This window comes from Thunnus albacares, chromosome 3 (genome assembly GCF_914725855.1).
Source record: "Thunnus albacares chromosome 3, fThuAlb1.1, whole genome shotgun sequence".
Lineage (NCBI taxonomy): Eukaryota > Metazoa > Chordata > Actinopteri > Scombriformes > Scombridae > Thunnus > Thunnus albacares.
In genome coordinates, this window is record NC_058108.1 from 14,899,606 (window position 1) to 15,021,501 (window position 121,896).

Sequence of the window (121,896 nt, forward strand, 5' to 3'; positions counted from 1 at the left end):
TAGTGTTTGCAACATTTTCACATAACCAGGAGTCATTTGATTCAGGGTTAATTTTGAAATTCATCTTTAAAATCTAATTCTGTGCATACTGAGAAGTAATGAGCAGATATGACATTCAGTACGATGGATTTATTATATGTTGGGTATAACATTTATTCAACTTACAATTTACTAACAAAACTAAACTAAACAGTGATTTGAAACAGCATTAAAGGACCAATGTGTAGGATTTTGTGGCCTCTAGCAGTGAGGTTGCAGATTGTAACCAACTGAATACCTCTCCCCTCAACCTCCCCTTCCAAGCATGTAGAAGAACCTACGGTGGCCGTGAAACTTGTGAAAACGTTTGGTTTGTCCATTCTGGGCTACTGTAGAAACATGGCAGTGCAACATGGCGGGCTCTGTGGGAGAGGACCATAGATGCATAAAGAGAACTGGATACAGCGTTGGAGGCAGGGCCCCGTTCATTCCTATGACAGTTGCTCAGTGGCACATGAAGCAAAAAAAATCAACTTCCCGGTATGAAAGTACCCAGATCTTACACATTGTGTGGCCCATAAAGCATGCACACTTTCACTGGCCAAGTCAGCTACTAGCCCTCCGGCTAACTTGAATGGGGATTAAACAATTCAATCATGCAGGTCTTCGAGGGTTTTGAAATGTGATCAGACCAAACGGATTTAATTCTGATAGTCAGACAAGTCATTTCGTGGGGGTTGTGACGCTCAGAAAAATGTATCCGCTAATTTACAGACGTCTCTTTCACAATGTAGGTCTATGGGAAAAAGTCTTTTTGGGCCAGTGTGCATCACGTGACATTATAATTACATGGTTTGGCCGCCATGTCAAATTGGCTTCAAAGCCTGGTGCTCTTCCTGTATCCAGTTCTCTTTATACATCCATGGAGAGGACCCACTCCCTATAAAGTGCTCATTCTAAGGTAACAAAAGGTGATTATACACTAATTAAAACATACTTATGAATATTTCATTCTATTACTTATCCACTAGATGCCACTAAATTCTACACAGTGCACCTTTAAGAAGATTTTTTGGGGACTGAAAAAAACAAATTAAACAAGACACGCAGACATACATCACATCTGGGCAATGACAAAACACATGCACAACAGTTTCTGGACGTCTGTAACAGACACTACAATTCACATCAATGTCTCTGCACCGGAACACACACCATCAGACACATAGAGCACTCGCTGCTCTGCTGACGTGCTCAGTATTGTTGAGCTACAGTATTTGACGAGTTAGGAATGGGAAGTTGTGCACAACGCATGTCGAAACACGTCTGTGAGCACAGAATCCGTTCTAACTGGACAAGATTTCACAAACCTTTTGATATCTAAGGAATTAACAAAGAATACCTGTCTCTATCTGAACTCTGTGATGGAGGCACAGATGAGGATTATTCTCTTTCTTATGGGTAAGTTATTAACTGCGTAACGCTGCAGGTTTACTAGAGGAATCCTTAAATACATAATAAATACTGCTGTAATGAGTTGTAAGAGTGTGATATGTATAGGTACTGTGCAAACATTGGGTAAAGTAGTAGAGGCTTAAAACAACAACAAGTTAATAGCACTGGTGCGAACATTAAATACATTTTAAATAGATTTTTAAACACACTTTGGTCTCCTCATTTGTCCGCAGCAGTTCAAAGTTCAATAGCATTTTTTCAATGTGATAGAAGACACACAAGATAAAAATATGATGAAACGGAAGAATTAAAATGTACAGTGCAGTCAGACATATGCATAAATAACCCCGAACCTAATTTCACTAAAGGTTTTGGCCTCAATTTCAAAGAACCAAGATTTGAAACATACCTGCAGTTTTCTGGGAGTTCCAGATAGCGCATGAGAATAAAATGCTGCTTCCATATTTAATTTTAACTAAATATATCTGTAATATGATCTCAGAGGTTTGGATGGGTCATAATGTATAAAGCAGCAGATCAGGAATGTATTTTGCTCAGAAAACATTCATGCTTTATAAACCAACAGTAATATTTTAAAATCAATTGTGTGACACACAAGATGATCTGAGGTCTGTGATCCAGTGAGGACTCTGAATCAGCTACAGTTGTCTGGTCGACTTTTTAGAGACCTGTGAAGACATGATTACATCATTACAGTAGTTTAATATATTCTTAATGTAGCTATTAAAATCTATGTCTGAGTCCATATCTACACCAATATTCCTGGCTTGGTTTGTTGTCTTTAATGTTAGTGATTGAAGTTGAGTACTGTGTTCTAATCATTTCAATCATGGCTTCAAAAACATTTTTTTTATGTTTCTTTGTTTTGTTATTTCTATTGTATCTTTGTTTAACTGGAGAAATTTTTTTCACATCCGATCTTTGATTTGTTCAATGCACTTACACGTATGCAACCAAAGTCACCTGGTGATATTGTTATGTAAATTTGTGAGATATTTTGTTGTTTTCCATAATCTTAGCAAGTGGGAGCATGTAGATGTTGAATAGAAGAGGCCTGAGAACGGAGCATTTTTGTACGCTTACATGTTTACCGATTGACACAAAGTAGTTCCGATCCTTCAACTAGAATTCTAACTTAATACATTTTACCAGACTGTCTAGTAATATGTTATGGTCGACTGGCTCGAATGCAGCACTGAAATCTAATAATACCAAGGCTGAAATGTTTCCACTGTTGCTGTTTTAAGTAGATATTCAAGACTTTAACATAACAGTGCTGTAATGACACTGCTGTGAAATCATGACTGGAAAACACCAAAACAGTTATTTAGGGACAAGAAGGTTTTTAGCAGTTGAGAAAAAGCCTTTTCAGTGATTTTACTTAGAAATTGGAAGTTTGATATGTGCCTGTAATTGTTCATTAGTGAGGTGTCTTGGTTGTTCTTTTTTACAGTGTAATTTAACACATCAAGATCTGATTAAAGGCGTTGGGAAATACTACTGCATATGTTAAAGTTGTGGAAAGCCTTTTGTGGCTCCAGAGGGAGAAATCTGACAAGTGATGCCTCAAGTGATGTCACTTGAGTCATTATTGGTTGGGGCTGAAGACTACAAGTTTGAAAATGAAACAAATCTAGAGGTGCAATACAGCATTGGAACATTGTGAGAGAAAGGTTTAGAAAAAGGTTTGAAAAATATATTTCGTTGTATTTTTGCTTCAGTTATCATTTAATAGGAGCAAGCTGATGAAATCATGACTGGAAAACACCAAAACAGTTATTTAGGGACAAGAAGGTGTTTAGCAGTTGAGAAACAGCCTTTTCAGTGATTTTACTTGTTTGATATGTGCCTGTAATTGTTCATTAGTGAGGTGTCTTGGCTGTTCTTTCTTACAGTGTAATTTAACACATCAAGATCTGAATAAAGGTGTTGGGAAATACTACTGCACATGTAAAAGTTGTCGAAGGCCTTTTGTGGCTCCAGAGGGAGAAATCTGACAAGTGATGCCTCAAGTGATGTCACTTGAGTCATTATTGGTTGGGGCTGAAGACTTCAAGTTTGAAAATGAAACAAATCTAGAGGTGGAAAAAACTGTGACCTTATTCACAGCAGTGAAAGTTAATGGTACCAGAATCATACTAGTCCATTGAGCCTTATTTAATCAGATCATTTTTCTCTATCTGGTCTGTCTGGTCTAAACTTAATCCTCCATGTTACCCCTTTTATACTTATTTTTTTTACTTTTGGAAACAATAAAGAACCAACGCAGGTGTAATTTGCAACATGCAACTACCAGCATAAAAGTTGAATTGTGTAGTTAAAATATTAAAGGGGACATATAATGCAATCTGTGATTTTCTGTTATTTATATACTGTTACGATGTCAGATATCTGTTAAACAAGGTCTAAGTTCCAAAACTTGAGGTTAACTTATGTAGAAGTCAACTTGCCGTGAACGACTGCTTTGCAACAATTTTTTCTACCTTGCTGACGAACTGACATCAGCTTGATGCACATGCCCATAAACAGCCATCCGTTCTGTATCCTTGGTTTCTAAGGTTGTTGCTAAGGTTTTACGTGTGTTGTTTACGTTGTTCACATGCATATTTCTGATTGGATTTCGGCTCAAACATGTACAGATGTATTTGAGAAGTTTACATTTTGAGTACAGACCGAGAAAAAGTAGTGAAATCCTGCTACTGCAGTTCTTTTCATGCTTTGTTGACGTGGCCTTCACAGCCATCGGAAGTCTCCCATGGTGCAGCTTCCAAAAACTGGCCAATCAGAACAGAGTAGGCTCATCAGGAGGGAGGCCTTAAAGAGACAGGAGCTGAAACAGCCTGTTTCAGACAGAGGCTGAACTGTGGAGCTGCATGAAGAGTCAGTATTTATTTTAATTTTTAATCTGTAAATCATGCAAATATTCCAGATATTCCAGATATCCAGAATATAGATTTGTAAATATGCATAATATGTCCCCTTTAAGCATGGGAAAATGTACTTAACACAAATAATCCATGCCAGGCCGACAGGTAGGATGTCAGTCTGCAATATGAACATAGAAAAGCTACCATCAAGTCCAAGAACAATCAGTGTACAATTAAGAAACAGTGATGTGATAATAGAAATGAAACCAACCAGCATCAGAAGGACAGAACACGTATGGATCCCTACTGGTTTCTGTAAAAATAAGAGAGGAAAATGAAACTCTTCCAGATCAGTGATGTGCCACCAGTGCAACCTGACGTACAACAGAATATTTAAAAATGTGAAGACAGTGATCAGAGGATTTTATACACATTGGTAGACAGTGATTGTTTAAGGCTGCAATAGAAATTCTGCAGCTCTACTGCAGTGAGTTTACTATTCATTGTTAGTGAATCAGCTCCACACTGTACATCTCAATAACATCTGTATGTTCCTTCTAAGTTACAAATGTTGCCTCCATCAGATGATATGGCTGCGCTGACCGTTGTTTGTATTTATACTTTACAGTAATGATCTCATCTGATACTGAGGCAGTGGAGAACCTGACCAGCACTGAGGGGGGATTCATCACTCTACCTGACTCTGTGGTGGAGAGAGGATATCTTTTATTTAAACGAACAATTATTGCTGCGGTGAACAAGAGGGAAGTTGAGATAGAAGAGGAAATTTACATAAACAGACTACACTGGGATAAAAACACTGGACTCTTTACAATCACAGGACTGCAGAGGAATGACTCAGGGATTTATACTATTGACTCTAAAAAAGGACGTATTTTCACTACATCCTACAAACTCACAGTTTATGGTAAGTTGCATCTCTTCTGCCAGTATACTGGCCTGTGTGTTGCGTAGCATTGTTGAATATGATGCTCCATTTGTGACCTCAGCAGTCTGTATGTTACTTTGTGTTTCCATCACATCGCTTTCTGTACTTAAACCACAGGGGAAAAACTTTACCTGACAAACAATATGACCCCACAGATGTCTGTTGTCTGTCCAGATTGATAAAATGTTTGCTGTGGGCAAAATCAGTGTTTGAATTCAATATTGCCACAGACTCTACTGGTAACTGCCACAGTCTGAATGACAGATTTAATGTACAGCAAGTGAAGAAAAAGAGCAGCGCAATCTGTGGGAATATTGGATTTAAACATTTGTTTCATTCAGCAAACGAAACTACTGAACTCATGAATGTTCCCTCCAGGTCTATTGGTTAAGATAGAATGAGTTGATGTGGGTTTTAAAAATAGAGACAAGATGTCTGTGTAAACTTTTATAAAATAGGTCTCATGTCATTCAGAATGGCCATTCCTGATGTTCTCAGAACTCATGTTTTCCATCATAAGGCTGTGTGGGGTCCTTTTATTGCTGTGTCAGCATATCCTGCATCAGTCCTTTTTCATTAGTGACCCACATTAGACTTGGGTCCGATCCTCATCTTGAGGTGGGTCATCTGAGCAGGTAGCTTGACATGGGATTATGGATCCTGGAGTGCAACCTGAATTAATGTTATTTTACAGTGTCAGGATCATTAACTTTGCTAATTGATAATTTAATTTCCTTGTTCTGTCTTGAAATGAAGAATAAATAATAGCATTTTGAAATGGAATAAGCAAAACTTACCTTAAAAAGTCTTTATATTTTTATTTTTTGGCCTCCATTCATTTATGTGTTTGTCTTTTATATTCCAGCTCACAGTTCATCTGTTTCCTGCTTTAACACTGTTTCCATTTTGTGATCACTTTAAACCCACAGAGAGGAAACAGGAACTCCTGATGCTGATCTGTGGCATCGATTTCATTTAACAGTGCTTACACAACTTTTCATTAAAGAGGAAAGAGGAATCAGTTATTAGACTGAATATCAAAGAGCAAAATTTCACAGCTTTGTTTAAAGTTTAAAGAGACCGGGTGAGGATATAAAATTATTATTTAGAAAATATAGTGACCTTTTATCTGTTGTTTTACTTAGTTTATTCATACATCATTAAAATGCAATTTTGCTAAATGTATTTACAATAACGTTTTTAAATTATCAGTTTATTAATTGATTAAAATGAAACACTGTAAAAGACAAAATTATTTTGGCAGCACACTTTATATAGATATCAGTATATATATTAGATACATTATTAGTGGAAAACCTGTCAACCAGTTATACCTGATTCTCAACACGTCAGATGCTGTTCAAGAGCACAATGTGAAACATCTTCATGACAGCTTCATGTATTTTGATAGTAGAAGTCTGGTTTTGTTGTTTATGATAATTCATTGTGTTTGGTTCTAGTAAAGTGATACATTAAACAACACAAGCATTTTTTTAACATAATCAGTCAATTAAGGTTGTTTAAAAACCTGTACCATTGTCCTGACAGTGTTTTCAGAATCCTCAAAGACTTTTGTAACTATCTGAATGAAAAATTATTCTGTGTGCTGCACAATAAAAAATATTTTTAATCTGTTTCCCAATTTGCGACTTTGGTTCTCATACAGGTAGCCAGGCGGGCTGCCATTTTTGTTTGATTCTGAAAAAGGCGTAACTTGGGAAATTGTTTTTTTTTTGTTTGTTTGTTTGTTTGTTTTTTTCATTCAGCAGACAGACTCTTCATCCAGTTGGTTAGAAGAGTCTGAGGATTTTGAAAATACCTTCAGAACAACAGTTGATGTTTTTAAATGACCTTCTGGATTTTTAAAACAGCACCTGGTAATTATCTTTTAGAGAGGCTGATGGTTACATGTGTGAACCGAATGTATGCTAATACATGAGGCACAAACTAGGGCTATATTAGTTTAGCATAACTCCCACACTACATTAAAACTGTTTGAACCTGCACAGAGCTGGTGTATAAGAGGTGAAACTGGAACTATAACTAGAATTATGATAGAATTCATAATGTACACCTCCCGGGCAGGTGTAAGTCACTAATGATAGTAGAGCCAGAGGATTTTTTGGATACATTGGCTGTTACTGATTAGATTATTTACATTATGATGGCACTAACATGAGCACTCAGACGTGGTAATGTTGTGATATTATGCTGTGAGCAGTTGGAATGCAAATTGCTGTTGGTTGATTGTAACAGAAACTTGTAACTGTTTTCCAGAGACCTTCGTTGATGTTGTTTATGAGCGTATTGTGTGATACAGCCATCTGCACCCTCACTTAAAACAACAAATAGGAGCTGTAGTACAAAGTACAACAGGAGCTGAATAATGTTGAATTATTAATGAGATAACACACAAACAGGCATTGTTTCATATGTTAGCTAGTTCATATGTGATAGCATACATTACTTTCTCATTAAATAGTATATTGTAGGTATCTTCATTTCCATCACTAGTCAGTCTCTTTCTCTTCCATTTTACCCAAATGCTGAACTAGATGAAACGTTCTGTACAGTGTTTTGATTACAGTCGGCTCAGGTTGTGTCTGAAATCACTCTCTATTAACTGTCTAGTGCACTTTATTTACTGTCTGCCATTTTATTGAAGTGTCTGAATTCTGAATGTGTAAATGTATAAACAATATAGTGCCCTCAAAAATTCACACAATGGAATGAAAAATAGTGACCATGGTATGTACACACTACTTTCTGCTAACAATCCCACAATGCAATGTGCCACATTTTATAGGTGTGAAAACACCTGTTAGTGGTGATCAGAAATTATGATTATTAGTAAGTGTCCAATTTCTCAATTTACTGCTCACTATTGAGTGAATGGAGTTACTATCATGTAAGGAGTAGTGAGTGAAATAGGGAGTGATTTTGGACACATAGTTAATGACATCATAGTTCAGTTAAAACTAAGTAGAGATGATGCAGCTGAACAAAGAGGTGAGTTTAGTGTGGAACTAACTAAAAGTTAGTGCTGGCTTTACAGTCAAACTTTTGCTCATAGTAGTTTAAGAGGCATAGTTTAACCCTTCCACTGCCAGACTCAGAGATGCCCTTCTTGACACCACTGTTGCACTGAGGCATAACTTCATACTTTCTAGCTTCCAGTTGCCACAATTATGAAATAACAGCAGTAATTGTGGTGGGTAAAACAGGATGTTACTCTGTATTTCTGCCGAACTGGCATGTGGGCAGTCCAGTGATATTTACTGATGATAGTTGACTTATTCTCAGTTGTTAGAATGTGTTTACTTCAAACTGTTGGACTGAAATTGCTGGTCTATGGCAGTGGTTCTCTGTGGCTGCATGTTATGCATATCAACTTTTATATTTTGGGCATTTTCCCAGGTTTGCTCAAAAAAAGAGCAAGTGGCTTATTTAGACATTAAACTTTACTTATCACTGTTAGTAGAATGTCTGTGCAATGAGCGGTAATTAGATTAGACGTAGATTAGGGTTCTAAAGTCACTCATATTGTCTAATTTTTATTCTCGATTAATTTCTTCTCCAGAGTCTGTATCAACTCCTGCAGTGAAGAGACTGAGTGTGAGCGCTGAGAGCTGCATCTTGTTGTGTTCTGTGGAGAAAGCTGAAGAGACAACACTGTTGTGGTACAAAGACGAAGAGATACTGAACCAGAGCAGCTCTGCTCTCTCTCTGCCTCTCACTGTACACAAGCAGGATTCCAACTCCTCTTATAGCTGTGTGGCTGCCAACCCCGCTGATAATAAGACTCTTCCTGTCAACATCACGACATCCTGCAGTGAACAAAACAACACAGACAACAGTGACGACACAAACACAAGATATTGTAATTTCTATAAATTTCCCCAAACTCTTACATTTTAAGAAATATATATTTAAGGGTTTTGTCATTGGTACATATTGTTTTGTGTTCTATTGATGTTGAGTGTTTTTTGTTTTTTGTTTTTTTGACAGATTTTGTGACAGGAATTATAATCTCCATCGTGTTTGCTGTATTTGTTGTACTTATTGCCATTATTGCCAAGAAGAAGTGTCTTAAAAAAATCAAGACAACAACCAGACAAACACAAGGCAGGTATTTGTTATTTATTTGTTTTTCACCCATTGTTTTATGACATATCTTCATCCCTGTTAAATGTTATGTGTCTGTCTTTCAGTTTTTTATACTATATGATAATACCTCTCTCAGTTTTATTGGACTGGATCATACCGGCCAAATATGCCTTAAAGGTGTGCAGCTCAGTAGCATTTAAACATGTTGGGCTGGTCTACTAAAAGGAAAAATCATTTGTCTGTATTTCCGTCACCTTGGTTCTCGTACGTGTAATCTACTTTGAAGGGATCGTTTCAGACAGGACAAACTTTGTAACTGTTCTATTCAGAGCAGAAATCGTTTTGTAGACAGTTATGATCGCCTGATTTGGTCTGAATACGGTCTAAACGCACTGGAAGCGTCTGACGCGCGCGTTTTGAAGTGCACCTGTTGTTTGAAACGTACTAAAAGTGTTATGAGGCGCGTCAAAATGTCTTAACGCCCCAACTCCGACCTTGTTCCGATTTTGGAGCGTCAAATGAGGACCCAGCGAACAAAACTGTTTTCTCTGCAGCCGAAAAAGAGAGAGACAGCGCAAACCAGCAGAGCACTGGCGAGAGAGAGAGAGAGAGAGAGAGAGAGAGAGAGAGAGAGAGAGAGAGAGAGAGCGGCGGTGGTCGAGTAAGGAGAGCGAGCGGTAGTGAGAATAAAACCTCTGAATGAAAGAAATACAACGTTATATTCTGATTATTTCACGGCAGTTATGTTTTAAAGCATAAATAAATAACCAAACACTCAACAGATGATTTACTGTGGACACAGACGCTCTTAGGTTCAGTTTCATTTTCCTCCTCTGTATTTCTCCTTTTCATTCATTCATTACATCCAACTAATGCAGCGGTTAATATTAAGAACAAAATAACAAACCTGTGTTGGTTCTGTGGTGTTGGCATGTCAAATCTAATGCTTGCAGTGCGCCATAGAAACATTAATTATCACTTTCAAATACTTTTGCTGTCCTGGTTCCCAGATTATGGAACAGTCTCCCTCTGGGGGTCAGTTCAGGAAACTCTGCTGAGAGTTTAAATCTCGCCTCAAAACCTTTTTTACTGTCAAAGGCATTTTATATTTTTTTATATTTACTTCATTATTCACACTTTTTAAAAAAAAAAAAAAAAACTCTTTTTTGTTACTCTGAGGCACTTTGTAAGTCTGGTTTTCTGCTGTATATAAAATTAAGTTTTACTTTTTATTTATTTTATTTTAATATAAACTTCCTCTTTGTATCTGCAGATTCGGTGAACACAGACACAGATGTATACTATACTGTATGCAAATATCTGGTGACAGACGCATTCAGGTTTGTATTTGCACACACAAATACACCTTAGGTGATAGTTCATGATAATAATGATCCCGGATTCCTATGTTAAACATCAGAACTCAAGGTTAACGTATGTAGAAATGCATGCTGCAAGTCAAGAACGCTTCCTTTTCAATGTTTTTTTTTTCTAACTCGCCAAGGAGCTGATGTCAGTGTAGAGGACGGAAAAATAGCCTCCATTAGAAGTAATTAAAAAAAACTGAACCCTCGGGCTGCTGCATTGCCCCTCACTGCAACACCTGATGACTCACTACCCTGTACTATGTCTGTTTTCACTCCATAGGACATCCGAACTACACAAAAAAATGATTCTTTGATCATGGAGGTAATCACACTGAAAAGAGAGGATGGATCCCAAACAACAAGAATAAAAGACAAATGTCACATGAAACAAGGAGACTAGTACATGAGTGGAACGAACTGAAATTAAAGCTGTGAAGAAGAATAGCCTTTTTGGAGCAGACTTAATAATTAAAGGAGAGCACACATTTGGTTTGGAGACTTGATAATCAAGTGACATCTTAGACAACTCTTTGATCAAACATATGCCAATTGTCCTTTCCACCTCCTGACCCCTGCTGATTTGACCCCTCCTGTCTTGCCCCTGGATTTGCCTTGATCTTGTATGTAAATGCCCTCCCCTCCTATCTTTTGTTCACCATCTGTTGGTCACTGCTTTGATCCTTACTGTATAAAGTCTTTCCATTTCTTCTGCTCTGGGTCAGTCTACTGTATCAGACCAGCTCTGTGCCAGTAAGCTCACCGCATTTCCGGAATGCTATTAAACCACTTCCACCACAGCAAACTTTGAACAAGGACTTGAGTGAATTTTCTTCAACAGCTGCAAGCAGCGTTGGTCGGGACCTTGCACTCTGGCCTATCGGAATCAGATCATTTTGCTTTTTGAAAATGAGGGATATAAGTGCGGTGTGCTTTTATTTTGAAAGTTTGATTGACATGTGTACTGTCAGGTGTGTAGAGACAATAAGTAACTGCAGCTGGACAGTTACTTATACTCATATATTTGAATGGAGAGTGTGAGTGAACCCACATCTTTTTGAACATTTACTGCATCCACATCCATTGATACAGGTTTGAAAGTGGTCAGACTTATAGTTTAGACGTCAGAAGCCTCTGCCCTGAACTTTCAGGGCTTATAAAATCCAAACCATTCAAGTTATTACACCTTTTTTTCAGCACAGTGTCATAAGTCATCTATTAAAGTTTGAAGCCAATACCATTAACACCTTCGGAGGAGATGGCGTTTGTTCGGGAGCCAAAATTGGGGCAAAGTCTTATTTTGAAAGGCTGATTGCTGACTTCCGGTTGGATTTAGATCAGAGGTGTCAGCATATGATTTGTAGGTCTTGATGAGACGAATAATTGAGTTTTGGTTTGATCTCTCTACGGCCATTTTAGTTACATAGGTGGCGCTAGAGAGCACATTTTGGCACTTTGGGGGTTAATTTTTACATTTTATCAAATCTTTCACCAAACCTGATGTGCGTGCCAAATTTGGTGAGTTTTTGAGCATGTTTAGGGGGTCAAATTAAGGGTTTAAGTGGTGTAATAATAAAGAAAGAAACAAACAAACAAACAAACAAACACATGAAAAACAATAGCGTCCTCGCCCTTAGGCGACTACTACCTTTTGGGCTTGGTCCCTAATTAGACAAGGGAATTCTGTACAGGTATGCAAGTCAGAGGAAACAGTTGGTTCTCCCTACTGAACTGAAGCAAATGGTGCATAAGAATTTGCATGACGACATGAGACATGTTGGTGCTGACAAAGTAATTCATCTGACAATAGAAAGGTTCTTTTGGCCTTTCATGCAAAAGGAAATAGAGGATTACGTGATCAGAAGGTGTGCTTGTATTAAGCAGAAACGGCCTTGTGTCCCACACAAAGCACTCATGGGTTCCATAACATCTAGCACCCCATTTGAGTTTGTCTCAGTGGACTACCTCCACCTTGAGCCCAGCAAAGGAGGCTATGAATATATACTTGTTCTGGTTGACCATTTGACCCGCTTTGCCCAAGCGTGCCCCACCAAGAATAAATCAGGGATGACGGCAGCGGAGAATATTCCAGGATTACATCCCTAGGTTTGGTTACCCTGAAAAATTACACCACGATCAGGGGCGGGAATTTGAGAATGCACTGTTTCAGAGACTCCAACAACTGGCTGGCATATCTGAACAGAACACTGCTCCAGGTGCTTCAGACGCTACATGAAGAAAAAAAGTCTAATTGGAAAGACCATCTCCCTTGCATTGTGCATGCATACAACTGCACTACCCATGAAGCTACGGGATACTCACCATCCTTTCTCTTATATGGAAGAGCCCCACACCTACCAATCGACTTACTCTTTGACCTCAAACCTGAGCAGGAGACCCCAGACAGACAGATGTTTGCACAAAAATGGGCAAGTAGGATGCAGGAGGCATACAAAATTGCCTCAGAAAATAGTCAAAAATCATCAGCAAAGGGAAAAAACAGTATGACAGGGGGGTAAAAGTTGTTTGCATTTGACACTGAAGTTATGAGATTTAATTGTGTTTCATCATCTTTGTGCATTTGACATTGAAGTTATGAAATTTAATTGTTTGTTTCATCATTTTCATGCATTTGACCGTGCATCTATCTATATAAGTATTACTAGGGCTAAAATGCTGGTACTTGAAACAACTTATTTTCAGTCAGCATAACAGTAAACCTGTATAATCAGAGTGGAAACCAGTTGAATGTGAAATGATATTTTCATGATGTGACTGAAATATGATTGTAATGATAGTAATAACTGAAGATACAGAGGGCAGTATCAGTTAAGGGGGGATATATGTTTATTTTGGATACATAATACATTGTTGGCTGATGAGGATGATATTGAAGTTGAACATCCTTGAAAGATTGTGGTTTTGATGAGACAGAATAAAATGGCGCTTGAGTTGGTCACACACCGATAAACTTGTGTCTGTTCCTCACTGCTCAGCAGCCATCCAGGACTGTGTAGCACCATAGCTACTGGCCCAGGTACCCCTAGGCTTGAGGCCGGTATCATCAGCTCATCACACATGTTCATAAATGGCCGTATTCTCTGTTGCTAAGGTTGTTGCTACATGTTGTACATATTGTCCAATCTCATATTTTAGATCGGATTTCAAATCCCCGGAAAAGACCATCACCAACAATTAATTGATCCCACTAACAAGTATTGTGAGTGTATCCAAAGCCTGATTTACCATATTTGTCCTAATATGAGACATCCCTGCTTTTCCAACACCTTTTTTTGGAAAAAGACTTTTTGAGCATACAACACATTTACACTCATCTGGATGGATACGTTTCCCAGAGTAAATCCAAGAAGAAGATGGTCCTCAGTCTGAAAACCTTTTCTCTCATAAAAGTGAATTAATACCATCAAAGCTGAAAGTAAATCACATATTTGTAGCTTGTCTATCAGTCACATACTCACACTCTCTCCTGTCAGGCTGTTGAAAGAGTGTAATGATTTTTTTTTAAACACAGATAGGCCTACCTCTTTTCAGACTGTCTGTTTGAGCTCCTCATCATGTGTGGCTGCAGTAATTCTTGGCTGTTTGAGAGATGATCCCGTAAAGATGTTGGAAGACTTTGGACTTGCTTTCACTCGTCATGAATTTATTTCCCCCATGGCAGAAAAACATGTTACACAAGCCTTCAGAAACTCCTGCAGATTAAACCAAGCTAATAAAATACTTGTAGGGCTGACTGACTCTAACAGATTCACTGCAAACAGACTTGAGTCATGTTTGCTGGAAATTATATATAATATTATATATATATATATATATATATATATATATATATATATATATATATATATACATATATATATATATATTAGAGGTTGCTTTTGTTTTTTGTTTTTTTTTAATTCTGCCATTTATATTTGCAAACCAAAGATGTACCTTTATTAGACATGAAGGCTTTGGGATGAGTGTCACTGTAGTCGGACCAATTTCTAGCTGGCCTCTGTTGTTGAATCAAGTTCTTTTTTCAGCTTCATCTTCAGGTGCTTCATCAGTTCAAAATCTGCCAAGGATGGGAGACAACATCTCAGCAGACGAGAAGCTGCAAACTGTTAGGTCAGCATTTATCTACAGAGTGTCTTATCCTGTTCTGGACAAGCTGCTGGATGAACTTCTGGGACACGGGGTTATAACTGATGCTGAGAGGGAGGCAGCCATGGCCAAACCCAGGCGAGACAAAGCACGAGATGTGATTGACATGGTGCGAAAAAAAGGAAGCGATGCCAGCGAAAAACTGATTACCCTCTTCTCCGAGGATGATACATTCCTTTGCAAAGAGCTCGGCTTAATCTGATGCAAAAAATATTTAGAGTGATGATCATATGAAGCCATGATATCATCATTTCAATCTGAAAAGCAATGAAGTGAAACACTATAAATAATGATTATACTCGAGCAAATGTCATGAATCAGATGTCGAGGAAGTGAACCATATAGGATATACAACACAACAGAGCCCTGCAGCCTGAATTACACATTACATTTAATCATTTTTTCAAATTGTGTCAACAGACTTTAATGTAAGTGATACCACAAAGAGCGAGCAGAGACACTGGCATACACGTCTTGCTCTAAAACATTCCTTATCAAGTGTCTTAAAGTTGTTTATTGTATCTCAAAATCACAATTATATTTCTGTTGATTTAACTGCAAAGAAAGAAGAAAACTTGATAATAGGAAAGTTATATCGTTATGTGTGTGTGCTGGGGAACAGTGAGGGCTGTTCGTAGCTGTTGAACATGATTAATTATTGCAGTGCATTTTGTACACTTAAGAGGACATAAATCAATGTATGAACAGCTTTCATGTGCTTGCTAATTATTTTCACACATTACAGAGCAGTTGAGATTTAGTGCATAGTGAGTAACTGCCATCTCCTCAAAATGATGCTGGAGTTACAGATGATGTCCTGTTTAGTAAATACAATGTGGAGTCACATTAGCCTGATGCAAAGCAGCCCACACTTCATATCATTCCTTTTTGTCATAAATTTGTATACTTTGTTTATATTTTTCTTGATATTTTAATAGAATATTTTATGGATTTAATCATATATTCTGTGTGCTTTTGGACTTTATATATACTTGGATCACATTTCTATGTTAATTTGAGTATTAAAACATATTTTATTCTAATATTATCTCTCTACACAATTGTCTGAATATAATTGAATATAATTCTGGTTGAGAATATAAAATACCTTTATTTTATTTTTTGTTTTGGGGCCAAAACTTAAATTTAGGAGTTATCACTCTTAAAAATGTCAGAATCAGGTTTAAAACTCACATAACATCACACAAATAATAATAAATAATAATGTAAACCAGAAACAATACTGAGGACTAGAACTTTATATAGTTGTAATCGGTGGTTTCTAGCATTGTGTTATAAGGAAGAGGTTCAGACCAGGGTGTCTTGGGAGGCGACCGTTTATTCCGGCAACTGACGACAGAAGTAAATAAAAGAAATCGTCCGGTCAATTGTGATGCTAGCTCAGGCTCCTACACAAATTAAATAACACAGAAACGTGTTAGCATACTGCACAAGAAGTCCAAGCTAATAAACAAACTTACACCTGTAATTCACAGGAAGTGCACAACGTCGCTTACCTCCCCCATGAAGTACAACAACCAAAGGGGAGAGGTAAAGGTGGGGGACATCATTTATAAGAAAGTGAACGTAGGGATACAGTGAGTCTTAAATGTTCCACATATTGACCCTGGAGAAGTAGCATGTCAGGATGTGACTATTTACAGATTTTGTGTAATTATAATACATATGCTGCATAGTTGACTCTGTTACATATTGATAGAAGAAAACTGGTTTAATGAGTCATTTAGGGTGAATTGATGTGACTTGAGGAAGAATGTTTTTTCATGTAATCCTCTGAGTTGTGTGAGGTCTTTTTGTATTTGTGTTTTGGGCTCAATAATTAAATGATTGGAAAATGAGATCAACTAAAAACAACCAGGTATAAAGGTTGACTGTATAATTTGGGTTATTTTCCTGTTGAGACTTCAGTTTAGCTCCACTCTACATGTCCAGGAAGATGACTTGCTTCACCAAACCAACTCTATTTGGGACTGGACTAACAGCTTTGAAGATGGCACCTGTTGAGATAAGGACAGAATATCATGTCAAAAAGTTATTGAATGTTTGACTATGTTATATAAAACACATTGAGTATTTGTATGTGTATTATTTGTTAACATGTGATCTGTGTTAGTAACAACTTAGCTGTGGTTATGCACTGACATCAGTGTAGAGCTGATGGTGCAGCTGTCACAGTGTCTTTCTTTCTCTTCACATTTGTCAAAATGATAAAAACAGCAACAGAACTGCCAAACACCACCATGGGAAATAGGAACAGCCAGGGACATGTCTTACTCTCACCTGCCAGACACATTTAACATGAGCATCAGAAATAAACACTAAACCATTGGTTGGCAGCCACACATGTATAAGAGGAGCTGAAATCCTGCTTGTGTACAGTGAGAGGCAGAGAGAGAGCAGAGCTGCTCTGGTTCAGTATCTCCTAGTCTTTGTACCACAACAGTGTTGTCTCTTCAGCTTTCTCCACAGAGCACAGCAAGATGCAGCTCTCAGCGCTCACACTCAGTCTGTTCACTGCAGGATGTGATACACACCCTGCAGGGAAAATATTCAAATTTCAATAATGTTATTTCTGTGAACCAACCCTTTAACCTAAGGCAGTGCCACAGTGATTGGTTAAGTAACTCTGATGTATTGTAAACCATCTAATGAATAAATCCTCGAATTATGTGACATCATTTGCATATGACTGGAAACTGTATGTACACTTGTGAATAATCTGTTCAAAGATCAAGTTTCTGAATATTACTTTAGTTGTATTGATGAAACTATTCAAAAACTGTGTAAAGCGACACAAAGGGACATTTTTCATAAGTAAATATGACTCACCATACACTGTGAGTTTGTAGGATGTAGAGGGAGTAGATCATTTTTTAGAGTCAATCATATAAATCCCTGAGTCATTCCTCTGCAGTCCTGTGATTGTAAGGAATCCAGTGTTTTTATCCGAGTGAAGTCTGTTCTTGTAATTTTCCTCTAATATCTAATACAGCTGCCACCTTGTTTCCCTCTTCAATCCAAGAGCCCCTCAGCTAACAATCAGATTTCTATCTCTCTTCAAAACAACAGATACAAAGAACGGGGTTAAAATCATACAGAAAAAATCATATTAGCAAATACACTTTTAAAAGATCAATATTGTATATGAGCCTAAATTGTTTTGTATTTGAAAAGAGGTCTAAAGGTGTCTGGAGATGCAATGGGGTTTTAATTCTCAGTGGTGTGTAGTGTTTGCAACGTTTTCACATAACCAGGAGTCATTTGATTAAGGATTAATTTTGAAATTCATCTTTAAAATCTAATTCTGTGCATACTGAGAAGTAATGAGCAGATATGACATTCAGTACGATGGCTTTATTATATGTTGGGTATAACATTTATTCAACTTACAATTTACTAACAAAACTAAACTAAACAATGATTTGAAACAGCATTAAAGGACCAATGTGTAGGATTTTGTGGCCTCTAGCAGTGAGGTTGCAGATTGTAACCAACTGAATACCCTTCCCCTCAACCTCCCCTTCCAAGCATGTAGAAGAAGCTACGGTGGCCGCGAAACTCGTGAAAAACGTTTGGTTTGTCCATTCTGGGCTACTGTAGAAACATGGCAGTGCAACATGGCAGGATCTGTGGGAGAGGACCATGGATGCATAAAGAGAACTGGATAGCGTCGGAGGCAGGGCCCTGTTCATTCCTATGACAGTTGCTCAGTGGCGCATGAAGCAAAGAAAAATCAACTTCCCGGTATGAAAGTACCCAAATCTTCCGCATTGTGCAGCCCATAGAGCATGCACACTTGTGACTTTCACTGGCCGAGTTGGCTACTAGCCCTCCGGCTAACTTGAATGGGGATAAAACAATTTAATCATGCAGGTCTTCGAGGGTTTTGAATTGTGATCAGACCAAACGGATTTAATTCTGATAGTGAGACAAGTCATTTTGTGGGGGTTGTGACGCTCAGAAAAATGTATCCGCTGATTTACAGACGTCTCTTTCACAATGTAAGTCTGTGGGAAAAAGTATTTTTGGGCCAGTGTGCATCACGTGACATTGTAATTACATGGTTTGGCCGCCATGTCAAATTGGCTTCAAAGCCTGGCACTCTTCCTGTATCCAGTTCTCTTTATACATCCATGGAGAGGACCCACTCCCTATAAAGTGCTCATTCCAAGGTAACAAAAGGTGATTATACACTAATTAAAACATACTTATGAATATTTCATTCTATTACTGCCAAGTCCGTTCCACTAGATGCCACTAAATTCTACACAGTGCACCTTTAACAAGATTTTTTGGGGACTGAAAAAAACAAATTAAACAAGAAGACACACAGACATACATCACATCTGGGCAATGACAAAACACATGCACAACAGTTTCTGGATGTCTGTAACAGACACTACAATTCACATCGATGTCTCTGCACCGGAACACACACCATCAGACACACAGATGGAGCACTCGCTGCTGCTGCCGCCGCTGCTGCTGCGGACGTGCTCAGTATTGTTGAGCTACAGTATTTGACGAGTTAGGAATGGGAAGTTGTGCACAACGCAGGTCGAAACACATCTGTGAGCGCAGAATCCGTTCTAACTGGACAAGATTTCACAAACCTTTTGATATCTAAGGAATTAACAAAGAATACCTGTCTCGATCTGAACTCTGTGATGGAGGCACAGATGAAAACTATTATGGGTAAGTTATTAACTTCGTAACGTATTTGTTCATTATTCTTTACCCAACCGCTGTAGGTTTATTAGAGGAATCCTTAAATACATAATAAATACTGCTGTAATGAGTTGTAAGAGTGTGATATGTATAGGTACTGTGCAAACATTGAGTAAAATAGTAGAGGCTTAAAACAACAAAACAAGTTAATAGTACTGGTGCGAACATTGAATACATTTTAAATAGATTTTTAAACACACTTTGGTCTCCTCATTTGTCCGCAGCAGTTCAAGTTCAATAGCATTTTTTAAAGCAGATCAGGAATGTATTTTGCTCCGAAAACATTCATGCTTTATAAACCAACAGTACTATTTTAAAATCAATTGTGTGACACACAAGATGATCTGAGGTCTGTGATCCAGTGAAGACTCTGAATCAGCCACAGTTGTCTGGTCGACTTTTTAAAGACCTGTGAAGACATTATTACATCATTACAGTAGTTTAATATATTCTTAATGTGGCTATTAAAATCTATGTCTGAGTCCATGACTACACCAATATTCCTGGCTTGGTTTGTTGTCTTTAATGTTAGTGATTTAATCTGAGTACTGTGTTCTAATCATTTCAATCATGGCTCCAAAAACATTTTTTTTATGTTTCTTTGTTTTGTTATTTCAGTTTTATCTTTGTTTAACTGGAGAAAAAAATTTCTCCATCTCCCACACTGTGAACCTGAACCTGGTAAGAACACTATTGCGCCCTGTGATCACACATTAAACCAACAGAAAATAGTGTTTTCTTTTATGTACCTAAAGTCTGTAACAGTACTTTGTAGTATACATGCTGCGATGGAAATGACACTGAGTGAAACTGTTATGGGGCTAATTTGATGGTTCTACATATTCACAGCACTGGTCTCTGAAAGCCTCGCTGTCGTCAACATCACTGACGATGGCATGAGCATCATACAGCCGCTGGAGGTTACTGACACCCACGTGATTGTGGACGTCCCTCACCTCTCTTCCTTTGGCATCGTCTGGGATCTCATCAAGAGGTTTCTAAATTTCATGACGAAACCAGTATATGGCCAAGTCCTGCTGTTCCTGCGACCACCGCTCCGCTCAGGGAAGCAAATCCTCAGTGTGATTCTGCTACCAAGCAACGTGCCTCTGCTGGAGGTAAAACCCTCTGTCACATCATAGTTTACCATCAGTATGATACACTCTTCTAATACACTTGTATTCAAATAATCTGATCATTAGGCTTCATGTCATCACCTCAAAAGCACTGTTAAGTATCTGCTTGTTAGCACATTGTGTCCTCTTGGCGAGTAATGGTAATGTCCTCATGTTTCAAGACTGAAGCTTCAAACAGTGACATCTTTGTGAGTAATAAAGTTAAACCCTCTAACAAAATGTTCTGGTGTCACTGAAGGTAAAAGCACAACATACAGAATCTGAGTTCATCAAGGCCCCCTCCTGCTGTCTTCTCTACAAAGAACAATATTACAGCCTCTGTAGTGACCCAGACAGCTATAAAATACAGCCACCAGTGAGTATGAGCATCAAACACAACTTCTGCTGCCTCTGCATACAAGTCAAACCCCAACATATGGTATAATGACATGTTTCCACTTCATTTCATTTCAGCGTGCACATTTTTCTTACAATTACGGCCCAAATTACCACGCGTCATATGAGATCATCCTGAGGACGAGCACAGAGGAAGTGACTCTGATGTTGCGAGATCCAGACAGTGCACAAGTCTGGCAGCACTGCCTTCATCTGCCTGGTAAATACAATGTCACTCAGTCGATAGAGCACTAAATAACACCATATGCAGCCATGCACATGCAGTGGCTTTTGAAAGTGTTCAGTGTTCATACTTCTTCTGTCATGACATTCCTGGAATTTTATGAAATTTTGACAAGTTATGACTTGATTATATAAGAATTAGGGCCTTTAGCATAAACACTACCTAATCTTATTAACCTAATCTTAAAGGGTAAGTGCTGATATTTTTTCTATTATAACAAATCCCCTGAAAAGACCCACACCAACAATTAATTGATCCCACTAACAAGTATTGTGAGTGTATCCAAAGCCTGATTTACCATACTGGTCCTAATATGAGACATCCCTTCTTTTCCAATACATGTTTTTGGAAAAAGACTTTTTTGAACATACAACACACTTACAAACTCATCGATACGTTTCCCAGAGATAATCCAAGAAAAAGAAAGTCCTCATCCTGGAAGCCTTATCTCATAAAAGTGAAATAATACCATCAAAGCTGAAATTGTAGCTTGTCAATCAGTCACACACTCACACTCTATCCTGTCAGGCTGTTGAAAGAGTTGAAATGATTTTGTCGTGGAAGAGCTTCCATTGAGTTATGGAAATTCTTCCAATTTCTAGCTGGCCTCTGTTGTGAATCAAATTCTTTTTCCAGCTTCATCTTCAGGTGCTTCATCAGTTCAAAATCTGCCAAGGATGGGAGACAACATCTCAGCAGAAGAGAAGCTGCGAACTGTTAGGTCAGCGTTTATCTACAGAGTGTCTTATCCTGTTCTGGACAAGCTGCTGGATGAACTTCTGGGACACGGGGTTATAACTGATGCTGAGAGGGAGGCAGCCATGGCCAAACCCAGGCGAGACAAAGCACGAGACGTGATTGACATGGTGCGAAAAAAAGGAAGCAATGCCAGCGAAAAACTGATTACCCTCTTCTCCGAGGATGATACATTCCTTTGCAGAGAGCTCGGCTTAATCTGATGCAAAAAATATTTAGAGTGATGATCATATGAAGCCATGATATCATCATTTCAATCTGAAAAGCAATGAAGTGAAACACTATAAATAATGATTATACTCGAGCAAATGTCATGAATCAGATGTTGAGGAAGTGAACCATATAGGATATACAACACAGCAGAGCCCTGCAGCCTGAATTACACATTACATTTAATCATTTTTTCAAACTGTGTCAACAGACTTTAATGTAAGTGATACCACAAAGAGCGAGCAGAGACACTGGCATACACGTCTTGCTCTAAAACATTCCTTATCAAGTGTCTTAAAGTTGTTTATTGTATCTCAAAATCACAATTATATTTCTGTTGATTTAATTGCAAAGAAAGAAGAAAACTTGATAATAGGAAAGTTATATCATTATGTGTGTGTGCTGGGGAACAGTGAGGGCTGTTTGTAGCTGTTGAACATGATTAATTATTGCAGTGCATTTTGTACACTTAAGAGGACATAAATCAATGTATGAACAGCTTTCATGTGCTTGCTAATTATTTTCACACATTACAGAGCAGTTGAGATTTAGTGCATAGTGAGTAACTGCCATCTCCTCAAAATGATGCTGGAGTTACAGATGATGTCCTGTTTAGTAAATACAATGTGGAGTCACATTAGCCTGATGCAAAGCAGCCCACACTTCATATCATTCCTTTTTGTCAGAAATTTGTATACTTTGTTTATATTTTTCTTGATATTTTAATAGAATATTTTATGGATTTAATAATATATTCTGTGTGCTTTTGGACTTTATATACTTGGATCTTCTATGTTAATTTGAGTATTAAAACATATTTTATTCTAATATTATCTCTCTACACAATTGTCTAAAGGCTATTTCAAAGCCTCCCCAAAAGTGCTAGGAATATAATTCTGGTTGAGAATATAAAATACCTTTTATTTTATTTTTTGTTTTGGGGCCAAAACTTAAATTTAGGAGTTGACCTACCTGACTAACATTATTATTATTATATTTTATCTTAAGTTGACAATAAACGTCATTTTAGGAACTTTATTCATGCGTGATTCCCTTTTTTGTCACTGAATTTGAGCCAGTTCGTGACAATTGAAATATATCAATCCACCTGTTTCAGATGTTATCACTCGATTGAATTGGCGTTATCCACTAGATGGTTTCTGTAACTCAAAGGTGATGATGATAACACCCTGCTTAACCTACTAGTAGGTGTAGCAGGTCCCTTCTAACCTATATCTATGAGGCTGAGAACCACTGATAATGCACATTCAATGGAGTGATAACATTTGAAGCATAAATCAGACTTTTGTATATCTCTGATTCATCCCAAACAGTTTTGTGTTCCTTCTATCTCGTAACAATGCTGGCACTTCCTCTGAGATTAAGGAACTATTAAATGATAGATAGATTATAGACTATAGATAATGATGCTTACTGATGATTGCACACTGCTTCTGTTCTGTACATGTGATTCCTCAGTTTAGAAGCTTTTACTTAAAAAACCTTCAAATCTGTGATGTCGTAGCAGTGTCCACAAAAACTGTATGTCTAAATATGATCTGCCACAGCAGTACATTGAATATTCATATTGGTTTAGAGATACTGTAGCTGATCAAACCTTTTTTTAAAGTTTTAGTCATACAAAATTCATGCTTAAACTGCATTAATTCCACAATACAGTTTAGCTTAAAAATGACACATCATAGACTACACAGACATTGCTGCTCTTTCTCAGTTATTTACACACATTCTTTCTTAATAGCTCAAATAAACTTTTCAAACAAATGCCAGCTACTTTTATTTTTTTAAAAAACCTCTTATGCTAATATATAATTTGACACACAAAACTGCGCGCTGAAAATAAATTTAGCTAATTAACAATTTACCACTTATCAACTAAACCAACTTAACTCTTGTTTCTGTTTTTTCTTATAACTCATAACAAATTCCACCATTCTGTAAAATGTCTTAAACATTTACTGTTAAATTACCATTACTCAGCAATTTATTATAAAAAATTATATTACAAGGGACTTGTAAAATTAAAAAAAAAAAAAAAAAAAAAGTGTTACCAGACTTTTAATAATATAAACTAAGTGTCATACAGTTATCAAACAGTACAACAACACTGCACACATTCATTTAAAAAGACCTCTAAAATCACAAAAATATATAATTATATAATATATAAAGTATATCATTCCACCCTTCAGACGCCCTGATCAGGTAAAGAGCCATCACATCAGTTATGTAGTTAAAAGTTTACCTATAAAAAAGATGGTAATCCTCACATATAACTCCATGGTGACCTCTGACCCTGCTTGGCTGCTTGTTCATGTCACGTCTGAGCAGAAATCACAGTGCAGCTAGAGCATCTCTTTCAAACTGTGGTTGTTTGACCACATCATGGATCATATGACACAAAGCACAGTAAACTGTGACTGCCGCTGAATACCACGTGTTACCCACTTGTGTTAACTGGCCCACAGAAAAGGTTTTCTCATCAGTGTCACACACCAACAGTCATGTGCAATCATTCAGTAAACTCTTATTTATATTTAGAACTTTGGTTTAAATTGTTGATAAGTTTATAAACTGAAGACAAAGAAACACAACTAGCAGAGTGTGTTACAATGATGAACCTTACCACTTTATTTTTCAAGTTCATTTGAAAATGTCAGTTGGATTGTTTTCTTTTTGATTTATAAATGATGGAGTCACATACAAGAAGAGCTCATCAATTTAGCTCCACTCTGTCTTCTGAAAGATGATTTTTGCTCAGTGTAGAGCTGATGGTGCAGCTGTTACAGTGTCTCTCTTTCTCTTTCTCTTCACGTTTGTCAAAAAACAGCAACAGAACTCCCAAACACCACGATGAACAGCCAGAGACATGTGTTACTGTCACCTGTCAGACGCATTGAACATGAACACCAGTAAAATACACTGAAACATTATGTTTCATTGAGAGTATGAACCTTTAGAGACAGAAGATTGAATACTTATGTTGTCTGTGTTGTTTTGTCCACAGAATGTCTTTATATCAGTTACAACAGTCTTATTTTCAGCAGCGTTGGCAGCTACACACCTATAAGAGGAGCTGAAATCCTGCTTGTGTACAGTGAGAGGCAGAGAGAGAGCAGAGCTGCTCTGGTTCAGTATCTCCTCGTCTTTGTACCACAACAGTGTCATCTCTTCAGCTTTCTCCACAGAACACAGCAAGATGCAGCTCTCAGCACTCACACTCAGTCTGTTCACTGCAGGATGTGATACACACTCTGCAGAGGAAACATTAAAAACAAAGAATTACACAGATGCTACAGTGTAATCACAACACTTGGTTAAAGGGTCAGTTCACCCAAATTATATATATATATATGAAAAACACATTTCCTCACATAACTACCAACCCATGCAGATAGTTTTGGTTTAATTTCTTCAGTGTATTGAAAAATCCACATTCAAGATTTCTCCTCCACCAAAGTACAAAAGAAATGAATGAAATTTCACTTGTGTTGCTCAAAGCAATTAAAAATGAAAACAGAACTATCTGCATGGTTAGATATGACTACAGGTCAATAAGATTTTTTTGTTTTTTCATTTGTGTTAACCAGCCCTTTAACCTAAAGCAGTGCCACAGTGATTTGGTTTACTAACTGTGATGTATTTGAAATGAACTAATGAAGAAGTCCTCTTATCATCCAATCATCTGATTAACATTATTTGCATATGACAAGGACTGGAAACTGTATGTACATGTAATTGTATTGTATTAATTAAAACTATTAACACAAACACAGTGTGTAAACACATATGAAGGGACAATCTTCACAATATGACTCACCATACTGCACACTGTGAGTTTGTAAGATGTAAAGAAAAAGTTTCCTTTTTTAAAGTCGACAGTATGAATCCCGGAGTCACTCCTCAGCAGTCCTGTGATTGGAAAGAGATCAGTGATGTTCCAGTGAAGTCCACTAGAGGGTCAGGTTCCTCACTTCCTCAGTATCAGATGTGATCATCACTGTGAAACATTTAGTGATCCAATGGTCAGTTCAATTCAAAACCACAGAGAGCTGCTGAATCAATGTTTAAATACATTTTTAATTCATGAAATTTTGGTTAGTGAGCTGTTACTGAGCTGCACAGGTACTGAAATGACCAACTTGGTAAACTAGCATGTAAATCACAACTTAAGCTTGTATTATTTAAAATAGCAGTACTTTAGTAGTAATGACAATACTACTACTACTACTTTTTCTGTATGACATTTTAAAACAAGGTCACACAGTTTTCTCTAATGAGTTCATTTGCAGCTGAAGTCATTGCACTCTATGTTGCATAGGAGTGATTGGGGGGAAGAGAAGCAGAACAGCAACAACAACAACAATAAAAACATGACTAGACGATAGATACATGACAAGCATGACTAGAATATATTTTTATAATTAAAAAAAAACATTTTGCCATGGTGAATGTGTAAACCTACAACAACAAACCAAAGAAGAAATAAAAATATAAAAAAATAAAATAAGCGTTGCTAACAGAAAATCCTGCTGACTGTGATGGAGGAATTTATAATGGGAACTGGTAACTCTGTACATACTTCTATGTCAGCATGCATTGTTTTTCCTGTTGAGACATCCATATGTAGAAATTCACAGAATTCATGATTTGTTCTTTTGAGTGATATTTCTTTTGATTTTTGTGAATGCAGTCTGCATGTCTGAATGATTGAAGAAATGAAGGTGAACACAAGGAGGAGCTCATGTTCAGTGTTCATGCTTCACACAAGCAAGACATAAGCTCCACATACACTCACTGTACTGCGTTTGCTGTAAACAGTTTGCTTTGGACTTTTGAACTCTGTATGTGTATGTTGTGAAGTTAAAACTGTTAAATTAGAACCACTGATGGTCAGTCACAGCTTGGTGATGCTTTCACACTTCTGTCACTCAACAGTTAGTCTTGTCTAAGTTAAGAATTAATCCACATTGCCAGTATCAGACATATCATTTAATCTCTTTTCAGTTCTCAAGGCATATAAAACAGAAGCTCTTCTGAGTGCATTCATCACAGTTTCAGACAAAGAGGACGAGGTAGAACTTCCTCCATTTACAGTTATATCAGCTTCCACATGACCAGACAGGAAAAGGACATTCACTTTATTAGTAATACTGCAGTAACACATATAGATCTAGATCAGGTCTTGTGCAAACCTTTATTTAAAATTTTGTTTGAACACCCAGCTCTGTAAAACCAGTTAGACAACTCTCCTTCCTCTGAAAATGCCACCAGCATAGCTGGAAATGGTTGTACGTGTTGAAAACATGATCTTTTGTGAATCAGCCACATACTGGTATAGCTGTTGTGCCCTTACTTTAACCTTGTTTGTGCTTTCATATAATTAAGTTCTGGCATAATCAACCACACCATCTTTAAGCAGCAGTTGCTGTCGCCACTGTGGCTGACCTCACTTATATTAAGTGCTCCTCAAGCTAAAGTAAACCCATAATGTTGATGCAAGACAATTATTAGCATGGCTGTTATCATAAAACTCCTACAGAAAAGCAGTTATTACCAGTGACTCACTCACAGTACTAAGCATTCATTTGTTTTAACATTTTGACAGGGAATCTCAAAAGCTCAAAACATTTCACCCCTCAGTGAACCTTGAACCTTACTTTAACCTGACATTATCCTTTTATCAGTGACAAATTTGCACCATCCTATGACCATATGCAACAGTTTATGATGAGTAAATATTTCTTCTGTATGTTCCGTTTTTTATCTTCCTCTCAGTGGGCAGTTTAACCGCCAAACAAAGAAAAAAAGAACACCTGATAACATGAGACTATTTGTTTGAGAGAGGGGGCAGGGCTTGGCAGAGAGGAAAGAGTCTACTTCCCTTGGATTAATGATCTGTGATTCCACAAGCCACAACTTGCCCTCAGCCAACCTCTCTCACTATCTGTTCTTGCAGTCTTAGCCAGATTTGTGTTCTAATTTTAGAAACTGTCCAAACTATAAAAACAGTTTTCTGTGTTTGTTATCACACCCTTTCCCATCCCTCCTCTCATATTTCTCATTATTATATAAATGATTCCCATATTAAAGATGCATTAAGACCTCTGACCGTGACTACTTTGAGGGAAATTCCTAAACTCAAATGTTTCAGTGAAGTAACAAGCATACTTTTGAGTGGAGGGTGACTGGGTTTCCATCCCATGTGAGAAAGATGCATTGACTTGGACTCACCATCACTTGTACTAACTTAATTGACAATGTTTTGGTCCTCAGACCTTGATCAGGCAAAGCTCTGAACACCTGAGACCTGAAAATACATGACTGTGTGGTCAGGAACAGTTCCAACTCCATCATTAAGTTCGCTGATGAAACATTTCTTATAGGCTGGATCACCAATAATGATAAGAAGGTTAAACAGTTTTCGGGGGGCTTACATGTCAAACTCGACCAGCAAAGCATAATGCCAACTCGCGTGACTTAAGGGAATGTTGCAGGTCGATAGTCACAACCTCTGGCGGTGCACTACCAGGGTGTAGGGATACAACACCAATCAGCTGGTTTTTGGTAGTGGGCAGAGGAATGTAGCAGCAATGGCCAGGCTTGGTTGAAGGATGGTTGAAGGTCTGGACAGAGGGAACCTTGCTCGAAATCCGGAAAGATGGGAGGTTTGTACTCATAGGAGCACTGGACGGGGGATAGTCTGGTTGGAGAGCCTCTGGTTCATACACTCAATTTGACCATCGGACTGGGGATGAAAACCTGAGGATAGACTGACGAATGAGCTGATGAGTGTACAAAACTTGTGGACCTTGTCCACAACAATGTCTATGGGGAACCCTTAGCAGATGGTAACTAACCAGAGGAATTAAATAAGTAAACCTGAAAAATCTTAAAAATAATACAGTAACAAAATCATAAAGCAGTATGTTATAAATTAGTATGAGTATATTTTGTAGGCTTAAAAAAACAATTGTAATGAGTTTAATGAGTTTTACGTTTATAGTTGTGCTGTTTGTACTGTTGATGTAGAGAGGAGTACTGCAGATATTTGAAAATATATACAGTATATGTGAAGAAAAACAAGGATAAGCTAAAGTAAAAGGCAGATCACTGACTGTCATTGGGGTACAGTGTACTTTTCATTCATATGTCACATCATTGAGTCGATAAAGACATTTTCTATACACAAAAATGCTGTATTATTAAGTTGTACATTTCATTTAAGACTGAAACTATGTGCTGCCTGCTGCAGAGAACATTTTTAATAACCTGATGACCACTGTTTCTGTACTGTTAATATTTAGTACACATCCAATATAGTAGATTGTCATACAAATCAATGTCTTTTAACTGGTTTGCAAATATATCACTGTGAAGCTACATTGTGTTTTGTTCCTACTGGGTTCCTGCAGGGATGCAGCATATTTTTTCTTTTCTAATTTTTCCGACCGACACAGACGCAAGTACACCAACTTTAATTCGCTTGAAAACAGCGTTACTCTTCCTGCCACTGCATGACAGTCCTCAGTCACTAACTGCTTTAAGGACTTGATGATGCACACTGTTGAGCTCACTGAATGAATAATGATCTGCACAAAAGACCACAACATAAATAAAACTATGACTAAAACAAGTTTGTGTTCTGCTGTTTGTGTGACCTGACATCATAAACACAAAAAATGCTAAAGTTGGGGAACAGGGTCTAGTGAAAAGGGAAGGAAGCAGTCTTTTCACACAGTGAATCGCATCATACTCATTAAAACTATAAAACCTTTCAGTGAAACTTTGTGTCCTGTTTAGAGGCATCTGCATTTATGATGTTTTTCCTTTAGTTTGTCACCCATCTCTATATAACATGTTTACATTCAAATATTAATATAATTGCAGACTGTGAAAGCTCCGCATCTTGCTAACTTCCCATCGATGGAAAATGGTAAAAGGTTAAAATATATAGACAGCTCTGCATGTTGTGTGAGAAACTGACAGAAACCATTTTCTGTGGTCGGTTTCTATAGAAATGAAAGTGTGCATCGAGTGGTTGCCATGGGTTGATGATGCGTGTTTTGACTCATGCATGTCTTAACTTAGATGGCTTGAATGGCTGGACGGTGACAATAGAGCTTTTTTTCCTCTCATTCATTCTGCATTATAAAGCATAACAGGAAGAGGTAAATGTGGTTTTTCTTCAGTAACAGCCAAGTTTCCGGTTGAAGAGCATAAATGTTGCAATAAGTGAAGTCAGAAAACTTTATGGTATTTTAGAGGATAGTGCCTCAAATGCTGTTGTTAAAAGGAATTTGATACTAGAAACTATGATAAATAGGTCGACTATTCATACAGATTTTTATACCTGAACCATGCTTATGCTTTCTGTACTGGTATAAGGTGTGTTTATTGTTTAAGCATTTTATTGTTTAGCATTAACATCACTTCCTATGATGACACAATGTCAGAAATCATTTACAAACAGTGTATTTACTTGCACATTAATATCATGATATCTAGTGAGAAAACCGATTGATAATGCAACAACATCTTAACTCAATTGTCCAGGATGAAGGAGTCACTTTGGAAATCCTTATAAGAAATGAGCTTTTTTCACTGCTACCAATGTGTCGCAAAATTCTAGATAAACTAATTGATGTGCTGTTTTACTATTTGCAGTAAATACGCTACTGAGTCACATCTGGGGTTGAAAATGATAGCTGCATTTTGACTTCACTTTAAAGTACAGCACACCACCTTAGTATCTCATAGGAGTGTTCCTGAATACAAATACGTTATTCATTAAAGTACAAATAGTGTTTTGCTTTGTTTGTTTTTTTTAAGAATATTTGTTTCATACAAATATTTAAAAAAATATTCGTTTTCAGGAAGAAAAAAAAACATGTCAAATACCAGCGTGCAGGTTGGTTACATCACTATCTCAGTGTCTCTCCTCTCCTCCGCTGTTACGTCTGTCAGCAGGTCTCAACGAGAGGAGTCACATCCACCTGCTACATGACGCACATTTCCTAATTTGGACATCACTCCCAGAGTTGGGGGTGTTCCCCAGAGATAAAGCTGAGCTACTGACACATACAAAGGGCTCCCAAGGGACTCTCCATAACCTGTTGTTCCCCTTCTCCTTTCCACAAAGTTAGGTTGTGAAAAACAGACAATAAATGAAAAGTGCAAAGCAAGAATCACCTTTGAAGTTCATCCCTACACGTTACACAGTGTGCTGTCTCTGTGTATAAATTGGTAGAGGTCTGTCTGCAACGAGGTGATAGGTAGAGTTTTAGCTCAATAGTCAGCGCATTCATCTATGATCTGGAAGACTTCAGTTTGAGACCCGATGTGGGGACCTCCTTCATAAGATAGTTTATTCATGAACACTTATTGTAACACTTTCATTTTCGACAATTAAAAGCGTAATAAAAACTAAACATGATTTTTAAGCCTCTTTCCACTTTTATTAGAATACAAAGTCTCTAGTACGTGGTCATGCTAGTTTCTCTCCTCTCCTCTGCTCCCTGTGTTTCACTGAGGGCGGGGCTGAGGCATTATTATGGATATCACTTTTCTTGGCAAGACAAGCCCTGCATAGCATTCATGCACTAGGATTGGCCAGGCATCTAATTGGCCAAACTACTAATGAAGGCAGTATTTATATGCTAGTGCCCACTACAAGGGTTATTAGAATTAGCCTGAGCTTAGTACCATATTAGCTGAATTGGTTAACATCATCTGACAGTTTGAAAGTTCCCAAGTAACATAAATATTTGAGCCAATATCAACATGACATACAAATACAATTTGCTATGACTCACATTCATATAGACGCACATCAGTCTTCACAAAACGGAGAGAGAAACTTAACAAGCTTGGACAGCAGACATGTGGCTTGCTGCTTGCTTGGAATAGCGTCACATGATCAAGCAAGGGCTTCTGGGAAAAACAGAGTCTGCTGGGAAATGGAGCTCTTAAAGAATAACAGGGAGTTCTCTACATTCTCTGCTCAAGCAGTGGACAGCTGCCACCTTGTTTCACTCTTCAATCCAAGAGCCCCCCAACTAACAATCAGATTTCTATCTCTCTTCAAAACAACAGATACAAAGAACAGGGTTAAAATCATACAGAAAAAATCATAATAGCAAATACACTTTTAAAAGATCAATATTGTATATGAGCCTAAATTGTTTTGTATTTGAAAAGAGGTCTAAAGGTGTCTGGAGATGCAATGAGGTTTTAATTCTCAGTGGTGTGTAGTGTTTGCAACGTTTTCACATAACCAGGAGTCATTTGATTCAGGGTTAATTTTGAAATTCATCTTTAAAATCTAATTCTGTGCATACTGAGAAGTAATGAGCAGATATGACATTCAGTACGATGGATTTATTATATGTTGGGTATAACATTTATTCAACTTACAATTTACTAACAAAACTAAACTAAACAGTGATTTGAAACAGCATTAAAGGACCAATGTGTAGGATTTTGTGGCCTCTAGCAGTGAGGTTGCAGATTGTAACCAACTGAATACCTCTCCCCTCGACCTCCCCTTCCAAGCATGTAGAAGAACCTACGGTGGCCGTGAAACTTGTGAAAACGTTTGGTTTGTCCATTCTGGGCTACTGAAGAAACATGGCAGTGCAACATGGCGGGCTCTGTGGGAGAGGACCATAGATGCATAAAGAGAACTGGATACAGCGTTGGAGGCAGGGCCCTGTTCATTCCTATGACAGTTGCTCAGTGGCGCATGAAGCAAAAAAAATCAACTTCCTGGTATGAAAGTACCCAGATCTTCCGTATTGTGTAGCCCATAGAGCATGCACACTTTCACTGGCCGAGTCAGCTACTAGCCCTCCGGCTACCTTGAATGGGGATAAAACAATTCAATCATGCAGGTCTTTGATGCTTTTGAAATGTGATCAGACTGAATGGATTTAATTCTGATAGTGAGACAAGTCATTTCGTGGGGGTTGTGACGCTCAGAAAAATGTATCCGCTGATTTACAGACGTCTCTTTCACAATGTAAGTCTATGGGAAAAAGTCTTTTTGGGCCAGTGTGCATCACGTGACATTGTAATTACATGGTTTGGCCGCCATGTCAAATTGGCTTCAAAGCCTGGTGCTCTTCCTGTATCCAGTTCTCTTTATACATCCATGAAGAGGACCCACTCCCTATAAAGTGCTCATTATAAGGTAACAAAAGGTGATTATACACTAATTAAAACATACTTATGAATATTTCATTCTATTACTGCCAAGTCCGTTTGACTAGATGCCACTAAATTCTACACAGTGCACCTTTAAGAAGATTTTTTGGGGACTGAAAAAAACAAATTAAACAAGAAGACACACAGACATACATCACATCTGGGCAATGACAAAACACATGCACAACAGTTTCTGGACGTCTGTAACAGACACTACAATTCACATCAATGTCTCTTAATTTTTTTTTAACATAGGTTTTAGCTGGATAAAATTTATGTCTCTGCACCGGAACACACACCATCAGACACACAGATGGAGCACTCGCTGCTGCTGCCGCCGCTGCTCTGATGACGTGCTCAGTATTGTTGAGCTACAGTATTTGACGAGTTAGGAATGGGAAGTTGTGCACAACGCAGGTCGAAACACATCTGTGAGCACAGAATCCGTTCTAACTGGACAAGATTTCACAAACCTTTTGATATCTAAGGAATTAACAAAGAATACCTGTCTCTATCTGAACTCTGTGATGGAGGCACAGATGAGAATTATTCTCTTTCTTATGGGTAAGTTATTAACTTCGTAACGAATGTGTTCATTATTCTTTACCCAACCGCTGTAGGTTTATTAGAGGAATCCTTAAATACATAATAAATACTGCTGTAATGAGTTGTAAGAGTGTGATATGTATAGTTACTGTGCAAATATTGGGTAAAGTAGTAGAGGTTTAAAACAACAAAACAAGTTAATAGCACTGGTGCGAACATTAAATACATTTTAAATAGATTTTTAAACACACTTTGGTCTCCTCATTTGTCCGAAGCAGTTCAAGTTCAATAGCATTTTTTCAATGTGAAAGAAGACACACAAGATAAAAATATGATGAAACGGAAGAATTAAAATGTACAGTGCAGTCAGACATATGCATAAATAACCCCGAACCTAATTTCACTAAAGGTTTTGGCCTCAATTTCAAAGAACCAAGATTTGAAACAGACCTGCAGTTTTCTGGTAGTTTTCTGGGAGTTCCATATGGTGCATAAGAATAAAATGCTGCTTCTCCATATTTTATTTTGACTAAATATATCTGTAATATGATCTCAGAGGTTTGGATGGGTCATAATGTATTAGCAGCAGATCAGGAATGTATTTTGCTCTGAAACCATTTATGCTTTATAAACCAACAGTACTATTTTAAAATCAATTGTGTGATACACAAGATGATCTGAGGTCTGTGATCCAGTGAGGACTCTGAATCAGCTACAGTTGTCTGGTCAACTTTTTAGAGACCTGTGAAGACATTATTACATCATTACAGTAGTTAATATATTCTTAATGTGGCTATTAAAATCTATGTCTGAGTCCATGACTACACCAATATTCCTGGCTTGGTTTGTGGTCTTTAATGTTAGTGATTGAAGTTGAGTACTGTGTTCTAATCATTTCAATCATGGCTCCAAAAACATTTTTTTATGTTTCTTTGTTTTGTTATTTCTGTTTTATCTTTGTTTAACTGGAGAAAATTTTTTCACATCCAATCGCATTTCTGTACGCTTACATATTTACCGATTGACACAAACTAGTTCTGATCCTTCAACTAGAATTCTTACTAATACATTTTACCAGACACTGAAATCTAATAATACCAAGGCTGAAATTTTTCCACTGTTCTGTTTTAAGTAGATATTCAAGACCTTAACATAAGAGTGCTGTAATGACACTGCTGTGAAATCATGACTGGAAAACACCAAAACAGTTATTTAGGGACAAGAAGGTGTTTAGCAGTTGAGAAACAGCCTTTTCAGTGATTTTACTTAAAAGTTTGATATGTACCTGTAATTGTTCATTAGTGAGGTGTCTTGGTTATTCTTTTTTACAGTGTAATTTAACACATCAAGATCTGAATAAAGGTGTTGGGAAATACTACTGCATATGTAAAAGTTGTGGAAAGCCTTTTGTGGCTCCAGAGGGAGAAAATTGACAAGTGATGCCTCAAGTGATGTCACTTGAGTCATTATTGGTTGGGGCTGAAGACTTCAAGTTTGAAAATGAAACAAATCTAGAGGTGGAATACAGCATTGGAACATTGTGAGAGAAAGGTTTAGAAATCAAAATATGTTCAGTAGAAATGAAAAATATATTTCGTTGTATTTTTGCTTCAGTTATCACTTAATAGCAGCAAGCTGATGAAACTGCAGTGTTTTTCCATCCAACAGTTTATAGTGTTGTTACTGTAAATACAGCTGCTTACAGAAACACATTTAGAGGAAGGTGTTTCCACCCAATCCATTAAATCTGCACTGACCGTACAAAAGATTGCAGTCTGTCTGAATATATTTACAAACCACTGAAAAATCCAAACATTGTGACCTTATTCACAGCAGTGACAAGTTAATGTTATCAGAAACATACCAGTCCATTGAGCCTTATTTAATTACTGTGTATCATTTTTCTCTATCTGGTGTGTCTGGTCTAAATTTAATTCTCCATGTTACCCCTTTTATATTTATATTTTTTTTACTTTTGGAAACAATAAAGAACCAACGTAGGTGTAATTTGCAACATGCAACTACCAGCATAAAAGTTGAATTGTGTAATTAAAATGTTAAATGGGACATATAATGCTTTCTATGATTTTCTGTTATTTATATACTGTTACGATGTCAGATATCTGTTAAACAAGGTCTAAGTTCCAAAACTTGAGGTTAACTTATGTAGAAATCAACCTGCCCTCAACAATTGTCTTGCTTATGATCATAAACAGCCCTCCGTCCCATAGCCTTGGTTTCTAAGGTTGTTGCTAAGGATTTCCATGTGTTGTTTACGTTGTTCACTCTCATATTTCTGATCTGATTTCAACTCAAACATGTACAGATGTATTTGAGAAGTTTACATTTTGAGTAAAGAACGAGAAAAAGTAGTAAAATCCTGATACTATAGTTTGTTTCATGGTTTGTTGACGTGGCCTTCACAGCCGGCGGAAGTCTCCCATGGTGCAGCTTCCAAAAACTGGCCAATCAGAACAGAGTAGGCTCATCAAGAGGGAGGTCTTAAAGAGACAGGAGCTGAAACAGCCTGTTTCAGACAGAGGCTGAACTGTGGAGCTGCATGAAGAGTCAGTATTTATTTTCATTTTTGAACTGTAAATCATGCAAAGATATTCCAGTAGATATTCCAGATTAAAATATAGACTTGTAAATGTGCATAATATGTCCCTTTTAAGTATGGGAAAAGGTACTTAACACAAATAATCCATGCCAGGCCGACAGGTAGGATGTCAGTCTGTAATATGAACACAGGAAAGCTACTATGAAGTCCAAGAACAATCAGTATACAATTCAGAAACAGTGGTGTGATAATAGAAATGCTTTAAGATACATCAGCCCTCAGCCTACACTCAGCATCATAATTACTATCTGTATGAAAATGACGTTGATTTTTATATTGTTGAAGAAAATTCTCTCAAGTCCTTGTTCAAAGTTTGCTATAGTGGAAGTGGTTTAATAGCACTCTGGAAATGCGGTGAGCTTACTGACACAGAGCTGGTCTGATACAGTAGACTGACCCAGAGCAGAAGAAATGGAAAGACTTTATACAGTAAGGATCAAAGCAGTGACCAACAGATGGTGAACAAAAGATAGGAGGGGAGGGCATTTACATACAAGAGCAAGAGGCAAATCCAGGGGCAAGACAGGAGGGGTCAAATCAGCAGGGGTCAGGAGGTGGGAAGGACACAACTGGCATATGTTTGATCAAAGAGTTGTCTCAGACTTCACTTGATTATCAAGTCTCCAAACCAAATGTGTATTCTCCTTTAATTATCAAGTCTGCTCCCAAAAGGGTATTCTTCTTCAATATACATTGTTTTCAAGGCTAATTACCTAAAGGCAACATGTACAATACCATAGAATTGCAAGGAGGCCAAATAGGAACTGTGGCCTCAACTACATCAACAACATGGACTGAAAGAATGTCTGACCAGTCCAAACTGTGTCTACACAGGAAGCTTTACAGACACATTTTTACATCTGACGGAACAGATACTGTGATACTTCCTCAACATTGTCAGTGTGGTGAAATGCCAAACACAAAGCCAACACAGTGAAAGTGTCTAATAGTTTGTCAGTGATAACAAATATAATACAAGAAATACAAAAAAAGAAGTAAAATCTGGTGCACTTATCTGGTGCTCAATTCCATAGATGTACAGTGGGAGAGAAGGTCCCTGCAGCTGCTTCACCTGCAGCTGGGTGTAAAAACTAGAATGGAAATGTTTGCTTTAATTTTATCTCATCAAGACAGTTTTATCTCATTCACTGCTGTTAAACATATTTAAGATGCATTTATTGTTTAGTTTGTAACAACCAGCATCAGAAAGACAGAACATGTATAAAAAAAGTGGATCAGCTCCACATTGTACATCTCAGTAACATCTGTATATTCCTTCTAAGTTACCAATGTTGCCTCCAGTGCGCTGACTGTTGTTTGTCTTTTTTCTTTACAGTCATAATCTCATCTGCTACTGAGGAAGTGAAGAACCTGACCAGCACTGAGGGAGGATCCATCACTCTACCTGACCCTGTGAAGGAGAAAGGATATCTTTCATTTAAAAGAACAACTATTGCTGCAGTGAACAAGGGGGAAGTTGAGATAGAAGTGGACATTTACATAAACAGACTTCACTGGGATAAAAACACTGGACTCTTTACAATCACAGGACTGCAGAGGAGTGACTCAGGGATTTATATTGTTGACTCTAAAAAAGGACGTATTTTCACTAAATCCTACAAACTCACAGTGTATGGTAAGTTGCATCTCTTCTGCCAGTATACTGACCTGTGTGTTGCATAGCATTGTTTGAATATGATGCTCCATTTGTGACCTCAGCAGTCTGTATGTTACTTTGTGTTTCCATCACATCGCTTTCTGTACCACTTAAACCACCACAAATATTATTTTTTTTACCTGACAAACAACATGACCCCACAGATGTCTGTTGTCTGTCCAGATTGATAAAACATTTGCTGCGGGCAAAATCAATATTTGAATTCAATATTGCCACAGACTGTACTGGTAACTGCCACAATCTGAATGACAGATTTAATGTACATCCAGTGAAGAGAAAGAGCAGCGCAGTCTGTGGGAATATTGGACAACTGAACTCATGAATGTTCCTTCCAGGTCCATTAGTTAAGATAGAAAGAGCTGATGTCGGTTTTAAAAATAGAGACAAGATGTCTGTGCTTTTATAAACTTTTATAAAATAGGTCTCATGTCATTCAGAATGGCCATTCCTGATGTTCTCAGAACTCATGTTTTTCATCATAAGGCTGTGTGGGGTCCTTTGTCAGCATATCCTGCATCAGTCCTTTTTCATTAAGTGACCCACATTAGACTTGGGTCCGACCCTCATCTTGAGGTAGGTCATCTGAGCAGGTTGCTTGACATGGGATAATGGATCCTGGAGTGCCACCTCAATAATTGTTATTTTACAGTGTCAGGATCATTAACTTTGCTAATTCATAATTTAATTTCCTTGTTCTGTCTTGAAATGAAGAATAAATAATAGCATTTTGAAATGGAATAAGCAAAACTTACCTTAAAAAGTCTTTATATTTTTATTTTTTGGCCTCCATTCATTTATGTGTTTGTCTTTTATATTCCAGCTCACAGTTCATCTGTTTCCTGTTTTAACACTGTTTCCATTTTGTGATCACTTTAAACCCACAGAGAGGAAACAGGAACTCCTGATGCTGATCTGTGGCTTTGATTTCATTTAAGTTTTAGGCGTCACAGCGCTTATTCAACTTTTAATTAAAGAGGAAATCAATTATTGAATATCAAAGAGTAAAATTTCATAGCTTTGTTTAAAATGACAGAATGAGGAAATACAATTATTATTTAGAAAATATGATGAGCTTTTATTTGTTGTTTTACTCTGAATTTATTCATACATCATTAAAATGCAGTTTTACTAAATGTATCTACAGTAACTTTTTTAAATGATCAGTTTATTAATTTATTATACTGAAATACTGTAAAAGACAAAATTATTTTGGCAGCAAACTTGAGATACAATATTAGTGGTCAACCTGCCAACCAGTTATACCTGATTCTCAACATGTCAGATGCTGTTCGAGAGCACAATGTGAAACATCTTCATGACAGCTTCATGTATTTTGATAGTAGAATTCTGGTTTTGTTGTTGATGATAATTCATTGTGTTAATTTCTAGTATAGGGATACATTACACAACACAAGCATTTTTTTTTAACATAATCAGTCAATTATGGTCATTTAAAAACACATACCGTTGTTCTGATGGTCTTTTCAGAATCCTCAAAGACTCTTGTAATTATCTGGATGAAAAACTATTCTGTCCACTACACAATAATAAATATTTTTAATTTGTTTCCCAAAGTGCGACTTTGCTTCTGATGCAGGTAGCTGGGCGGGCTGCCATTTTTGTTTTGATTCTGAAAAAAGTGCAACTTGGGATTTTTTTATTCTCATTCAGCAGACAGAACATATAGTTTCATCCAGTTGGTTAGAAGAGTCTGAGGATTCTGAAAATACCTTCAGAACAACAGTTGATGTTTTTAAATGACCTTCTGGGTTTTTAAAACAGCACCTGGAAATTATCTTTTAGAGAGGCTGATAGTTACATGTGTGAACCAAATGTATGCTAATACATGAGGCACAAACTAGGGCTGTATTAGTTTTAGCATAACTCCCACACTACATTAAAACTGTGTTTGAACCTGCACAGAGCTGGTATATAAGAGGTGAAACAGGAACTATAACTAGAAATATGATAGAACTCATAATGTACACCTCCCAGGCAGGTGTAAGTCATCAATCATTAACTGTTGTCATGGCAGTGGCAGATGGTAGCCACTAATGATAGTAGAGCCAGAGGATTTTTTGGACACGTTGACTGTTGCTCATGAGATTATTTACATTATGATGACACTGACATGAGCACTCAGACCTGGTAATGTTGTGATATTATGCTGTGAGCAGTTGGAATTGCTGTTGGCAACACTTGGTTGATTGTAACAGAAACTTGTAACTGTTTTCCAGAGACCTTTGTTGATGTTGTTTATGACCATATTGTGTGATACAGCCATCCGCACCCTCACTTAAAACAACAAAAGTACAACAGGAGCTGAATAATGTTGAATTATTAATGAGATAACACACAAACAGGCATTGTTTCATATGTTAGCTAGTTCATATGTGATAGCATACATTACTTTCTCATTAAATAGTATTTTGTAGGTATCTTCATTTCCATCACTAGTCAGTCTCTTTCTCTTCCATTTTACCCAAATGCTGAACTAGATGAAACGTTCTGTACAGTGTTTTGATTACAGTCGGCTCAGGTTGTGTCTGAAATCACTCTCTATTAACTGTCTAGTGCACTTTATTTACTGTCTGCCATTTTATTGAAGTGTCTGAATTCTGGATGTGTAAATGTATAAACAATATTGTGCCCTCAAAAATTCACACGATGGAATGAAAAATAGTGACCATGGTATGTACACACTACTTTCTGCTAACAATCCCACAATGCAATGTGCCACATTTTATAGGTGTGAAAACACCTGTTAGTGGTGATCAGAAATTATGATTATTAGTAAGTGTCCAATTTCTCAATTTACTGCTCACTATTGAGTGAATGGAGTTACTATCATGTAAGGAGTAGTGAGTGAAATAGGGAGTGATTTTGGACACATAGTGAATGATATCATAGTTCAGTTAAAACTAAGTAGAGATGATGCAGCTGAACAAAGAGGTGAGTTTAGTGTGGAACTAACTAAAAGTTAGTGCTGACTTTACAGTCAAACTTTTGCTCATAGTAGTTTAAGAGGCATAGTTTAACCCTTCCGCTGCCAGACTCAGAGATGCCCTTCTTTACACCACTGTTGCATTGAGGCATAACTTCATACTTTCTAGCTTCCAGTTGCCACAATTATGAAATAACAGCAGTAATTGTGGTGGGTAAAACAGGATGTTACTCAGTATTTCTGCTGAACTGGCATGTGGGCAGTCCAGTGATATTTACTGATGATAGTTGACTTATTCTCAGTTGTTAGAATGTGTTTACTTCAAACTGTTGGATGAAATTGCTGGTCTATGGCAGTGGTTCTCTGTGGCTGCATGTTATGCATATCAACTTTTATATTTTGGGCATTTTTCCAGGTTTGCTCAAAAAAAGAGCAAGTGGCTTATTTAGACATTGAACTTTACTTATCACTGTTAGTAGAATGTCTGTGGAATGAGCGGTAATTAGATTAGAAGTAAATTAGGGTTTTAAAGTCACTCATATTGTCTAATTTTTATTCTCGATTAATTTCTTCTCCAGAGTCTGTATCAACTCCTGCAGTGAAGAGACTGAGTGTGAGCGCTGAGAGCTGCATCTTGCTGTGTTCTGTGGAGAAAGCTGAAGAGACAACACTGTTGTGGTACAAAGACGAAGAGATACTGAACCAGAGCAGCTCTGCTCTCTCTCTGCTTCTCACTGTACACAAGCAGGATTTCAGCTCCTCTTATAGATGTGTGGCTGCCAACCCCGCTGAAAAGAAGACTCTTCCTGTGAACATCACGACATCCTGCAATGAACAAAACGACACAGACAACAGTGACGACACAAACACAAGATATTGTAAGACTAATTTTAACACAAATACTCAAATTTCTATAAATTTCCCCAAACTCTTACATTTTAAGAAATATATATTTAAGGGTTTTGTCATTGGTACATATTGTTTTGTGTTCTATTGATGTTGAGTGTTTTTTGTTTTTTGTTTTTTTTGACAGATTTTGTGACAGGAATTATAATCTCCATCGTGTTTGCTGTATTTGTTGTACTTATTGCCATTATTGCCAAGAAGAAGTGTCTTAACAAAACCAAGACAACAATCAGACAAACACAAGGCAGGTATTTGTTATTTATTTGTTTTTCACCCATTGTTTTATAACATATCTTCATCCCTATTAAATGTTATGTGTCTGTCTTTCAGTTTTTTATACTATATGATAATACCTCTCTCAGTTTTATTGGACTGGATCATACCGGCCACATATGCCTTAAAGGTGTGCAGCTCAGTAGCATTTAAACATGTTGGGCTGGTCCACTGAAAGGAAAAATAATTTGTCTGTATTTCCGTCACCTTGGTTCTCATACGTGTAATCTACTTTGAAGGGATCGTTTCAGACAGGACAAATACGTTTGTAACTGTTCTATTCAGGGCAGAAATCGTTTTGTAGACAGTTATGATCGCCTGATTTGGTCTGAATACGGTCTAAACGCACTGGAAGCGTCTGACGCGCGCGTTTTGAAGTGCACCTGTTGTTTGAAACGTACTAAAAGCGTTATGAGGCGCGTCAAAATGTCTTAACGCCCCAACTCCGACCTTGTTTCGATTTTGGAGCGTCAAATGAGGACCCAGCGAACAAAACTGTTTTCTCTGCAGCCGAAAAAGAGAGAGACAGCGCAAACCAGCAGAGCACCGGCGAGCGAGAGAGAGAGAGAGAGAGAGAGAGAGAGAGAGAGAGAGAGCGGCGGTGGTCGAGTAATGAGGGCGAGCGGTAGTGAGAACAAAACCTCTGAATGAAAGAAATACAACGTTATATTCTGTTTATTTCACGGCAGTTATGTTTTAAAGCATAAATAAATAACCAAACAGTCAACAGATGATTTACTGTGGACACTTAGGTTCAGTTTCATTTTCCTCCTCTGTAGGTTATTTCTCCTCGTCATTCATTCATTACATCCAACTAACGCAGCGGTTAATATTAAGAACAAAATGACAAACCTGTGTTGGTTCTGTGGTGTTGGCATGTCAAATCTAATGCTTGCAGTGCGCCATAGAAACATCAATTATCACTTTCAAATGCTTTTGCTGTCCTGGTTCCCAGATTATGGATCAGTCTCCCTCTGGGGGTCAGTTCAGGAAACTGCTGAGAGTTTAAATCTCGCCTCAAAACCTTTTTTATTGTCAAAGGCATTTTATATTTTTTTATATTTACTTCATTATTCACACTTTTTAAAAAAAATCTTTTTTGTTACTCTGAGGTACTTTGTAACTTTGGTTTTCTGCTGTATATAAAATTAAGTTTTACTTTTCATTTATTTTATTTTAATAAAAACTTCCTCTTTGTATCTGCAGATTTGGTGAACACAGACACAGATGTATACTATACTGTATGCAAATATCTGGTGACAGACGCTTTCAGGTTTGTATTTGCACACACAAATACACCTTCCTATGTTAAACATCAGAACTCGAGGTTAATGTATGCATGCTGCAAGTCAAGAACGCTTCCTTTTCAGTGTAGAGGACGGAAAAATAGCCTCCATTAGAAGTAATTAAAAAAAACTGAACCCTCGGGCTGCTGCATTGCCCCTCACTGCAACACCTGATGACTCACTACCCTGCACTATGTCTGTTTTCACTCCATAGGACATCCGAACCACACAAAAAAATGATTCTTCGATCACAGAGGTAATCAAAAGAGAGGATGGATCCCAAATGACAAGCATAAAAGACAAATGTCACGTGAAACAAGGAGACTAGTACATGAGTGGAACAAACTGAAATTGAAGCTGCAAGCAGTGTTGGTCGGGACCTCGCACTCTGGCCTGTCGGGATCAGATCATTTTGCTTTTTAAAAATGAGGGATATAAGTGTGGTGTGCTTTTATTTTGAAAGTTTGATTGACATATGTACTGTCAGGTGTGTAGAGACAAGTAACTGCAGCTGGACACAGAAAAATACTCATATATTTGAATGGAGAAATCTGAATTTACATGTTTTTTCTATCTTTCACTGTTTTTGAGACATTAAAGTGTGAGTTTTAAAGTCTTTTCTTGCTCCTCCTGTGATTTTATAATGAGTGTGTATTGCGGAATGTTTCACAGCACTGCGGGAGTGACATCACCAGGAGCAGTTGGAGAGGAGGATTTTAGAGTATGCTTCTTGTGAAATCTCATAAATCCCATGACTTTGGCCAAATCTTACATTAAAAATCATATTTTAGTAGGAAATTTCATGGTGAATCCATTGATACAGGTTTGAAAGTGGTCAGACTTATAGTTTAGATGTCAGAAGCCTCTGTTTGACACAAAGTTCATGCCTCCCCATTGTTTTACATAGTAATGTGGCAATTCAACTTTCAGGGCTTATAAAATCCAAACCATTCAAGTTATTACACCTTTTTTTCAGCACAGTGTCATAAGTCATCTATTAAAGTTTGAAGCCAATACCATTAACACCTTTGGAGGAGATAGCATTTGTTCGGGGGCCAAAATTGGGGCAAAGTCTTATTTTGAAAGGCTGATTGCAGACTTCCTGTTGGATTTAGGTCAGAGGTGTCAGCATATGATTTGTAGGTCTTGATGAGACGAATAATTGAGTTTTGGTTTGATCTCTCTACGGCCATTTTAGTTACATAGGTGGCGCTAGAGAGCACATTTTGGCACTTTGGGGGTTAATTTTTACATTTTATCAAATCTTTCACCAGACCTGATGTGCGTGCCAAATTTGGTGAGTTTTTGAGCATGTTTAGGTGGTCAAATTAAGGGTGTAAGTGGTGTAATAATAAAGAAAGAGAGAAACAAACAAACAAACAAACACATGAAAAACAATAGCGTCCTCGCCCTTAGGCGACTACTGCCTTTTGGGCTCGGTCCCTAATTAGACAAGGGAATTCTGTACAGGTATGCAAGTCAGAGGAAACAGTTGGTTCTCCCTACTGAACTGAAACAAATGGTGCATAAGAATTTGCATGACGACATGAGACATGTTGGTGCTGACAAAGTAATTCATCTGACAAGAGAGAGGTTCTTTTGGCCTTTCATGCAAAAGGAAATAGAGGATTATGTGATCAGAAGGTGTGCTTGTATTAAGCAGAAACGGCCTTGTGTCCCACACAAAGCACCCATTGGTTCCATAACATCTAGCACCCCATTTGAGTTTGTCTCAGTGGACTCCCAGCTAGGAGGTAACGTTCCCACAACATTGGCTAACGTTACCTACAAGTTCTAATGATGTTTTAGAGAAAATGTTTTAGTCTACTGTTCAAAAAACGTTTTAAGGATGTTTATCAATTCAAATAATGTTCTTATAAGGTTAAACATTAACTAAGACATAACATTTTAACTGCAACATTCTGAGGATGTTTTGGGGACATTGTTGAGATAACAGATTATAGAATGTTCTTTGATAAAACATTCCCACAACGTTATATGATAACAAAAGAAGAACATTCTTAATGCAACATTCAGAGAATGTTTTGAGAATGGTATTTGGGCCTGATATGACTAAATGTTTTTTATAAAACGTTCCTTTAATGAGATATGTTAACAAAAGTAGAACGTTTTCTCTGCAACATTCTGAGGATATTTTGGGGATGTTGTTGAGATAATGGATTATAGAATGTTCTTTTATAAAATAGTCCCACAATATTACATGTTAACAAAGAAAGAACATTCTCAATGCATCTCTGTGATGATTTTATTGAGGCCTGAGATGACAGAACATTTCTTATGAAATGTTTCTGTAATGTGATAAGTTAACAAGGTCATGGTCAAGGTCAAATTTATTTATAGAGTGCTTTAAAAAACAAACCAGGTTTGTGCCAAAGTGCTTTCAAACAAACAGAATAGAGCAGAAGTCATCATAAAACATAGGTTCTTAGATATATACAAACATTGCATTGATCAGATCAGATCAGATGTGTGTCTTCTTCATCAGTCCATTAGTCCATCAGATCAGGTGTGTGTCCTGATCTTATATACTGTATAGGGGTGGTTTTGTGCTCGATATCTTTGAGACCTGACAGAGATCCCTTTTGGGATCAAAACATTGTTTACACAATAAAAGTGTGCAGGTTTTTTCATGGTTTCTAATGACCTCACTTACTGGATGTATGTTTGATTATCTTCATCCACTGAGTTACTTATAAAACATTCCCAAAGTGTTACATGATAACGAAGAAACAACGTACATAAGGCTGTACAGTCTCTCCAACTGAGACCAGACATCTCAACAATGTGGTGTGTAACTGAGTTTACAGGTGAATTAAGCAATATTCCATGAATCATGTACATGCCCAAATTTATAAAGGAGGTTTGTAAGAGCTGTTAAGTCATATTTTGGCTGAAATATACTGATAAGTGGATCAAAGGCAATAGTTTTGGCGTGATGTGGCTAGAGAGAATCAAACTCTATTCAAATGATGTTGACTTGTAGTAGCAATGTAGGCAAGTCATTTGAGTAATTAGAGGGCTCAATTTAATAATCTGAAGGATTTAATAATACAAAGGAATTTGGTAGAATAATTAGAGATAAAAAAAAATTAATGAATTTGAGGGAAGGAGGAAACAAATTGTAATTCAACAGAACAATTTAATCTTTTTTGCTCTCTTGAGTCCAAGGGGTTCTCTAGTTATTTGATATTGAGGAATACATTATCGTGCGCATCGTTAGAATGAATGCATTGGAGATGTGTGCAGGAAGCAGTGCTACAACCCGCTAGGCAGAGTGTCCAGCAGCTCTTTACGCACATTTGATGTGGTTGGTGTATGATGGGAATTCGGTGCAAAATTATGACTATAAGCCCACCAGCTGGCCCACATTTATAGAATACACTCTTTTTTCTCATTAAGTTAACCCAAATGATGAAAAAAATTGTTGTTTGGTTGAACTTGCAACACGCACATGTAGACACACACACACACAATCTAAATATCTATCCCATGCAACTGATTTTGATGGATGTTGTCTTTTGGGCTAAATCGTGACCTTCATTTGGCCCAAAAATAATTGCTGAAAACTGGGCTCTCATACAGCCCTCATACAGCCATGTAAATAAAATCACATTGCAGCAAGCGGGGAAATATATCTCAATGAAACGTGTGTTGTGTACACTACACCCAAATTAGTCTTTCTGGACACTTTTGAACATAATCACTGCTGTTCAAAAACTTAAATATATTTGTTATATTTATATGACTATAAATGTTTAAAATATGCCATACAAATTACGTGTGTTGTTACTGCTCTTTGATATAAAATGTATCTATAAAAATGATGAGATTTTCCTTCTTCTTTGTGAGACGCACGCACGCGCACACACACACACACACACACACACACACACACACACACACACACACACACACACACACACACACACACATAAAACGCATGACGCCAAAGTGGCTTGTTTTGCCAGATTGGTCACTCAAAATTCAAAAGTCAAAATAGTTGCATGTGATTGGGCGTAGAGGAGGAGAAGGGCTGGGCTAGTGAAAAAAGGCGGACAACAAGACTCCAACCTGCAACCTGCAACCTGCAACCTGCAAAAAGTCTGATTGGAAAGACCATCTCCCTCACATTGTGCATGCATACAACTGCACTACCCATGAAGCTACGGGATACTCACCATTCTTTCTCTTATATGGAAGAGCCCCATGCCTACCAATCAACTTACTCTTTGACCTCAAACCTGAGCAGGAGACCCCAGACAGACAGATGTTTGCACAAAAATGGGCAAGTAGGATGCAGGAGGCATACAAAATTGCCTCAGAAAATAGTCAAAAATCATCAGCAAAGGGTAAAAACAGTATGACAGAGGGGTAAAAGTTTCATCATCTTTGTGCATTTGACATTGAAGTTATGAAGTTTAATTGTTTGTTTCATCGTTTTCATGCATTTGACTGTGCATCTATGCAGTAGTATTCCATTTATATAAGTATTATTAGGGCTAAAATGCTGGTACTTGAAACAACTTATTTTCAGTCAGCATAACAGTAAACCTGTATGATCAGAGTGGAAACCAGTTGAATGTGAAGTGATATGTACATGATGTGACTGAAATATGATTGTAATGATAGTAATAACTGAAGATACAGAGGACAGTATCAGTTAAGGGGGCATATATGTTTATTTTGGATACATAATACATTGTTGGTTCGTGAGGATGATATTGAAGTTGAACATCCTTGAAAGATTGTGGTTTTGATGAGACAGAATAAAATGGCGCTTGAGGTGGTCACACACCGATAAACTTGTGTCTGTTCCTTACTGCTCAGCAGCCATCCAGGACTGTGTAGCACCATAGCTACTGGCCCAGGTACCCCTAGGCTTGAGGCCGGTAACATCAGCTCATCACACATGTCCATAAATGGCCGTATTCTCTGTTGCTAAGGTTGTTGCTACATGTTGTACACATTGTCCAATCTCATATTTTAGATCAGATTTCAAATCCCCGGAAAAGACCATCACCAACAATTATTTGATCCCACTAACAAGTATTTTGAGTGTATCCAAAGCCTGATTTACCATATTTGTCCTAATATGAGACATCCCCGCTTTTCCAACACCTTTTTTTGGAAAAAGACTTTTTGAGCATACAACACACTTACACTCGTCTGGATGGATACGTTTCCCAGAGTAAATCCAAGAAGAAGAAAGTCCTCAGTCTGAAAACCTTTTCTCTCATAAAAGTGAAATAATACCATCAAAGCTGAAAGTAAATCACATTTGTAGCTTGTCTATCAGTCACATACTCACACTCTCTCCTGTCAGGCTGTTGAAAGAGTTGTAATGATTTTTTTTTTTTAAAAAACAGATAGGCCTACCTCTTTTCAGACTGTCTGTTTGAGCTCCTCATCATGTGTGGCTGCAGTAATTCTTGGCTGTTTGAGAGATGATCCCGTAAAGATGTTGGAAGACTTTGGACTTGCTTTCACTCGTCATGAATTTATTTCCTCCATGGCAGAAAAACATGTTACACAAGCCTTCAGAAACTCCTGCAGATTAAACCGAGCTAATAAAATACTTGTAGGGCTGACTGACTCTAACAGATTCACTGCAAACAGACTTGAAGACACAGCAGCCTAGCCAGTATTCCTCCTGTTTGAGTCATGTTTGCTGGAAATTACAATAATTACAATGCCCAGGAAATTATATATATACATATATATTGACATATATATGTATATATATATATATATATATATTTTTTTTTTTTTTTAATTCTGCCATTTATATTTGCAAACCAAAGATGTACCTTTATTAGACATGAAGGCTTTGGGATGAGTGTCACTGTAGTCGGACCAATTTCTAGCTGGCCTCTGTTGTTGAATCAAATTCTTTTTTCAGCTTCATCTTCAGGTGCTTCATCAGTTCAAAATCTGCCAAGGATGGGAGACAACATCTCAGCAGACGAGAAGCTGCAAACTGTTAGGTCAGCATTTATCTACAGAGTGTCTTATCCTGTTGTGGACAAGTTGCTGGATGAACTTCTGGGACACCGGGTTATATCTGATGCTGAGAGGGAGGCAGCCATGGCCAAACCCAGGCGAGTCAAAGCACGAGACGTGATTGACATGGTGCGAAAAAAAGGACGCGATGCCAGCGAAAAACTGATTACCCTCTTCTCCGAGGATGATACATTCCTTTGCAGAGAGCTCGGCTTAATCTGATGCAAAAAATCTTTAGAGTGATGATCATATGAAGCCATGATATCATCATTTCAATCTGAAAAGCAATGAAGTGAAACACTATAAATAATGATTATACTCGAGCAAATGTCATGAATCAGATGTTGAGGAAGTGAACCATATAGGATATACAACACAACAGAGCCCTGCAGCCTGAATTACACATTACATTTAATCATTTTTTCAAATTGTGTCAACAGACTTTAATGTAAGTGATACCACAAAGAGCGAGCAGAGACACTGGCATACACGTCTTGCTCTAAAACATTCCTTATCAAGTGTCTTAAAGTTGTTTATTTTATCTCAAAGTCACAATTATATCTCTGTTGATTTAATTGCAAAGGAAGAAGAAAACTTGATAATAGGAAAGTTATATCGTTATGTGTGTGTGCTGGGGAACAGTGAGGGCTGTTTGTAGCTGTTGAACATGATTAATTATTGCAGTGCATTTTGTACACTTAAGAGGACATAAATCAATGTATGAACAGCTTTCATGTGCTTGCTAATTATTTTCACACATTACAGAACAGTTGAGATTTAGTGCATAGTGAGTAACTGCCATCTCCTCAAAATGATGCTGGAGTTACAGATGATGTCCTGTTTAGTAAATACAATGTGGATTCACATTAGCCTGATGCAAAGCAGCCCACACTTCATATCATTCCTTTTTGTCATAAATGTGTATACTTTGTTTATATTTTTCTTGAGATTTTAATAGAATATTTTATGGATTTAATCATATATTCTGTGTGCTTTTGGACTTTATATATACTTGGCTCACATTTCTATGTTAATTTGAGTAATAAAACATATTTTATTCTAATATTATCTCTCTACACAATTGTCTGAATATAATTGAATATAATTCTGGTTGAGAATATAAAATACCTTTATTTTATTTTTTGTTTTGGGGCCAAAACTTAAATTTAGGAGTTATCACTCTTAAAAATGTCAGAATCAGGTTTAAAACTCACATAACATCACACAAAACCACAAGTAATTTGTGTGTCATTGTATAATGTAAACCAGAAACAATACTGAGGACTAGAACTCTATATAGTTGTAATCGGTGGTTTCTAGCATTGTGTTATAAGGAAGAGGTTCAGACCAGGGTGTCTTAGGAGGCGACCGTTTATTCCGGCAACTGACGACAGAAGTACATAAAAGAAATCGTCCGGTCAATTGTGATGCTAGCTCAGGCTCCTACACAAATTAAATAACAGAAATGTGCAAGCATACTGCACAAGAAGTCCAAGCTAATAAACAAACTTACACCTGTAATTCACAGGAAGTGCACAACGTCGCTTACCTCCCCCATGAAGTACAACAACCAAAGGGGAGAGGTAAAGGTGGGGGACATCATTTATAAGGGGGGGGGGGGGGGGGCACCCACGAAAGTGAACATAGGGGTACAGTGAGTCTTAAATGTTCCACATATTGACCCTGGAGAAGTAGCACGTCAGGATGTGACTATTTACAAATTTTGTGTAATTATAATACATATGCTGTATAGTTGACTCTGTTACATATTGATAGAAGAAAACTGGTTTAATGAGTCATTTAGGGTAAATTGATGTGACTTGAGGAAGAATGTTTTTTCATGTAATCCTCTGAGTTGTGTGAGGTCTTTTTGTATTTGTGTTTTGGGCTCAATAATTAAATGATTGGAAAATGAGATCAACTAAAAACAACCAGGTATAAAGGTTGACTGTATAATTTGGGTTATTTTCCTGTTGAGACTTCAGTTTAGTTCCACTCTACATGTCCTGGAAGATGACTTGCTTCACCAAACCAACTCTATTTGGGACTGGACCAACAGCTTTGAAGATGGCACCTGTTGAGATAAGGACAGAATATCATGTCAAAAAGTTATTGAATGTTTGACTATGTTATATAAAACACATTGAGTATTTGTATGTGTATTATTTGTTAATATGTGATCTGTGTTAGTAACACTTAGCTGTGGTTATGCACTGACATCAGTGTAGAGCTGATGGTGCAGCTGTCACAGTGTCTCTCTTTCTCTTCACAACTGTCAAAATGATAATAACAGCAACAGAACTCCCAAACGCCACCATGGGAAACAGGAACAGCATGTCTTACTCTCACCTGCCAGACACATTTAACATGAGCATCAGAAATAAACACTAAACCATTATGTTTCATTGAGAATATGAATGTTTGGAAATTAAAGATTGAGTCTTACCTTTCTTGTCTGTTGTTTTGTCCACAGAATGTCTATATCAGCTATAACAGTCTTATTTTCAGCAGCGTTGGCAGCCACACATCTATAAGAGGAGTTGAAATCCTGCTTGTGTACAGTGAGAGGCAGAGAGAGAGCAGAGCTGCTCTGGTTCAGTATCTCCTCATCTTTGTACCACAACAGTGTTGTCTCTTCAGTTTTCTCCACAGAACACAGCAAGATGCAGCTCTCAGCGCTCACACTCAGTATGTTCACTGCAGGATGTGATACACACTCTGCAGAGGAAACATTAAAAACAAAGAATTACACAGATGCTACAGTGTAATCACGACACTTGGTTGAAGGGTCAGTTCACCCAAATTATATATATATATATGAAACACACTTCCTCACATAACTACCAACCCATGCAGATAGTTTTGGTTTAATTTCTTCAGTGTATTGAAAAATCCACATTCAAGATTTCCCCTCCACCAAAGTACAAAAGAAATGAATGAAATTTCACTTGTGTTGCTCAAAGCAAATAAAAATGAAAACAGAACTATCACTACAGGTCAAAGAGATTTTTTTTTTCATTTGTGTTAACCAGCCCTTTAACCTAAAGCAGTGCCACAGTTATTTGGTTTACTAACTGTGATGTATTTGAAATGAACTAATGAAGAAGTCCTCTTATCATCCTATCATCTGATTAACATTATTTGCATATGACAAGGACTGGAAACTGTATGTACATGTAATTGTAATGTATTAATTAAAACTATTAACGCGAACACAGTGTGTAAACACATATATCTCACCATACTGAACACTGTGAGTTTGTAAGTTGTAAAGAAAATGTTTCCTTTTTTAAAGTCGACAGTATGAATCCTGGAGTCACTCCTCAGCAATCCTGTGATTGGAAAGAGATCAGTGATGTTCCATTGAAGTCCAATAGAGGGTCAGGTTCCTCACTTCCTCAGCATCAGATGTGATCATCACTGTGAAACATATAGTGATCCAACGGTCAGTTCAATTCAAAACCACAGAGCTTCTGAATCACTGTTTAAATACATTTTGAATTCATGAAATTGTGGTTAGTGAGCTGTTACTGAGCTGCACAGGTACTGAAACGACCAATTTGGTAAACTAGCATGTAAATCACGACTTAAGCCTGTATTATTTAAACTTTAGTAGTAATGACAATACTATCAATCTATCAATCAATCAATCAATTTTTATTTATATAGCGCCATATCACAACAGAAGTCATCTCAAGGCACTTTTCACATAGCAGGTCAAGACCGTACTCTTTAATTTACAGAGACCCAACAATTCCCCCATGAGCAAGCACTTGGTGACAGCGGTAAGGAAAAACTCCCCTTTAACGGGTAGAAACCTCAAGCAGACCCCGGCTCTTGGTGGGCGGCCATCTGCTTTGACTGGTTGGGTTGAGAGAGAGAAAGAGAGAGGGAAGGGGGGAGGGGGGACAGGAGAGCAACAATCACAACAAACACAAGCATCAACAGACAGGGAAGGATGCCATCAGGACTGTGAAGGACCGCGAAGGCTCGGCCCGGGACCCAGGTTTTCCTGTGAGATGAGAAAGCACAAAAAACTCCGGGGAAGAAGCAAAGTTAGTGACATGCATTGATGTTACATGAATGCATACAGATGGAGAGGAGGAGGAGGAGAGAGGAGCTCAGTGCATCATGGGAAGTCCCCCAGCAGTCTAGGCCTATAGCAGCATAACTAAGGGCTGATCCAAGGCGAGCCTGGTCGGCCCTAACTATAAGCTTTATCAAAAAGGAAAGTTTTAAGCCTACTCTTAAACATAGAGAGGGTGTCTGCACCCCGGACTGAATCTAGTAGATGGTTCCATAGAAGAGGAGCCTGATAACTGAAGGCTCTGCCTCCCATTCTACTTTTAAAGACTGTAGGGACCACCAGTAAGCCTGCATACTGGGAGCGCAGTGTTCTAGTTCTAGTGGGATAATACGGTATTATGAGCTCTTCAAGATATGATGGTGCCTGACCATTAAGGGCTTTGTAAGTTAGGAGAAGGATTTTAAATTCTATTCTAGATTTTACAGGAAGCCAATGTAGCGAAGCTAAAATGGGAGAAATGTGATCTCTTTTTCTAGTTTTAGTCAATACACGTGCAGCTGCATTCTGGACCGGCTGGAGAGTCTTTAGAGACTTGTTAGGGCAGCCTGATAATAAGGAATTACAATAATCCAGCCTAGAAGTAACAAATGCGTGAACTAGTTTTTCTGCATCTTTTAGGGACAGGATGTGCCTGATTTTTGTGATATTACGTAAGTGAAAAAAGGCAGTCCTTGAAATTTGATTTATGTGGGAGTTAAAGGACATATCCTGATCAAAGATAACGCCCAGATTCCTTACGGTGGTCCTGGAGGCCAGGTTAATGCCATCCAGAGTAGCTATATCATTAGATAATGTGTTTCTAAGGTGTTTAGGGCCAAGCACAATAACTTCAGTTTTATCTGAATTTAGTAGTAGAAAATTGCAGGTCATCTAGGTCTTTATGTTGTTAAGGCATGCTTGGAGTTTGTTTAACTGATTGGGTTCATCTGGCTTCATTGATAAATATAATTGGGTGTCATCTGCGTAACAATGAAAATCTATGGAGTGTTTCCTAATAATATTACCTAAAGGAAGCATATATAAGGTGAATAGAATTGGTCCAAGTACAGAACCATACTACTACAATACTACTACTACTATTTTTTCTGTATGACATTTTAAAACAAGGTCACACAGTTTTCTCTAATGAGTTCATTTGCAGCTGAAGTCATTGCATTCTATGTTGCATAGGAGTGGTTGAGGAGGAAGAGAAGCAGAACAGCAACTGCAACAACAACAAAAACATGACTAGACAATAGATACATGACTAGCATGACTAGGATATATTACTATAACTAAAAAAAACATTTTGCCATGGTAAATGTGTAAACCTACAACAACAAACCAAAGACGAAATAAAAATATTAAAAAAATAAAATAAGCGTTGCTAACAGAAAATCCTGCTGACTGTGATGGAGGAATTTATAATGGGAACTGGTAACTCTGTACATCCTTTTATGTCAGCATGCATTGTTTTTCCTGTTCAGACATCCATACGTAAAGAAATTCACAGAATTCATGATTTGTTTTTTTGAGTGATATTTCTTTTGATTTTTGTGAATGCAGTCTGCATGTCTGAATGATTGAAGAAATGAAGGTGAACACAAGGAGGAGCTCATGTTCAGTGTTCATGCTTCACACAAGCAAGACATAAGCTCCACATACACTCACTGTACTGCGTTTGCTGTAAACAGTTTGCTTTGGAGTTTTGAACTCTGTATGTGTATGTTGTGAAGTTAAAACTGTTAAATTAGAGCCACTGATGGTCAGTCACAGCCTGGTGATGCTTTCACACTTCTGTCACTCAACAGTTAGTCTTGTCTAAGTTAAGAATTAATCCACATTGCCAGTATCAGACATATCATTTAATCTCTTCTCAGTTCTCAAAGCATATAAAACAGAAGCTCTTCTGAGTGTATTCATCACAGTTTCAGACAAAGAGGAAGAGGTAAAACTTTTCCTCCATTTACAGTTATATCAGCTTCCACATGACCAGACAGGAAAAGGACATTCACTTCATTAGTAATACGGCAGTAACACATATAGATCTAGATCAGGTCTTGATACAGTTTGCTTGTACAAACCTTAATTTAAAATTTTGTTTGAACACCCAGCTCTGTAAAACCAGTTAGACAACTCTCTTTCCTCTGAAAATGCCCTCAGCATAGCTGGAAATGGTTGTGTGTGTTGAAAACATGATCTTTTGTGAATCAGCCACATACTGGTATAGCTGTTGTGCCCTTACTTTAACCTTGTTTGTGCTTTCATGTAATTAAGTTCTGGCATAATCAACCACACCATCTTTAAACAGCAGCTGCTGTCGCCACTGTGGCTAACCTCACTATTTAAATATTTCTTCTGTATGTTCCATTTTTTTTCTTCTTTGTTTGACAGTTAAACTGCCCACTGAGAAGAACACCTGATAACACTATTTGTTTGAGAGAGGGGGCAGGGCTTGGCAGAGAGGAAAGAGTCTACTTCCCTTGGATTAATGCTCTGTGATTCCACAAGCCACGACTTGCCCACAGCCAATCTCTCTCACTATCTGTTCTTGCAGTCTTAGCCACATTTGTGTTATAATTTTACAAACTGTCCAAACTATAAAAACAGTTTTCTGTGTTTGTTATCACACCCTTTCCCATCCCTCCTCTCATATTTCTCATTTATTATTTATAAATGATTCACATATTAAAAATGCATTAAGACCTCTGATCGTGACTACTTTGAGGGAAATTCCTGATCACAAAAGTGACATAACAGGAAATGGAGCTTAAATACAATAAAGAAGGGAAGGGAAGGGGAAAACAAGAGTTAGTGATTCTTCCATTGTATTTTCCATGCAGGTGTGTGTGTGCATGGTTTTTATTGTTTGCCTATGTGGTCTGTTGATGCTATTTTGGATACACTCCCACACTGATTACATAAAAAATATTGAATTTTGCTTGTTTACTTTCACAATAAAGTAAAAGATGATTTAAGATGTGCTGATCTTACTTCCTAAATTCCAAAGGTAAATGTACTAAGCTACTGTGTGCTTTCTTCTTCACATGGTGTCCATTACAGGGTGTTATCAATATCAAAGCCATTGTGTGAACATGGTACTTTCCCAGCACCAGTCTGGGGGTGGGAGTTACTGTTAACGCATGAAAAGCTGGAGCTGACTTTGGCTTGAAGTCCATCTGGATATAAATGTAGGCTGTTTGAAAGACCAGAAAAGTGTTATTAAAAATCCCCTTAAGACATGTTTTAAAACACATAAAAATACTCTACTTCAAATAACTTTTGTCTGATGTGATTCCTCCACAAAAAAGTTCAATCACATAATTGAAAAAAACTCTTAAAATGTTTCTCCCTTGTTGATAAATCCAGAATCCATGAATATACTTGTTACAGGCCTGGCAGGTGGTTGTGATGTCACAAATCATGGTCGTAGGTTGACCACAGAGAAACTTTCTTCTTGCAGCAGTTGAATGTGAAAACAGCCTTCTAGTGCCAAACCCTGCAAATTAAGATCATTCCTAAACTCAAATGTTTAAGTGAAGTAACAATAATAAAAGCACACTTTTGAGTGGAGGGTGACTGGGTTTCCATCCAAATGTGTCACAAATTTTAACAGAATATTCAGAAAATAGGCAAAAGAAAATACAAATTTATACGTGTTTCCATCCACTACTGTTATGCGAATATTAGGAATTGGTTCATCGAGATAAGCAGCAGATGGTGCTAATTCTCCTGTCAGGTGTCATTATACCACTGCAGAAGAAGAGGGTGAAACAAGATAAACAAGCGTCAGTCAAACCTCAAAAAGTGAAAACGCAGAAAACATGATGGAAATATGATATTTCTGTTTGTTTCAATTAGTAATTTGAGTTTTGTTAATTTCCTCATTGCTCCATACTGATCTCTTCCGTTATTTTTTGTATCTTCAGTGGAGAAAAAACATAAGTTTCTTTTTTAATCTTTATTTCAAACTGTCAAGATACCATACCATAGGCTCATACAGAGGAGACATCAGTCATGTGAGTTCGGCAAAGGTGTTTCCATCTCCCAAAAGCAAAAACCACCTCAAGCAAGTGTAAAAACTTTTGCGAAATAGGGGAAGTTTTTTCAAATTCCGCTGTTTCCATCAACCTTTTCTAATGCGATACTTCAAAATGTGCATAAAAATATGAAACACAGCTAATGACATTTAGGAATTTCAAATTTGAGAAATAAACACAGATGCAAACAAGTCAGCACACACAAGGTTTCTTCCATTTTTCAAACTTCTGTTATTCTAGGAAGTTTCGCTGAGAATAATGGTTTCTTTTTCAGGAAATTCCTGCTCACTTATATACATTCTCATTTCAAAGCTGTTCAGTACAGCCATAACCACAGCTTGGAGGGAAACCACAAAGATCTCTATTGCTAAGCTTAATCTAAACCTTTGTCACTATGAATAATGAGACTATGACATAGCAGCCTCTCCATTTTCCTTCAAACTCTTTTGTGTTAAACACAATTTAAATGTATGAACAAAGACAATGGGCTTGGTTTTCCTGCCAGAGCAAAAGCCAATCCAGTTTTTATGTAATTTTCCTTGGGCACTAGTCTATTTTTTTGCATTTGCGCCTGTTCAGTAATTTCCTGTTTCCAAAGAAACAAGCTTGTGCTGCAATGGAGGGAGAGGCTCAGCTGTGTATATGCTGATTCGGCAGTGCAGTGCAATTTTGGAGCTCATTTTGGATGCAAATTGCATTTGCATTAAAACCTGCACATGAGCACCTACTGTATTTATAATCAGCCCTTACAAAACTGATTAGGCCTACATCACCCACACTTTCCAAGTAACACCATGCAAATATTCATCCTGCATGCCAGGAACAAATAAAACATGTGATGATGCACACTGCTGAGCTCACTAAATGAATAATGATCTGCACAAAAGACCACAAACAGAACAATGACAAAAATACATCATATCTCACCACAGTGAGGTTGACACCTTTAAACAGATCATAACGCCTGTGGAACATAAATAAAACTATGACAAAAACAAGTTTGTGTTCTGCTGTTTGTGTGACCTGACATCATAAACACAAAAAAGCTAAAGTTGGGGAACAGGGTCTAGTGAGAAGGGAAGGAAGCAGTCTTCTCACACAGTGAATCGCATCATACTCATTAACACTATTAAACCATTCAGTGAAACTTTGTGTCCTGTTTAGAGGCATCTGCATTTATGATGTTTCTCTGCTCAGTTTTTCAAGTTTTTCGTTTAGTTTGAAAACAGCGTTACATGTTTACATTCAAATATTAATATAATTGCAGACTGTGAAAGCTCCGCATCTTGCTAACTTCCCATCGATGGAAAATGGTAAAAGGTTGAAATATATAGACAGCTCTGCATGTTGTGTGAGAAACTGACAGAAACCATTTTCTGTGGTCGGTTTCTATAGAAATGAAAGTGTGCATTGAGTGGTTGCCATGGGTTGATGATGCGTGTTTTGACTCGTGCATGTCTTAACTTAGATGGCTTGAATGGCTGGACGGTGACAATAGAGCTTTTTTTCCTCTCGTTCATTCTGCATTATAAAGCGTAACAGGAAGAGGAAAATGTGGTTTTTCTTCAGTAACAGCCAAGTTTCCAGTTGAGCATAAAGCATAAATGAGAGCATAAATGTTGCAATAAGTGAAGTCAGAAAACTTCATGGTATTTTAGAGGATAGTGCTTCAAATGCTGTTGTTAAAAGGAATTTGATACTAGAAACTATGATAAATAGGTCGACTATTCATACAGATTTTTATACCTCAACTATGCTTATGCTTTCAGTACTGGTATAAGGTGTGTTTATTGTTTAAGCATTTTATTGTTTAGCATTAACATCACTTCCTATGATGACACAATGTCAGAAATCATTTACAAACAGCATATTTACTTGCACATTAATATCATGATATCTAGTGAGAAAACCGATTGATAATGCAACAACATCTTAACTCAATTGTCCAGGATGAACGAGTCACTTTGGAAATCCTTATAAGAAATGAGCTTTTTTCACTGCCACCAATGTGTCGCAAAAGTCTAGATAAACTAATTGATGTGCTGTTTTACTATGTGCAGTAAATACCCTACACATCTGGGGTTGAAAATGATAGCTGCATTTTGACTTCACTTTAAAGTACAGCACACCATCTTAGTATCTCATAGGGGTGTTACTGAATACAAATACGTTATTCATTAAAGTACAAATAGTGTTTTGTTTTGTTTGGTTTTTTTTAAGAATATTTGTATCATACAAATATTTTTAAAAATATTCGTTTTCAGGAAGAAAAAAAAACATGTCAAATACCAGCATGCAGGTTGGTTACATCACTATCTCAGTGTCTCTCCTCTCCTCCGCTGTTAGATCTATCAGCAGGTCTCAACGAGGGGAGTCACATCCACCTGCTACATGACGCACATTTCCTAATTTGGACATCACTCCCAGAGTTGAGTTCCCCAGAGATAAAGCTGAGCTACTGATACATGCAAAGGGCTCCCAAGGGACTCTCCATAACCTGTTGTTGCCCTTCTCCTTTCCACAAAGTTAGGTTGTGAAAAACAGACAATAAATGAAAAGTGCAAAGCAAGAATCACCTTTGAAGTTCATCCCTACACGTTACACAGTGTGCTGTCTCTGTGTATAAATTGGTAGAGGTCTGTCTGCAATGAGGTGAGGTGAGGTGATAGGTAGAGTTTTAGCTCAGTAGTCAGCACAGTCATCTATGATCTGGAAGACTTCAGTTCGACACCCGATGTGGGGACCTCCTTCATAAGATAGTTTATTCATGAACACTTATTGTAACACTTTAATTTTCGACAATTAAAAGCGTAATAAAAACTAAACATGATTTTTAAGCCTCTTTCCACTTTTATTCGAATACAAAGTCTCTAGTACGTGGTCATGCTAGTTTCTCTCCTCTCCTCTGCTCCCTGTGTTTCACTGAGGGCGGGGCTGAGGCATTATTATGGATATCACTTTTCTTGGCAAGACAAGCCCTGCATAGCATTCATGCACTAGGATTGGCCAGGCATCTAATTGGCCAAACTACTAATGAAGGCAGTATTTATATGCTAGTGCTCACTACAAGGGTTATTAGAATTAGCCTGAGCTTAGTACCATATTAGCTGAATTGGTTAACATCATCTGACAGTTTGAAAGTTCCCAAGTAACATAAATATTTGAGCCAATATCAACATTATACAAATACAATTTGCTATGACTCACATTCATATAGACGCACATCAGTCTTCACAAAACGGAGAGAGAAACTTAACAAGCTTGGACAGCAGACAGGTGGCTTGCTGCTTGCTTGGAATAGCGTCACATGATCAAGCAAGGGCTTCTGGGAAAAACAGAGTCTGCTGGGAAATGGAGCTCTTAAAGAATAACAGGGAGTTTTCTACATTCTCTGCTCAAGCAGTGGACAGCTGCCACCTTGTTTCCCTCTTCAATCCAAGAGCCCCCCAACTAACAATCAGATGACAGGCCCTCGTCTGTCGTGGGAGGATCTGGACCTTGACCAGAGCTGACTAACCTTTTCTGTCCTCAAGTAAAGAACAAGAAAAAGAAATGAAATCTTACTACTATTATTTGTTTACGCAGCTGTCACAGGTGAGAACATGGATGTGTTATAAGAGCTGGATACCGGACACAATTATATTTCACTTTTCCATTACAGAAAGTACTTCTTTTGTCTGAGTCAGAACTTAAAGTCAAGTTAATATCTAGAGATATAATGTTGTTGTTTTAATTGTCAGATTGCCAGTTACTTATGCTGCCATTTTGACTCCCCAATATTAATTTCATAAGTCTTACTTTTTTAAACATATCTTAACTACAAATAAATATGTGTATCACATTAAATTGTTCTTTCTCTTTCACCGCTCTTTTTTTGTAAGAGTTTCTATAGTATATTACCGACTAGTTTTGTCAGTGACTGCAGGTCATATTCAGGAGATCAAGCCGGATGTCTTTGTTTGCTCTGTCTTTGTTTGTCTTCAAGCCAGCTGCTCTGTAACTCTATTGTTTTCTATCTCTCTTCAAAACAACAGATACAAAGAACGGGGTTAAAATCGTACAGAAAAAAATCATAATAGCAAATACAGCTGCAATGGGGTTTTAATTCTCAGTGGTGTGTAGTGTTTGCAACGTTTTCACATAACCAGGAGTCATTTGATTCAGGGTTAATTTTGAAATTCATCTTTAAAATCTAATTCTGTGCATACTGAGAAGTAATGAGCAGATATGACATTCAGTACGATGGATTTATTATATGTTGGGTATAACATTTATTCAACTTACAATTTACTAACAAAACTAAACTAAACAGTGATTTGAAACAGCATTAAAGGACCAATGTGTAGGATTTTGTGGCCTCTAGCAGTGAGGTTGCAGATTGTAACCACCTGAATACCCTTCCCCTCAACCTCCCCTTCCAAGCATGTAGAAGAACCTACAGAACCTAAACTCATGAAAAACGTTTGGTTTGTCCATTCTGGGCTACTGTAGAAACATGGCGGTGCAACATGGCGGGATCTGTGGGAGAGGACCATGGATGCATAAAGAGAACTGGATACAGCGTCGGAGGCAGGGCCCTGTTCATTCCTATGACAGTTGCTCAGTGGCGCATGAAGCAAAGAAAAATCAACTTCCCAGTATGAAAGTACCCAGATCTTACACATTGTGTGGCCCATAGAGCATGCACACTTGTGACTTTCCCTGGCCGAGTCGGCTACTAGCCCTCCGGCTAACTTCAATGGGGATAAAACAATTCAATCATGCAGCTCTTCGATGCTTTTGAAATGTGATCAGACCAAACGGATTTAATTCTGATAGTGAGACAAGTCATTTCGTGGGGGTTGTGACGCTCAGAAAAATGTATCCGCTGATTTACAGACGTCTCTTTCACAATGTAAGTCTGTGGAAAAAAGTCTTTTTGGGCCAGTGTGCATCACGTGACATTATAATTACATGGTTTGGCCGCCATGTCAAATTGGCTTCAAAGCCTGGTGCTCTTCCTGTATCCAGTTCTCTTTATACATCCATGGAGAGGACGCACTCCCTATAAAGTGCTCATTCTAAGGTAACAAAAACACAGTGATTCTTATGTTCAGGTGATTACACACTGATTAAAACATACTCATGAATATTTCATTCTATTACTGCCAAGTCCGTTCGACTAGATGCCACTAAATTCTACACAGTGCACCTTTAAGAAGATTTTTTGGGGACTGAAAAAACAAATTAAACAAGAAGACACGCAGACATACATCACATCTGGGCAATGACAAAACACATGCACAACAGTTTCTGGACGTCTGTAACAGACACTACAATTCACATCAATGTCTCTGCACCGGAACACACAGCATCAGACACACAGAGCACTCGCTGCTCTGCGGACGTGCTCAGTATTGTTAAGCTACAGTATTTGACGAGTTAGGAATGGGAAGTTGTGCACAACGCAGGTCGAAACACGTCTGTGAGCGCAGAATCCGTTCTAACTGGACAAGATTTCACAAACCTTTTGATATCTAAGGAATTAACAAAGAATGTCTGTCTCTATCTGAACTCTGTGATGGAGGCACAGATGAGGATTATTCTCTTTCTTATGGGTAAGTTATTAACTGCGTAACGAATTTGTTCATTATTCTTTACCCAACCGCTGTAGGTTTATTAGAGGAATCCTTAAATACATAATAAATACTGCTGTAATGAGTTGTAAGAGTGTGATATGTATAGGTACTGTGCAAACATTGGGTAAAGTAGTAGAGGTTTAAAACAACAACAAGTTAATAGCACTGGTGCGAACATTAAATACATTTTAAATAGATTTTTAAACACACTTTGGTCTCCTCATTTGTCCGCAGCAGTTCAAGTTCAATAGCATTTTTTCAATGTGACAGAAGACACACAAGATAAAAATATGATGAAACGGAAGAATTAAAATGTATAGTGCAGTCAGACATATGCATAAATAACCCCGAACCTAATTTCACTAAAAGTTTTTGCCTCAATTTCAAAGAACCAAGATTTGAAACAGACCTGCAGTTTTCTGGTAGTTTTCTGGGAGTTCCAGGTGGCGCATAAGAATAAAATGCTGCTTCTCCATATTTAATTTTGACTAAATATATCTGTAATATGATCTCAGAGGTTTGGATGGGTCATAATGTATTAGCAGCAGATCAGGAATGTATTTTGCTCCGAAACCATTTATGCTTTATAAACCAACAGTACTATTTTAAAATCAATTGTGTGACACACAAGATGATCTGAAGTCTGTGATCCAGTGAGGACTCTGAATCAGCTACAGTTGTCTGGTCGACTTTTTAGAGACCTGTGAAGACATTATTACATCATTACAGTAGTTTAATATATTCTTAATGTGGCTATTAAAATCTATGTCTGAGTCCATGACTACACCAATATTCCTGGCTTGATTTGTGGTCTTTAATGTTGGTGATTGAAGTTGAGTACTGTGTTCTAATCATTTCAATCATGGCTCCAAAAACATTTTTTGTATGTTTCTTTGTTTTGTTATTTCTGTTTTATCTTTGTTTAACTGGAGAAAATTTTTTCACATCCAATCTTTGATTTGTTCAATGCACTTACATGTATGCAACCAAAGTCACCTGGTGATATTGTTATGTAAATTTGTGAGATATTTTGTTGTTTTCCATAATCTTAGCAAGTGGGAGCATGTAGATGTAGAATAGAAGAGGCCTGAGAACGGAGCATTTCTGTACGCTTACATGTTTACCGATTGACACAAAGTAGTTCTGATCCTTCAACTAGAATTCTAACTAATACATTTTACCAGACTGTCTAGTAATATGTTATGGTCGACTGGCTTGAATGCAGCACTGGAATCTAATAATACCAAGGCTGAAATTTTTCCACTGTTCTGTTTTAAGTAGATATTCAAGACCTTAACATAACAGTGCTGTGGTTGGGGCTGAAGACTACAAGTTTGAAAATGAAACAAATCTAGAGGTGCAATACAGCATTGGAACATTGTGAGAGAAAGGTTTAGAAATCAAAATATGTTCAGTAGAAATGAAAAATATATTTTGTTGTATTTTTGCTTTAGTTATCATTTAATAGCAGCAAGCTGATGAAACTGCAGTGTTTTTCCATCCAACAGTTTATAGTGTTGTTACTGTAAATACAGCTGCTTACACTAAAACATTTAGAGGAAGGTGTTTCCACCCATCCATTAAATCTGCACTGACCGTACAAAAGATTGCAGTCTGTCTGAATATATTTACAAACCACTGAAAAATCCAAACACTGTGACCTTATTTAACCTCCTCTTCACAGGAGTGAAAATTAAGGTTATCAGAAACATACCAGTCCATTGAGCCTTATTTAATTACTGTGTATCATTTTTCTCTATCTGGTGTGTCTGGTCTAAACTTAATTCTCCATGTTACCCCTTTTATATTTAAATTTTTTTACTTTTGGAAACAATAAAGAACCAACGCAGGTGTAATTTGCAACATGCAACTACCAGCATAAAAGTTGAATTGTAATTAAAATGTTAAAGGGGACATATAATGCTTTCTGTGATTTTCTGTTATTTATATACTGTTACGATGTCAGATATCTGTTAAACAAGGTCTAAGTTCCAAAACTTGACGTTAACTTACGTAGAAATCAACCTGCCCTCAACGATTGCTTTGCTTATGCCCATAAACAGCCCTCCGTACCATAGCCTTGGTTTCTAAGGTTGTTGCTAAGGATTTCCATGTGTTGTTTATGTTGTTCACTCTCATATTTCTGATCTGATTTCAACTCAAACATGTACAGATGTATTTGAGAAGTTTACATTTTGAGTAAAGAACGAGAAAAAGTAGTAAAATCCTGATACTATAGTTTGTTTCATGGTTTGTTGACGTGGCCTTCACAGCCGGCGGAAGTCTCCCACGATGCAGCTTCCAAAAACTGGCCAATCAGAACAGAGTAGGCTCATCAGGAGGGAGGCCTTAAAGAGACAGGAACTGAAACAGCCTGTTTCAGACAGAGGCTGAACTGAGGGGCTGCATAAAGAGTCAGTATTTATTTTCATTTTTGAACTGTAAATCATGCAAAGATATTCCAGTAGATATTCCAGATTAAAATATAGACTTGTAAATGTGCATAATATGTCCCTTTTAAGTATGGGAAAAGGTACTTAACACAAATAATCCATGCCAGGCCGACAGGTAGGATGTCAGTCTGTAATATGAACACAGGAAAGCTACTATGAAGTCCAAGAACAATCAGTATACAATTCAGAAACAGTGGTGTGATAATAGAAATGCTTTAAGATACATCAGCCCTCAGCCTACACTCAGCATCATAATTACTATCTGTATGAAAATGACGTTGATTTTTATATTGTTGAAGAAAATTCACTCAAGTCCTTGTTCAAAGTTTGCTGTAGTGGAAGTGGTTTAATAGAATTCCGGAAATGCAGTGAGCTTACTGACACAGAGCTGGTCTGATACAGTAGACTGACCCAGAGCAGAAGAAATGGAAAGACTTTATACAGTAAGGATCAAAGCAGTGACCAACAGATGGTGAACAAAAGATAGGAGGGGAGGGCATTTACATACAAGATCAAGGCAAATCCAGGGGCAAGACAGGAGGGGTCAAATCAGCAGGGGTCAGGAGGTGGAAAGGACACAATTGACATATGTTTGATCAAAGAGTTGTCTCAGACTTCACTTGATTATCGAGTCTCCAAACCAAATGTGTATTCTCCTTTAATTATCAAGTCTGCTCCCAAAAGGGTATTCTTCTTCAATATACATTGTTTTCAAGGCTAATTACCTAAAGGCAACATGTACAATACCATAGAATTGAAAGGAGGCCAAATAGGAACTGTGGCCTCAACTACATCAACAACATGGACTGAAAGAATGTCTGACCAGTCCAAACTGTGTCTACACAGGAAGCTTTACAGACACATTTTTACATCTGACGGAACAGATACTGTGATACTTCCTCAACATTGTCAGTGTGGTGAAATGCCAAACACAAAGCCAACACAGTGAAAGTGTCTAATAGTTTGTCAGTGATAAAAAAATATAACACAAGAAATACAAAAAAAAAGAAGTAAAATCTGGTGCACTTATCTGGTGCTCAATTCCATAGATGTACAGTGGGAGAGAGGGTCCCTGCAGCTGCTTCACCTGCAGCGAGGAGTAAAAACAAGAATGGAAATGTTTGCTTTAATTTTATCTCATCAAGACAGTTTTATCTCATTCGCTGCTGTTAAACATATTTAAGATGCATTTATTGTTTAGTTTGTAACAACCAGCATCAGAAAGACAGAACATGTATAAAAAAGTGGATCAGCTCCACATTGTACATCTCAGTAACATCTGTATATTCCTTCTAAGTTACAAATGTTGCCTCCAGTGCGCTGACTGTTGTTTGTCTTTTTTCTTTACAGTCATAATCTCATCTGCTACTGAGGAAGTGAAGAAGCTGACCAGCACTGAGGGAGGATCCATCACTCTACCTGACCCTGTGAAGGAGAAAGGATATCTTTTATTTGAAAGAACAAATATTGCTGCAGTGAACAAGGGGGAAGTTGAGATAGAAGTGGACATTTACATAAGCAGACTTCACTGGGATAAAAACAATGGAAATTTTACAATCACAGGACTGCAGAGGAATGACTCAGGGATTTATACTATTGACTCTAAAAAAGGACGTATTTTCACTACATCCTACAAACTCACAGTGTATGGTAAGTTGCATTTCCTCTGCCAGTGTACTGACCTGTGGGTCATCTGAGCAGGTTGCTTGACATGGGATTATGGAGCATGGAGTGCCACCTCAATAATTGTTATTTTATAGTGTCAGGATCATTAACTTTGCTAATTCATAATTTAATTTCCTTGTTCTGTCTTGAAATGAAGAATAAATAATAACATTTTGAAATGGAATAAGCAAAACTTATCTTAAAAAGTCTTTATATTTTTATTTTTTGGCCTCCATTCATTTATGCGTTTGTCTTTTATATTCCACCTCACAATTCATCTGTTTCCTGCTTTAACACTGTTTCCATTTTGTGATCACTTTAAACCCACAGAGAGGAAACAGGAACTCCTGATGCTGATCTGTGGCTTCGATTTCATTTAAGTTTTAGGCGTCACAGTGCTTATTCAACTTTTAATTAAAGAGGACTGTCTTTAAATCAATTATTGAATATCAAAGAGTAAAATTTCATAGCTTTGTTTAAAATGACAGAATGAGGAAATACAATTATTATTTAGAAAATATGATGAGCTTTTATTTGTTGTTTTACTCTGAGTTTATTCATACATCATTAAAATGCAGTTTTACTAAATGTATCTACAGTAACTTTTTAAAATGATCAGTTTATTAATTGATTATAATGAAACACTGTAAAAGACAAAATGATTTTGGCAGCACACTTGAGATACAATATTAGTGGACAACCTGCCAACCAGTTATACCTGATTCTCAACATGTCAGATGCTGTTCGAGAGCACAATGTGAAACATCTTCATGACAGCTTCATGTATTTTGATAGTAGAAGTCTGGTTTTGTTGTTGATGATAATTCATTGTGTTTGGTTCTAGTATAGGGATACATTACACAACACAAGCATTTTTTTTTTTAAATAATCAGTCAATTAAGATAATTTAAAAACACATACTGTTGTTCTGATGGTCTTTTCAGAATCCTCAAAGACTCTTGTAATTATCTGGATGAAAAACTATTCTGTCCGCTACACAATAATAAATATTTCTAATCTGTTTCCCAAAGTGCAACTTTGGTTCTGATGCAGGTAGCTGGGCGGGCTGCCATTTTTGTTTTGATTCTGAAAAAAGTGCAACAATTTTTTATTCTCATTCAGCAGACAGAAGATATAGTTTCATCCAGTTGGTTAGAAGAGTCTGAGGATTCTGAAAATACCTTCAGAACAACAGTTGATGTTTTTAAATGACCTTCTGGGTTTTTAAAACAGCACCTGGTAATTATCTTTTAGAGAGGCTGATAGTTACATGTGTGAACCAAATGTATGCTAATACATGAGGCACAAACTAGGGCTATATTAGTTTTAGCATAACTCCCACACTACATTAAAACTGTGTTTGAACCTGCACAGAGCTGGTGTATAAGAGGTGAAACTGGAACTATAACTAGAAATATGATAGAACTCATAATGTACACCTCCCAGGCAGGTGTAAGTCATCAATCATTAACTGTTGTCATGGCAGTGGCAGATGGTAGCCACTAATGATAGTAGAGCCAGAGGATTTTTTGGACACATGTTGCTCAGACCTGGTAATGTTGTGATATTATGCTGTGAGCAGTTGGAATTGCTGTTGGCAACACTTGGTTGATTGTAACAGAGACTTGTAACTGTTTTCCAGAGACCTTTGTTGATGTTGTTTATGACCATATTGTGTGATACAGCCATCCTCACCCTCACTTAAAACAACAAAAGTACAACAGGAGCTGAATAATGTTGAATATTATTAATGAGATACACAAACAGGCATTGTTTCATATGTTAGCTAGTTCATATGTGATAGCATATATTACTTTCTCATTAAATAGTATATTGTAGGTATCTTCATTTCCATCACTAGTCAGTCTCTTTCTCTTCCATTTTACCCAAATGCTGAACTAGATGAAACATTCTGTACAGTGTTTTGATTACAGTCGGCTCAGGTTGTGTCTGAAATCACTCTCTATTAACTGTCTAGTGCACTTTATTTACTGTCTGCCATTTTATTTAAGTGTCTGAATTCTGGATGTATAAACAATATTGTGCCCTCAAAAATTCACACAATGGAATGAAAAATAGTGACCATGGTATGTACACACTACTTTCTGCTAACAATCCCACAATGCAATGTGCCACATTTTATAGGTGTGAAAATACCTGTTAGTGGTGATCAGAAATTATGATTATTAGTAAGTGTCCAATTTCTCAATTTACTGCTCACTATTGAGTGAATGGAGTTACTATCATGTAAGGAGTAGTGAGTGAAATAGGGAGTGATTTTGGACACATAGTGAATGACATCATAGTTCAGTTAAAACTAAGTAGAGATGATGCAGCTGAACAAAGAGGTGAGTTTAGTGTGGAACTAACTAAAAGTTAGTGCTGACTTTACAGTCAAACTTTTGCTCATAGTAGTTTAAGAGGCATAGTTTAACCCTTCCACTGCCAGACTCAGAGATGCCCTTCTTTACACCACTGTTGCATTGAGGCATAACTTCATACTTTCTAGCTTCCAGTTGCCACAATTATGAAATAACAGCAGTAATTGTGGTGGGTAAAACAGGATGTTACTCAGTATTTCTGCCGAACTGGCATGTGGGCAGTCCAGTGATATTTACTGATGATAGTTGACTTATTCTCAGTTGTTAGAATGTGTTAACTTCAAACTGTTGGACTGAAATTGCTGGTCTATGGCAGTGGTTCTCTGTGGCTGCATGTTATGCATATCAACTTTTTATATTTTCCCAGGTTTGCTCAGAAAAAGAGCAAGTGGCTTATTTAGACATTAAACTTTACTTATCACTGTTAGTAGAATGTCTGTGGAATGAACGGTAATTAGATTAGAAGTAGATTAGGGTTTTAAAGTCACTCATATTGTCTAATTTTTATTCTCGATTAATTTCTTCTCCAGAGTCTGTATCAACTCCTGCAGTGAAGAGACTGAGTGTGAGCGCTGAGAGCTGCATCTTGCTGTGTTCTGTGGAGAAAGCTGAAGAGACAACACTGTTGTGGTACAAAGACAAGGAGATACTGAACCAGAGCAGCTCTGCTCTCTCTCTGCCTCTCACTGTACACAAGCAGGATTCCAACTCCTCTTATAGATGTGTGGCTGCCAACCCCGCTGATAATAAGACTCTTCCTGTCAACATCACGACATCCTGCAATGAACAAAACGACACAGACAACAGTGACGACACAAACACAAGATATTGTAAGACACAAATACTCAAATTCTTATAAATTTCCCCAAACTACATTTAAAATATATATATATATTTAAGGGTTTTGCCATTGGTACATATTGTTTTATTGATTTTGGGGTTTTGGTTTTTGGGGTTTTTTTGCAGATTTTGTGACAGGAATTATAATCTCCATCATGCTTGCTGTATTTGTTGTACTTATTGCCATTATTACCAAGAAGAAGTGTCTTAACAAAACCAAGACGACAACCAGACAAACACAAGGCAGGTATTTGTTATTTATTTGTTTTTCACCCTGTTTTATGACATATCTTCATCCCTGTTAAATGTTATGTGTCTGTCTTTCAGTTTTTTATACTATATGATAATACCTCTCTCAGTTTTATTGGAGTGGATCATACCGGCCAAATATGCCTTCAAAGTGTGCAGCTCAGTAGCATTTAAACATGTTGGGCTGGTCCACTGAGAGAAGAAATGATTTGTCTGTATTTCTGTCACCTTGGTTCTCGTATGTGTAATCTACTTTGAAGGGATCATTTCAGACATGACACATACATTTGTAACTGTTCTATTCAGAGCAGAAATAGTTTAAGTTGTTTTTTCCTCTGGTTGTGGGAATGTGAGGGGATTTTGCATCACTTGCAGACATATGTCAATCAATCAATCAATCAATCTTTATTTATATAGCGCCATATCACAACAGAAGTCATCTCAAGGCACTTTTCACATAGAGCAGGTCAAGACCGTACTCTTTAATTTACAGAGACCCAACAGTTCCCCCATGAGCAAGCACTTGGCGACAGCGGTAAGGAAAAACTCCCCTTTAACGGGTAGAAACCTCAAGCAGACCCCGGCTCTTGGTGGGCGGCCATCTGCTTTGACCGGTTGGGTTGAGAGAGAGAAAGGGAGAGGGAAAGGGGGAGGGGGGACAGAAGAAAAACAACGACAACAACAAACAACAACAAGCACAAGCATCAACAGCCAGGGAAGGATGTCATCAGGACTGTGAAGGACCGCGAAGGTTTGGCCCGGGACTCAGGTTTTCCTGTGAGATGAGAAAGCACAAAAAACTCCGGGGAAGAAGCAAAGTTAGTGACATGCATTGATGTTACATGAATGCATACAGATGGAGAGGAGGAGGAGGAGAGAGGAGCTCAGTGCATCATGGGAAGTCCCCCAGCAGTCTAGGCCTATAGCAGCATAACTAAGGGCTGATCCAAGGCAAGCCTGGTCGGCCCTAACTATAAGCTTTATCAAAAAGGAAAGTTTTAAGCCTACTCTTAAACATAGAGAGGGTGTCTGCACCCCGGACTGAATCCGGTAGATGGTTCCATAGAAGAGGAGCCTGATAGCTGAAGGCTCTGCCTCCCGTTCTACTTTTAAAGACTGTAGGGACCACCAGTAAGCCTGCATACTGGGAGCGCAGTGTTCTAGTGGGATAATACGGTATTATGAGCTCTTCAAGATATGATGGTGCCTGACCATTAAGGGCTTTGTAAGTTAGGAGAAGGATTTTAAATTCTATTCTAGATTTTACAGGAAGCCAATGTAATATGTGTATCACCATAATATCCAGTATCTGTTTGTCAAACAAGTGGCTCCATTCAGCCCCACAGCCTGTTAACAGATGGTACTTTCCACATTTTACTGTGGTTGTTAATGCAAATGGAGCTCGAGAAACTGAGTTTGCATGATACTGGTTTGACAAAAGGCTATTGAAGAACTTGCGTTACCAGAGTTTGGTTGTCTCAAGTTCTTTCGACGTACAAAGCTGCACAACAACACAACACAACAAGCTCCACCACATAGAAGCTAAAATTAGCTAATTTTACCCCCGGACCTCTTATTCAAGCAAAAGGATGAAAAACATTCTTTAGTTGATCAAGGCCTGTTCACATTTAATCATCCCTCTTTGAAGTAAAAAATAATGTCAACACATTTTTTAAATGTATTGTTTATAGTTTTGTATTATTATAATGAAGAAAAAATGTCTTTGGGGAAATATCAGAAATGCTCTTGTTGCAGCTGGTTGGGTGGGGGATTGTTATGTTTGCTGTTATAAACAAAAAAAGCACTTTAATTTTAGTTGTACTTGCTTAGGAGTAAAAAAGTTCTTCATTAAAAGTGAAAAAATAACACACATTAACCAAGCAACTTACTCCTGCTTATAGCAAAGTGTAAGAACAACCTCATCTCATCTCTCAAGTGATCACATGATTAATCACATGTGAGCAGATGGCAATAGCCAATCAGACAACAGGATTTACCCTACGCCTGACCCATTGTTCATACTTTAAAAAAAATATGTTTTTGTGCGAAGCATATGTCATTAAAATTTTTAACAAAGTTAATTTTATTTGTGTGAAATCCTTAATATCTCCATAAGAAATTATGTGAAATTAACAAAAATCTAATATATTTAATCTTTAATATAGGAATATATAATATCTATTAGGAATTAATCAAGAAAGAAAACCAAACTGGAGCAGGGAGGAAAGTCTGCTGCTGGTAGACTCAGTACATAGGAAATAACATTTCATAAGGGGAATTTAGTATCATATTGACAAGTGCAGTTATGTTGCATGAAAAGGGATCAGAAACAAGATCAATGTTAGCTTAATTTTTAATCACTCCAGAACATGTCTCAGAAGGGGTGTGCTTACCTCTACAAGTCTTAACTTACTTAGAAACAAAATATTATATTAAATAAGATAAATACTATATTTAATATATTTTATTCTTTAGTTTGCAAGTAGGAGTAACTCCAAAATGTGACTTTTAGCAGTTTGATAAATGTAGGCCCTGGTTATAACCCATAGACTCATGCAACCTGTAAGTAGCATTGTTTTGTTTTAAGGGGTTACAAGTCATAAGTGAAGATTTGTCATCATGGTTTAAAGAACTACTTGGTTCAACTTCAGAAATGACTGTGGTCTTGATAGGAAACAAGATGCAAACAGCAGTTACCTATGTCACAGCCTGACATTTGTTTTTTCTATCTTGCTGTAATGTCACGCTTATTCTTCTTTTCTCTTGACATGAGTCAAGACATATTTTAAGACAGCTGCTAAAGGTCCTTGTCATGTAAATGTCAACAGAGGTCATATTTGACATTTGGACAAATAACCAATGTTTTTGTTAAGTAAACAGGAAGGCAACAATTGAGGGAAGTGGCCAGAAGGCCACAGATAAGTTGGAAAGCGTCCCACCTTCCCAGAATAATACACATAGTGAGACAAATATTTATCACACATTAAGAAACAGCAGATGTAGTGAATATATTTTTAATCATGTTTTTATTTTAATTCACAAACTTTGAATTAGTAAGCAATCATTGTTGTTTCATTGATGTTCCATTTTTATGACATTATTTTACATAGAAATGTCATAGTAATATTCTGTCCACCACAAACTCATTCCCATCTACTCACATCAACCCTGTGAGATTGCCATTCATGTGCAATTAAACCTACTATCTTTTTCTATTATATGTTAGACATAATAGTGAGGACTTAACATCCATCTATACAGATTTTACTTAAAATCACAGCAGTGGTCTCATTGAAATGAATGAGGGGGCAAATGTATCTGACAGTCCTACTACAGAACGAGGGATACAAGAGGAAATTCACTTTACATTTACATTCATTCATTTGGCTTTTGTCCAAAGTGATGTACAAATGAGGCAGCCAATAATTAAAGTAGGTCAAGGAGAAGCCTTTGAGAATAAATGTCTCAACGTTCAATTCCATGTTCCACCTGACAGAAGTGCCACAAGGCTACAGGTGCATGAAGTAACATATAAATGCCTAACAGACTCTTTTATGAGAGAAAGACTGAGAAAGATCTTGACAAAGAGAATGAGTGTTGTAGGTCAACAATCACTCTTGGAGGACCTACTGTAGGTCAAGACAGAGAGGGATCTGCTGACTGAATCAAGTATGGCAACTCGCTCCACCACTGAGGGATCATACAGGAGAAGAGTTTGGATTGAGATTTCCTGCCTCACTGTGACAATAGGACGAAGCTTTGTTCATTTACAGATCATAGTGTATGATATGGTGCGTAAACCTAAGTGAGGGAGTTCAGGTAGGTGGGTGCTGTGCTAGTGGCCACTCTGTAGGAGAGTGTTTGTGACTTGAACTTCATGCAAGCAGCAACAGGGAGCCAGTGGAGTAATGAAGAGTGGAGTGACATGAGCTGTTTTCAGCTGTTTGAGGACCAGCTGTGCTGCTGCATTTTGCACCATTTGCAGAGGTTTTACAGTGCACGCTAGCTGTGCTGCCAGAAGGGAGTTACAGTAGTAAAATGTGTGTGTTATAAAAAAAAGTGGCTTGATCAAGTGACAGATGCAACTAGCTCAGTGAAAGTTAGTCAACTGTCAACTAACGACTTACAAATTTTTAGCAGACTTTGTGAGAGTGAGGTGCATCTGCTTAACAGTAGGACTGTCTTTGATCACCATGAGTTCAGTCTTAAAAATACTGAGTTGTAGTTGGTTTTCCCTCATCCATTTAACACAAGGCTGTGGTGGAACACAGAGCTTCTTCTTTTGTTAGCATGACAACATACAACATACTGTAAATCATTTATCATGGTGGAATTTCCCAAATTCCAATGTCTTTTCTGTAAAGCTCTTTGTAAACGAGATGAATGCGGGTGTTGTGACTAGAGGGCCTTGGGTTTTGCTTGTGTGTGCTCTAAGAGAAGATTGCTCACACATTTCATTTGAATTCAAGTACACACATACTTGTATCAAACCATATCAGGTCATATAAGGTTTGTGTATCTTTACCTCACAGGATGTTATAACTAAGCAACCACGGTGTTTATGTGACCACTAGTGTCGCTTTCCTGACACTCAAAGGAACATATGACACAATAGTTACCATAGAGACATAAACTGCATGAAGCATGAACTCTGGAAAATGTCATCTTAAACCAATAGTTTTGACCTTCTATTAAAGGAGAGAAAAGGATGTTGAAACTGGAACTTATACTGTAAATGCCCATCTCTAATACCTTTCTTCCTTGTCTTCTGTGAGTTAAAGGATAACTTTAAAAGTCAATGAACATGCTTTATAGAAAAAAATGCTTGCAAGGAACTATTAGAAACTGTAGAGGAAAACAATTTATTTGACAAATTTGAGTCTGGTTTCTGCACTTGAAGTTGCATCTCAGTTCTTCTGGATTTAAAGGCTGCTTTCAGTTCCATAAATCATAATATGTTATTAGAGTTGGGATATTTGGTTTAGTTCTTGAATGGTTGTCTTCATATTTGGTGATGTGATAATCATATTTATCACATCACCAGTTTCTTCTATCCATTGCTGACAAAGTGTCTCCTCCTCTGATCTTTGGAGTTCCTCAAGGGTCAATATCTTAGAAACATTGGCTTAGTTATTCAGTTCTTTAGACTGGCTTCCTGTCAAATTTAGGATTGAATTCAAAATCATTTTAATACTTGGCGTTAAACAATTTGACTGCACCATATATCAGTAAGTTGCTGATGCCTTGCAACTCGGTTATTGAGCTTTTGTTGTCCTGTTATGGAACAGTCTCCCTCTGGAGGCACTTTGTAACCCTGGTTTTGTGCTGTATATAAAATTAAGTTTTACTTTTTATTTATTTTATTTTATAAAAAAACTTCCTCTTTGTATCTGCAGATTCGGTGAACACAGACACAAGTGTTAACTATACTGATGTCCAAATATCTGGCAACAGACCCTGTCAGGTTTGTATTTGCACACACAAATACACCTTAGGTATGATAATAATGATCCCTGAACCTAAGCAATGCTAATATTAACAATGTTTGTGTAGTCATCTTCCCACAAAGTAAATACATCATGTCTGCTGGAATTATTGAGGCTTTGCAGGTGGTGTCATATCATAGCTTACATGCCTATCATAAAGGGGACATATTGATTGATTGAGTGATTTTCTGTTATTCACATACCATTATGAGGTCAGATTTCTATGTTAAACATCAGAACTTGAGGTTATCATATGTAGAAATGCTCCCTGCATGTCAAGAACACTTCCTTTTCAATGTTTTTTTTCTACATTGCCAACGGGCTGATGTAAGCTCATCGCACATTCACGTAAATGACTGTATTCTTGGTTGCTAAGGTTGTTGCTACATGTTGTACGCATTGTCCAACCTCATATTTTAGATCGGAATTTCGGCTTGAACATGTATGGATATTGATATTTTGAATAAAAACCAAGAAAAAGTTGTGAAATCCTACTACAATAGTTTGTTTCCTGGTTTTTTGATGTAGCTTCCCAAGCCGACTGTCTGCCGACTGGCAAATTGGAAAGAACAAAGAACTGGTCAATCAGAACAGAGTGGGCTTTTTTTAAACTGTAAATCATGCAAAGATATTCCAGTAAAGCCCCAGAATAAAAATATAGACCTGGAAATGTGCATAATATGTCCCCTTTAATCTAATTCACTGGAAATTGGCTGCATGAAAATATCATCCATATATCAGCCAACCAGGTTACAACAGATGACATTCCATTCTGTGACTCCGATAACATGAACAGTCTAAAGAGGAAAATTAATGTAGGTTAGACGGGCAGTGTAAATTGTTTTGTCTTTATTCCTCTACGTCAAAGCACTTAAGAGTCAGCTCAGTTTTACAGCTTCACAGGGGAAAGCAAAATATTTACTCGTACCTCCCACAGTGCTACAATGCTTAGATAGATTGACCATCAAGAAACACAGAACAATACCAGATCAATTACATTTATCAGTGGCAAAATAAACTGTTAAATTAAATTCACAGCACTGTTGTACTGTTACAGCAGAAAGAGACTTGGATCTCCATCTTGACTGGAGTCTCTATTTTATCTTGCTAACACACTCAGGAGTTCCTCTCCCAGACACCAACCAGATATTTCACTCAAGTTTCCTGTAAAAGCAAAAACTCCCTCTCACTCCCATCCTTCAAGCCATGGCTCACTTCCTCTGTTTTTGTTCTTCCAGGCAGGAAATTTATCAGATTCACCAGGAACTGTTGACCGCTCAAATCTAACAACAGTCTACGATAAATTGGAGGCTCATCGCATGCTTCATACAGACACAGCAGAGAATGTTTCAGACAAGCTTTCCACATACAGCGACTTTGCAGCAAATCACTGAAATATTTGTGTGGACATGCTTGAATCAGCAGCTTGAACTTGAATTTGCAGTGGTCAGCAAGGAAGTATATTTTCAGATCTTTCAGACTAAAGTGCACAGAGCTGTCTGGGAAAACTACAAAGTGTTTCATTATCACATTTCAAATGCACCAAATGAGGAGAGGAGTGATTCCATCGGCAGTGTAAAATGTAAAGCTCTTGTGTCCATTTCATTTTTTTGTATTTATTTTATTCTTTTGGTAGTATTCCTTTTAGTTGTCTTTTGTCTAGCTTTTGATGTATTGCTTTGCTACTGCATTTTTGCCTCATATTTACACTTTGTACAGTTAAGCTTGATATAACATTTCCAAGGTCATATATTTCATCCTTTGTGAGCATATGCAAACATTTCAAGCTAATAAAGACGCTGTGTATGAAAGCAGTGGAGAAGTGTTTGTGTTGGAGGTAGTTTGTACTTTCCACTACATTCTGGATCAAGCATACCTCTCAAAGACTATCAAGCACCACATTCTAGATGTTACCATGCTGCTTTGATCTGACAGTAAGGTGGGTTGTAGAAAACGTACATCAATTAGCTGGAAAAACATCACGTCTCTCTGAGTCAGTGACAATATGTCTGTAATGACCTTTCCTTATTAAAAAATCTCCTGCCTCAATAATGCAGTTTATTAAAATTAATAAAACTCAGTTAAAGTATATGGCTACAAATTATAAAACTGTCTACATCTAAAACAACCTAAAATCAGGCTTGATGCAAGAGCAAAGATTTCCATTCTATGCTCTATTTAAATTTTTTATGAAAATTTTATATTCTGCATGTGTTCCTCTTTTTTACAGTGTCTCAAAAAGAAGAAATCAAATAAAAATGATCAATTTCCATTCATGCTACTGGTGACTTAAAGCAGGAACTCATTGTGGGAAGACATACATTCATTCATTTCACTTTACTTTTCCTTCGACATAATGGACTCTGTACTCTCTGTCCCTGTCTACCACCTGCTTTGCATATGGCAGTTACTGTTTGGTTGCCTGGCAGGTGCAACAGATACTATGCTGTAAAAGAGGCTTCAATTAATAGAAAGAGGAAGGTAGCCAATATATTTTTACCCAGGCTACCTGGCTACCAGTCAGTTAGTGACTTCTGCCCCCTAATGACACCACAACCAGGGTGTTGCTATCATTCACTGTTTTCTGTTTAATGCTGCTAACATCAAACTTGTCTCATTAGCTGCTGACCACAAATATGACTTGCAAGAAAATTCTGTATAATAAAAGCATGTTATTTTTTAATATCTAAGAAATCAAACAACACAGTGCTGCTTTGAGGTCCAATAGTAAAATGAGGAAAACATTTGTTTTTAGCATGACTAAATAGATTCATCAAAAACAAATATCCAACAATTAAAAGTTAATAAAAAGGTTTTAAAAAAGAACATGGAGCAGAACTCTTTATGTCTATGCGCTGCCAGTAAATAATAACACAATAAACAAATTCACAGCCCAGTTCTCTGCCTAAATGTCAATGCTACAACACATAGCATTGTACTGTTTGTGGATTTGAAAAAGAAGTGGGTTCAACAGCACATTTAGATTAATGAACATGTCAGTGAAAGATGTGAAACAAAACACCTCCCTTTGTAAACTACTCCCACACATTCCTTGTATCTGCATCATCACACCGTACTGAGCAATGAGGTTCTTACATTCTTACACAAATGATATTATTCATCATATAGCCTTCTGGCACCTGGTCTTTTCACAGCATAAGACATTTTTTCCGACTTTTGTCATGGCTCACGTCATGGATTTAACATTTTGTATTTGTGTATCTTAATCCAGTCATATGTTTAATGTAATGTCAGTATTCAACATCCCACACAGTACACTATCTATTTAGTGCATCTTTGGTATGCATAAACCTAATCTTAGTGCAACTCTAGTTCTAACTATAAACTTGAACCCATTTTTAATCCTGTCCAAACTCAAACTAAACAGTTTCTAATGGGGATGAACAGAAATTGTTTCCCTAAATATACCTCTGTTAACTTACATGGGCATAACTTTAAAACCAGGCCTCAGAGGTGTTTTATAACCTTGACCAGCTAACATTTGAAGAAGTTGATTAGCAACAACATTAGAAGATAAATGGGGTGGTTAAATAAAAGGAAATGGCACAAAGGAACCGAAAAAATCAATATTTAACTAACTAAGGCAATAAAAGGATTCATTTACGTTAAATAATTTAAATTTGAGTTTCTGGAGACCTGATGAGTGTAAGTCCAATATTCACTCTCTTTTAAGGAAAATAACTGTCTCTTTAGCTGCCAAATGCTTCACTATATGTTCACCAGCTTTTTTACTAAAAAATAGCAGCATGAACTGAAAATGACACTGTTGAAAGTTATTAAACTGACCACAACAGTACAGTTGCAGGCTGTAAAACCAAAACATGTAGCTAAAAGATGCTAAAAACATCCATAGAGCTGAGGGGAGTTGGCTGATCTTTCCTGTGTTACTAAGAGCAACTCTTTTTATATTACACAATCATTTGATCCACTGTTTCATTGTTCATATTATTGATGTCATATTGCTAATACACATCATCACTATAATCATTACCATCTAGATGTTTATGTACAATGTCCTTTCAAAGATATTTTTCTCACAGAAGGGACACTTCAACTTCCCTCTTACATACCCACCGTAGGTAATGAGCACAGGACTCACTAGTCCATGACTTAACCATCCACTCAAAGACTCTAGCATTAAAGCTGTTAAAAGATGCACAACTCTGAGACCTGAAGGAGTTCCTTGATGGGTGTCCATACTGCCAATACCTAGAGAGAAAGTAATCCCAATTCCAAGGATAGAGAGAGAAAATATGAGTAAGTAATTATTGAAAGATAGACATGTCTTACACAAATGACTCTGTAAACAAGATCTGTTGTTAGGCTGTTATGTGTTGGTGAATCCTTCATTTCTTCTCTACAGTACTGCTGAACTGTGTAAAGAGCTTTGTTACTATTATATTATGTGTGCTTGTTTTTAATTAAATATGTTTTTCTCCTATGCTTTGTATTTGGATGTATTTTCACATGGGAGGCTGTACATTTTAACACTTACATGGTTCTAAGTGAGCTTCCATCAGTCCACATCCAGTTACTTTGGGTAGATGATTGACTCAACCCAATCCAAAACTTCAAATGAGCTCCAAGCTTATTCAGAAACACCTTAGGAAATGGTTTGGGTTAAAAGTTAAACTTCATTCACTTCATTACATTCAGATGCACATATTAGTGTGTTTCTAACCTCACCATTTCTCCTCGGCTCTTAACGATCACCAGGTCTGCTCTTTGGTTCAAACAGTCCTGTCTACTGTGGTCCCATGTGCTCAGTGTTGTGGACAAGTAGTAACAACTGCAGCCAAACTGATTCCATCCATCAGGGCATTTTCCTGAGGAAACACACACTGTTCACTTTATGGAACATGTGAGGAAATAAACCATGTAGCAGCTGTGGACAGCTAATTCCACATTTCATAACCTGATAGTGAAAGAAATGGTTAACTATTCATGGGATAAATCTGAGGTAAGCTGTACTCTTGGGAAAAGTCCATCTCAGCTTGATGGACTTTTTTAATGATGAATTCCAGATTTTTCTTTCTGACAACAGCAACTTCAAATTATTTATAATTATTTATTATATTTATTCTTTAGACACATTAAAAGCCTGGAGCAGCTTATTTACAATATGAAGAATTATTATCACACTGTGCAGAGATGAAGCATTCACATCACATGTTAGGTTAAGTGACCAATGAGTCATATTTACTGTACTGACAAAAACAATGCCCATTTTATCTTTTTATCAGTTTTCATCTTTTAGTTGTCTTAGCTGAGTCTGTTAGCCATCATCTCATCATTACACTGTACTGTAAAGTTATTGACACAATAGGCACTATAGTTAGTACCTATTGTGTACATTTTTATGTGTGGTAACGTAATTAAATGATTGCTGTGGCCAAAGAAACTACATTTAGTGTTGATCTGTCACATCTGGTAGCTACTGATCAACCTGAATATTATCAGTATTGGCACAGATACCGGATCAGTGCATTATATGGTATATATATATATATATATATATATATATATATATATGTATGTGTGTGTGTGTGTGTGTGTGTGTGTGTGTGTGTGTATTATGTTTCTCCTAGCTTAGCCATCTCAAATGGTAAGAACATTTCTTCTGTATTATTTGATCATCTCATCTGTATGAGATGAATCCTCACCAACATTCTTCATCACTCTGTTCAGCAGAAGTTTTGTACTGTTGACAGTGTCTTTTAGCCGGTCTCTCTCTTCTGTCAGGTTGTGATATCTGAGCAGAAGCTGGTGTTTCTCTGCTGTCTGGTTGGCCAGGTCTCTGGACAGCTGATTATAGTCTCTGTCATCTGACAAGAGAGACAAAAGAGCAGAACACAAGTACAGTACATGTGCCACAAACATTTTTTAAACAGAACTGCTTGTCCTACTTTTTCTTCTGTGCTTCACTTCATCTTTTCTCTGTCTGAATACTCACATTGTACACCGACTCCTACAACAGCGGTCAGCAGTACGAAACACAGCAGTCCCATACAAGCCGTAGCCACCTTAAAAGATGAGCAGGTGTCAGTTTCATATCCGGCCACAAAGTCTGTTCTCATAGGCTTGGTTTCTGCAAGTGTGAAGTTTACCATGATGAGGAAATTATTATATGACTGTATATACACACACGCACACACACACACACACATATATATATATATGTTAGCTCTTAAGATTGAATTGAATGTTACATAATTAACTCATTGAATGAGTTAATTATGTATTATCAATTCTTAATCTTAAGAGCTAGTACCAACCAATAAAGGTGTAAAATGACATGTCTTACCATCATTTCATGATAACATGACAAAATAATGTAGACATTATCTAAAAAAAAAAAGCAGTCAGACAAGTGAAAGGAAGCTTTGAATTCATGTATTGAGTATGATGTGCAGAAATCAACTAAATATGATAGACCATATTCAGTGTGAGATTTTCTTCCCTAATGGCTTTTTAAAAAACTATATTTATGCTTTTTAACACAGAGACAACTTAAACAATACAGACAACACACAGTGGCCACAACTCTCAACTGGCTGTTCTAAAATATTTCAAAATTGACTTTCAGTCTCAACACACATACTGTATGTTGCAAAGTGACAAACATAAAACACCTGTATACACACACAAACAGCAAACATTATATAACCTATAAATTCATGTTTATCCTGTGGAACATACAGTCAAATGATGATGAATGATGAGTGTAATTATAGGTCAAGTTTAAATAGATTGCAGTTTTACTTCCACATCACGCGTCTGTTTGCTTCTTTAGGAGCTTTGTGGTATCAGTGTGTGTGCTGTCTGTTCACGTAACAGCTGCTAACTGTGTGACATGAACCACACCAAGGAAATAAACTGTACAGCTAGACTGTCTTTGTCTACTCTCACTTCCTGATTGATATTTTATCATTGGGAGGAACTACTGATCTGTAAACATATGTTTGACAAGTGTCCCAGTTTTTTTTCAAGAGTGTTTGATTTCATCTGAATTTGCATATTAGTTAGCATGAAAATTAAGCTTTTTTTCTGAAGCCATTTTAAGAGATATCAACAATCTCACAGGTCCCAAATCCCAAAACTTTTCATGAATCAATAAATCAAAAATGGAATTTCAGATTGACACTCATCAGCTTCAAAGTCTATCTATGTACAAGGTTTTAATGAAACTTACAGGGCCATGTTATTAATATTATTCAATTAATCAATTCCAGACAGTAAAAAAGCTTTAAAAACTTCCTCTCTCACATTTAGTCTCGGCAGCTACAGGCAGGTGACAAATTAAAGGAAAAACTCGTCCGGGTCTGAATGCTTGACCCCTACGGTGAGGGGATCTGGTGGCTCTGTTATGCTGTGGGAAGACATTTTGTTGGCATGGTTTGGGTCCACTTGTCCCCTTAGAGGGAAGGATCACTGCTAATCAATACAAAGTTGTTCTGAGTGATCACCTTTATCCTATGATGAAACATTTCTATCCTGATGGGAGTGTTCTCTTCCAGGGTGACGATGCCCCAATTCACAGGGCACGAGGGGTCACTGAATGGTTTGAGTATGAAAATGATGTGAATCATATGCTACGGCCTTCACAGTCACCAGATCTCAACCTAATTGAAACCTATGGGAGATTTTAGACTGATGTGTTAGACAGCGCTCTCCACCACCATCATCAAAACACCAAATGAGGGAATATCTTTTTGAGGAATGGTGTTCATCCCTCCAGTAGAGTTCACAGACTTGTAGAATCAATGCCAAGACTGAGGAACACCATTCTTCAAGCATAAGAGAGCCACTGGATCCCCTCACTGTAGGGGTCAAGCATTCAGACCTGTACCAGTTTTTCCTTGAATGTGTCACCTGTATATGTATGTCTTTATATAACTAAATTAAATATATAAATGTAATTACACATAGGCTCTGGACAGTGTTAATGTTAAGTTATTCTTGTGTCAGACTTCTACTACCAGTGTTTTCATGACTGCTATTCGGAAGCCATATCAAAGTTCATGTTCCAGTATACTATATGGTAAATATACAGGCCTACCAGTTTCATCTGTTTCTTGGTGTTTAGTGCGGCAGGTGTCACGCAGCTCCTCTATGTTGACATATATCTGTTCTTCTTGATCCATCAGAGCTGCTCCTTCTGTCTGCTTACAGAGTTTGTTGTCGGTGTTGTCAGATGGATGGAGCGTTTACAGGTAAATGCCTGTATGTCTGTCTGATGAAGTCAATGGTGGGTATAGAAAGCACAAAGAGAGAGAGAGGTAAAGGTTTCTGTTCCTTATAATCTGGTCTATGTTAATATCTGTCAGAATATAAGTAACATATTAGCCTATTATTCTTTATTTTTTAAATGATGTTTACCAAAATGTCAAAAAAAAAAAAAAAAAAACTTGGTTCACAATTTTCATCAAGGTGAAAGTGTACATTGCTGCCAGAAGCATACAGTAAATAAAGAGCCAATCCAGTGTTATTGCACAATGCAAGGTTGACTCAATGACAAATGACGAAATCATATTCTTACAAATGAGTTATAATACAGTAACATGTTTATAAGTTCACTGGAAATTCAAAATAGCCCATAAATGTCTGCTGTATATATGTAACTCTGTGACAGACAGCTGATCTGTTCAGGGTGAAGCCTGCCTGTCGCCCAGTGTACGCAACTGGAGAATCTGGAGACATACGTACATTGTTAGATTGCTAGTGTTATTAAAGTTGTATGATTTGATACCTCATACTTATTATGAAATGTTAAAAATAAATACACAGATACAAACCTGAGGGTAACATAAATGAGAGCACATCATTTAAATCACTATTTAGAAGTGTGTTTCCCACATGTTTTCACATTTAACTTTAAGTGAGGTCAAACACTGTGGTACAATCTCTGTGGTAAATCCTTCTAATAAGACACCATGAAGTGTTTATCTATTTCTGTATGATTAGAAGTAACTCATGGCTTCATTAATGAGTAATAAATAAGTTACTACTGATGATAAATGAGTTATAAGCCATGAATCAAAACAGTGTTTTGGTTGCCAGGTTGTTAAAAATCCCCTTTGGCTGGTGTTTATCCTCCTCCGGCACACACTTTTTTTTTTTAACATTTACAGCCGCAGACTTGATGAATTATCTTTTTTTTTTTAAATAAATAAATAAAAACTTTTAATGACTTAACTGTACACATGAAAAAGCTTTGTGTATTAATTAATGAATTGCCAATGTTTTAAACCTGGCAACCCAAAAGTTGTTCTTATTAACAGCTTATAACTGTTTTGTTTTGTAGAGGGTGTTGTATTAGAAGGTGGTTTTTAGTAAACGAGACCATCTGTTTCACATTCTTTATGAACTTTAGCTTTGGGTTATAATGAAGAATTGTAGGAAATGTGTTTGGGGTTTTTTTTTTACTTGTATCTGTCACTGTTTTCTCACTCACCATGCTGCATCCTGTAACCTATTCACCTTCCTGAGGAGGACAAACATGTTGAGTGATTTTTCCATTAGTTTCTTACTCAATGCTGCCATCTGCTGCTGCCAGAACCTCTGGGAGCTCTACAACAGCACCCTCCTCTGTATTGACCTTGTAACAGCACACTATGTAATAACTCGACAAAATGTAATAATTTTTCACCTGATTATGTAATAGCACTTGCATTGCATTTTGTAATAAATGATTTCATATTGCAGTGGTTATTACAAAATACAGGAGTTGCACTTATTTTATGAAGTTGTAATAATATGGTGCATTATGTAATAACCTACCAAAATGTGTCTTCATTCATAAAAAATTGTAACATTATAACTACAATGTTTGTTTTATGCATTCCAGCATGAATCATACTGACTCAAAATCCATTTTAAAAAGATACTACTAGTTCAGTAGATTAGCAGTATCCTCAAAACTCAAAAATCAAAACTATGTCAAGTGTCATTGTATTCCTTAACTTAATAGAAACTTCATAGAGATGTAGAAACTGCACAACACTGAGTATTATACTGACAGGATTATGCAAATTTTAAACAGAATTAGAATAAGATTAAAAGATTTATAACAACAATGAATAAATAAATTGCAGTGTAGATAAAAACAAGATTTAAATTAAGTTTACCATTTTCAAATAACTAAAATAACTTAATTTAACTAAAAGCATCCATCAGCATTGTGGTTTTGAGTTCTGATTCAAAAGTTTTGAGGATTAGGCTACTTTTAAGATTGACAGCAAGTATCTTTCAGAGATGTGCAGCATAGTGACTCAAGATTGCTTCACCAGGTTTAGGCCTGGCACTGGGCACTACTAGCAGCCCACTCCCACTTGACCTGAGAGGCCTGGCAGGAGTGTACTCCTTAAACATGTCTGTAACGTATTTGGTCTCACTCCAGATATTGATTTATAAACAAGCAACATTGCCTTATATTCAGTTCAGTGGCTGACAGGAAGTCAGTGTAGTGACTTCAGAAGCGGGGTGATGTGGTCTGACCTTTTGGTCCCTGTAAGAACTCTAGCAGCTGCATTTTGCATAAGCTGAAGTTTTTTGAGGGTCTTTCTGGGGAGACCTATCAAAAAACCATTGCAGCAGTCAACCCTGCTAGAAATAAAAGTGTAAATGAGTTTTTCCAGGTTGGCTTTTGACATGAAGTCCCTGAGTTTGGCTGTATTTGTAAGATGATAAAAAGCTGATCTTGTTACTGCTTTTATGTGGCTGTTTAGACTAAGGTCAGGTTCAACTATAATGCCAGTCTAATTTAATATTTGGGAAGTTTAATTTAGCTTAATTGTTACAAATATAACATGTACAGATGGACATTCATCCATTTTGGTAGGTTATTACATAATGTACTGTATTATTACATTTTCATCTTAAAAAGTACAACTCCTGGTTCTTCTAATTGTTGAAAAGAGCCATCACCCATCATCCACTTCCAACTCACTCTCAACTGATTGCCTGCTAGTCTATATGTCCTCCTCCCTTCTGTTGTTCTGTTTGGCAGCAAGAGTGAGTACATGTTGAGGATCCTCTGCATCTATGTCACATGGTACCAATGGTTATGTGTGATTGATGTAAGTCATTTTGCCTTTATATTGCTGCAGTTAAATGGTCTGTGGGTTCATGTTTGAATGTGGCTGGATACTTAACCAATGTATGCAGTACGTATGTATACTTATTGGTAAATATTGTTTTGGTAACTTTGTGTGACTTGATAGTACAGACTGATTGTTGTGTGTAAGTGGCCAGTGAACAATGTATTAGCTGTAATTCTTAAGGAGATGCAATTATGTGAATCCTTAGAACTTATTGTGTTATGTAGAATTCTTGTTTATGCCATACTTGTGATGTAGTGCTCTGCTCATTTTATTAGTAGTAGGTCTACCCCCTCCCTTGTTTGGGAGGTAGAGTACTAATAGTCATTGAATTGTAGGTACCTATTTATGTTGAATTAATCATTGTGTTTGTATTACTCATTTTTATTTGTCACTCACATATAAACCATATCCACATCAAGTCTCCCATTCAGCTGCTCAATATGTGTGCACTGTGGCAATAAAACTTGAACAGGAACAATGTCAGTCTCCTTGTATTCTTACTGATGCACCTATGGTGATGTTAAAATTCCTGTGAACCACTCCAGCTACTACCCTACACTAATAACCACTGTAATAGCTAATAATTTATTTCAAAATGCAGGGACATTTATTACATATTGCATTCAAGCTGTGTATTCCAAAATGCGGCAGATTATTGCAAAATGAAGGTATTATTACGTAATGATGTGAAAATGTATTATATTTTGTCAAGTTATTACATAATGTGTTATTACAGACATTTAAAACTGTAAAGCTGCTGTAAAGCAGATGTCCGACCAACATGTCAAAGAAATGCTCTCATGGTGATGAGGTAAGGTACAGTTAGTTTTTTTTATTTGTCATATACACATCATACAAGACAATGACTTTAGCCTCAATAAAATTATTTTTATCATCAATTTATAACAATATAATCAACTTCAGTCTTCACAATGTAATCAATCATTCGTCATTGACAATGACTGACAATCATGACATCTTTAGGTTTAAAAATGGACTAAAAGGAATTTCTGTATTTTTTTTCTCTATTAGTTCAGTCAGTTTTGTGAACACAATTCATTATCACAGTCTAATAATAGTTTTGTTTCACTTGTTTCATGTTCTCAAAATTAAGCTTAAGATCTTTACAAGATCATTAATGTTACAATGTAATTTTTTTCCAGTATGGAAAATAGTTTGAAAAAGTCCAGTATGGAGTATAACATTTTGAGACTTCACCACTAAGCAGGACCTCAATCAATCCAGATCATCTCCTGTGCATTATAAATTACTTATCACACATATTTAGTAATAATTGTACAGAATATCAAGAATTCAACATATGTTATTACAAAAGTTACACCCTAAAAATCTAATACACATAATCCAGCATGATATGTGTACGTTGATAACTTGGAGTCCTCCACGGCATCATCTTGAGAACGTGTTCATTCAAGTCCGAATTCCACCAGCTCCTCAGCCAGCTGAAACATCTGGCGGCCAAGTAGAGCGCTCCAACACTGAGGAGAATTCTGATGAGGCCGATGCCGCCGCCGCCTCCACCGCCTCCTCCATTCCTTTTATTGGATTCCTCAGCAAAACCTAGAGACAGAAATTCAAGAAGTGGCAAGCAACATTAAATCTGGCCTGTCATTATATCCTGTATTACTCAGTGAAACACTGAATTGGTCAACTTAAAAGGCCATAAGCACTAAACTGTTATGCTCAAATGTGGATGAAAGGTGGACAAATGAACCATCTGATTACTGACTGATTACTAGGTCTCATGCTATATTCACTATCCAATCACAGATTTTGCAATTGTATACTTTAATGTCCACTTTTGGGGATTCAAAATTCTATTTTGTTGTGTAGTCTTGTTTATGTGTAAATGAGCCCACTGCAGAAATAGAAAGAACTGTGAGACACATACAGGAGCAAATGCTGACTGCACCTTTACCTTTATAAGCCCGCTCCCACTCAGAATGGCAATAACTTTGCCACAAAGCTTGTTGTCTCTTCTTGGCTTTAGGCCTCCTGTATTTAGGTTGCACTTCGACCGCAAGTCCGCTGTTGTATTGGGTTATGTTGACAGTGTAGTACCCTTGCTGGTCAGAGCTGAATGGTTCTATGTTGACATTTAGCTGCTGATTGAAGGCTTCTGAGAAGAATCTTAAGTTGTCACTTTGCTCCATTGTTGTGGATCCACTGTTGGTCTGCACCATGTTATACATTGGCTGAGCAGAGGGCTCTGGGTAGTGTGTCTCATTTATATTGTTATCCTGAACCACCACCATATCTCCATAGTAGCCCATCTGGGTGAGAAAGGTGGTGAGATCTAGCTGTGGGTTCTGCAGGGCTTGGATCAGTTCACAGCTGATTTCATGAGTCCTGTCAGGACTGAACCTCCCAAAGACAGCTGTGTCATGCTCTGTGACATACACCGTCTCTACCACCCTGGTTCTCACCTGGTAACTGATGATGATGCGGTCTATATTGTAATTAACACAGTTACCATTGAATTCATAATTTTCCCTCACATATGTCGGGAGGTTTGCAGAAGATGGGTAGGTTTCTGTGTTCAGGTTGCCAACTTCAAAGTAAGCCATCTGGAGAGAGAGAAAGAGAACTTAATATATGTGAATAAGGCAGTGGTGGAAGAATTATATTATATATATATTATAATATTCAAATCCTTTAATCAAGTAAAAATACCAATACAGCAATGTAAAAATACTCCATTACAAGTAAAAGTCCTGCATGAAAAATCCTACTTAAGTAAAAGTACATAAATATTATGAGCTTTATGTAGTTAAAGTATTGCATTAAAAGTAGTGGTTTGGTCCCGCTGACAGATATATCATTATATTCAGACGGGTGACAAATTAAAGGAAAAACTGGTCCAGGTCTGAATGCTTGACCCCTACAGTGAGGGGATCTGGTGGCTCTGTTATGCAGTGGAGAGACATTTTGTTGGCATGGTTTGGGTCCACTTGTCCCCTTAGAGGGAAGGATCACTGCTAATCAATACAAAGTTGTTCTGAGTGATCACCTTTATCCAGATGATAAAGGATAAAGGACACAAGGGGTCACTGAATGGTTTGATGAGTATGGAAATGATGTGAATCATATGCTATGACCTTCACAGTCACCAGATCTCAAACCCAATTGAACACCTATGGGAGATTTTGGACTGATGTGTTGGACAGCGCTCTCCACCACCACCATCAAAACACTAAATGAGGGAATATCTTTTGGAAGAATGGTGTTCATCCCTCTAGAAGAGTTCCAGAGACTGTTGAATCAATGCCAAGGCTGAGGAAACCCATTGAAATGGAACCATGTTGGAAGTTTAGAGGGAAAATCACGATTTGGTGGAGCTGTTAACAACTCATAGACATCTGAAATGTGACCCTGACTACACACTGCTTTTTGCAAGATGTCAAAAGTCGAAAAAGTTGGAAACCACTGGTTTCACTTAATAATGTGTTTATTTTAAAATTGTTTCATTAATTTGGAGCAAGTGCATTTAGTGCAGCTAAATGACTTAGCAGCAAGATGAAAAAAGAGGAAGGGTAGGGAAGGGAAAGAGAGAAAAAAAGAAAAGTAAATAAACATTACCGATGCGTCATCATCATCCCATCAATATTAAAACTGCCAAGAAACAGGACAATCAATAGTAAAGTGGTAGTTCCCTTTCTAATTTCCTCAAAAACATTGATGGCATAATTGGCATATCTAGTCTAGTTAATGTGGTCGATATGATTTGAAAATTCATTTGTTTTCAGTCAGCGAGTTCATACTTTGAGCTCATAATTTAAAGTTATTGAGACAACACAACATCTTCTGTCACAATATTCAGGCTACTGTAATTTGTTGAAACTTAAAGATCTATGTTATTTAAGGTCTGTGTTGGTTAAAGGGCGATTTTAACCTTTGATGGGTAACTGTTAGTGTATATCAGTAAACTGAATAGGTTATTGTGCTCTTGCTCTGTTCTTTGAATAGGTGGAGAGAGCTGTTAACTGTATTATATTGGTACATTAAAAGATATGGTGTGTTGTGCTCTTGCTTTTTTTCTTTTTGAAGGTGGAGAGAGAAGCACTGATGCCACAGTAGTAGTAGTAATAGTGTCGTCTCCCTCCTTATTGATATGCACCTTTGGTTTTATTTGAGGTTCATAACAGTACATTGTACTAAGCAGTTGTTGAGTCATTAGTTTATTATTCATATGCACTAAAATTCACCAGAATGCAGGAATTCAAGTCTTTGTAACTAAAATTTTCCTAGTGGTGGACCCCCAGACCCACCCCTTAAAAAGTGGCCTGACTGGGCCTATATTTCATGCTATATTTCCCAGCCATAATGATTTTCCCAGTCCGGTCCTGCTTGTTATATTATCTATTGTGTCATCTTCATCTGAAAAGTAACTATAGCTGTCAAATAAATGTAGTGGAGCAGAAAGTACAATATTTCCCATAATGCATGCACAATACAAGGGCCTGAAACCTTCACACATAAATGGGATGCAGCCATTAATTCCCAGACATGAAGAAAAAGAGAGAAAGAAAGAAATCAAAGAAAGAAAATGTACCACAAACCTTTCTCTTACTCATGCCCCTCCTGGGCCTGCTCAGTACAGGCAGAAGCCCCTCATTATTACCAAACAGATGGAAGCCGAAGAACCCTCTCTCTGGTTGACAATCTGACACCAGCTGTGGCCACAGAATCTGGTCACTTCACATATTAACTGTACTTGCTTATTTATTATACACATTAATTTGGGTCAATATTACTGTAGTGACATCTTGAAATACTGTACATTATAACGATATTAACAAGTCAGTGTGCTGTGACCTCATATGGGGTTGAATATAGGCTGCAGATAATCCCCATCAATATTATGGGTGTCTGATGTGGTTATCAATATGTTGAGTAATGCTTGTCAAAACAGTGTCAAAATTACTGATTAATAAGAGAGAAATAGGAAAATCACAAATGTGCTGGTTACTACACAAGCATTAAAGGACAGGTTCACAATTTTTTAACTCTGTCCTAAAACAATTTACAAACTTACATTGAAAGCACATGTGAAGGGGATCTTTTAATAGCCAGTATGAACAGGAGGAATGATTACAGCGAGGAAAACCTCTTTCACTGCTCGTATGGACACCTGACTGTTGTTATAAGACACATCTGAAAAATTGTGAACCTGTCCTTTAAGTCTCTGTAGCAGTTTCAAAGACTGATTTGTTTGATTCTGTTTGATCATTTATCTATTTACCAGACTTAATACTGTATCAGTGTTCCTGTTGTAAACCACTCAGAACTGGAAAATTTTCAGCAGAGAGAAGCTTGTATATTCCAGCATCACAATATAAAACTTGACACATTCTCCTATTTTCTTCTTTTCTTGCAGACATCCTGCTTCAGTCGAATATAACTTTATACTCTGGGCTGCCTAAGTCTGATGACCAGGAAGTGCAGCTCATTTCACTTGGTGGATGGAGGCACTGTTTATTGTTCATATGGGCCCCTGACTGTTGTTTTAAGACAGACTTAAAAAATTGTGAACCTGTCCTTTTAACCAGGCAAACAATCAAATGTGATTCATCCAGTCCGTTATTAGTACCGGATATATTTGCTGTCAAACCAAATATAGTTTTATCTACCTAGAAATCTAGAAATCTTACCTTCATGACGAGCACAGAGTTAATGAGTTCACAGGTCACACAGTGGTTGGCAAACCAAAACAGGAGCTGGAGGCCATGTCGTGGAAAAGGACGGCCAAAACCTGAATTCATGAGGTGCTCTAGAGTGAAGAGGTGCCATTGTACCATGGTAGGGCTCAAGTTGACTGAAGAACACACGCACATACAAGCAGACAAGTAAAGGGCTTACACACTGCACATTACACAGTGTCAAAGACACAGTAAAACACCTTTTCAGAGAGAAAACAAAAATTGTACGTTCACAACCACCCACACACACACACACACACACACACACACACACACACACTGTTATACAGTTATTACGACTTATTATTAAGGGAGGTCACGTGAGGACAGTAAATTTCTCCTCGTCTCAACATATTTTCTTGAATTTGAATAACATTAAATTGTGCCAGCATGTACCAGCTAGCTGATAGCCTCATCTTTAAAATGGCCGAGATTAAAATATGAGTCATAAAACCACGAGTTCAAGGAAGTTATTATAGTTACATTTATGAATAGGCTATAATAAAAAGCTGTGACAGTGACAACTGCTGTAAATTAGTGTAAAGATAAAGGATAAGAATTTATCCACTTTTTTACCGTTTGTGTTGTAGTCTCTGTTAATGGTATTTCATAGCTACTCTTCGTCGTTATCAACAGAGAGAGAGAGCGACAGACATGTAAACACAAAGAGTCGATTTCGATTTAAGACAAAAACAGCAGCGCCGCCCCCGTTTATGCCCAAATACGTGCTCGTTCACGTCGCTCCGTAACACACGTTCAAGTGAACGTCGTTACTGCGTCATTTGCGCGCCGCCTCGCTCCCGATGCGCTTCTTCTCCAGAAAGATAGATGTTTCGATTTCAGGTGAGTATAATATCCACAAAAACTAATATGCCACTTTCCTGAAGACAATGTCAGACGTTTTGCTTAGAGCTGGTAGCAATTCCAGACTGTGTGTGATTTTTATGGTGAGTGTTGTCTAATGTTTATGCGTCTGCCAAATCCAATGTGGCTGGCGGCCTGTGAAGCCGCCCGCTTTCCTAGTGTCATGAGCCGGAGGGTAATTGAGCGCTCCCTTCCCCTGTTGAAGAGGATGAGCCTATTGTTTCATAAATTAACCACAGTTATGAAAGGTCCGTGTATGCTAGCTATAAACGGTTACCAGACAGTATCTTATTTGTTAGTTTTAGAGCAGCATTTTTCCATCGACGTGGGAACTGCGTAATGTAACGTCAGCATGTAGCATTGTGGCTAACGGGTGGTCTTGCTAGTTACAGAGAAGAAGTCTTCATTTGTATCAATTCCATATATTCATTATTTGAATTTGATTGTTTAAAAGCCAGCTCCTAACTGGTACACTTGACGTTATATCTAGTTTATCTGCTATGCAGTTACGTTTTTCACGGTGAGAAACCACGCTCGGTCATTGTTGACTTGGCTAACTAATATTATAATGTCATAATATAAGATAATTGCCTAATCTTCTAAAGTACTGATAAAGCTATATATATATGTACATATATTGAAGTCAAACTGAATTCTCACTTAACTTACCACTCACTTTCTAAAACTAACTTGGCACACTTTGACCTCAGTCGATCAGCCTTGTGCTACTTGTAATTTTATCATGCTAGCTAAGCCAAGTAAGGATAGATATTTTTGGAAAGAAATTATTACATTAACTTAAGAGTTCTCACTCGCTCTACGCCACCAGTTGAGTCTAAAATTGAACCATCGTCTCACCCATTCATTACTATAGTCCATGTGACATTACCAGCAGCAGATTGATGGTTAATTTTCCAAGTTAAACCAAGCAGTCCACTCCATACATTTTTAGTATAATGTGTAGTGAAATCAAGTGTTTGATGCACTGAGCCCAGGGCCATTTTATATTTTAAGAAACACTGAGGCAATATGACTGCAAAGTGGGGTAATGCAGTAACCCGTTAGTTTCTTTATAAACTTGACCCTCTGTATGACTTGCCTTAAATCAGCAGATTTACTAAAGTGGAAAGTTAATAAACTATCAGGCCTTTGGTTCAAAAGATTATTTTTTTTTATATATAATTTTTGAGAATTTCTATGGAGACATTAAGTAGAAAAGTTCATGGGGGAGGGGGGTTACTGGTACTCGGGAGAAACTCAGCAGCCAGACATTTCTTCGTTCTCTGTAAAGGAGCGGCTGAGATTGACATTAAAATGGGAACAGTTGGTCCACTTTAATGGTCAGTCCACTTTAAGTGAGCATGGTCAGGTTAGGCTAACCCATTGTCACTAACTCCCTTCAGTTTTCCAGAAGTTGGGGAAACAACAGACAAGGTTTTCCTTGGTCTTGAGAATCTGCAGCATTTATTAACTGACACACTGTAGCCTGTACTGTACATTTACTGCCAGACTGACAACTTACTGATAACCTTTTCCTCCGCTCCCCTCACATTTACTGTTGTTTTTCTGCCACTCGCTCAACCACACACTCACTGAGCGTACACATTACGCACTGCCCTATTCCTTAAAGCAGCTACACTACTATGAGTTTCCTCCAACAACACAGAGGTTGACTCACATTTCAGAACAGCACTGCAAAGAGGCCCCCAAATGTTATTGATTTTCAAATCAATTTTTGGCATTAAAACAAGATTTTTTTGGCCCGGTGGATGTTCTCGTTGGCCTGACGTCCCTTCAGGCCTGTACAGTTATAGGGGAAACACTGTACACTAATTACATTGCTTGCCCACCATCATTTTGCTTTTTTTTAATTTTTTTTTTTATAGTAGTTAATTCATTTTCGCGTATCAGTGCCCACGTCCATCAAATAAAAAAACTCTAATTTGTAAAATGCATTCTATCAATACTCAGTCGTATGATGGACGCTACAATTACAAACTGTAAGTGCCTGCTCCGTGAGCATCCGGAGCAGCAGCAGAGTCGCAGCACAGAGTAGTTGAGTGAGACGTCTGTCCACCCTTCTGCTCTTTGCTGTAAACACACGTAGCTGTTAGCAAGCAGCTGCTCCCATGTCTCCCCGGGTCTCAGTGCTTCTTTTCAGCAGCAGTCAGAAGTCGCCAGTTTCCCGCTCACAGTGAGTGAATCCTCACATTTAACGGTGCCGTTTAGAGAAGCTGTGATTAGATGGCATTGGCACATTCCCCTGCAAGGGTATGTGATGCAGCACATCCAATAATTATTTCTTAATAGCAACCTCTCCAGAGCATCTCCAACCACCGTAGATACACTTTAGTATTGATTAACAAAACTCTGGATATTAAATCAATGTATCAATAAAAGATAATCAGCACAGAATATTCGCATTATGGAACCCGATTGACCGTTTGCACAGCACAGAATTCATACCTATCATGGCAGGAAAAGCACAGGTCTAATCAATATAGAGCTGCAACGAGTAGTCGATCAACCGATTAGTTGCCAACTACTAAATTAATCATCAATCATTTTGAGTCATTCTTTAAAAACAAAATGTCCAAATTTTCTGATATCAGCTTCTAAATTTTTTTCTGGTTTGAATGAAAGGTAAACTAAATATTATTGAGTTGTTAACTGTTGGTCGGGACAAACAAGGGAATTAGAGGATGTCTCCTTTCCTGAATTCATTTCTGGTGTTGCATACATTTTCACAGTTGGATGGATACCAGTCAAATTAATGTAAATAATTTTGCTTTCAACCAAACCTGGTCATGAGAGTCTGATTCTGCAGCCTAATATTACAATTGAAGACTGTATGTTAATGCATGTCAATCAGCAGGGAAAAAAAGATCTTCCCAGCTGATGAAATTCTAGTAATCTGACAAAGAATTGAGAATATATTTCAAATTCTAAAAAAAATGTTTTATTTTAATTTCTCATTGTTGAGGTTACAAAACCTTTTATTACTGGTTAGTAGTTATTACTAGTGTTTTTGTAAAAACCTGTCATTTAAAAATATTTATCCTTTTTTTTTCTTGTTCCCAACCCTTCATTACATCTGATAGTAATTCTTATTCATGTCACTATTCACTTTTCCTCTCCCTTTTTCTTGTCTTTCTCCCTCTCACAATTAATGCTTCGACTGTTGTCTTCCCTCCCTTCATCATCTTCTTTACCTCAACTGGTCACTCCTTTACCATGTCTCCATGTCCTGCCTCCTTACACTATTCCTTGTCTCGCCATCTATCGTAATGTCCCTCTGTCTCTCTGCCCTGCTGTCTTTGCAGTCCTTGGATGAAGACTGTACCTTGGAGGAGGAAGACGAGGGACTGATAGAAGAAGAAGATGAAATTGATCAGTTCAACGATGACACCTTTGGAGCTGGGGCCATTGGTGAGTCATGTTTACTTCTAGTAAAACAGTGAAGTGATTGTATGGTAACTGTAGGTGTCCTGTATCATTGTTGCTCACCTACCGCTGTGGTTGTGAAAACAACATTGAGACAATTATTCAAAGTTTGCAGCCAAAAGGAGGAAAAAAAACTCATATGGCCTTAGAAAAAGTGTAAGCTTGCAGCATAGATGACTCATTATCACAGAACAAACACCAACACTTTTGGCTCCTTTGCTCTTTCAGATGATGACTGGCAGGAGGAACACAAGCGCCTCGCTGAGCTCGATGAGCGGGACGGGCTGGGAGGGCTGGGGTTGGGAGGAGGGGGGATGGGAGGGGAATCAAATTTAGGAGGAGCTGAGGACTCATCCGCCACCCATCTCCCTCCCGCTGCCGGTAGTCTCCCCCTTCCATCATCCCTCCCTTCACTCAACTTCTCGTCTTCCTCTGGACTGCCTCGACCAGGTTAGTAATGTCATTAGAGAGATGCTGCTACAGAACTGACTCAAGAATACTGTTCATTTCTCTGGTCACTTTCAGCTTTGTGGATTGTCTGATAACATTATTACATTTTTTAAAAGTTCAAAAGTGTAGTTGACAACAGGCCAAATTGATGGAATAAGTGGACAGAATTGCTGGTTGTTTTACTGTAGCTGTTCCCTGTACTGATGATGGTGATGAAATTAAGAACAGCAATAATACACCTGAGGTAAAATCTAAAGTAAAATTGCCGTTTCAGATGTGGAGGATCGAGGAAGAGGAGGTGACTTGGCTGAGTCCCTGGCCAGACTGATCCTGGAGGCCGATCCGGCCATCGCTGGGGTCGGAGCGGCAGAGAGGCCTGGTCCCTCCCCAAGCCTGTCTGCTCTGCAGGGCCTGGACAGACCCAGAGTCCTGCCCCAGCCCTCTCCCATCCCACAATCCACTCAACCACACCAGCATCCTCATCACCCCCATCCCCAGCTGCCTTCTGGGCCCTCCACTTCAGGTGAAGGATCAACAAAAGAACGCAATAAAAACTTTTTTTATATTGATGACATCAGTCATCAGTCAGTTTTTTCAAGTAGGAGGCTTGTATCGTCTTTCTGTCTAATGACTAAATTTCATTATAATTCAGTTTGTGGAACATGATGGTGCAAGTGAACTAAGTCATCAGTGTGAAAGTAAACAGAATTGTACCAGTCATTAACATCTGTGACTGCAGTTGGTTGACAGATTGAAATAAAAACCAACATAAATTGTCTTAGCAAGGTGTTGTTCCACCACAAGCCTCTAGTACAACTTTAAGGGCCCTATTTTAACGATCTAAAGTGCACGGTCTGAAGCGCACGGTGCAAGTGCATTTAGGGTGTGCCCAAATCCACTTTTGCTATTTTAACGGCAGAAAAATGGTCAGTGTGCCAGACTCATGGTTCAAAGTGGTTGTCCATAGTCTCCTAATTAATCGTGGGTGTGTTTTCGGCGTAACATGCCATAAACCAATCACATTGTCATCTCCCATTCCCTTCAAGAGCCAGGTGTGCTTGCACCTTGGCGGATTGCTATTATGATGGCACATTTGCCAAGTAGTAAGAAGGAACGCTTCTCTGCAGAGGCAATGGATCTGATCGTGCGCAAAGTGAAATCAGCGGGATTTTAATTGTTGAAAGTATGGAAACCTGGTCACTGTACTCTCAAAAATGTTAAAGAATATTTGTTAAATATTGTTCAAAAATTAAACCATTAATTTTAATCATGTAAAGAATCATTAACACAGTTATCAGGTCTTGATCAGCTCTCCAAGGTTCTGATCCTGTTGCTGGCAGCAGCTAGAAGCTGTGCAGATTTATCTCCTACTTTAGTTTAATCATTGTTTTCATCTCATTTATTTCCTCATGTGTTCCTCATGTCATCATGTATTGATGCAGCAGGAGAGTTGATCTGTGTCTGATCCGTTGTCGTCCGTCTGTTTAAATTCCTACGTGTATCGACACGATTTGGTCAAATAATTAGACAATTTAATCCGTCATTATTGCGATTAGTTAATTCTGATAAATATTATGACTAAGCATTATGACATGTATTTTTAAAATATGTTAATGTACACAATATTAATCTTCACATTATAATCCTTTTATTTGTAATCTTTTGCATGTTTGTCCGCTGCTGTGCGTCCATGTGTGTAATAAGCAGAGTGTATGTTGTGCACCCGCCTGTGTGGGTGCATATTACTATAATGATAATGTTCCCTTAACATAACAGTGAAACATTGCGCCATTGACCTCAGACCAGGTTTTTATTGGTCAATAGCGCAATCGCTCTCTGCTGCCTCAAGATAGCAATGCGCCAACAATGCGCCTGACCACACCTCATTTTAAGACCAACTCGCCCATCGGCGCTCTGAGTGGCGCAAGCGCATTTGCTATTTTGACAACATGGGTGCTGGATGGGAAAATGACAACTGCATCTGTCTTAAACTAACAAAGACTGTGCTTGGTGCCGCTTTGCGCCAGGCGTAAGATAGGCCCTGTTCCTCCTTGTCAAAGATCTCCGCGTCTGTTTAACATACATCAAGTGCTGTCTACTGTTGTGGTGACTGTGAAGGCCATAGTAAATGATTCACAACATTCTCATGTCATCTAATACCCCATGACCTGTATCAAAGCATTTATTTACTCATTTATTTAGGATTTTCTATTAATTTGTCACCCATCCAAATCTACACACTCACACACAGAGTGAATCAAATAATTCACCATGCGTTTTGTTTGGTCTGAACAGTGCTGTGTTGTCATTGTTTAGCTTAGGTTGTATCTAGAGCTGCAACTATTTTGATAATCATTTTTAAAAAGATGCTAAAATTCTCTGGTTCCAGCTTCTTAAATGTTTCTTTAGTCCTCTGATAGTATGCATAGTATGAATATCATTTTTGGACTGTTGGTCGGGACAAAGCATCTTGGGCTTTGTGAAACAGTAATCAACATTTTCACAGTTTTCTGATATTTTATAGATCAAATGACAAATCAATTAATTGATAATGATAATTGTTAGTTGTAGGCCTAATTGTATCTTATTTTGTGGGGGTTACACTGCTACAGAGCGCTTTCAGTTTGTAACACACAAAGGTTCTCTCAGCATATAAGAAGCTGTTGCTGATTTATGAGGAAAAAACACAGATATGACAATGTGGTGTACTCTGCTGTATTCTATGTATTTGCCCTGTTTTACTGAGGTCTGCTGTGTTCTGTTCTGCTCCAGGCCTTCCTCCTGGCCCTCCTCCCTCCTCCATGCTCAGCTACCAACAACAGCAACACTTGCTGCGTAGAGGAACTGCTCCTATGGGCCAGGTTAGTGTTTAAATGGCTGTCTCTGTGTGCTGATCTGTAAACCACAATGCCCTCAAAGCAGTTGTTAAAATGCAATCACGTTATGTTTATATTATTCCAGATTATGCAATGGGACAAGTGGGAGAAGAAGCTTTCTGTTATACTAAGTGTTTGTTTTTTTCCAGGCCAATCAGTGGTGCATTTAATTATTAGGCCACATCAGGTTTTGCTCATGATGTGGAAATGTAAAATAATAAAAGACACAACTGTGCAGTCTTTTCATGCACATATGATTTATATGTTCACAATTTACTAATCAGCAGCTTCTCAGCTTTTACTGGAAAACATTGTACTTATCTAAGGTCTGAAACTCCTCCTTGAATTAGCTTTATAATGACAGGTGGAAGAGAAACAAGTGGAATTAAGATTGAAATGATATCCTGAATTTGGGTTAACGCTTGTATAACTGGCTGGCTGAGCAACCAACATTGATTTAAAGCCCATTTGTGTAGAATTGTTTTGTTTCAGGATCCCTAAATTTAATTTCTCTTCTTGTTCCTCGTAGATGAACTCTCACAGTATCTGGGAGAACAGTATGGGTTTCGGACCAGTGAGTGTCACCCCTGGATTGGTTACACACATGGAGGTGAGGGACACTTGTTGCTTTTGGCTGTTTCTTCCAAACACTGGTAGTCCATGTAGTTGTGTGGCCTATCCTGTGAAGATGCTGTTGAATTAAAGGGAAATTCTGGTATTTTTCAACCTGGGACCTATTTTCCCATCATTTTGGGTCCAAGTGGGGAATTGTTCCAGTACTGAGCGAGAGCGTTTCAGCCAGCAGCTGCAAATAGGGCTGCAATGTAATCCTTAGGGGCAAATGCGCCTGTCAAAGTAAGTCCATTAAAAGTGTTTGTTTTTGCCACTGACAGGCTCAGATTGTTATTATAATTGTCTGACAACAAAAGTAAACACAGCAACTAGCCGCCTGTAGCAGCATTATAACTAACTTTTTAGTTTCCTTACAGTCCAACTGCAGTGAAAGTCAGCCTCATAGATGTAAACAAACAAGCACGTGCAGATGAATATGTGGGGTCTGTTTATAATATCAGCGTCTGTTCATGCTAGAGAAGTAGAGTAGTTATCAGTAAAGTCTCCAGGACAACAGTGTTGACAAGCGCTGTAAATCCATTTGTAATAGTTACACAGCTAAGATTACTCTCATCCGTGTACACTTCAGGATTTTTTTTCAAATCTGGCATTTTCCAAATCTGGCAGCTACAGTTCTGACTCTGCAGAAAAAAGTTTTTTTTTCTCTTCACTCTTCAAGAGAGTAGTGACTGTAGGAACAGCAGCAGTTTCTCTGAGGTAACCATTACTGTACTTTGTCCTTCCTGGCAGTCCTGTTGCCTTTCTGCTTTCATGCATGGTTTTTCCTCTTCCATTTGTTTTATCTCCCCTTTGTGTACTCCAGTTCAAATAAATAGGCTTGGCCAGTCAAAGTGAAATGACTCAAGATCTTCCTCATAATAGTCCACGGGATAATCCGTCATTGCACTTAGTTTTTTTTTTACAGTCTAACCGCAGTAAAAGTCAGCCTTATATGTGAAAACATACAGCCATGCGCAGATGAATATGTGGGTGGTTCGCTTAGCCAGCAAGCTGCACCGGATATACAGATGGGTGACAAATCAAAGGAAAAACCAACATAAAGTGTCTTAGTAAGGTGTTGGGCCACCACATGCTGCCATAACAGCTTCAGTACACCTTGGCATTGATTCTACAAGTCTCTGGAACTCTATTAGAGGGATGATCACCATTCTTCAAAAAGATATTACCTCCTTTGGTGTTTTGATGATTGTTGTGGAGAGCACTGTCTAATATGTTGGTTCAAAATCTCCCATAGGTGTTCAATTGGGTTGAGATCTGGTGACTGGGAAGGTCATAGCATGTGATTCACATCATTTTCATACTCATCAAACCATTCAGTGACCCCTCGTGCCCTGTGAATTGGGGCATTGTCATCCTGGAAGAGACCACTCCCATCAGGATAGAAATGTTTCATCATAGGATGAAGGTGATCACTCAACAACTTTGTATTGATTTGCAGTGACCCTTCCCTCTAAAGGGTAACCTGACATGCCAGATGGTTTGTTACACAGAACCACCGGTGGTTCGGACACAAGCACATAACTTGAAGCCTGACAAGATGGATTCTTGCATGATCTCGTGTTGTGATCTCGCAAATCCAGCAGCCTTGCAAGGTAATCTAAGAGGACAAGTGAACCCAAACCACGCCAGCAAAATGCCCCCCACAGCATAACAGAGCCACTGGATCCCCTCACTGAATGGGTCAAGCATTCAGACCTGTACTTGTTGTTCCTTTTAATTTATCACCCATCTGTAGACCCCTAAGCAGTTAGCCATTATGCTGCTACTAGCAGCTAGTTTCTGTGACAACTTTGTTGTCAGAGACTAATAATAATAATCTGAGCCTGTCAGTGGCAAAAACAAGTACTTTTGGTGGACATACATTACTTTGACAGGTGCAATTCCCCAAGGATTACATTGCAGCCCATTTCACAGCTGCCAGCTGAAGCGCTCTCAGTCAAAACTGGACCAATTCCAAAAATGTTTGTCCCCATCACTTGGACCCCAAATGACGGGAAAATAGGGTCCAGGTTGAAAAAAACTGAATTTCCCTTTTAATGTGTATGACTAATTTTAGGCCACACCCCATGTTACTTTAATTTATCTAAACTATATGGTGCACTAACTGTAACAAAATATTTCTCAAAATTACAGGAAATGGTGGTGATGTGATTTATACAATAGGCTCATTGTGGAAAGGACTTAGCCAAGCTGTTGATCATGGACAAGCCATCTGTGTATTTGTAATTTTTTCATTTACTGTCTTCTTCCTCCTCAGGATAGTCCACTAATGTCTATAATAAAGGAGGTGGGCCTCCCCAAACAACCACCTCAGGGCAGGAATGATGAAGGACGAGATTTGTCAGAGAGGGTCCCACCTCCACGCTCTTCGTCCCCTGTGATTGGCTCCCCTCCGGTGAGGGCAGTGCCTATAGGGACCCCACCCAAACAGCCAATGAGCCACGCCATGAATCATCAGGTGGACAGCACACAACTCTTCTCTTCTGTGTTTCCTCTCTGATATCTTTCCTCTGTCATTCCCTCTTTTTCATTATTCCTAAAGACCTGACAAAGACTCCTATAAACTATAACTATTATCATTGTTATATGGTATAACTGGAATGCTACTTTTGTAGAGGCAGTACATTTTCTACAGTATACACTCTAGGGGCTTTACAGATACAATATTTACAGTAGATGTACTTTTTTAAAGCCTTGAAATGATATGGATGCTATTCAGCCCAGCCAGCCTTCCCACAGAACTTAATTTCTATACTTGCATATGTAGTTGGTCTTTTCAGATAGCCCCCTCATAGTGTGTCCAGCAGTCCTATTCATTTGTTTTAGTTATCATGCTGCATCATGTTGTGATATTACTCAACATGTAGTTACCATTGTCTCTGTTAACCCCGGCCTCTTCTCTGTGTGTACATCTGTATCTGTATGTATGTGTAGATTCACCACCCCACGCCGGTTCATGTGAGAGCCCCGGTCCAGCACAGATACCCTCCTCCTTTCCCTGAGCGTCTGTCACCCAACACCCTCCTCAATATAGCTGTGAGTTTTTCCTCTGCTCCACCTTTCCTCTCCTCCATCCTCCCCCTCAGTTCTTCAGTTTTATATGCACATCAAATCAAGGAACATCCTGGGGGTCTTTTAAGTTTAATGGTATGACACAAGTCATCGAATTAATGTGTCTGTGATTTCACTTGAACTGGACAATGAACAGCTTCAACATTGGGTCTGCAAAGCTATTTTGTTAGTTTTGTGTTATAATTTTTTTTCGCAGTCCCTTAAAGGGGACCTATTATGCTTTTCTATATATATATAATGTTACAATGTCAGATGCTCAGTAGAAGTAATCCCTGTGAGCTAAAAAACACCAGCTTCAGACTGCTCTGAACGCTCAATTTCCAACGTTTTTTTCTACTGTCAGCCTGAGCCGATTTCAGCTGGTGATGGATTTCTTTATATGGTCCACACACACAACGCGCCAGTTCACTGCTCCAGTCTGCTAACATTATGGCGTTTTTCGATTGTCATGGGGTAGTCACGCCAAGACATGACCCCATTACACAACACGGCTAAGTAAAATAAGTAGTTTACCTGTTGGAGGTACATCATCATCACTGTGGCTGTTCCTGCTTGTACTATTCCTCCCTTCATTATTTTTAACTGATCTGCTGAACAAAGAGCTCCAAATATCTCTATGTTGTTGTTGTTTCGATTGGTTTAGTGTGCTAACGAAGCTCCGCTAATTCAGTGAGAAACATGTTTCACTTCCTGTAAATTATTCACAATAAAAGTCTCCTGTTATTTAGTCATTTAAAAGCTTTAAATTTGAAGCAGGAAAAGCAGGAAATGTTGGGTTTGCATCGGCGGCAACTTGATACGACTGATATGTGCTGCCCTGATAAAAATATAGAGCTTGAAATGAGCATAATAGGTCCCCTTCAATAAAGGACCTTCATTAAAATGTCCTGTCTTTGATATATACAACATTTCTAAAAAATGGTCAAAGCTTATGCCAAATAGCTGTTCATGTTGTGTTGGGATAGAAGTATTATTTGATACTAGTTTCCATTCTACAAGGGGCTATGTGCTGTACTACGCACACTAACTGGACTGTATTTTGCCTGGGACCAGTAACTTCTGGGAATTTCTGCTGGTTACCTGGCAACTGGTCCTGGTCAACATACATAGCCCCAGTAAAACAGCAAACTGTTGTTTTTTTGTTTTCAGTTTTTATACAGATTAAACAAACAACCTGTAATGTTAGTTAGTGAGCTTTAGAGGTGCTTGTAGGTAGGTTTTTTTTAATTTTTGGACAGAGCCAAGCTAGCTGTTTCCCTTGTTTCCAGTCTTTATGCTATGCTAAGTTAGCCAGCTGCTGGTGGTAGCTTCATATTTACAGTACAGATATGATCAATCTTCTAACTCACAGCAAGAAACCAAATGAGTTTATTTCCCAAAATGGCAAACTATTTCTGTAGTAAATAGTAATGTATTTCTGATTAAGGAGAGACAAAGAATCTACCATTTCCGTTTTTCCAGGGATATGAAGTTTCTATTTGCTGTTTTTGTTCAGAACTCTCCACTGTGTCGCGGCCCGTTCCCTCCCGGAGTTGGTCCAGTTCTGTCTCAGATTCAACGGGCCCAGCTGCTCAACTCTCAGGTTAGTAACACACACACTCACAGTATTTTAAATTTGGTATGGTTCTGATAACAGCCTGTTTCTTAGATATTCAGTACAACTTTCGTTATAGGTAACACTTTGAGAATAAGATAATTGGAGACTGTAATGATTCTTCCTGGGAACTGTGGTTTGCCGCAGAAGTGACGTAATACAGGAGACTAAAGTGATTGTACAGGAAAAATAATATAATTAAGAGACATCATCAAAGCACTAATGACATACACAATATGGAAAAGAAAACATACATTTCAAAAGGAGCAGACATACAAAACAAAGAAAGAAATTCTAGTAAATCTAGTAGCAATTGTAGTGAGAATGAAGAAGGGGGTGTATTTTTTGACTTCAGCACTAGTGGGATGACTACTCTGGACATTTTGAGAAATGCAATTGCTTGTTGTCTTAGCTGTTCTCAGATGAGAAGACTGACATCAATTTTACTTCTGTGTTTTCAGTACAGAGATACTGATAGTATTAGACATGTTCAGCCCAGCTCAACTCAGAGACTGGAAACAGGAGAAAACACTTACCTTTGTCAAAAGAGGGAAAAAAACAAATTCAGAGTGAAGTCATATCTTTTACTGTGTGTAACCTTGAAACCACATTACGAGAGCAGAACTTTACAGGAAAGTGCTTCTGAGAAGAGTTATACTGGCAGAGCAGCTCCAGTCCTTCACTGTTTCACATGAATTGTTCTCTAACACTCAAATCTTGTCTGTCTGTCTCTCTCCAGGTGGCCGGTTTTCCCCGTGGTCCAGCGCCTCCTTTGCTACCAGGTGGTGGTGGTTTCAGGCCTTTCTTCGGGGGGCCCCCTCCTCCACATGGTCACCGAATGGGCCCGCCGCCCCCTCATGGCCCCCTCAACCACACGCCACCCATCCGGCACAACACCACCCATCTCCACCCCCAGCACCGCCGCATGCTCACTCAGCGCATGCAGAGCCGAGGAGGGTAAGGAAGTGTGTGTGTGTGCGCGTGTGCAGACATATATGAACATTAATAGAGCTGCATTGCCACTCAGAACTGTGATGATGGCCGCCCACCTAGAGCCCGCTTCTGCTTGAGATTTCCTCCCATTAAAGGGGAGTTTTTCCTTGCCGCTGTCGCCAAGTGCTCGCTCATGGGAGAATGTTTGGTTTCTGTAAATTAAAGAGTACAGTCTAGACCTGGTCTATGTGAAAAGTGCACTGAGATAATTTGGTGCTATATAAATAAAACTGACTTGACTCGATCTTTGTCTCTTTACCTCCCTGCAGGGACCGTGGCAGGATTGGAGGGGACCGGCGCAACAGGGACCCCTACAGTAACCTGATGACTCAGAAAGAGAAGGAATGGGTAACCAAGATCCAGATGATGCAACTGCAAAGTACTGACCCTTACCTGGATGACTACTACTATCAGGTTGGTTGTTGATGTAGTTATCTTTATTGTTAGCTGTGTTAAGTGGAAATAATCTGGCTCTTGAATGTGTTTTTCATTGGTGTAGCACACCTCCTAGTCAGTTCAGATAGGGATGTACAGTACCAGTCAAAAGTTTGAACACACCTTCCAATTCCCTTAAATGAGAAAGTGTGTGCAAACTTTTGACTGGTACTGTATATGAATCTCTGTAAGGAAACTGAGAGCCAAGTACAGATACATATTAGAGCTGCAACTAATCATTATCTATTGATTTTATTTATTTTTAATTGCTTAATCTGTAAAATTTCATAAAGTAGTTAAAAAAACACATTTTCCCCGGAGGCCAGGGTGCCTTAAACTTCCTTGTTTTATCCGACCAAGAGTCCAAGACCCAAAGAAGTTTTATTTAAAATAATATCAGATAAGGAAAGGAAGCAAATTCGTCATTCATTTTGGAGGCTGGAACCAGCATCTGGACTGAAGCTTCATTCAAGCTCTTATAATTGAAATGGAATAACAATAAAAATCTTAAAAATTCTTGAATTCAATTTCCTCAAAAAAAGTTAGTCACAGTAGCTACGACATTCATCCACTTAAAATGGACAAGTGTTAACTAATATGATCCTGGGTCCAGGTCACATTATTTGACTATATCATGTGGAGTTATTGTTCAACACAGCTGGATCTAGATTTGAATATTAGATACCTATAAATTACTTTCTTATATTTAAAAAGTCTTAAATTTAAGTTGTTGCAGAAATCCTGTAATCATTCCTTGAACAGTTGTGAACTCGGTTTCTGAGCTTACTCTGTGTGTGTGTGTGTGTGTGTGTGTGTGTGTGTTTACACATGTAGAACTACTATGAAAAGATGGAGAAACGTCAGGAAAGAGAGAGAGACAGCAGCAAGAAGGAACACACCACCAAACTCATCACTCCACAGGTTGCCAAGCTTGAACACACCTATAGACCAGGTAAGAAACAGCAAAACTCACCAGAATATTATCTGCTCTCCAAAATATGTGATCAAACACACACTACTGGAGACTTCTACTGAATGTCAACTCGTGTTTGTCAACAGTTCAGTTTGCAGGCTCTCTGGGTAAGCTGACGGTCTCCAGCGTCAACAACCCCCGCAAGATGATTGATGCGGTGGTGACAACTCGTACAGATGACGAGGCATGTTTGCATTTTTCATTGTTTTACATAATGTTCTCTTTTTAACCCCTCAATGAAAAGTTCAGTCTGTCTATATTCATGGTAACCTCTTGACTTTGGTGATCTTGGGTCTTTTCCGCTAGCGCCACCATGAGATTGACATTTTCGACTCTTTGTGAAATGTCTTGAAACAATCTGATAAATTGCTGTGACATTTTGTATAGTTACTCATGATCTCTAGAGGATGAATGCTAATGACTTTGATGACCCTCTGACTTTTCATCGAGAGCCATCATCAGGTCAACATTTCAGTTTGTTCAATACTTTGGTTTATGATCACATAAATGTATACACAGGCTTATGCATTCCCAATGCCACTATCAGCATGTGGTCGTTATATGTTGTGTCAACTAGAGGGCATTCCAACATTACCAATACACAGGTGATAGCTTTCTTGCTAAGTAATAATTAAGCTTAGGCACAAAATGAATAACATCAATTAAAATATAATTATTTTTATCTTACTCGATCATAGTAATTAAACTACGCACTTAACTGAAATATAAATAAATCTACATCAGTATGCCCTTGTTTACATCAATACGTGACGTTATTTGGGTCAAGATGCACTTCAAGCCCGAATGAAGGTGCGAGTGTGAGTTCTGTGTCTAAACCCCAAAACGCAGCACTGATCATTGGGCTCAAGTCTTTTACTGTGGGCCTGCTTTTCTAAAACGTTTTTCATTTGTTCACTTCTTAAATGGTCAGGAGTGGTGATCTCTGTGGGTGCATCGCTTTCTGCCATTTCTGATATGTAATGTTAGAGGTTGACGTTAGCACATTGAATGTGAGATCGTGATTCAGTCAGAATCAGAAAACTTCATTGTTCATCAGACATGGCAAAAGTGTTTTGTTTTCACATGCGGGTAGGCCAAGACGAGAAGGTTAGCCAACGCATTTATTAAAAAATGTAAAAGAAAAACAAAAAACACACACACACATTCAAATAGTAGTTTCAGCATTTGATAAGTATCTTTTTCTTTTTTTACTATTCAAATTATAGTCAACTCCCAAAATTTGTCCAACAGCCCTACTAAACATCAGCTTAGCATGTTAGCATACTGACATTAACATTTAGCTCAAAGCACTGCTGTGCTAAAGTACAGCCTCACAGAGCTACTGTCATGGCTGTGGACTCTTAGTCTTTCACTCCCACTCCCTGTATCATAGACTCTAAGAAGTTCACTTAATAGTGAACAGTAACATTTGTGGCATCCAGCAGATCAGACTTGGCAGAAATAAGTATGTTTTAATTAGTGTATGATCACCTGAAAATAAGAATCGTTGAGTTTTCGTTAACCTAGAATGAGCCCTTTATATCTACATAGGGGGCGTGTCCTCTTCCAGGGAGCCCACCATGTTTCACCACCATGTTTCTACAATAGCCCAGAACGGACAAACCAAGCGCTGACTCTAGAGAGGACCTTTCATGCTTGAGTACTCCTACAAACTTGGAAGGGGAGGGATATTTAGTTGGTTGAAATCTACAACCTCACCACTAGATGCCACTAAATCCTTCACACTGGTCCTTTTAATAATCATCATCATTTGTAACCAATTTTTAGCATTGTGGGATTTTTAGCAGATAGTAGTGTACATGCCACAGACACTACTTTTTTCTGTTACATTGTGTAATTTTTGAGGGCATTAGATAGTGGATAAATTTACACACTCAAAAGTCTGTCTCTCAAATAAAATGGTGGAGAGCAAATGTTTTGTACCATATAGTAAACAGGGAATGACTCACACTCACTCACTAGACACAACCAGTCTTTCTCATTAAAAAGAATGGGAAAGCGTCCAAACTTTGACTGCTACTGTACCAGTAAGGATGATTTCTGGTAGTTTGTTTATTTCTGATTGCCTGGCTTTGGTCATGTGGTCAGTGTCATCGTTTTTGTTGTGGTTCTAAAGACTAATACAGGCATAAAGCATTTTCATCTTCACTCTGCTTTTTCTTGAATATTTCCTCATTAATTTATTCTGGAGCTTTTCTCCTGTCCATTATTAAGTCCTGTTGGTCAGTTTGCCTGACTGTCTGTCTGCCTGTCTGTCTCCAGGAGAAGAGAGAGAAGCAGGTTTGGAATAAGAGGAGACAGATCCTGTACACTGTGGAAAAGGTAGGATGAGGATGGCTGTGTATGTCAAACAAATCTTCCACATGTTCAACCAAACTGTAGGAACCACTCCTGGATCCTAAAAACACCTCTGTGACCCTTTTCAGATGTACAGTTTGCTGCTGGAGGTTCAAGACTTTGAGAAACGTTTTGTCCATGCACCAGAGGAGGACAGGGAAGCTTTGCTGGAGCAGCACAAAACCAACACCATGCAGCTGTGCAGCTCTCTGCAGGAGAAGGAGTGGGACGACAGGTAGGAAGAAGGGATAGATTAAATGAATGAATAGAGAAACACCTTGGCTGCACATGGCAATCCTACAACTTTTACACACAGTAATTCTGTTTCTCTTCCTCTCATAAGAGTGAGTGATGAGCAGTGTGTGATGATCATGTCGGTGAGGAAGGGCAAGCGGCTCATTTCTAGGCTCCTCCCCTTCCTGCCCTCACCCCAGGCCGCCGCCGTTGTCATGGCGATTGCCCGCAACCTTCCCGCTCTGGCAAAGAAGGACAAGCAAGACCAGGTAACCATCTCAACAACCACGCCACATCATTTTCACACCTAAATACAGGCTGTTCCACTGAAACCTACCCAAGTCCAACTGTGAGGACTGTGTTCCTACATACATACACTTACATTTATCCATCCTTACTATGTGGGAGCAGGGGGGGTGTCCACATCACAGGGTCTGGGGCCTGATGGCAGTCTTCTGGTCAAAGGCAGTGTCAGTAGTATCCCTAACACATGTAAAATACATAAACATGTGACAGTCCTGTTTGTTTGTTAGGATATACACCGATTCCATTACTTGCCCACCACCCCCACCATCGTTTTGCTTCCTTTTTTTTTTTCTTTTTTTTTTTAATAGAAATAAAACCCATTTAGTTCATTTTCGAGCATCAGTGCCCACATTCAAATAAAATACTAAGTGTGTTATCAATACTCAGTTGGACAACGGACAATTATAAAACTGCTCCGTTACGATCCACAGCAGCAGAGTACCAGCACGGAGTAGTAGAGTGAGACGTTAAAACACACTCTCTCTCAACCATGCACTGAGCTATTCCTGAAAGGAGCTACGCTACTTGTATAACACATTTTAGTTTACAAAACTTCTTAAAATACTTGAGCTTTAATTAAGATAAATGTTGATGAGGATTGTGTAGCCTTGGCAGAGTGGATGCAGTTTCATTACAACATTCATTAATATAGATATTAATTAACTAGTTCTGCATTTATTCTACATATTCGGAGGTGGTAAGCTAGCTACATCCTGATGCATCTTCTCTTGGGATCACTTTTGTTTGTAGATAATAGTAGTAGTAATAATAGTAGATATCAGTAACCTCAATCATTCAATATATGCAGTTGCTGTGGGAAACCGTGCCTCTGCTCAGCTTTTTTTCCCTAAATGCTCATGTTTTATTTCACAAAAGTGTATTCATTTTTATATAGCTAGTGTAGGTGGAGCTTTGGCAGACATCACAGCAACCTGCTCACCTTGCAAGTTGTTAACCAGTCGTTGCCTTCCATGTTCTGTCTCTGCCCTCCTGTTTAGGTGCTGTGCTGGTTAGTGGAGCCGGTGTCTACAGTGATTCAGTCATTGTCGAGCTCTGCCCTCACAGACTTGCTCCAGGAGCTTCAGGGCAACGAGGGCCAACTGGCCACAGTACTGCACAACAAGGTACACACTCACACTCACACTCACACTCACACACACACACGATGCAGCCTGAGGAAAACATACAGGAACTCATTAACTCATTATCTGTCTTGTTCCTCTGTGCCATAGAGCTCTATTGTTGTCCAAAAATGATTTAATACATCAATGAGTCACACTGTTGCACTGGCTGACATGTTCAATTATTACCATGAGACACACACTGTTGAGTGTATGTTCTACACACACTGTCCTGCTGACTGAATACTCACTAGTGCCCAGCAAATGTTTTATTTACACCTGTTTGAGTATTGTTTGCTAAAAAGTGCAGTTTCCAGCTGTTTGATGAAATAACTGAGCTTTTTTAAAAATGAAACAAGGGGATTTTTTTGACAGTAAGAAAAATGTCCAACTAAGCATCAAACACACACATCTCTGCTTGTTTCCGTGTAGTTCGGTGTGACACTGCTGTATCTGATCTTGAGTGAAGGAGAGAGGATGCAAAGCTCTGACCCCAACTGTCAACTCATGGACGACAATCGATGGTGAGCCGCTGTGTGTTTTTGCGTGTCAGTGATGAAAAAAGGTTTAGTTCCCCCCTCTTTGAATCTCTTTTTTTTCTGTTGTGTTGTACCCACACCATCCAACCTTTTCTCCCCATCCAGGACTGAGTTGGTGTTTTCAGTGACGAGGGAGCTGCTCAGTGTTCCCTCCTCTTCCCTCTCTCCTCCCCTCTTCACACCTCCCAACCTGCTCTCCCTCTTCTCACGCTACGTTGATCGGCAGAGGTTGGAGCTGTTACAGGACAAGCTACAGTGAGTCGCATCAACACACGCACAACAAGTAGCATGTTACGTTTCGCTTGTGTTTGGTTCTTATACATATACAGATGATGTCATAGACCAATCAGGAGCTGCTTGAGTAAAAATGTTACAAATTCAGTGTGAAAATAAAACTGATATATTTGTGTTTGTCCTTCTCAGGATCTCTGCTTTGTCCAGGTAGAAGTTACTACAGACATCAACACAACCCCCCCCTCCCCACGATGCAGACCTTTCTTTTTGTGTGTGCGCCAGAAGAGTGAATGGTGTGTGTGTGTGTGTGTGTGTGTGTGTGTGTGTGTGTGTGTGTGTGTGTGTGTGTGTGGTCTTGAGGTGAGTCCACAGTGGATCATTTTAATCCAGCAGAATCTCTAGTCACTTTTGTTTTCTTTGTGTTTAGTCTGTGGTGTGCGTGCGTGCCTGATCGACAGTGACACAGAGAGCGAATGAGAAACGGAGTTCGAATGACGATAAAAATGAAATCTGCATTTTTAAATATCTTGTTTACGATTTAAGCCTGTGATGAACCTTGAAATTAAAAAGTATTTCTATTATATAAAATTGACGACTGTTCTTTCTACACATCTTCCATATTTTGAATGTTTCAGTCAAGTCTCACACTGCTAGAACCAAAACATGTAAAACAAGTAGAAAACACATGATGCTTTTTTGAAATCTGTCTTAAAACAACAGTCAGGGGCCCATATGAATAGTAAACAGTGCCTCCATCCACCAAGTTAAATGAGCTGCACTTCCTGGTCATCAGACTTAGGCAGCACAGAGTAAAAAATTATATTCAGCTGAAGCAGATTACTGTCTTATTTAATTTTGTAGCAATCCTGTAATAACAGTATAATATTAAGAACATAAACTACATCACTTACATTCACATGATAGCATACAGGAACCCACAAATTGGTGATACCTTGTTGCTAAACACATAGTCAACATGTATTATAGATTGCAATACAAAGTTCATGAAAAATAAACCAAAAATCTTAGTGACTGAAACAAAAGCTTCACATTAAGGTAGAAAGGGATAACACGGTTACTCCTGTTATTGCTTTGTAGGAGGTTCAAGTACAGTTAGTCCTGAATAAAAGGAGAGTACAGCCTAATCTCACTTCCTGCTTGTAACAATCATCATTTCTCACCCATTTTCCTCCCACTGTCTGCAGTTAATCAATACAATCTATTCTAATAACTAAACGCTAATATAATGTAGATTGTAGGATTCTTTCTACGTCTTAGAAGAAGACCATCCAGGTTTCAACATTCCTGCTTCACATCCTCATTTCTTGCCTGGTGTCCCCTGTTGGCCTGAAAAGACACAGCACGAGTAGTTATTTTTACGTTTGCCTCAACTGTAACAATTAGTTTGAGTAAGCAAGGAAAACATCATATACATGAATGCACAAATGGCCAAATGACTATTTGACAATTAGATGCAGTTTAAACACAAAAAATCATCCGGGGAGGAATTGTTTTCAGTCTGCGTTTGAACAATGTTAATGTAGGAACACATTTAATGCACTTTGGCAAGTTACTCTCAGGAGTAAAACCAAACCAAAACACACTTCAAAAACATTTCTAATTTAAGCATTGGAATAACCAGAGGGCACAAGCCAGATAAGAGGTCAGTATCTATGTTCATCCTAGTGCCTGTTAATGTCTCACCTGTGCAGGCCACCTCAACATATGAGGAGGAAAGCCATTGTTTTGCAGCTCCACAATCCATCAGCGCAGACTCAGATCCATCACAGTCGGAGAAAAAACGCCACATAATTTCCTTATTGAGGAGATTGACGCTTTTGGTTGAAACAGCAGCACCACAACCCAACTGTCTACACACCATAGAAGCATGCTTCAGGTCCCAGACTGTGGACTCTGCACTCAGCAGTCTCAGCTCACCCTTGTAGTCCACCAGCAGCTTTCCAGCACAGGGACTGCTGTAGTCCTCTCCATCATCCAACATCACATCTATAAAGTCTAGTCAGGAGTTAGCAGGAAAAGTGCAAGTAAGTTTACACAAGTAAGAATCACATCTAGCACATCATTTGTTGTTATATTGTTTTATAATACAGCTCAATGATTTACAAGGAAATTAAAAATCCAATTCTCCTACCTGTGACAGTGATAGAGAGGCTCTGGCTCTGAGAGGAGTAGTTATGATTGAAAATAAAGTTGTGATAAACACAGCTGTAGTTCCCCTGAGACTCCTCCGCTGCAGTAAACGTAAAGAGGGCAGAGTGATTGACAGCTGGCTGGGTCTGGCTGTGGGTTTGGTTGAGACTGTTGAAGATAAGGCTGAAGTGACCTCCGGGGTATTGTGGCTGTGTGGAGCAATTGATGGTGAAGCTGTAGCCGATGATGAGCTGCACTTCCTGGTCATCAGACTTAGGCAGCACAGAGTAAAAAGTTATATTCGGCTGAAGCAGGATGTCTGCATGAAAAGAAGAAAATAGGAGAATGCAGGAATACACAAGCTTCTCTCTGCTGGAAATCTTCCAGCTTCTAGTGGTTTACAACAGGAGCATTGATACAGTATTAAGTCTGGTAAAACAGATAAATGATCTGACAGAATCGAACAAATCAGTCTTTGATTTTGCAATAAAAACTGCTACAGAGACTTAAAGGACAAGTTCACAATTTTTCAAGTGTGTCTTAAAACAACAGTCAGGTGTACACATAAACAGTGAAAGAAGTTTTCCTCGCTGTGATCATTCTTCCTGTTCATACTGGATATTAAAAGATCCCCTTCAAATTCGCTTTGAATGTAAGTGATGGAGGCCAAAATCCACAGTATGTCCACACAGTCATTTTGTGCAAAAATGCATTTAAAAGTTGATGTGAAGCTTATATGAGGCTTCAGCAGTCTGAGTTAGTCATATTAAGTGGATATCTGTTTTCCCTGTTGAGCTGCGGTGGAAGTATAGTAACAAAAGGAGGAACTTTGACACTAAAAAGACTGTGATGTTGAAAGATATCTACTTGATTTGACTCATTTGGATGCTGAAGCTTCATATTAGCTTCAGATAAATTTTTAAATACATTTTTGCACATAAGGAGGACTATGGATTGTGCATGGGGAACTTCTAATGGTCAGCATAAACAGGAGGAACGATTATAGCAAGAAAAACATGTATCAGTGTTCATTTGGGCACCTGACTTGTTTAACATAGACTTGGAACATGGACTTGCGTCCATAGACTCATGGAGGTGTAACTAAAGACATCCATTGTCTGTAACTCAAATCATCCTCAGCTAAATGTAAAGACAACACTGCTGCTATTCTCACCTGCGCAGACCACTTCAACAGTAGAAGAGGAAGACCACTCCATCACCGTCCCACAATCCATCAGTGCATGCTCAGAGCCGTCACAATCAGAATAAAAGCGCCATGCAGGCAGAAATTCAGTCGAGTTGTCAACTTTGCTGGTTGAAACAGCTGAGCCGCAGCTGAGCTGACTGCACACCACAGCTGCTTCCTTCAGACTCCAGGACTGCCGGTAACTCACCGGTCTCCACTCTTTCTGATGCTTCACCTCCAGCCTGCCAGCACAGCGGCTGAATCCATCCACCAGCCTCACATCATGGAGCTCTGCAATTAAAACATCAGTCACAAGCCAAGATTCAGATAAAACTACATAACTGCGTGTAGTAGTAGTAGTTGTTGTCTATTATGTAATGCACATAAAGGTCCTCAGGAACACAGTTAAACTTACCTGTTTCTACAGCTAGCAGTAATGTACCTGAATGTAACTGCACACAGAGATCTTGCCTTTGTAGTTACATTTTTCTTCACAGAAGGTTCTATTCATGTTATTTCTATGAGACAATATGTTTGTCATTTAGGTTCATACCCAACATCAATAGACCAACAGTTTGCGCCTTGTATCAGATTTTGCATTGTGAGAGAAAAAAATGTTAAATCGTACAGAATAAAGACTTCCCCTCAGCAGTCGGGGGATGTCCATGAAAAATGTCCTGATTAAAGATCTTCCTAGTGAGCTGCTATTCAGACATACTCACAGGGAATCCAGATCTATACATAGTTTGACTTTGTTCAGTATTGATCTCAGCACTCTACATGCTGACTTAGTTAAAACCCCAACACTCTCCTTGAGTGTCAGATGCTCATCAAAATAAAGCCTACATACTTATATTGGCTAGAATAAGACAGCAGACAGTAGATATTGTTTTGATTCTCATTCTTACTACTAAGAAACTGGATACTTAATAAACTGGATACTTTGCTGCACTTATTAACTCAGGTTTACCTTTCACAGTGAGATAGAGGGTCTTCGGTTCAGAGAAAACGTCTGAATTGAAATCATAGTTGTAATCGCACTGGTAGGTCCCTCGGTGTGCATCCTCTGCAGCAGGGAAGAAGAACCTGGCGGTACCATCAACAGCTGGCTGGGTCCACTCAGTAGGGTGGTCACTGCCAACTCTAAATTTTAGGCGGATGGAGAGTATTTTCAAAACTGTACTAGTGGAACAAGAGATGGCAAAGCGTTGGCCCTTAAAAAGCTGAGGGTCTTCATCAAAAACATGCTGCGGGGTGTATATGGTTATAAAAGGCTTCACTGGACGTTCTGCAAAGACAAAAAGAGAGTTAAGGGATTACTCACATTTTTTGCATGTTAGCCAATATGCATTAATATATTAGATCCATAGCTGAAAAAAAAAATCCATTGCATGTGGTCTGTCAGAGGAGGAGATATGCCGAGTCTCTAATCTATCTCTAGGGGCATTTGAATGCATTATGTCAAATAATATATCCAAAGCATCAAACTTTGGATACATTTGTATTGTTTTGTACCTATGCAGGTCATGTAAGTCCTCCACATTCCACATTCCTGTTCTGTGGCATTGAGTGTGTCTGTGGAACAGTCCAGAAGATGCTTCTCTTTGCCTCCACAATTAAAGACCGGGCTCGGGGTGTGTTCTGTATTTTGAAGAAGGTTGCTGTAATCCCTCGAATAGAATTCAAGTAGAAACCCACAGCCAAGCTCACTACAGGTAACTTGTGCATCTTCTGGGGTGAAGGATGACTCACACACTGATGCCCATGATGGACCAGACTTCACCTCCAGCCTGCCTGAGCATCTTTTAGGGCCTCCCACAAGTCTCACAGTTTCTAGAGAGAGAGAGAGTTGTTTAAAAAGAATACTTTATATTAACAGCTTGTGGACCTGAGGGCTGGTGAAGCTGAAGACAAACTCAATCTGAATCTCAGTCTGCATAGATACATACATACTGGTGTTTTATAAATTACCTGCACAAGTCACAGTCATTGATATGGTTGAACCACTCGCATGCCAGGATTTACAAAATGAAGAATCAATTCGACTGTCATGACAGTCACTTGACAGCTCCCACACATGCTGACTTTTTTGCAGATGATGCTCCACTGTTGAGATTACACTTCCACAGCCCAGTTGCTCACAAACCTCAGCGGAGTGTTGTGGTTTCCAGAAATACCGTAAATCACTCAGGGGCCTCCATTCTCCGTCATGCTTTCCTTCCAGTGTGCCTGCACAGAGGCTTTCTCCCCCCACCAGTCTCACATCATGAGGATCTGGACAGAGAGAAGAGAGTCAGTGCACACCTGCCAAAAGGAAGTTTCACACTGTTTCATGCAGTCTGTGTATTGTTTGCATTAAAAAAAAACGTTGGTCTTGGTGTGAGTATGTGGTCTCCCCACACATGCTGTCCCCTCCCAAATTACTAGTGTTTTTTTTATCAGTCACCATGTCAGTAGCTGTTGTGGGGTTTATCTATAAATATTCATATTATCACTGAAATTCACCTTTTTCTGAATAATACTCAAGCTTTTGATTGGCATACATTTATGGCTGCTGTCAAAATATAGGGAATAGTTGCTAAAGTGCTACCTGAGTGTACAAAATAGTAAAATTGCTATCAGAGATCAGAGACACTGGTGACCACAGTAGAAAGTGTGAATATATTCTGCTGAAAACAAGACAGATATGAGGTCACTATTTTCATGAGGTAAAACCAATTTTATATATTGTGCCATGTTACTAGTAGAACTGCCTTTAGTTTTAATCCATTAGTCATATAAAAGGATTTGTAGATTGGTCCTAACTGGATCTTGGTCAACTAAGAATATTTTTATATATAGAATATTTTTTCACAAATAGGATATTAAAAAATAATTCTTCATTAGTTAACCCACAGAGGGACAGTAAAGCTGCAGTGACTACTAGTTGACTACTCATTTCTTTAAAGCTGCGTTCATAGTTTTTTGTTTGGTTTCTTTGGCCACTTGGGGGCAGCGCAACAAGCTGTAAACACAATACTGACATATTATGATCTTATAAAGTCGTTGGTGAACATGTTAGCACAGTTGCTTCTTTACATATCCAGTTGATTTGGGGCAACAGCATCATTCAGTCATGGTTCTGGCCACCTGATGAATGTAAATCCAATTTTCACTTTCCTTTTAGCTCTGTTTTTGGTTTCCACTGGCTCCTGAGAGAAATATCTGGCTTTAAAGCTACTAAATGTTCCACTATGTTCACCAGCTAGTCGCTAACAGTGTCTGTTATACGGCTGACTCCAGTGCTCCAGCACTGCTAAAGCCTGTGGAGTTGTCATGTCAAGCACTGTTTAGTGCAATGAACTGTTGCTGTGCTTAGTGTGATTATACTGGGTATCAATGTAAAATTCAGTACTTATTATTTAATGTATACTGTAAATTAAACTGTAAATATGTCAAATGGAAAAGGAGGGGATTATTCTCACAATGCATACAATAAACATTACACAATGGTTCACTAGCTCACATTAGGTCTGAAAAAACAAAACTGATAGATGTGTACAGTACTGGTGCATGAAATTCCAGAAGCTGGTTTGCAGTTGTTGCGGGTTGAGCTGGCACAGTCCTGGAGACGAGACTCGTTGCCTTTACACTGGAACTTTTTTGATAAGACCGGCTTTACTTCTCTCACAAACGACCACCTAATGAGCACTGGAGGCCCACAGCCAAACTCCCTGCAGACCACCTTTTCAGCCTCAGAGTCAAAGCCATCCTCACACACTGGGGCCCAACCCTGATCAGACTTCACCTCCACACTGCCAGAACAAACATGCGATCCACCCACAAGCCTCACAGACTCTGCAAACAACCACAGAGACAGAGAGACGTTTAATTTAAGAGAACCTTTAAAATGGACATATGAGTTTTGTTCGTGCATCCTGTTCTCTCCAGAAGTTTGTTTAAAAAGGTGTTGCTTGGTTGGGTTGTATAAATATGGGGGAAAGTTACAATTTCATGTAACTTTTGACTATGAAGGATTTGGGTAAATATTTGATGTGGAAACTTGATTGGGAAAATAGTAAAACTGTTCTAAAACTGATATTTGTAATTTGACATGAAAATACAATTTGATGCCAAAAGTTTCTCTGTGTTACCTGAGCAGATCACCTCCAGGCTGGAGGCTGTCATGTTTTTGCCCTGCACTCTTCTGCGTGTTGTGGAGTCGTTGCACTCTCTCAGGGTTGACTCAGTGCCACGGCAGCTGAAATTTACTTCCCATGCTGGTTCCTGGTTAGTGTTGTTGTTATTGTTTGTTATGGAGACTACAGAGCCACAACCCATCTGCATGCACGCCACTTGTGCATACCTGACTTTAGTCATGGCTTCAGCCCTTTTGTCCTTGACATTCAATGTTCTCCACTCCTCATGGTGCTTCATTTCTAGCCTGCCGGAGCAGCGGCTGTCTCCTCCGACCAGCCGAGCATCATGAGGCGCTGAACAAGGAAAGAAGGCAGTAAAGACTCAGACACCCTTCTCTTAGAAATCTGATCCTGAATTAAGAAAAGTCCATGAGAATCAGAAAACATCTGAAAAATATTGGAATTATAGCAAAAAGTGTAATTTATTAATCATAGAAGATTGCAACCACTGCATTTTGTTTCACAATTGCATTTAACAAAGTAGCAGTGCAGTTCCCATAACTCATACACAACCTGCTGATCTGTTTCTGTTTCATACTTGTCATGGTGTCCATGTGTGTGTCCATGCTGCATCAGGTCATCAAATGGAAATATTCTAGATGTCTTAGGTGTCATTTTTATCCTCATTTACCTAAAATTCTGCCAGGCATATTTTGTGTCTTTAAAAACTTTGGGATGTTGACCAGAATTTTTTATTATTATTTTATTTAATTCTGTGGGAATGAATTCTCTTGC

At 38.2% G+C, this 121,896-nt stretch overlaps 7 protein-coding genes and 2 long non-coding RNA genes across 14 annotated transcripts; 6 read left to right on the forward strand and 3 right to left on the reverse strand.

Moving 5' to 3' along the window:
* Positions 1-1,195: 1,195 nt before the first annotated feature.
* LOC122972237 lies at positions 1,196-9,359 on the forward strand (the record flags this gene model as incomplete). The annotated part of the gene is made up of 4 exons (XM_044339207.1): positions 1,196-1,440; positions 4,951-5,250; positions 8,852-9,151; positions 9,280-9,359. Coding segments are annotated over exons 1-4 (717 nt in total), but the record flags the coding sequence as incomplete, so codon positions are not given.
* A 6-nt stretch (positions 9,360-9,365) lies between these two features.
* LOC122979277 lies at positions 9,366-15,617 on the forward strand. Its single transcript, XR_006402830.1, has 2 exons — positions 9,366-9,400; positions 14,789-15,617. It is a non-coding gene; the product is annotated as an uncharacterized LOC122979277 (long non-coding RNA).
* A 4,697-nt stretch (positions 15,618-20,314) lies between these two features.
* LOC122979275 lies at positions 20,315-23,417 on the forward strand. Its single transcript, XM_044346605.1, has 5 exons — positions 20,315-20,339; positions 20,508-20,776; positions 21,033-21,149; positions 21,248-21,389; positions 22,050-23,417. The coding sequence occupies exons 2-5, from the start codon at positions 20,555-20,557 to the stop codon at positions 22,370-22,372; spliced, it is 804 nt and encodes a 267-aa protein (XP_044202540.1). The 5' UTR covers positions 20,315-20,339; positions 20,508-20,554; the 3' UTR covers positions 22,373-23,417.
* Positions 23,418-25,459: 2,042 nt separating this feature from the next.
* LOC122979276 lies at positions 25,460-32,309 on the reverse strand. Its single transcript, XR_006402829.1, has 3 exons — positions 32,216-32,309; positions 26,221-26,400; positions 25,460-25,654 (listed from the first exon to the last, which is right to left on the reverse strand). It is a non-coding gene; the product is annotated as an uncharacterized LOC122979276 (long non-coding RNA).
* A 1,565-nt stretch (positions 32,310-33,874) lies between these two features.
* LOC122972313 (CD48 antigen-like) lies at positions 33,875-44,118 on the forward strand. The gene is made up of 6 exons (XM_044339296.1): positions 33,875-34,169; positions 38,108-38,407; positions 41,972-42,271; positions 42,427-42,543; positions 43,779-43,845; positions 44,073-44,118. The coding sequence occupies exons 1-6, from the start codon at positions 34,133-34,135 to the stop codon at positions 44,116-44,118; spliced, it is 867 nt and encodes a 288-aa protein (XP_044195231.1). The 5' UTR covers positions 33,875-34,132.
* Positions 44,119-62,465: 18,347 nt separating this feature from the next.
* LOC122979279 lies at positions 62,466-81,139 on the forward strand. Of its 3 annotated transcripts, none has more exons than XM_044346609.1 (6): positions 62,466-62,622; positions 67,407-67,706; positions 70,633-70,932; positions 71,069-71,189; positions 76,588-76,655; positions 77,916-81,139. In XM_044346609.1, exons 1-5 carry the CDS (start codon positions 62,481-62,483, stop codon positions 76,613-76,615), a joined length of 891 nt encoding a protein of 296 aa, XP_044202544.1. In that variant the 5' UTR covers positions 62,466-62,480; the 3' UTR covers positions 76,616-76,655; positions 77,916-81,139. The 3 variants fall into 3 exon arrangements, with proteins under 3 accessions (XP_044202544.1, XP_044202542.1, XP_044202543.1); XM_044346607.1 differs by having other exon boundaries at positions 71,069-71,185; XM_044346608.1 differs by lacking the exon at positions 62,466-62,622 and adding an exon at positions 63,326-63,582 and having other exon boundaries at positions 71,069-71,185.
* Positions 81,140-88,612: 7,473 nt separating this feature from the next.
* On the reverse strand, positions 88,613-94,200 carry LOC122979282. Of its 3 annotated transcripts, none has more exons than XM_044346614.1 (5): positions 94,097-94,200; positions 93,473-93,636; positions 92,381-92,494; positions 89,740-90,388; positions 88,613-89,381 (listed from the first exon to the last, which is right to left on the reverse strand). In XM_044346614.1, the coding sequence occupies exons 2-5, from the start codon at positions 93,617-93,619 to the stop codon at positions 89,152-89,154; spliced, it is 1,140 nt and encodes a 379-aa protein (XP_044202549.1). In that variant the 5' UTR covers positions 93,620-93,636; positions 94,097-94,200; the 3' UTR covers positions 88,613-89,151. The 3 variants fall into 3 exon arrangements, with proteins under 3 accessions (XP_044202549.1, XP_044202550.1, XP_044202551.1); XM_044346615.1 differs by having other exon boundaries at positions 93,473-93,637; positions 94,102-94,196; XM_044346616.1 differs by lacking the exon at positions 92,381-92,494 and having other exon boundaries at positions 94,097-94,199.
* A 63-nt stretch (positions 94,201-94,263) lies between these two features.
* Positions 94,264-114,234, forward strand: patl1 (PAT1 homolog 1, processing body mRNA decay factor). Of its 2 annotated transcripts, none has more exons than XM_044346612.1 (20): positions 94,264-94,363; positions 97,708-97,813; positions 98,057-98,278; positions 98,553-98,801; positions 101,051-101,139; positions 101,684-101,764; positions 104,045-104,245; positions 104,722-104,823; positions 106,355-106,441; positions 107,193-107,410; positions 107,716-107,860; positions 108,716-108,833; positions 108,941-109,038; positions 111,138-111,197; positions 111,302-111,447; positions 111,556-111,715; positions 112,751-112,876; positions 113,306-113,397; positions 113,518-113,667; positions 113,836-114,234. In XM_044346612.1, the coding sequence occupies exons 1-20, from the start codon at positions 94,349-94,351 to the stop codon at positions 113,855-113,857; spliced, it is 2,487 nt and encodes an 828-aa protein (XP_044202547.1). In that variant the 5' UTR covers positions 94,264-94,348; the 3' UTR covers positions 113,858-114,234. The 2 variants fall into 2 exon arrangements, with proteins under 2 accessions (XP_044202547.1, XP_044202546.1); XM_044346611.1 differs by lacking the exon at positions 94,264-94,363 and adding an exon at positions 94,378-94,467.
* A 244-nt stretch (positions 114,235-114,478) lies between these two features.
* LOC122979281 (scavenger receptor cysteine-rich type 1 protein M130-like) lies at positions 114,479-121,521 on the reverse strand. Its single transcript, XM_044346613.1, has 9 exons — positions 121,117-121,521; positions 120,530-120,820; positions 118,955-119,257; positions 118,499-118,816; positions 117,954-118,271; positions 116,972-117,274; positions 115,799-116,116; positions 115,351-115,662; positions 114,479-114,993 (listed from the first exon to the last, which is right to left on the reverse strand). Exons 1-9 carry the CDS (start codon positions 121,397-121,399, stop codon positions 114,965-114,967), a joined length of 2,475 nt encoding a protein of 824 aa, XP_044202548.1. The 5' UTR covers positions 121,400-121,521; the 3' UTR covers positions 114,479-114,964.
* Positions 121,522-121,896: the final 375 nt, after the last annotated feature.

Coding starts and splice junctions, on each gene's coding strand:
- patl1 (XM_044346611.1), top strand. CDS start 94,411: ATGTCAGACGTTTTGCTTAGAGCTGGTAGCAATTCCAGACTGTGTGTG. Junction 98,279..98,552: donor CTCTGGACTGCCTCGACCAG/GTTAGTAATGTC, acceptor TTGCCGTTTCAG/ATGTGGAGGATCGAGGAAGA. Junction 108,834..108,940: donor TGAACACACCTATAGACCAG/GTAAGAAACAGC, acceptor GTTTGTCAACAG/TTCAGTTTGCAGGCTCTCTG.
- LOC122979281 (XM_044346613.1), bottom strand. CDS start 121,399: ATGAAGCACCATGAGGAGTGGAGAACATTGAATGTCAAGGACAAAAGG. Junction 116,117..116,971: donor TGTTGAAGTGGTCTGCGCAG/GTGAGAATAGCA, acceptor CTTTTCATGCAG/ACATCCTGCTTCAGCCGAAT. Junction 115,663..115,798: donor CCTCTCTATCACTGTCACAG/GTAGGAGAATTG, acceptor ACTCCTGACTAG/ACTTTATAGATGTGATGTTG.
- LOC122979275 (XM_044346605.1), top strand. CDS start 20,555: ATGAGCATCATACAGCCGCTGGAGGTTACTGACACCCACGTGATTGTG. Junction 21,150..21,247: donor GCTATAAAATACAGCCACCA/GTGAGTATGAGC, acceptor ATTTCATTTCAG/CGTGCACATTTTTCTTACAA. Junction 21,390..22,049: donor GCACTGCCTTCATCTGCCTG/GTAAATACAATG, acceptor TTCTTTTTCCAG/CTTCATCTTCAGGTGCTTCA.
- LOC122972313 (XM_044339296.1), top strand. CDS start 34,133: ATGGAGGCACAGATGAGAATTATTCTCTTTCTTATGG. Junction 42,272..42,426: donor CGACACAAACACAAGATATT/GTAAGACTAATT, acceptor TTTTTTTGACAG/ATTTTGTGACAGGAATTATA. Junction 43,846..44,072: donor CTGGTGACAGACGCTTTCAG/GTTTGTATTTGC, acceptor TTCACTCCATAG/GACATCCGAACCACACAAAA.
- LOC122979282 (XM_044346614.1), bottom strand. CDS start 93,619: ATGGTACAATGGCACCTCTTCACTCTAGAGCACCTCATGAATTCAGGT. Junction 90,389..92,380: donor GGGGCATGAGTAAGAGAAAG/GTTTGTGGTACA, acceptor CTCTCTCTCCAG/ATGGCTTACTTTGAAGTTGG. Junction 89,382..89,739: donor GTGGGAGCGGGCTTATAAAG/GTAAAGGTGCAG, acceptor TTCTGTCTCTAG/GTTTTGCTGAGGAATCCAAT.
- LOC122979279 (XM_044346607.1), top strand. CDS start 62,481: ATGGCGGTGCAACATGGCGGGATCTGTGGGAGAGGACCATGGATGCAT. Junction 62,623..67,406: donor AAAGAAAAATCAACTTCCCA/GTATGAAAGTAC, acceptor TTTTCTTTACAG/TCATAATCTCATCTGCTACT. Junction 70,933..71,068: donor CGACACAAACACAAGATATT/GTAAGACACAAA, acceptor GTTTTTTTGCAG/ATTTTGTGACAGGAATTATA.